The sequence below is a fragment of the Molossus molossus genome, unplaced genomic scaffold (genome assembly GCF_014108415.1).
Source record: "Molossus molossus isolate mMolMol1 unplaced genomic scaffold, mMolMol1.p scaffold_m16_p_23, whole genome shotgun sequence".
Lineage (NCBI taxonomy): Eukaryota > Metazoa > Chordata > Mammalia > Chiroptera > Molossidae > Molossus > Molossus molossus.
In genome coordinates, this window is record NW_023425359.1 from 17,712,716 (window position 1) to 17,856,894 (window position 144,179).

At 45.8% G+C, this 144,179-nt stretch overlaps 1 long non-coding RNA gene across 1 annotated transcript; it reads left to right on the forward strand.

Annotated features, from left to right (window-relative positions):
* The first annotated feature begins 31,776 nt into the window (after positions 1–31,776).
* LOC118640493 lies at positions 31,777–100,205 on the forward strand. The gene is made up of 3 exons (XR_004961396.1): positions 31,777–31,858; positions 32,730–32,866; positions 100,167–100,205. It is a non-coding gene; the product is annotated as an uncharacterized LOC118640493 (long non-coding RNA).
* Positions 100,206–144,179: the final 43,974 nt, after the last annotated feature.

Genomic DNA, 144,179 nt, shown 5'->3' on the forward strand with positions numbered 1-144,179 from the left:
TCCCTGATCATTTAAACTAAGTATTCATCCAGTCCCCCTCTAGCGAGAGCCCTGTTTTATTGCTGTCATGATTCATATCACTATCCGAAATGGTCTTGTTTCCTTCTGCATTGTCTGCCTCTTCCCTGGTCCCTCCCTGCACACCTGTCGACTCAGCACTGGAACAATGTAAGTGCCCCATAAGTACTTGTTGAATGAGTGAATGAACAAACAAACCTTTGGTAGTAGAAACTATTATAATCTTAATTTTTTTTCCAGTTTTTATTAATTTATTTTTGTTATAGATGTTTCTCCTTTCCCCCCCAGACACCCTTCCCCCACCCCCCAGCATTGTTGTCCGTGTCCATCGGTTATGCATACATGCACATAAGTTCTTTGGTTCATCTCATCCATCTCCCCCACCCCCTTCCTCTGAGGTTTGTCAGTCTGAACCATACTCCTTTCTGTCTCTGGGTCTATTTTGTTCATCAGCCCACCTTGTTCATTATATTCCACAAATATGTGAGATCATGTGGTATTTGTCTTTCTTTGATTGGCTTATTTCGCTTACATAATACTCTCGAGGTCTCTCCATGTCGTCTCAAAGGATAAGAGATCTGTCTTTCTTACAGCTGCATAGTACTCCATGGTGTCTATGTACCACAGCTTCTTTATCCACTCATCTACTGATGGACACTTGGGCTGTTTCCAGATTTTAGTGATTGTAAATACTGCTGCTATGAACATGGGGGTACATACATTCTTTCTGATTGGTGTTTCAGGCTTCCTAGGATATATTCTTAGAAATGGAATCACTGGGTCACATGGCAGTTCAATTTTTAATTTTTTGAGGTAACACCATATTGTTTTCCATAGTGGCTGCACCAGTCTGCATTCCCACCAGCAGTGCACTAGAGTCCCCTTTTCTCCACACCCTCGCCAACACTTGTTGTTTGATGATGTGTTGATAGCAGCCATTCTAACAGGTGTGAGGGGATACCTCACAGTTGTTTTAATTTGTATAATCCTAAATTTTAGATGATAAAATTAAGGCTTATAACTCCCCTACTTTACCTTTCCTTCTTTCTTTTTGTAAATGGTATATATTATATAGATTATGTCTGCAAGTGAAATGAAAAATTTAGCTCGTCAACAGAATTTTAAAGAATTTAAACAATGGCAAACATCCAGACATTTGGAAATGTTATATGTTTAGAATACTGTAGACCCAGCTATCTGACAGAAGTATTCAAACCATTTAGATGGGCTTAATACCTAAAAGCATTAAAATAAATTCTTTGATACACATTTGAACCATGCACACTATTTGTTTTGTCTTGGTTCCATGACTTAGATTTTTTTTTTTCTTCACCAACATAGACTTTTCCTCTCTGAGGAAAAAGTAAGTTTTGGAAATGTACACATTAGGTTCATTAGCATATTTAAAGCTTTGGGAAGTCCCATAGTTAAGAAACCTATTTATTTTGATTTAATCCAGTGTTTCTCAATTTAATTGACCATGGAGTCCTTTTTTATGCATAGTGACTGTTTCAAATGGAACTTTTTGGGAAATTCTGTTTCAGGATATGCTAAAAATTCCTAGTGATTTTGATGATTGCTATGAAGCATTTTACTGCCTATGTTTTGCAGCTTTCTCTGTGTATAAAAATTATGTTACTTTATTTCACAAGCCTCTGGAAGAGGAATGGAAATGAACTATGCATTACTATATATTTGCAGTTCTCTGTTTTGTTGAAAGAGCCTTTGTTTGTTTGTTTATTTATTTATTATTGCTTATTATTATTGTTGCCCACCAAATAGCTCATACGATCTAAATCCCTAGTCAAGGATAGGGATATCCACATCTGTATGACTGCTTTATTTTCTTTAAAAAATGTTATGCTCATCAACGATTTTATCTTAATCCAGTTCCACAAACGTGGAGATTTTCTTCATAAATGTAGAGATGAAGTGTTGACTGAGGGAGGAGAATATGACTCAGGTATATGACCCTGAAAAAGGACGTCTTTTTTTTCAGTCTTTAGGAATTTTCTGAATTTGAGGTTTTCAATTAATCCAGCAACTATCAGTATGTATTAGTACATTTAAAATACTTTTATTTTTGTTGCTGAGGCAGAAGAAGAAGAAGCATGAGACATTGGAGCTTATAGGCTCGCTGGAGAGAAATCACGAATACTTCCGAAACAATTTGAGTACAAATCAACCTATAAACATTAGGGTTTGGACTCATAGCAAAGCAGACTCCTACATTTAATTAGCAAAAATAATCTCATGTTTCTAGCCTATTGGTGAGATGAACTCTTTACTGAACTCTCAATTGCTCACTTGTCTACTGTAATCAATTTGAATATTCAAGGGTTCTCTGGTGGTTTAATTTATAATTACATATGAATCTGTTAAAACAAAATTAGGACATTTTGTTCAGTCATAAACATTGGTTGGGCCATTTTCTGGTCTATTTTTAATAGCTAAAATATAAAATATATCTCAGTTTAAAGGTTTTCTCATATTTTAGTAAATTTGGACTTTTTTTTGGTGCTTAAGTCAATAAATATAGCAATAATTACTCCTCTGAACTTCCCTTTTATTAGGTTGTATACACATATAAATATGGTTTCAAAAAATTAGTTTAAAGTTAAAAATTTTGAACTTGTCTTCATGTACAAACCAATGACCCATGGAGGGTTGGAATGATGTGAACATAGAACCTCATAAAGTTGGGGAGCTTGACAAAGATGGTGGAATAAGATGAGAAGAGACTTGATAACCTAATGAATGACCTAAGGTATTCCCATGGCTGGCAAAGATCTGTGAGTTTCCTCTGGACCCAGAATATAAAGAAAGGATGTTAGCTATGAACATAATCCAAGAGGTTACTTGGCAAATTGAGCACAGTCCATGGAAAAATTTATAGAGGAGATTGCTCACTGGAGGTGTCTGCCTCCATGGGACCATTCATATCAGGAGTCTGCACAGGGATTTAACTGGGTGGCTATAGACCATCCAAAATGCTACCTGACTGAGTCACGTCAGGTGCTAACCCTTCATATGGAGTCAAATGCCCAGATATTTGAGAATATGAGAACAAAATCATACAAAGAACGAAAATATACCACCCCTCTCTTTGCCTTTCCCAGTACCTGACTGCCTTAATTCTCTGTGTTTCAGTTATTTAAGAAAATAACTGAGTTTAAACTGAGTTCTGAGTTTGATCACGTTGAAGTAAATTAGATTTTCTGTTGCTGAGCGGAAATGGAGGATCCAGATTTGAGGTCAGTAATAGAAAATAGAGCTTCACTTTTGCAGTATTGTTGCAACTGAGAGACATCATGTCTACTACATATACAATAAGCTCATATATTCCCTGCAAAATGTTGCGTATGCAAAATGAGAGACTTGTCCACCCATCCATATAGATTCCTGTGTTAGGTGATATGTTGCTCTTTGTGACTTCTTCTTTCTTCCTTTTTTTGAAGATGAACCTTGATATTTATTTGTATAAAAAGGGGGATACAGCCTGGCCAGTGTGACTCAGTGGCTGAGTGTCGACCCATGCACCAAGAGGTCGCCAGTTCGATTCCCAGTCAGGGCACATGCCCAGGTTGTGGACCAAATCCCCAGTGGGGGACATGCAGGAGGCGGCCAATTGATTTTCTCTCTCATCAATGTTTCTATCTCTCCCTCTCTCTTCCTCTCTCTCTCTAAAATCAATAAAAAAGGGGGGGATACCGAGAAGGAAAAGTGGAGGGAAAGAAGAGAAGAAATCCTACAGACTGATTTACTCCAGGGTATAGATACTCTAGGAAAGTTAATCAGCAAATATCCTGGGTTGAAACATACATAATTTATTTATTTAAAGATTTTTGTTATCCACAATATTACTACTTGGAGCCCAACGCAGGGATAATTTTCTTAGAAGAGCACAAAGTGTTAGAAATGAGTTTTGGCTTCCACAGATATTCTCATAAATCACAATGGAGAGCTATAATGTTAAATGCCCTCAGGCATTTTCAAAGGCTAATGTCAACAGCAAAAGAAGAAAGATGAAAAAATATCCACATGCAACATAAATATGGCAGGGCTCACCATGTCTTCTCATCTCGTTGACCTTTTCTTGTGGTAGTGTTGGCGTTATTTCTGTTAGTGAAACAATACACAGCATTTAAATACTAACTTAGAGTTAAATGGATTTGGGAAGATTTCCTCTGGGAAGTTAGATCAAAGTGTTCTTTAAACACGTCTCTAAATTTCTTTGAGTGCAGTGTCTTGAGCCAATGTTATTAAAATATAAAATGCAATTAAGAGCAAACTGGAGAAGGGAGTTATAGGGGTCCAAGAAAAATATTTCTTAATTATGTGGTAAGCCTATTATGTAACATCCCTCTTCCAAGACCAAACAACTGGTAGGTGGTGAATGTACACATGAGGGAGTGGACAGGTTCCAGCTACACCTGGGAAGCAGAACTCTGGCTCTGTAGTACATGGCGGTGGGTAACTACATTTTCTGGGGGAAGGTCTTTCTCATCCTCAGATATAGGAAGAGGTAATGCATTCTCAAAGAGCTGTAGTCTATGTGGTGGAATGTCAGCTGCAGAACCCAGTCTCTCCTTAGTATTTGGATGTGTCTGGGCATTTCTAAGTATACCTAGTGGGTTAAGCAGTGTTTTATTTACAAAAGGGTTAGGGAGAGATTACAAAAATGACCCCCATTTTTTCTCTCCCTCTTCGGCCACACCCTGTGCAGTGGAAGTTTGCAGCTCTTTCTATCAATGGATGGAATGTAGTTCCGCACCTTTGGAACCTGGGCTGTCCTTATGGCTTGCTTTGGGCAATAGAATGTCAGGGAAATGAAATTACATCAGTTCTAAGTCTAGGTATCTGGAGGCTGTGAGTGCTTCTGTTATCCCTCTTGGAAACTCATGACCACCATGTGAGCCTGCTTGGGCTGGCCACTGGGTGATGAACAACCCATGGCTCAGTCACCCCTGTCACCACAGCTGACTGTCAAGCACCAGACATGTGAGAGCATCCTGGACCAGCTGACCTCCAGCCAGTTGACCCCAGCTGCATGATTAAGTCCAGCTGGGGCTCCACTAAGTCAGCCCACATCAGCAGAACGATCTATCATCAGCAGAATGATAGACTCAGTACCAATACTTAATTTGTATTTTTCAAACTACTACATTTTGGGATGGTTTGCTATGCAACATACATAACTGATACAGAGACCTAGGTGTCTCCTGGGGAAGCAAGTATCCTAAAGGTAAGGGGCACAAACATGGTGCAAATGGCACAATTTAATTCTTTCTTTCTATTGCAGAGTAATATTCCGTTGTATATATACCACATCTACTTTCTCCATCTGTCAATGGACACGACTGGCTTTTATGACCGCATCTGCGCAGACTCCAACACACCATTGAGAGGAAATACGAATAAACATCACTTTCTGTGGTGTGCTGGGCATACTGATATTTTAGAGTTTATCTTCAGAGTGATGATTTTTCAGAGAAGGACCATTTTGTCACTTTCAAGTATAATCAAAATAGGCGTTGTTGCCCTGGCCGGTTTGGCTCAGCAGTTAGAGCGTCGGCCTGTGGTCCTGAGAGACCCGGGTTCGGTTCCCGCTAAGGGCGCGTACCTCGGTTGCAGTTTGTCCCCGGCCCTGGTCGGTCATGCAGGTGGCAGCCACTCGATGTGTCTCTTTCACATTGATGTTTCTCTCTCTCTCTGTTCCTCTCTCTCCCTCCCGCTCTACCTGAACAAAAGACAAAAAAAATGTCCTCAGGTGAGGATTAAAAATAAAATAAAAAATAAAATAGGCGTTGTTTTAGGCTTAAATTTCAGCCCTGAATTTATAGGGAAAAAGGAAAAAATGAGCTACTTTCACGAACCTTTGCGAGAGATTCATTTTATGGAGTCAGAGCTGAGTGGAACTTTGCCCCGACTGTAACAAAGGATGCTATCTAGGGCGAATATTTCATCTTCTTGAAGATGTCTAAGAATGGAGGCTTTACCACATATCCTAAACAAGTGCTTTATCATCCCTAAGGAGAACACGTTGCCACTGTAATTTAAATCCATTCCCTTTGTTGTATCTTTACAGACATGAAAAGAAAGTGATTGGCATTCACCTCTTAGCAACTCTTCTGCTTTGACAAAAGATGTTAAAAAGATTGCTTGAGTATCTAATTCCAGCTTCTTTAAAAGTAACCTTTCATCATCACATAAAGAGGAAGATTTGCAGTTAGACAGGTTGCTATTATCATTGGTCCTTTAAAAGTACAATCTTAAGACTCTCCATTTCCAGGTAAGAATGTTCTCGTCAGTTCTGACCACCTCCCTTCTTGATGTCATCCAGTGTTAGACTTTCTTAAAAAAAATTGTGTTAAGAACCTTTACAATGAGATCAACCCTCTTAACAAATTTTTAGGTGTACAATACAGTATTGTTAACTACAGACACGATGACATAGAGCAGATCTCTAGAAACTATTCATCTGGCATAATTGAAACTTGATGTTGAATTTTTAAAGAGCGAGGCTTCTCAGACATACATTTGCAGTGATGTAAATGGCTCCTCATTTATCATGCACCCGATCCAGCCTGTATGAGGTGGGCCATTTGGAATATCTTTGAGTAAAATAGGGAAAGTATTACTTCCCTTTACCCACATGGTTAAACTGTGTCTTCAACAAAGAGGGAGATGATTCTTCTTACACAACAACTTTGATTGTAATATGAAAAGGCATGAGATACACCAGCAGGGATTGAATTGTTCTTCTCTTTTATCCCCACTCTTCAAGTAAGAGCCAATCTTTGCAAGTACCTAGGTAATGTCTCCTTCACTAAAGCGCATAGAATATATCAAATTAGAAGTCCTTTTGATATCTCTTAGCCCCCCCATTCCTGCCCTTTCTCACTGCATGTTGGTTTGGTTGTATCCTTTTCATTGGCATGGGAAAATCAGATGCTGAATTTTCAGCCTCTGTTTGATGAGAAGCAAAAGGTCCTCTGGGAAAGCTCTTGCCTCTGGTTTTTATGACCCCAGCAGTTGCATAGTAAGAATAGTAACAATGGAAGAAATCGGGCTGGTTAATGAGATCTCCAAGTACATTGGAAGATTGGTTAATAAAGCACAGTAGGGAGGGAAGCCCAGAGTCTAGAGTTTAACTAACCAGGGCTGGTTACTTTACTTAGCTCCCCTTCAATAATTGGGAAACTACTGAACGTTTCAGTGTTTGTATCTATAGAACTTAGGCTATTACAGTATACTGCAAAGGATGAAAGGAATTAAGATGCGTATGGCCACCTAGTTTAAGATCTATTCGTAACAGGTGCTCAGAAATGTTTTGGGTCATCTGTGTTCGGATTGCTTTGGGTTCCCAGAATGGGCATGCCTGGATTTTCACGTGTTGTCCTCTGCTGGGCAGAACGGAGGTATTTCACTCAATGCAGGGGTCTCTTTGCCTTCTCTCCTGGCGCTGAGCTATCCATGTGTTGCTCAAGTGTTGGGTTACCAGGACAGGCAAGCAGGATGCAGAAAGCTCCTTCATAGCACAGGATGGAGCTTTAAAATAAGTCTTTTTTTCCCTACCTAAACAGTTCTGTCTCCATCCTGACAGCTGAGTAGAATTCTAGAATGCTTGGCAAAGTTTTCTGGGAAATTAGTTCACTGTTACTCTGTCTTCTGAAACCTCGAAAGGTAATCCATATAGAAAGAGTCAGGATCAACTCACAATGTACGATTTCAGGATCAGAATAATCCTCCCAGGCAGCAAAACTGTGGTCTCCTGAATTTCCAGAAACACAAAGCCAACCCTGTAACCTCGCTCCCTGGGAACTAGTTTTGATGAATGCAAAAAGTCACCATCTCTGGGGGAAGAGGAAAGTAGGCAGCCAGGGTACATAGGACTTGTTCTTGGATTACCCGAAGGACAAAGGCAGATATAGTAGTTGGCTCACCATTTGGGGAACAAGACGAAGATTCAATAATTATTTGCTGGCAACATTCAAAAGAAAAAACATTCACCTACAGCACAGCTTTGATTATAAATAACTACTAGGCCAGTTCTTTCTTTCTTTAAGATTTATGGGGGGCGGGGGTGTCCTTATTTTCTGAATATTAAATCACCCATTCCAAGCAGTTATGAAGTTGTTAGAAGCAGAGTTTGCCGAACAAACTGTGATCACTGTTTGTGAGGCCTCTTCTTGTTTCTTTCAGACACATGGTGACCAGTACATTTGCCAGCAACCCGTGTGACGAGGAGTGGCCACATAACAGAATTTTGGCCAACAGAATTTGGGTAGAAATGGTGTATACCATATCCAGGTCTTGTCCATAAAAAATCCTTCCTCCAGCCCAGCCGGTGTGGCTCAGGGATTGAGCATTGTCCCATGGACTAAGAGGTCCCGGTTCAATTCCTAGTCAGGACACATGCCCAGGTTACAGGCTACATCCCCAGTAGAGTGCGTGTAGGAGGCAGCCGACTGATTTTTTTCTCTTACATTGATGTTTCTCTCTCTCTCTCTCTCTAAAAAAAAAAAAAAAAAAAATCAATGAAAACATACTAAAAAACAAAACAAAAACTTCCCTCCACAGAGAATTTTCTCTCTCTCCTGTCATTCGCTAGTTGGCTGTTGAAGCTCAGAGAAACCTGGGAAGCCACTGAGGTTTTGGGGTTCATCTGTCACAGGAGCTACCATTATCTTAGCGAATATAGAAATTATTATCTAAGCAGTGTGATATTAGCAAAATGGAAATATGTGACCCTAAGTTGGCATTTGGCTTCCTGGCAGTGGGTCGTGGGAAAACTGACGTTGGCATCCAGAGCGATAAAGACAGTGGCAAAGCGTTAGGTAAAAGCCCTTGCCCTGTGAGCTTGCAAAGCAGACCGAGTGAAGACACAGAGTATCACTTTAGGTTGGAAAACAGAATGTTACCAGAGTGTGCTGATTGTGAAGACACAGTGTATCGCTTTAGGTTGGAAAACAGAATGTTGCCAGAGTGTGCTGATTGTGAAGATACAGTGTATCGCTTTAGGTTGGAAAACAGAATGTTGCCAGAGTGTGCTGATTGTGAAGACACAGTGTATCGCTTTAGGTTGGAAAACAGAATGTTACCAGAGTGTGCTGATTGTGAAGACACAGTATATCGCTTTAGGTTGGAAAATAGAATGTTACCAGAGTGTGCTGATTGTGAAGACACAGTATATTTCTTTAGGTTGGAAAATAGAATGTTACCAGAAGTGTGCTGATTGTTACTGGCTTCCCTTAGCTAGTTTTTCAAAGAAAGACATGAGCTGAAGCAAGACTTGGCTGATTTGCAAACAGAAATGAGAAAAAAAACAACACAAAAAACAGAGGACAGAAATGTGGGGTGTAGAAGCCAATTGTTTCTCGACTCCACACAGTCAGAAGATGGAAAGAGCTGGTGACAAAGGCCTATTAAAACTCAGCCCTGTTGCAAAGATGTAGTCAAAGTGGGACATTTTCCACCCTGATCTGATGGCCTCGAGAGAACAGCCATTCGATTGGGAGGATGAGCCATGGTGGGGGAAGAGGGTAGCAACAAATCAAAGAGATACAATAGGCTTGAGAATTACATGTAGCCAAAAACTGGGTGTGTTTCCTGGCACATGACACTGGCTAGAAGCAAATAGATATGAAATCTACCAAGTTGCAAGGAAATCCTACTGCCAAAGAAACCATGAGTCTGGACTAAAAAGCCTTGTTGATTTAAGTCTTAGGTCTCTTAGGTTGCCAAGGCAAATGGGCAGGAATTGAACCATGCGAACTGGATCGTCCGAAGAGACCATCCCCTCCCACTTTGTGTATTTCTTTGGAGGATCATATTTAGGGAAGTCAGTGGACAAGGGAGTTCTTTCCAGGGTGCCTTGCACCTGGCGGTGGCTGAGTCCCAGCAAATAGAAAGTGGGTGTGTACAATGTGTGCACATTTCCAGATGTGGGTCCAAGAACTGCCCATGTGTGATTCTCTTTCTCTTCCTCAATCTGCTGATTGGTGGCATTTCCCAAGATAACCTTGGAAGCCAGTGAAATATCAGAGTTTTCCTGTAATTGCAGTTTTTAACACCTCCACTAGATGTTACCTAGAAGGAGTTTGGTTTTGGAAACACGTGTTGATAGTTTCTCCCTTAATAAAACTTCTTATCTACTCAAGACAGAAAGAGAAGAAGAAAACCCTCTAAAAAGCAAGTCCTAAATAGACGTATCCTTCAGAGTTTTGCAAGCACTAGAAAGCTGCTCCGGATAGCTTAAGCAATCAGGGAGTCTTGGAAGAAGGGTAATGAGATATCTCAAGAGCCTGATGAAACGGAGCATCCAGAATCCAGAAGGAAAGGAAAGTGACCAGCCCTGGCCTGAGCAGAGGGCTTTGTCAACATTCTCTTTGGAGAACTGCTTTTCACATAGGGCCCCGGGGACTGAGGGCCTGTGTTTCCTGGCATTACCTTTCCTAGTCCCAGGAGAGACACATTCATTTTCTAAGACACACTCTGTCTAGAGTTAGACCGGTTCTTTTCATGCATGTCTGTGTGGACTCCATCCGAGGATGGCTGCAGGTCTATTTTCAGTTTAAATGTGCCGAATACCTCGAACTATCCTTTTGGGGAGATTTTTTCCAGACCTGTTTCATCATCCAGGTTGCTTTCTTCTGAATGCAATCCATCTTGACAAGGTTCTTAACAAGTGGTGCCACAGATGTGGGCAGTGCAGAGGATAGGTGGAGCTCTTCCTTTGATCTGATCATGGAAACTTCTATTCCGTTAGCTGCTTTAACAACCATGTTGATCTGGTAAGCTTATTTTGAAATTGTAGTCAACTAATAAAAAAGGGTTTCTTTTTTTTTTTTTTTTGCTTACTTCTTAATCCCCCTTCCCCTCCTTTCTTTCTCTTTGATACAAAGTTGTTCAGTTAGGGGTTGCTTATCTTGCTGTTTTGCCCAGGACTTCTCTGAACCATAACACAGACCTTGACTCGGATATAGACTCTTTTAATTTACTTTAAACCTGAAGGTTCTTTCTTTGCATCAACGGTTGTAGTATAACAGCAAGTCTCTGTACATTTGCAGGAACATGGGAAGTACTGAGAAGTAGAAGAAGAAATTAAAAGTCAGCGTTGGTCCCATTTCTTAGGGCTAAAGTAATACTTCAATGTAGTCATTCCTTTATGTGATCTCATTTTAGATAACGGCACCCCATGAAGGTATCATATATCATATTTCGACTTGTAGAGTCTTTCCATGTTTTTTTACAAATCTACATGGCTCCGTGAATAGCTCCTCGACCTGACTCGGTTTAGCCAGACTCTCTGTGAAAACAGATGCATGAAGACCCCAGAGAGCCCCTCAGCATCTGTATTGATTCATTATCTTCAAGCGCCCAGAGGAAGAACGGACAAGCAAACCCGTGAAACTGTCAATGAGTTGTCCTGGCCACAGGATGCAAAACACCCGACTCCAGAACCCTTCCCTCCTTTCCCTGCAGGGTTACTGAAACGGCCTCAAGGTTGAGCCGCATGCCAAACTTCCCTGGTAGGAATCTTTCATTCTTGTTTATATAAACCTGTTTGCATGCATCAGCGGGGTCTCTGCTGAATGAAATTCCCCAGATTGGCGAGGACGCAAATCATTCGCACATCAGGTTACATGGGCTGTTTCTGTCGCTTTCAACAGAGAACAGGCAGTCTCTGGAGCTGGACCTCGAGTGCACCTTATCACGAGTGCTCTCTCCGGGGCGCGTGTGACCCATGTGGTGAAACCTGTGGCATGAGGCCACTGTGTCCTTAGTCATTTGTGGGTCACAAGGCACCCTCCGCTCAGTGGGAGACACCTTATATTCCAAGGATATTTGCCGTACAAATCTTTGCAGATTGGACAAAGGGTAGCCTTGCTCGTAAGATGTGAAAAAACACAAGGGAATCTATGAAGAACTGCTTCCAATACAACTCTCCAAACATGGAGTCTCAATGGCTCCACATTTGTTCAGAAGTAGGTCCATGTCGTTGTTAAATGCAAGAAAGTTCACTTCGCTGCAACGCTCTTGCTGGTGAATGGGCTGCTGCCTGCATGTAGAAATGTATTTTTTTCCCCTCCCGAGTGTGCTTTTCTATCTGTGTTGCATAGCAACCATGTGCATTATGATATAGACTTAAAAAAAATATTTGAGATGGGGAGAATAATTTTAGTTGGGTAGTATCTGAAAACGTTTCCCAAAGATGCAGAAATTTCTGACTATATCTTATTTTAATTCTTGTTGCTGTTGTCAAACTTTCAAATACACTTATGGTTGGGGCAGCCGAGACTTTACTGTTTAACCATTTTATGTCCATGATATATGTAGGAGGTTTTATTTTATTTTATTTTATTTCGGGATTGGTTTTCATGTTATTAGGTTTGTGGAGAATATATGTAGAGTTACCTGGAAAACAATCTGTGAAATAAAAATCCTGACCGTTTTTTAATATAGAAAATATAATATTGATATATATGTTTTATATATATATATCTTTCCATATACACATACACTTGTAAAAGAGTGATAATATGAAATAATGTAAAAGTGGCCAACAGGTATAGGAAAAGATGCTCAACATCACCAATCATCAGGAAAATGCAAAGCAGAACCACAATGAGGTGTCACCTCACATCGTCCGAATGGTTGTCACAAAGACATCAAATAGCAAGTGCTGGCGAATACGTGGAGAAAGGGGACCCTCATGCGCGTTGGTGGGAAGGGCATCTGGTGCATCGTCTATGGAGAACGTCATGAAGTTCCCTCAAAAATTAAAACTAGAGCTGCCACATGACCCAGCAGTTCCACTTCTGGTGTATATCCAAAGGAGAAATCATAGTCTGCGAGACAGTCGTGAAGGAGTTTTTCTCGTTAGCTCTTATGCTATATGGACTCCCAATATTTCCAACAGACGAGACCTAGTGATCAAAAGCTTCTTCGACGAAGTGATAAAAAGCTGGGAATTGTTTAAAAACTTTTTTTTTTTTGGTATACTTGCCTACATTGTGGGGATTCCCTTTCCAAGTGAAATGACACAAGGAAACATCAGAACTTCCAAAATTAATTCTTAGCACGTGCACTGAACTTTTAGTTTTCTGATGTGTATTCTGTTCTGGTACACGTAACATGAAACCGACCCTGTTAACCATTTTCAGGTGTACAATTCGATGGCATTAAGTGCATTCACAATGTTGTGTAGCTATCACCGGTCATTTCCAGAACTTTTCATCATCCCAGAAACTCTGTCCCCATAATGCAATAATTCCCCTTCCTCCCTCTCCCAGCCCCGGTAACCTCTATGCCGCTTTCCGTCTCTATGGATTTGTCTGTTCTGTGTACCTTATATAAATGGGATCGTACGTTATTTGTTTTGTCGTGTCGGACTTATTGCACTTAGCATAATGTTTTCAAGGTTTATCCATGTTGTAGCATGTGGCAGAATTTCCTTTCTTTTTAAGGCTGAATACTATTCCGTTGTATGCAGAGACCTCATAGACCTCACTCGGTGTAGCTAGTCTTCTGTTCTTGGACATCAGCGTTGCTTTCACTTCTGCTTGCTGTGAGTGAGGCTGGTGTGAACACTGGTCCACTAGTACCTGTTCGAATCCCTGCTTTCAATTCCTTCTGGCAGGTACCTAAGACCAAAGCACTTTTGTGTATCTCACCTCCTTCCAGTTCTCTGTGGTAGCCAGGCCAGAGGTTGCTGCTCCCATTTTGCAGACATGGAAACTGAGGCAGAGATATAAATGACGCGCCCGAGGTCATCGAGCAAGTTAGAAGAAGTCAGGTCTCCTGATTCATCCAGTGCTCTTCCTACTGTACCTGGCTACCAGCCCACGAGGCTGATTGGTTGCGGATGTTGAACTGGGGAAGTGTTACTGCGTGTTGATGAGTATGGTAGCTTTGGTGGGATTTCTGAGGTGCCGTAACCACATCCCAGTGGTGAAGTGTTCTGGATAGTTGGACGGGGCTCTGCATCGGGGCATCAATGCCACTCTAGCAGCTTCCATTCTTGTTTGCTTTTAGGCACTTCTCAATAAGTATCACAATGCAATGGCAACCATAAAGACTGTTTGTTGCAAGGAGACCCCTCTCACCCCCATGCATCGCTGTGAGCTATCAGATGCACAGGTCTTCTCTTCATGAGCTGAAGACAACCGGTCAATTCACTCCATCCAGAGCGTGAGCCACACACATCGATTGTTCCAGAAGCACGTAGATCAAATACATGTTAATGAACTACTCTTGTGCTCACACAGGACCTAAAACTTCTGGTCCCAGCTCTTGGGAAAGTGATGGAGGAAAGATACTCAGTGATCTCCAGAATTATATGAATGAGTTATCCATGTGTCCTGGTTTTGTGTAGGAACCACTCTGTTTTATGTTTGGTTTGGTTGCATGAAGTAAAATTCTTGAGTTGGGTGGAGCTTCCAATTCATGGAACTGGGGGCTTGGTATTTATTCTATGTCATGGGATTGGGGGTCTTTTTCATGCATTTTCTCACAGTCTTTGCAGGTCTTGTGTGCTCCGGGCTTTAGGTCTCTTGTTTCTTCAGAGAGAATTCCCTCCTCAGGAGTTTGGTTTTCATCTATGACTGGATCACGTTGGGAGTTATCTTTCCATTTCTGGCTACTGCAGCCAGCAAACTCTGTCAGCTAATTACATTTCTTTGTGTGTAACTACAGACCCGGAGGCACTATAAAAAGTTCAGAGCTGACACACCAAGGGTAGAAAGGAGAAGAATAAACAAGCATGCTGTGAGGTTTCTACTGTGGGAGGGTGCAGACGCACTAGACTCCTCAGCATCTTTTGCAAACAGTGACCATTGTTTGAGAGGTAGGCAACTCCGACCAGGGGTTCAACTCCCGCGGTCCCGTGCCTCCCTCCAGACCGTTGTCACTGATCGAAGACATGGCCTGAATCCGAACCAAATCCTCTTTGTTATGTTTCCAAATCCAAAGCAGGGAGGGAGGGAATCACTGTACCCCTCCTCCCAACAAGCCTTCCCTTGTAATGATGGGCTTTGTTCTGGGGCGTACATTTCTCAACTCCGCTCTCGGGCTTGGGGAGCTTGGCAGGCTTCCTCATGCTTTGGGGCGATCTGAATCACACCTGAAGCTGATAGGTCGCTGACATATGGAGCTTTAATTAAACCAAGCTGAGCAGGGAAGCATCTGGAAGCCAGGGCTGGGCCTTGGAAGAACCCGAGTGGTGCTTTTTAATGTTTTCTTTCTTTCTTTCTTTTTTTTTTTTTTTTTCGGAGACCATGTTTATCTTTTCTACCAAAAAAAGTTGGAATAACATGAATAACCAGATTGAACTTGGTCAAAATGTTGTGTCAAGAGAGATTTGTTTTCTTTTGTGAGTGTTATAGGCAATACTTGAAAGAGTTGAAGTGTGATTTGGTCATGAAAACAGCTGTTTGAAGGGCACATTACTTCTCTCTCAACAGAACATCTCCCAAGATTGATTTCTATTGGCTTTGAGGGGAGGAGGTGGAGGACCATTAAGTCAAAGGTTACCCAAAAGCTCATACCAGGACATTTCCAATTCAGAACCTGCAACAGACGACCATTGTAAAGGTTTGGGGATGAAAGATACCTCTCTGCTCCGGAAAGTGAACTCTCTATAAAATTCAGTCTATTATTGCCTTTGACACGATGAAAAATTAATTGTAGCCTCTGGATGGGTCAAAATTGAATTGTTACTAAATTATAGAAGAAATCAGAGTACATTTCCATTCATTAAGCACTTATTCTGATCTAGACATGGGACTCGATCCTAGGGATACACGTATTCACGTATTCATTCACTCACTCACTCACTCACTCACTCACTCAGCAAATACTTATCTGTCAGGCACTGGTTTAGGCACCAGATATAAAGTGGTGAACATGGAAAAGTATTCATTTCTGTGGAGTTCACTTTCTAATGGGAGAGTCCAGCAGTTAAAAAGTAAGCAAAATAACCCAATAACATAGTTATAGGGAGTGATAAGAGAATGGAAGAAGCAAAATGAAGATAACACGCCACATACACCTTGGTGTATTTGCTCATTTGCCCAACAAATGTTTCCGAGGGCCTTCCCTTGCCCGGTCCGGTGCCAGGAACCTCTTCCCTGGTGTTTCTCACGTTCTTCTAATCAGATCCGTGGAAAGGGGCCAACTCTTCCAGACTTCTGCAGACTACTGACCGCCTGGACTCGTGGGAGACCTGTGCAGTCTGAGGTTCCTGCAAAGGCAGCTCTTATTTCAAACTTCATTTTATTTAGAACGTTTCCTAAGAAGCTTATTTCTTCCCTTTGACCCGCGTCTGATAGGAAAGACCATTGCAACTATCACCGCCAGCACCCAGGTCTACATCTGCTTAGTCCGTCAATCAAGTTTGAGTTTCAAGTAGGGATGGTGCGGGACTCACTGGAAGTACTATCACAGCCACAGTGGTCCCCTGCCGGTAAGGTTGGGCAGGACGGCACGCCCAGAGCAGGAGAAAACATGCAGATCATTTTCAAGTCGGACCGGCCACCTCAGCTGTGGGTGGATATTTTAGGGAGGTGACGTGGAAAGAGCGTGAGTCTCAGAGACCAATGGGCCTGACTCTGGATCAGTTCCACTCCAGGAGGTGAGATGATGGTACAATAGGGGTCACCTTCAGTCTCCAGGGAGCGCAGTGTGGCCTCCCACGCTTCCTACCTCACTTCTCCCGGCTGGGAGACCCCTAAAGCTGTTCAGCTAAATCTTCCAGCATCACAGAAATATAAAGAAGATAAACTAAACCTCCCCTCATCTCCTCTCTCCTCCCTTCTTCTTTCCCTTTCTCTTGTCCCCCCTCTCTCCCTCCTCCCCCCATCTCCCTTTTCCTCCCTTATTTTATTTTTTGTAAGAACAGTGCAGGTTAGCACTGATGTCTTCATCGTACAGCGTGGTACCAGGCACCCACTTTCCAGGCATGAATGAACTCCGTCTTCACAACAATTCCAAGAGGGAGGTACTGATGTCACCCCGTTTTCCAGATGAAGACGCTGTCTGTGACTTGGCGAGGATTAATTGCTTGATGAATTGCTTACCCAACAACCCACGGCCTGTAGGTGGCAGCACTGGGGTTTGAACCTTGGCAGTCTGATTCCAGAGGCCCCTTAGGGCACTTCTGGGTTTGTTAGATTTCTCTCTCTCTCTGGACCATTATACTGGGAGTGGGGTTTGGGGATGCTGGGACGGCCGGGGGCACTGGGAGCCCTGTGGGAAGTGAGTAGGATCTGCTGTTTATGCGAGCGCATGCATGGGCGTGCCGAACCCACGAAAACTTGTTTTCCCCACTCATTGACCACCATCTGCGTTACACCTGGAGGCACTGAGGATTTTCCAGAAATATAGATGATTCATACAATTATTTTCTTCTAATGTCTACCCTCCCAGAGGAGGGACCAGAGGGGAAAGTTCACGTACAAAGATCGGTTATGCTTTTAAAAGCATCTTAATTTGGTGAGTTGGAGAAGGCCAGGCTGCTAATTGATTAGCTTGTTTCTTAACCTGCTAATTGAGACTTGGTCCTTATTCACATGGCTGCCCGGCAGTTTGGCTTGGGCTGTGTGTCCCGACTGCAGCCAGAATCAGATGCTTTGGGGTGTAGAGTTAACAATCTGGCGGAGCATCTGGACATGTAATGTGGATGCTGTTATGGAAAAAGAAGGAACTTCCCTCCCAATTAGAGAAGATTGTTGTGTTGCTCGCTCTGCCGTTACCAGCGCGTTCTCTTAAAGAGCTCCACCGTGGCCGTTCCCAAGTGCGAGACGGTTCTGTTTGGGAAAGGGAAACCTGTGTGTTCGAAAATGTTATTTCAACGACAAACCAATGCTTGCAAGTAGGCGCTTGGCAGTGATGAGTTGATGCGATTCAAAGAGTTCATCTAGGACTAGGTTGAGTGAGAGAAAGCTGCGTGTGGATTGTAACAACCCTTTGCAGGGAGGTGAGCGCCCGGTACAGCTTGCAGAGAGAGGAACAGAAGGAGTCAGATCTCTGACAGGCCGGCAAGCTTTGCTGAAGGCCTCAGTGCCTACTGTGCTCTGATCAAAGCCCCGCTCCACACCTTCCTCAGTGTCTTCCCTCCGAGTCCTCCATCCAGTAGGTGACCAGCTGCCTGGGTTGCTGCGTCTACACACGCAGGGCCCAGCACAAGCGCAAACATTTGTTTTTCATTTTCAAAGCAATCTTTCCACATTGCAAAAAGGGATGAGGAAAGGAAAAAAAAAAGGAAAAAAAGAAAAAACCACGTTACTCAACCATCTGAAGTAATTAACCAACCATGCGATTTTTTTTTTTCTTGTTTGCAAAATGGGACTAACAACCTACCCTTTTTTTTTGAGGACTCCTATGCAAATACACATTCAAAGCATCAACTGTGGGGCTTGGGCAGCAATAAACAGTTGCACTGTTTAATTCGCACTTCAGGGCATATTGCATGCTTACCTGTTTGCCACCCCGCCCCCACCCCTGCCCCATTCCCCCTCCAGTTCTAACCTCTTCCCCCTGCCTTCTATCCCTCCTTCTTTCCAGCATGTAAGCTACAGACTGCACACAAACTGACAGCCACCTTATTGTAGATATTTTGTCTAGAACATGTAAACCCAGTAATCCGTACTGAGACAGGAGGGCCTCGGACCCACACGTCAGTCACTGATGTGTTTTGACAATGCCTATTCATCAGCGTGTTTGTCTGCCATGGACTCAGAAGAGACTGGATCTGGCCGCCTGCCCTCCGACCTCTCTCCCTTTCTCATTCCCTTCTGGCTTTCCAAATGGCTAAAGACTGGAAGGAGCCAAGTTCAGGAAACATACATGCTGACTTCAAAACATGTGTTTGAGAAGCACTTACAAAGGCAGCGTGCTCTTAGAATCATGCCCAGTAAAGCTCACTAATAAGTTGTTGAAAAAAAACGAGGCCGCTCCCTGGCTGCCGAGTCTCCATTCCCGGGTCGATCGCTTCTTATTTGGTTAAGGGGTTGAGTCACGGTGTGAACTTAGGACCCCTTCGCCTCCGAAATGAATGTGTTAGAAATCGGCGTGGACGAGATGACCTCTTTTTCTCTCCCCAACGCGCCGATTCTGGGATTTTTGTAAACAAGAGGAGGAAAAGGACGCCACCGAATGACATTTACTCGTTTGAAATGTTCGCAAGAAGCCACCCGACCTGAAGTCTATTTATTCAGTTCCTCCGACCGTCAGGAGTCTTCAGACACGTGACAGAACAGCCCGACTTAACGCCTGTATATTTTGCTAAGAGGTTGGTGGGCTTATTTGATTTAGCTCATGTTAGAAGTCTAATTGTTTTTTTCATCATCTTTTTTTTTTTCCCCCGCCGGCAGTGACTATGTCTAGCAGAATAAAGCTTTGTCCACGCACCCCTCTCAATCCTGACACACACGGATGGGGACTATGGATGGCTGGTGTTTTCGCGAGGTTCCCATGTGTTTCACATCAAGTGAGCAAATACCTTTGCAGCTGAAAACCTTTCAACAGCCTTAAGTTTCCAGGCCAGACTGCACCTCTGGGCTCCACACAGATCCAGCCTGACTTCATGTTGGTTCAACCTTAATACTGGCGTGATAGATGCTGATTCATGAGAGTAAGATCCAAAGACCTGCTTGAGATTATGCTTCAAGTCTTACCTCCACCCCCCCACCCCCCATCCATGCCCTGGCCTCCTAAGGAAGCTCTAGGTTACTGATGACGTAGTCATAATTATGCCCCGGGTTCTTCACGAGAGTCGCACGAACTAGGCATAGCGATTATCCATGTGTTACAGACAAGGAAAGAGGCTCAGGGGGATCAAGTCACCTGCTCAAGGGAGGAGAGGTAGCACGCAGAGGCACGATTAGAGTCTAGATTTGTAACAGCAAGGTCGAGCCTCTTAACCCTGCCCCGAGCTGTCTCCAGCAGGAAGGGTGACCACCAAGCCCTGAGAGAGAAAGACCGTTGTTCCTCCTGTTTTGATCAGATTCATTTAGAGCAAAAGAGATCTTTGAGATCGCTTGACCCCGCCTCCTTTGCAGAGGGAGTCAGGGCTCCCAGTGGCTGGCAGTGCCCGCCCCGGAACAAAGCCGACCTATAGCCCTGGCCGGTTTGGCTCAGTGGTTAGAGCGTCGGTCTGCGGTCCTGGGAGACCCGGGTTAGGTTCCCGCTGAGGGCGCGTACCTCGGTTGCAGTTTGTCCCCGGCCCTGGTCGGTTGTGCGGGTGGCAGCCACTCGATGTGTTCCTTTCGCATCGATGTTTCTCTCTCTCTCTCTGTTCCTCTCTCTCCCTCCTACTCTACCTGAACAAAAAATGGAAAAATGTCCTCCGGTGAGGATTAAAAAAAAAAAAAAAAAAAAGCCGACCTATGCTCTTTCCAGCCCCGGGTGCCAGCCGGGGCAGAGTCTAACATTTCAGAGTGAGAAGGTGCTGGCCAAGAATGAAGAGAACCAAGATTTTGGTCCTAAATTAAAAATGAATACACAGTTCCTTGAAATAAAAATACCTACCAAAGAATCCAACACACATACGAGATCTGGAAGGCTTTCCTGGTCGAGTCTTCAGCACAATCCAAACTCCCCCCAGGGTCTACGAGGCGATGTATGCTCTCTCCCCCGCTCTCCATCCCTCGTGTCCCCGGTCTCTTTTGAGCCTTCAAATCCAACCGTGTCTGCCTCTAGCTTCATGTCACGTACCCTCAGCTCGTCCTTTTTTGCAGGCTTGGTGACTTCTTTAAAAAAAAGTTTTTTCCACTTTTTAATAAAAAATATTTTTTCCTTTACATTTTATAGTCAATATTATTTTGTATTAATTTCAAGTGTAGAGCATAGTGTTTAGACAATCACATACTTGACAAAGTGCTCCCCTTGGTATTTCCAGTACCCACCTGGCACCATACATCACTATGGCGATGTTATTGACTATATTCCCTGTGCTGTACTTTATTTACATCCCCGGGACTATTTTGTATCTACGGGTCTGTGCTTCTCAATCTCTTCACCTTTACAACCCAGTTCTGCAACCTCCATCCCCCCTGGCAACCACCAGTCTGTTCTCTGTGTCTATGACTCTGTCTCTGTTTTGTTGCTTTGTTTATATTGTTCGTTAGATTCCACACGTACGTGAAGTCACGTGGTACTTGTCTTTCTCTAACCGGCTTAGTTCGCTTAGCGTAATACCCTCTAGGTCCATCCATGCTGTTGCCAATGGTAAAGTAAGATTTTGTTCTTTTTCATGGCTGACTAATATTTCATTGTACTATATTTGTACTGCTGCTGTTTTTACCCACTCTCTGTTGATGGGCACTTGGATTGGTCCCATAGCTGGGCTATTATAAATGATGCTGCAATGAACAGAGGGGTGGATGTATTCTTTTGACTCAGTATTCTGGATTTCTCTGGAGGTATATCCAGAAGTGGCATCGCTGGGTCATAGGCACTTCCATTTTTAATTTTTTTGAGACACCTCAGTCTTGTTTCCCTTCGTGGCTGCACCCGTTGGCATTCCCACCAACAGTGCACGAGGGTTCCCTTTCCTCCACATCTTCGCCAACGCTTGTTGTTTGATTGATGCCATTGGCTCCTTCTTTTTTTTAAAAAAAACCTTTAAAAATTGAGGTATAATCGACATATACTACATATTAGTTTCAGGTGTTAACACAATGGCTCGATATTTCTAGATATTGTGACATCATGGTGGAGGCTCCTTCTTTGTGCCTCAATTTAAATATTCATGCATAGACTTCATGTAAATAAAGAGCTCATTCCTGACCTCTCCCTACGTATGCCCCTCTGCAGCTCCTTTATCATTTCGCCTTTGTCTTTAGTACTTCTCACCACTACCTGAATTTTTTCTTCGTTAGTTGCTTGTGTTCACGTGCCCCCCTGCTAGACTGTGAGTCTAGTGAAGTGAGGGCCATGCTGTGCTGCTCAGCACCCTGGCTCCTGTGGAACAAATGTCTGGCCAATGGCTGGATAAACGAAGGAACGGATTTCCATGCGCTGAACCCCAGTATCCACTCCTTAAGCTCCTAAAGGAGTGAGATTTTGGTATTCCAACTAAATCCAAATTTATTTTCTAAGAGCAGTCCGCTCACATTACTAATACTTCCGTGTGATACCTCCCACCCCCAAACTAAATAGCTGGTCACTTAGCAAAAGCCCAAGAGAACGGGGCAGAAGTAAGGCATGATTTTGGGGAGAAGCTTGAGAACTATCAGGGATTGGGGGTACTGTGTGTGGGTAGGTATATCTATATGGGCCCGCATACAACTTCTTTCCTCAAGTTTTGAACAATTGAAAAATAAAAACCTCTCTGTTCTAATTACTGCCTACTTACTCTTTCCGCGAATTAAGACCCTGCTGTAGTGGAATTCCTTTCTCGACTGCCCAGGCTATTTCTTTTTTTTTTTTATCCTCACCCGAGGACATTTTTCCATTTTTTGTTCAGGTAGAGTGGGAGGGAGAGAGAGGAACAGAGAGAGAGAGAAGCATCGATGTGAAAGGAACACATCGAGTGGCTGCACCTGCACGACCGACCGGGGCCGGGGACAAACTGCAACCGAGGTACATGCCCTTAGCGGAAACCGAACCCGGGTCTCCCAGGACTGCTCTAACCGCTGAGCCAAACTGGCCAGGGCTGCCCAGGCTATTTCTAATGCCTCCGCCTGTCCCCGGCGCCGAGCCCAGTGCCCGGCACCCCATGATGCTTGTCACTCTCTCTTCATGCAGAAAACGAGTGCCAGCATTTCAGAGCAGAATGAGTCCACACGTATCTTACAACTACATAATTAATGATGGTAACAATATCAATAGAGATTACCGAGCGCCTAGCTAGCAACATGTGGCTTCACTGTGAATCTTGTTTAGTTCCTCTAATGACCCTTTGAAGTAGGCGTGCTTGTTAATTGGTTTCAGAGATGAGCAAACGGAAGCTGAGGTAATTAAGACACGAAACAAAAGACAAAGCTTCCCAAGGTCACCCAGCGAAGAAGTGCAGAGCTAATGTTCCAAGACGGTCTTGGGTCCCAGGTGCACTGAGCAGAGCCTTTGCTCCCCTTCTCTCTGTTCCCCATGAGAGCGCAGAATAGTCTACCGGTGGCCGAGTCTACTCACAAGCTCAGCAAGGAGTCCTGCTGCCTTTGGATAAGCTGGTGCCTACAGGGACCCCTCTCTCACCTGCTGGCTGTGGGCTTCTCAGGGAAATTGGTCGCACTCTTGGGGACATAGGACTCTTCCAACGAGGGTGCCAGGAAAGAGTTTAGGATTCATGTTCACAGCAGAAGGGTGGAGGGTTAGATCAGGCCTAACTGTAGCTCTGAACTTACTGGCTTTGTGATGGAGGCGAATCCTGGCTTCCATCGCGGTGGTCCAGACTCTAGTGTGTGATGGATTCGGGCTTCCAGAGCCTGGTCCTTGCAGTTGGCCTCCATGGCTGAGAAAGATGAACGAGGCCGAGCCATAGGTTCCCAAACACTGGAAGCATGTGGCGTCAGAGATCACTGCTGTGGAGCAGAAGCGTGGACTTTCCCCTGGCACATTTATGTTTGTTGAAACCGGTTGCCCCACATGTACCAGTCAGGAAATCTGTAGCCAAACGCTGCGTCCTTTACTGACAGCCAGCCAAGCCTCCCGCGGTGATCACGCCTGAAAGTCACCACGGAGCAGCCGATGCGCGGGGGGAGGGGAGGAAACACTCCCAGCCCTTTCTGGGTCGCTTTCTGACTTCACCGGGCTTGTCCCTTCCCACCTGCAGCGCGTATGAAAATGTGCTTGGCCCTGGGAAACCAGCCTCCTGAACGAAGAGGGCCGCACGCCTCAGTTAGGGTGTTGAGAGGTTCAGGCGAGACTCTCAAGTGCGAGATGAATGGTTTCGTGTTTGTGGTTCTGAGAGAGGGGGGTACGGCTTCCTGAGCAGGAGGGTAGCGCGCACCAACCAGGCAGAGCACAGGGGCTTGCCCTTAGCGCATCCAAACCAAACCAACCAAACCACGTTTGACTTCCATGGGAAAGTCCAGCTACGTCTACAAGTCACGCTTTATAAAGCCGTTGCATTCCCTGGCAGGGGAGTATGGAGGCAAATCACAATAGAAAACAGATCACATACAATCTTCTTTTCCGTGGTGAGAGTTTTCGGCAGCGGTGGTAACCTTCATCACCCTTTTCATAACGACTCCTGGACCTGAACGGCAGGTAAATGGTCCATCACTAAAAGGACCGGGATGCTGACAACTCTGCTTCCCTGCGCAAGCAGGGCCACGCCCACCCCGTCCGAGGATGTGGTCTTAGTCCCACGTGGCCCAGATGCTGAGCGTCCTGGCGTTGTGGGCGCGCAGCACCAGCTGTTTGTAATGGATACGCCTGGAGCCCATGGCCGCACACGTCTGGTGACAGCTTGTCTGGAGATCTTCTGTTTGTTCTGAGTGTTTGCACTGAACTTCTAAGTCACCACCAGTGAACTGTCCCTTACACTTGAGCAGTTTAGATGACACATGCTCTCGCAGGGTATTGTATATACATTTTTTTTTTTTTTTTTTAAAGAGAAAAATGTTTTCTCAGCAAGTCTGGAAGCAAAAAGGGAGTTTATTTCTGGGGCCCAGAGGCTTTTTATGATGGGGTTTCCAGATTGACTTCAATGGAGACCCACTTAAACTCCTCTAAACATCGCATCCGGAGAAGCATTGTGTGGGGGGTGTGCACCTGGAAGTACGTACCTGTGACCCGGGCTGGAGGCCCAGACTTGGAAGATGTGATAGGTGAAGCAACAGATTAGGAATGAAATGTGGGGCCTATGGTCATGTGTGTGTGTATGTGTGTGCGTGTATGTGTGTGTGTAGTATCAAAACATCTGCTTAAGGAAATAAAAAAGAACACGCTTGTTATCCATGAACATGGTGCTATAGAATGCTAAATACCTGGTTGAAAGATGTGTTGCTTTTCTAGTTTCTTTAAAAAAATTTTTTTTTTAATTGATTTTAGAGAGGAAGTGAGAGAGAGAGAAACATCGACGAGAGAGAACATCGATTGGCCAGCACTGGGGATCAGGCCCACAACCCGGGCATGTGCCCTGACCGGGAATCGAACTGGTGACCTCTTGGTGCCTGGGGTCGACGCTCAACCACTGAGCCACACCGACCGGACACTTTTCCAGTTTCACTGGATCTGTAGGCTGAGTCAGACACAGCATGCGAGTTCTGATACACTTGTGTGAACAGTATGCCGGTTTTCATTGAACACAATGAAGAGCCCAGGCCTTTCCAGGAACTTGGCTGGTTACATCTGTGGCATTTCTAACGCACCTGGGCCCCCCTGTCCACAGCCTGGTTGGGAAAGGGTGCGTGAATGTGGTTTGCCTCTTAGGGAACAGAGCCAGACTTGAGGGGCACTATCACGGCGGGAGAGCTGGGTCCTTCTTCAAAGACGTTGAAAAACGTACCTAGTCGTGTTTCTAGGTATTCACGAGAAGCACGGACAGGTGCCATTTCTTGAAATAAAGCTACTGCATAATCTTATGCATTTTTTATTGTTTGACACTCAACCTCGGTGAAGGGCTGTGAAATATGGTTTGGGGAGTCACGGATCATTACCTGGGGGCGGCTTTGTGTGCCAGGGCCTTCTTTCTGCAGAGTTAGAGTTTACAGCGTGACACTGCGGAGGCGTTGGTTTCTGGTATTAGTTATTAATATTTAATACATTGCTTATATGACTTTATAGTATATATTAGTACTATTATATATTATGTTATTATACAGTGTACGCTATGTTAATACACAGTGTATATTACTTTGACTTTTTTTTTTATCCTCACCTGAGGACATTTTGCATTTATCTTCAGATAGAGTAGGAGGGAGAGAGGGGAGGAGAGAGAGAGAGAGAGAGAGAGAGAGAGAGAGAGAGAGAGAGAGAAACATGGATATGAGAGAGACACATTGAGTGGCTGCTACCTACACGACCCCAACCAGGGCTGGGGACAAACTGCAACCGAGGTACACGCCCTTAGCGGGAACCGAACTCGGGTCTCTCTGGACCGCAGGCCAATGCTCTAACTGCTCAGCCAAACCGGCCAGGGCTCTTTGACTTTTCATGGTTTCACCAAAGCTCTGCCACATCTGCTTACTGATTTGTGGCCCGTGATGGTGTTTTACCTTGCCGATGTTACCCAGAGGCAAAGCCATGGTATCTTATATTGGAAACAGTTCAGTAAACATTTGTTGGGTATGTCCTGCATCGCGAGTGCTGCGGTCGCCAAGATGAGAAAAGAATTCCTGTCCTGGAATAACTCAGAGCTTGGGAGAGGACACAGAAGACGAGCCATTATTTTCGAGACTGTAGAACCCAGTGACTTAGTGTCGGGCCCTAGAACAAGACTGCCTGGTTCTGAATGTTTTCTCTGCCATGTGTTAGCGGTGTGATCTTGGGGGCGTTTCCTAATTTCATGTTATCTCAGAGAAGTTAATGAACATATAAATGGGAATAAAAATTATACTTTTTTAATGTAGTTATTGTGATAATTAAATGAGTGAATACATGTATGATGGGCTCAGATCGGTGCCTGGAATAAGGTAGGAGCCTAGTAACTATTAACAGCTACTTGGAATTATGTGGGCAATACAGTAACTTTGTATTTGTATCAGAATCACGTGGTAGGGGGAAAGCTTAGTAAATGCAGATTCCTGGGCCTTCACCTCAGAGTTTCTGATTTCGTAATTCTAGATGCAACTTGGGATTCTGCAATTTTAATAAACACCCTGGGTAATTCTGATTTAGGGTGTTCATGCTCCATACTTTGAGGGGTACTTGTATGCTAGAGTCAGAAGCAACACTGGGGAGGTGGGATAAGCCTTTACTTAGGGATGGAATCAGGAAAGGCTAGACAATGGAGGTCATGGTATGGACTCTGGGTTTTGAAGGGTGCATAGGAGTTCAACAGGAAGGGAAAACAATTGCATGTGTAAAGACACAAAGTTATGGATCATTGTGATATGTTTGGAACATTAGGTTTTCCACGTTATTGGAAGTAGTTAAAAGGTTGGGTGGTTGGAGAAATGCTGTGGGCAATGACCTTAGAGAGTAGTCATTTGAGGACAGCACTTGTCCATCACTCAAGAATTTCAGTGAATAAGTAAGTCAGATTGACTTGGATAAAAAGGAGGGGTTGATTAGAAGAAGTTTCATTTTGCAAATTAGCCATGGTGGTGATAAATAGAAACTGTCATCACCGGGCTCATTAATCATGATGTCAAATTCTGCACTGATAACCACTGTTGGACAGCTTTTGGAAGAATTCAGCTTTGACTCTGGCGGGAGGGGCTATTTAGATTTAGCAACAAGTTGAATTAAGAATGTGAAGTCTCGCCCCGGCTGGTTTGGCTCAGGGGTTAGAGCCTCGGCCTGTGGACCAGAGAGTCCTGGGTTCGGTTCCTGCTAGGGGCACGTGCCAAAAAAAAAAAGAAAAGAAAAGAAAAGAAAAAAAAGAATGTGAAGTCTCCCCCTCCTCCTCTTGGAGATATCTTCCGAATAAGGTGGGCCTTTACTCATATCCGCGTTTTCCCAACATTTGGATATTTTAGATATTGTATGTTTGGGGAGTAATTGGGTAATGCCTCAAAACTCCTTCTAATCCATGAAGAGAAGGGATCTTGGGAAACACAAATGTTCGTGTTTTTCCTTTTGGTCAGCCCAAATAAAATCATGCATGTGGTAGAGAAGGCAGTGGCCCCATAGTAAAGATAAATAAAAACATTTCAAGCAGAGTAAGTGACATTCTTCTTGCATTGTGTTAGGTCAAGAGGATGTCCCAAGTGAAATTGAGCAGGAAGAAGATTCCACGTGAAACCTAATTCATAGTAGGATGAAATGTTATGGTAACTGGTAGATTCCATGAATCACCTGACCCAACAGGGGAAAGAAAGAGGATTCTTTGGGAAGCCTGGCTGGTGACATGACGTTGGTGAGGCAAGAGGAAGGGACGATTAACGCAGCCGGAATCCGGCTAATTGGCATAGACCTTCAGGAGTCAGCTTTCTTTTAAAAATTGTCATTTCTCTGAACTCCCATAGATATTGCTTATTTATTGCAGTATTAGTAGACATTTTTTTAATGCTAATTAGAAACTGCTCTGAAAAAGAGGTATAGAGTCCAACAAAATGTTCTTCAGATATCTTTGCAATGGAAGACTATGCCTACTGCGGCTGCCCCATTGTTATTGGAGCAGAGTTTAGCAGAAATCTATATACGTAACGTAAACATGGATACTTGTCAAGGGAGAAGGGAGCCTGTTCTTGTGTGCTTGTGGCAAGCAGATGGGAACTCACTTAAAAACCCTTTGTGGGACACACTGGAATATCTCTCAGCAACATTTTCCCTTTTAGGTACACTCACCAGAAAGTAGTATAAAAAAATGTAAAAGATCGTTGAGCATCTGGACATAGCTGAGAGAGCCTGTGTTTAGATGAATGGACGACAGACTGAGTAGTGGGTCATGATGGGTGGCCAAATCCTTTGAAACACAGTAGCCCTATTGTGTATCTAAGAGCTACTAAATTCAAAGCAATGCATGGCTTGTATGCTTCTGTAAATATACATTAGCCTTGAAGCAAACAAGAAATTTTGCCAACTTTTATTATTATTATTTTTCCTTAGGGCAGAAAGAAAGAGATGAACCCCCCCCCTCCCCCAAAGTACCCGGAGAACCTTCTTCTGAAGCTCTAACTTCTTTTCCTTGCAACATTGTTTTTTAAAGTTGCAGTGGTCCCCTGCGCGAATGAATGTGGGTTTTTATCCCCAACACAGAGGCCTGCTGTCTGGTGCAGCTACTCTTTCCGGCTTGATTGGCAGGGCTTTCTGTCTCGCTCCCATTAGAGAAGAAATACTATTCAGATTTCGACATAAGATATTACCCGTGGAATAAACAGTGCCGTTTTCATGATACACGTGGATGTTGAAGATTAAGGTTTTATTTAAGCCCACTGGTGAGCAACATTCCACTTGAATTAGGAGGCACTCTACCGGAAACAATTTTATCAACTGAATTTTGCTCTTTTCCAAGCTTTTCCTACTGAGCATACAGAAGCACAGTGTCTGCAGAGATATTGCTGTGACCTTCTGTTATTAGCAGAACTCAACACACCCAGTAGTAGCCTCTTGCAGAAGTCGGGGTGCAGGACGAGAAGGGTTGTGTGAAACAAAGAGCCACTCTGGGAACGGCAGGGGGCGCTCTAAGACCGGCTGCAGTACGGCAGTGTGGCGGCACAGGGTGAAGGCAGAGAGGCTGTCAGACGGCTCCCCTGCTCCCCCACTGCTTTGCTTTGGTTTTCTAAATGTAGCAAAGGAAAAAGAAAACCATCCGTCAGAAACAAAGGGACCTCGAGAACCGAATCTATGCAGCTGAAGAATTTAAAGCAAAAATTCAGGGGACCCAAGTGAGGAACCTCCAAGTCTCATAGAGGTTGGATGTCAATCATTTTGCAGCTGTCAGGCCAAGGGTCTCCTCTTGACCATCTGCAGGCCTGCGTCCCAGTCCTCCATCCCTATTTGGTCATCGAGATTTGGCCACATCCGACAGCACCGTAGGCTTCCTGTAGGAAGACTCCTGGCCCACACCAAAGTCATCACGCTTAGCAGAAATAATGCTGCTTCTCAAGCATCCTGCATGGGTATTGCTAACTTATGCACCGCCCCCCCTTTCCTGTCTACAACAGGGGTGCAATGAGGGAATTGGGCTAAATGGCCTCTAAGTGCTAAGGTTATGTGTGTTCATAAAATCAGGAGTGAGAGGTTAAGGCAATAAACCAAAAAAGTCAACCCCAAAGCAAGATTTTTAGTGCCAAAGTTTGAGATAATTGAGGCAGAAAAAAATTTTCTTCTTCTTCTGAAATCCTGATGAACAGATTTCTTGAACTTTTACTCTGTGGTCAAAAAACAGCTGAGTTGATTAGATTATATCTGAACTGGCAGTTTTTTGGTTTTTGGGGTTTTTTTTTGCTAATGGCTGATTTATAAGTTAACAGTAGTTTCTTCAGTTAGGTCAGAGCCACAAAATATTGTTTGGTAAACACATAAGTTACACTTACATTTGCTCTTTTGTTCTCAGAACAAAATTTCAATATATATCTGTGTGTTTTTGGAGGGGGGGTAGTCCCCTATAATTGGTCCTAATGAGAGCCAGGTTTGTCCTCTAGAATGAAAAGGAAAATGTTCATCTGTGTTTCATTCATTGGCCTCAGTGATGGGCAGGATTGGACTTGGACCAGAATACGTGGACAGATGTAAAGACCAAGAGGGGCCCCGATGAGAGCTGACTGTGGATAGTCAGTTATCTTACAAGAGCCCACGTGCTCACATGATGCTGCGGCGAAGGTGTGAAGGCAGAGGCGGCAGGTGAGCGCAGATTCATCCAGGACTCGCAGCCGCACCTGTGGGGAGAAACCACGCAGCTCTTGGTACGGACTCCCTGCCCAGCAGGCACGATGCAGAGGGAGCCAGTTTTGTCGAATAAAGGAAAGTGTATTATACTTCAGGCGAAGACGAAGACATTCCTCCAGTCTGGACGAAAGCTTTCTCTCTCCCTCCGGAGGTGGTGTGCTCCACACTTCTACACGGGGAGGTCAACAGGGCCCATTTCCCCTTCGGTATTTGTGCCAACAATTCAATAAGTTCCTTGCAGGCACGTTTTGAAATCCATCGGTCCCCCCAGTGCCTACTTTGCATGGGGACCTTTGCGAGCAGAGTTGCTGAAAGGCAGATGTTGAACTTAAAGTCCACACCGAATGTGTCCCCTTTAATGCATCATTACAGCTACAGAAACAAACAAACCGAAAAGAGGTCCTTGCATGAAGTCACAACTTGGCTCATGCGAGGTGCTGAGCCCATTCCCAGCTCTAATGACTGGATGCTCACCACCAATTTGATCGAGGCCGCTGGGACAGGGCTGTACCAACTGGGAGCGGAGACCGTGAACTGCTCAGCTCATTAAGCATGAATGTGCTAAGCACCGGGACTCACATTTAGTGCAAATCTCGGGCTGCTCCTTAGGTCTGGCCTTCTGAGTTTCAGAAAATATTTATTTATATTAATATTAATGCCACTTTCTCTTTGGGTCTCTTATAAAAAAGTTCTGTATGAGGGCAGCATATAATTCCATGGGATTACTGAGTCAGGATCTGCAGACCTAGGGCAAAGCAGTTAGGTGGATCAGAACCACACAGAATCCCATTTCCGCGCACGTGGGCAGAGTTGCATTGGGGAGAGCTCGCTTGTTTGGGGTGGTGGGGATGCTCATGGTGTTGGAGTGGGTGACGCAGTATACGATGTGGTTGAAATCTGTGTTTTTCCAATTATTGTTTAATCTCTCTGAGCCTTGGCGTCTTCATCTGTAAAACAGGAGCTCTTGACATTTTGCTCGAGAGTTGAGTGAGAAAAATATCGGCAAGGTCCCTAGAGCACAGGACATATTCCATAGTGGGAGATGTTTGTTTTCTAAGATATGCTCTGGAAAGCTCTCTTCTTCATAACTGTACTTCCAAAGAGCTGTGAAGAAAGGGGACTTAGTTTTAGATGATGATTGAGGTTCTCTGGAGTGACTGGGACAGAAACACTACTCATGAAACAACGGATGAAATTCCTTTGTTCCTTCAAACTCTCAATTATCCGCCTTTCTCCTCTTTTCAATGCCCTCTCCTCAGGAATCCAGTTTCCACAACACCTATTTCTTCAAGATTCTTCACTCATACGTTTATAAGTAATAATAATTCAATGCATCAGTCTTCCTGGGAATGTGTTGTTATTAGCAGATAGCAAGTCTACTGCTAAGAAATACAAAGTGAGTGGGAATTTCAAGACTTGGCCAACGTGTGGAAATGTATTTTTTCAGGGTACAGGGATTTTTCAATTTTCTTGAAATTAAATTTGTAGGCAATGCATGAAATAGTAAATCATCACAACTTTAAATAATTGATCACACTAGTCACCTATCTAGAAAGGCTATCAGGAAAGAAACATCCGTAGTCACCATGCATTTTGTTTTCCAAAGTTTTTCAGTGATACATTTCGATAGGCCAGGAAGCATGGGCTGAGGAGTCCAAAAGTCTTGAGGCACAGCCCCTGTGTCGCGAGCTCACAGACTGGGGTGACACAGAGCAACAGGGGAGCATAGATGCACCAATAACTGGGAGGAAAAGTGGGCATGACCAAGCGTAAGGTTATTGAGGGGCCAGCACCAATGGCCCAGGCCGTTGCCTTGGATCATATCAGGTATAACTGGAGAACTGAGCATTTCCTCTGGGGCCATGTATTTGCTGGTGGACGATGAACTGAGTCTACCTTATTTTTTTTTAAATATGTTTTTATTTATTTTTTTTAGAGGAAGGGAGAGAGATAAAAACATTGATGTGAGAGAGAAACATCCATCGGCTGCCTCCTGCATGGCCCCTACTGGGGATCGAACCTGCAACCTGGGCATGTGCCCTGACCGGGAATTGAACCAGGACCTCTCACTCCATGGGACAATGCTCAGTCCACTGAGCCACACCTGCCGGCCTGGATCTACCGTTTTAAGATGTGATCCGACCAGAATAATTTTTTAAGCAGGAAATTCTCTGAGAACGTGAGCAGTTATAGAGTCGAGGGCTAATCTGTACGACCTCTGTTTAACCTTGGGACTATTTATGATTTTAAACTTTTTCATTGCCTAGGTGAATAGGGGAAAAGTCTTCTATTTCCACTCTTATATCCTGCAGTATGCTAATTGCAGGAAGAAGGCTTCTACAGTCCACCATTAAAAGCAGTAAAGAAACTCTATCCATGACATGAAACACGACACCCGGCCCAGGTAAAATTGAGTTACAGGCTCACAGGATTGTGGCCTTTATTTGAAGTTGTCAGCTGTGCTATTGTGGGTTAACTGTTCTGAAAGCATACATTTTTCCCCCCTAAGCAGTAAAGCTGTTTCTGTAGTCTCATTTTATTTAATAACTAAGCCATGCTTAAATATAGTCTGTGGGTGAAACTGTTATAAGTTGGCATTTATACACTATGGTTTTGTGCTAGGAAACCTCAGTTAAAGAAAAACACTTGCAAGAACGCCAGCTAATGTCCCTACCCCAGAGCATATACATGGGCTCTCAGCATCTTACTCCGTGACACCATATGACGCAAAGAAAATAGGATGCAGTGTATAAGGTAGACCAAACAAACTCCAAGCACCATGGGATCCAACTCAAAGGCTCCAGGTTTTTGATAAAAATAAATTCTAAAGTCATGTACCTCCATGGAAAGTACTGTGTCATGACTGTGAGATGTACAGTCCAGACTGAAGGTCTTACAGTTGGAGAGAGAGAACACAGAGGTTGAACTGAAGATGCTATCATGGTCAGAAACACACAGACACTTTGGTTACAGACTTACAGGCCACTGTCTTTGTGAGTACATGGACTTGCTGAGTCAGTGGACTTCTGTTCAGACGCCCAAATGAAGAGTCACAGGTGACAATATCTGTAGCTGGATGACTTTTCCTATTGCCTTCCAATGGGGCTTATGGCTGAGAACAAAGAGACAGTAAGCATTTCATTTCTGCAAAGAAAAACCAACAGCTGGGACCAGAAACCTCCTTTAGGGATTCTAGATGCTGCTGCTACTTCCTTCTTGTGACTCTACCATCTTGTGATGTCAAAGTCCTTCTGGCAAGACATGTCACTGCCACTCATATGTCATCAGCCAGAGTTAGTCACGTGGTCAGCCTAACGGCAAGGAGTCTGCGAAATGTAGAGAAGTGTGTGGAAATTTGTGAGAAGCAATAGTCTTTGAACGTTAAAAGTTACCAACCTTCATGGCAATAACCCAAGCGCCGGTTGTGTTTTAGGAGAGTAGTAGTACGTGACCTATCACTCACGGATGTGCTCCCCTATCCCACGACCTGCTCTGGAAGCATGGTAGTATTGTGCAAGCTAAGAGGAGCAATGAGGGGCACCCCAAGGCTTCCTTTCATATTCTCTTCCCTCCTATCAGCCTCGTGTTGCCGCTGGGATTCCTCAGAGCAGACGAGCAAGAGCGAGGCCTGAATAATGAGGAGGGGTCGCCTTTTTAGAGAAAGCGGCTCTGGTCAGTGCCTTCTGGGTAAGCTCTCCAAACTGGGAAAACCGGACCCGGACAGTAGGGCAAGGAGACTGCCTGGGAGACTAAGTGCAACGTGCCGTTGGGAGTCGACTCTTTCAAGGCTAATGCCCAAGAACTAGAACTCAATGACAGTGATGGTGAGACCCGCCTCTGTGGTGACCACAACAACCCCACCAGGCCTGTAGGTCAGGTTCCCTCTCGGGGAGTCTGAGACTGAGTGACGCGAACTTGTCTGAAGTCATTACCCTCAGATTTTGCCACCAAAATAATCATCTATTCACTACATCTCATGCCGTCACCTGGAGGGTAAGGCCCGGGCCCGGCTCCGTCACTGAGTCTTGTATTTGGAGGAGCAGAGCGTAGATTAGGAGGGGCCCCAGCTTCCAATTCCTTGGCTTTCGCGGTCCGGCCGTCCCCTCTGAGAACATGGGGAGGTGACATTGTTAGCAGTTACGGAACTGGGACTTTCTGGAAAAGAGAAGCAAGATTAAACCTGGGAGGGCCCAGGGTTAAGTAGCAGAACCTTAGTTCTGAAAGCCCCCTTCTCTCTTCCTGCCTCTGATTGCTGCCGAAAGACAACAAAACCAGTTTGGAAGCTATTTTCCCTCCTTATTCCAAAGAAGCAGCGAACATTATTAATGAATAATGTGTGGGACTTTCCACATTGATTGATTTAATGGACATCTCTGTTATTTTCATAATATTCATTTTGAAAATCAGTCCACGTAGTTTCTACGGATCCCCTCCTTGTCAAATAAAAAAAGGTTTTGTGCTAAAAAAGAAGCAAAGAAGCAATTCTTCAGATCTTACTGTTTTCTATGCCGGGCCAGGACACATGAAACAATTAGGAGCAAGAGGGGTTACCAAGTATTCAAGGACTATTCGATGAACATAGTTATATAAAGTGAACTTTAGGGAGCATCTTTTTTTCCCGAGCTCTCTGTGCATTTAAAAAATACCATCACCTTCATTTTGCATCTCAGCTCAGGAGTCTAAGCAGCCACCAGGCGTCACTTGCGATTGATTCTGTGTCCTCTCGGGTTTCTGCTTCTGTTCCCTGCGGAGCATCACAACGTGAAACAGCAGCGGACCGTTGGGTCCATGACCTAAATTCCAGTTTAAAATCTCCCCTCGATGTCTCCCCTTTATTTTTTAATTTTAGGGTTGAAGCTCAAAGCCTAAATTTTGCACGAAGTCTCCCCGCAGTCCAGAGGTTTAAAGACACAGGTGCAAACTCGCGGACTTCCCGACTTGAAGGTCCCCTTCCTCCTCGCCACCAAGCCTGAGAAGGGTTAATGAACTGCTCAGCGCTCTGCTCTCTGCCCCGTGTTCGGTGGTAACCTACACCCAGGGGAACCTCCCAGACCTCACTCAGCTTTTCCATCGCTGATATTTCTGGTGCCCGAAACAAAATAAATATTTTGGGGAAGAGCAAATCCCAGATCTGAAGATGCCCGGGGAGGGCGGGCCCCATGGAGCGCTGGCCCGGCAGCCAGGCTAATGGAAATAGACGGGCTTCTGTAGGAGGCCAGGACGAGACGAGGGAGAGGGACGCTCCGAATGAGATCATGACTTAAAGAAAGTGTGGTTTGGCCCAGGGAGCAAGAGCTGTGCTCCCTAGAGAGAGGGGAGCACTGGATCCGTGGGGAGCTGTGGGTCACCTCTCAGATGATGATCCTGACTGTCGACCCGTTCAAGGTCTACTTCCAGCAAATAACGATGGCTGGGTTCAGAAAGTCAGGAGGCTGTCTATGTACACTGGATATAGGTGAAAAGTTTTATGATAAATATTATTGCCAAAATGGGAAGAAAGGAGAGCTAACGTGGATGCTCCTGCCGCGTGCCATGCTGAGCGAGGCCGTGCAACATGGGAGGGCGGGTGGGCATTTCAGCCCCACGAGCACCCTAAGATATATTGGGGGGAAGAACTGCCCAGGTCAGCCCTATCAACCCACAGACTCACGAGAGAGACACTGTATTTGTAATCCACTGAGTTTTGAGTGGTTTATTGTAAAGGCATAGATACCTGATGTCAAGTCTCTTCAGCAATGAGATGTCATAGGAAGCCAGTCTTTAAAGAACAGGTGTTTTGTTGTGCTGGGTTCACTAATAAGTGATCCCTTCAGACACTTGGTTGTGAGACAGATGATGTCTCCTCTTTCCTCTGAAGAAGAGGGGTCCCAAAATACTTCTTAGGATGATGTCCATATTTGTACTGTAACCAGTTCTAATGAATATTTATGCGCAAGGTTTTACTCCCCATTCTTGTCCCTAGGTCTTGTTACGTCCTGCTTGTGCTGTGGGGTGGTTCTAGGTGAAATGTCTTGGGTTCAGAAGTGCCAAAAAGATGTTTCTAGTATTATTCTAGGGGCTGCACCAAATGCAAGTCCAATACTGCATGGTCCCCTCTAATAACCCCCCTCCCCCTTATGCCTAGCTTTAACTCTGCTCGTCCAAGAAGGACAAGCAAGCCAACGTGTGGCCTTGATAATCTCTGCTCCTTTAACTTTTTACAGGTCCGTGTACAGCGTTGGCAAGCAAGTCAGAGCTCGCAACTTCCCCTTTGATTGCAAAACACACAGAAGCTTGCTTCTGACTGGATTATTGTTTTTCCATACACAAATGGCTTTTCTTTGCAAACTGTGCTCAAGGCAAACAGCCAACACCAACCGGATTCTCATGCTTTCGTGTCCACGGTTCTTCCCTATGGAGAACCACTTACTAGACAAAACCAGGCAAGATAGAAGGTTTCTCATACGATCACTGCCAAGCCGATTGCAACATATTTATTAGCAAAGTGATGTTTATTTAAAAAAATAAGGTGAGACTATTATACTATGTCACAGACACACTGCATTTCCTATGTTACCAATACATTTCATCTTCTTCCCCAAACTCAAGCTTTTTATTCTAATGGACTTCTAATCTGTAATCTTTTATAGAAGCCAGCAATTTCTAACTTCACCAACACTGGGGCAAATCATCTATTTTAGGTTTGGAATCATCCCTTATAATTTTTTATTCCGGACATGCTGAAGAGGTTCTTTGGATTTATCATTTGATATTGTTTAATCCCAGCATTTGATTTCAACCCTTGGCAGGTTGTAGTAGGGATGGTGATGATATTTATATATTTCTGGCCTTTTTTTTTTTTTTCCCCCCCAGTTTTACCGTGGTCACAGCTTCCTGGCTGATGGTCATCAGGGGTCATGGCTGCAGAGAGGCATTTATTTCCAGTGGGATGCTCTTGTCATCTATTACTCTTTTTTCAGGATCGGAGAGGAATTCACATTGAGTGGTCACTCAGAGGCAGACCCTATATTTTAAAAGCATTATATGAATAAAGACGACTCACTTGGCACCCCTCCGAAAAGTGTTCATCAACTGTGATTTTCAGCCCCAGAAAATTGGTCTCCCTGGAATTAGTGTTCCGGGAAGAACAGAACTTCAAGTTCTGAATGGATGATCCCATTGGAAGTCAAGACATCATGGTTTTAAGTAATTCTGAAAATATTTAATTTGCATGCATCCAAACCTCATGCAATCATATTGCTTGAAGAAACAATGCCAATCTCTTACTGTATGTCCTGTGGTGGTGGTTTTCCGGGAAGATTCCGGGCCCCAGCTGAGAGCGGTATTTCTGACATGCTGATGTCCATAATGAAGATGTCCTTAAAAAATAAAAGACCTACGGCAACAGGATTATACCTACACGCCTCACCTGATGTCTTCGTGCCAACATGATCCAAGTTATGGATCGATGATATTTCTGTTCCTGTAAACTTTGATGAATAAGCCTGGCTCAATTTTGCAAAGATTGTAAAATTCAGACCGAACATATTCTAAGTGAAGAGTTATTATTATTATTCTCCATTTATCTTTTATGAAAAGCCCTTTTCAACTATGGATGGTCCAGAAAGGTAATCACAGAGGGTTTACAAACCATGTGAGATGTTTAGGCACACTGACCTGGAATTTACAGTGGCTTCGGTGGGTATTGTTAGGAATGACCTGACTTTAGAATAATCCAACTTTTCCTGGTTGGTATCTCTATTCATCTAAAGGTCCCCAGCACTTGGTGGTACCTCCATGTGCTCCATGTCCCACTTGATCCACACAGGACATGGAGTGGCAGTGTGGTGCCAGTGTGTTGAGGATGCCCTTATAATGCCAAGTGATTGCTGGTGAGATGGTGGCTTGTAACAGACAGGTAGACTATTGGTGTATGGTTGCTACTGGGCTTCAAAGTGATACCTGCGTTTGTGTCAGAGGACTCCTATGCTACATCATGGCCACCAAAAAAAAAATTACTTAACTCACTGTTAAACTGTAGTACAGATTAGAACATTATAATAGGGGTTTATAGTAGTGTTACTAAGACAATGGTATATTTTTAAAAAGAGTGTAACATGGCCCGGCTGGTGTGGCTCAGTGGTTGAACATCGACCCACGCACCAAGAGGTCGCCAGTTCAGTTCCCGGTCAGGGCACATGCCCAGGTTGTGGGCCCGATCCCCAGTGGGGGGCATGCAGGAGGCGCCCAATCGATATTCTCTCTCATCAATGTTTTTATCTCTCTCCTTCTCCCTGCCTCTCTCTCTAAAATCAATAAAGAAAAAATATTTTAAAAAAAAGAGTAGAAGATGAACTTATATACTTTAGTTAATAATTTAAGAGATGAGTTAATACTGTTCGAGCCCAATGACTCTCAGCTGGGCAGTTCTGCCCCCCAGGGAACACTGGGTGTGGTCTGGAGGAGTTTTTGGTTGTCACAACTGACAGGTGTTGCTGGCACCTAGTGTGTAGAGGCCAGAGATGCTGCTCAACAGCCTCCAGTGCCCAGGACAGCTTCCCTTCCCCAACAAACATTGGGGTGTCCAAAAAGTCAGCAGTGTCACAGATGGGACACAGCGCTCTAGGGTGTTCTGGAGGCCCCGCCACGGGAGACTCCACAGTCTGATGGGATAAACATGGAACGGGAACTCGGGCTTCTGCCTTTGGGTGCTCGTGGACAGTTCAGGAAATCCGTGGGAAGGCAGCTTACCTTGCCCCGTGTACTTATAGACAAAGATGATACTGTATTTGCCATCTGGAGTTGAGATAATCATCTCGAAATAAACATGGAGGGAAATTACAGCACTGTATGGCCCTATTTTTATTTTATTTTTATCTTTTTATTTAGTTTTTTTACTAATTTATTTTTGTTACAGATGTTTCTTCTTGATACCCTCCTCCCTATCCCCCACCCTGTCCCCAGCTTTGTTGTCTATGTCCATCAGTTATGTGTACATGCACATAGGTTCTGTGGTTTATCCTTTTCCCCACACCCCTCTTCTGAGGATTGTCAGTCTGTACCCTACTTCTATAATTCTGGCTCTATTTTGTTCATCTTTGTTTAGTTCATTTTGCTTAGGATATTACTCTCCAGGTCCCTCCATGTCATCTCAAAGGATAAGAGATCTTTCTTTCTTACAGCTGCATAGTACTCCATTGTGTACATGTACCACAGTTTTTTTATCCACTCGTCTGCTGATGGACACTTGGGCTGTTTCCAGAATTTAGCTATTGTAAATAGTGCTCTGTGAACATAGGGGTGCATATATTCTTTCTGATTGGTGTTTCAGGCTTCTTAGGGTATATTCCTAGAAGTGGGATCACTGGCCCTATTTTTGATTCTGGTTCTCTCTTGTGGGAGGTAGGGCCTTGGAGAGAATGTATTGCTCATCTTTAGCACATTCAGATTGATAATCACCTACATTTTCTTTTCTTTTCTTTTTTTTTTTTTTGGTGATGTCTGAATTAAGTCATGGAGAATTGCTCCAGCATTTTTCTTTCTGACGGCTCACTTGGTCTCCAGAGTTGCAATCACAGAGGGATTAGATCTTATTTTTTTCATTCTTCTTTGGGGACTGTGGGGAGAGAGTTCCTTGTACATTCATGTATAGACCTCCATGTGATTAAGTCAGAACACCCACTCGATTGTTTTGATGTGTACCGAGCAGTCTAAGGGTCTTGCTGTGACATTCTGATGGGAGCTGCTGAGCAGTGTAATGGGTGCTCAGCTTTAGCATTTGGAACAAAATGAAAAGCCTCTCCCAATGGTGCATATTCACAAAATCGATTTTCCTTTAGAGCTGAACACTAAGGTTTAAAAATAGAACATCTCAGCTTCTCCATGAATGCCAACGCAGTATCCAAATCTATTTCCTTCTCACATCAATTTCCCATCAATTCCCCCCTTTCTGGGTCTAGAATGAAAACAGGCTTTGAGCCAGGTTCATGGGCCTGGGAAGGGCGTGCACCACTTTCTGTTACGCCCAGTTTTCCATCCTCTGTACAAAGGACTCTAGAATGTTTGTTCCGAGACATTTTTAGAATACCGTTTTTAGAATGAAAATAACGAAACATCCCAAGCCCCACTCCCTGCATGTAAACAATATAGGTTTACATGTTAGCTACAAAGACATAATTTTGCAAAGAAAAGCTCTTTCTTGCCCCACCTTCAAATGCCTGGCCGTGCATCCCTTGGGGGGGAGCCTTCTTTGGCTCCCAACTATTTCTTGATCTCCAACAGGTTGAGTACTTGTTTGCTTGAAATAATTGCCTTCGGATGGTAAAAGGTATAAATACACTTGGGTTCTGTATACATCACTATTCAATTTTTGTCAGTTACAGCCATGGTTTTCTCTCATTCCTATGGTCTTAGATCTTGTACGCGAGTCTGCTAAATTGTTTGAGTGAGCTGCTACTTCTTGGTTGATTCACTTATGTGAAGTATTTTAAGCAGCAAAAGGACACAAATCCCTACTCCGCTCTATTCTGAGCAGATAATGATTGTACCATAACATCTCTTCCTTCTCCTGGGCAGCTGCTCAGGGTGTACCAGGTCTGCATTCCCCCCCCTGGAGTTTCTTTTTCATTCATCTTTCCCAGGACCTTTGCTGCTGAACACTACAGGTGAGCATACATTGGGAGGGGAGAGCGAGGGCCTGCCCACATTCTTGTTTTATACCCTATGCATTTGGATGTGAGAAAAAGGACTAGTTCCCTCTCCCCCTTTTTTCTTTCCTCTTTGGTAAGAAATCTAACCAGACATTTCTGCACATGGATCTCTGTGTTCTGGGGAAGCTTCATTACAAAGGTCACCTTGACATAGCTTAGAAGTCTCGTGGTCCCCATCAGCACCGTGTTACCATCAAAGGAACACCTGTCCGGCTCTGAAAATAATTGAAAAGCCATTTAAATCTTAACGCACCTTCAGGTCACCACACCACGTAGAGCCCAGGAACCCCCGTTAACATGATTTCCTTCTCATCTCTCATTCTGAACATCTGCCGCACTTCACTGCACCCCAGATCCCTCCCCACAGCCGCGTCGGGCTTTCTCGGACGTTAACAGACGTAGCTATGTTTCTTGCCTCCCTCCTCCTCTTTCTGGATCAATCACTTATTAGGTAAATGGACTTGATCTCGCAGATGGCTTTCAGTTCTTCAGCTGGAGCGCGTCTTCTGCGTTCTTTACAGCCAAGGAGGTGATGCAAGTTGAATTTATCTTTCTCAAAAGGCAGATGAGGGTGAGAGAGGTAGGAAAGAGAGCAAGCACCTGAGTTAAAATATACACATCCATGTGCTCAAAACACACGCTGATCACATCTTGCAGATATTTGTCCCTGTCACAAGCAGTAGTTGTGACTGGAGTAAGATGGTCCTGGATCGCTGAACACACTGGACTCTCAGAGATAAGAACAAAGACTCCCTCCGCTCTTAGAGATCTTGGCTGTCCTCAATCTCCCACCAATCCTCTGATGTCCTTTAATGAGGAACGGTCAAGTTTAAAAGTAGAAGTCCCGGCCATCTCTCAGCCAGATGGCCCTGTTCTCCACACGTAGCAAGGGCGACTCCATTAGTTTCAGCTCTTTTGCCCCCAAATGCAAAGATGGTTGTATCACACTGCCTTGCTCAAACCCGTTTGCTTTCTGTTGCCTTTGGATGATGCTCAAATGCGTCAGCCTCCATCCGGTGCTTCCTGCCAGGAGACCCCTTCTTCTCTACACCACGTTCCCCCTCTTAGCCGCTCCCCACCCATATTTGTTTTCTTTCAGCCTACGGATGGCCACGATCCCTCTCACCTCCGAGCCTCCCCACACCTTGTTGCCTCTGATGAAATATTCTTCCTCTTTACATACCAATGTCTTCTCCTGCTTAGACGTCATTTCCTCCAGGAAGGCCTCCTGGACTGGACTACATGGCTCTTCAATGCACCCCACACTTACGACACTGTTTGGTTTGTTGGCTTGTAAAATCTAAACCCTAGATGGTCTTACTCACTGTTGTATTTCATTTCACGTGACATAAATCAGTCTTCAGCATATGCTGGTTGTAGTTGCTTATTGGTTGAGCAGCTACTATGTACACTGTTCCTCGGGCTAAGGAAGGCATCTGTCAACTGGAAACGTTCCTCGTTGGAGTGACTCTGCACATACTTCTGAGCACGGGGGGGTGAAGTTGTTGCTGTGTCCGTCGCACCCATCTAAGAGTCCTCTTGGGAGCTATTAATGAAGATGGTGATAAAGCTAACCTTTATCTCTTACCATGTGTCAAACCTTGTCCTGAGAGCTCTGCATGAATTACCTTATTTAATTCCCACCCGAAACAGTTATTGTTGAGTAGGTTGTGAAGCAGATACTATCATTATCTGTTTATTTTTTATTTTTTGGAAGAAGAAGTTTAAGCTCAGGTAAGTCCCACAGTAAGTAGTGGATCTACTCTGCTGAAATGGCTTCAGTGATCCGACTTGGTGGGATAACTTGGGTCACGATGATGAATTTGATGATAACTGCGGCACCCTCTTATTATACACATCTTAGAAGCACATCTCCTTTGCTCTGTTGAACCACACTGGGAGTTATATAAAGTGGGTTTTGCCTTCCTGTTTTAACTGCTGGTAAATCTTAAGTACAAACCGGTCCGATGTCCAAAATCAACCAGCTGATGAGAAATGAATGGGGCTCTGGCTGTTCTGAGTCGGTTAAACATTTCCACTGGCTCTCTGTGGCCTCGAGAGTAAACACCACATGCGTTCACACAGTGATCAGGGCTCAGCCTACCTTTTCGAGCTCCAGCACCCCAACCCCCCAGCGATCGTACATCCGACCACACCACACCACCCGCTGCTTCTCAGTCTCTCAGTCCACATTGAGACCAGCTCTTAATTAACACTGTGTTTTGACACCCAAACAAGGATGGGGAGAAGATTTTTACAAACAGGGAAGCTTTGCCTGGGGCAGCTTAGATAAGTGAGAATTCATGAGTTGTCGTGATGAGGAGGAAAAGGGGTCAACGGTGCCATTTCTGCTTTCTGACCCCCAGAATCCTTATTGTCACAGCCTGGTCATTCCACAGGTTCCAATTTGTGATTTAGGTAGCCTGATGGTCACACTCGTACAGGTGACAATTGGTCAGTAACTGTGTGGAATTGCACACGGAAAGTAGCCTGTTTCTTCAGTCAGTGATTGAAACATCCTAAGCGCTCAGACACATTAATTGACAACATCTGCTAAAATCAAGCGGCAGAGTGAAAAACAGGATATGAGGCTTTGGGGATTCGAGTGAGGGCATGACAAAGCTCCCGGGACTGGGGTAGCTGAGGACAGGTGACTTGGTTAGGCAATATGAAAACAACCGAAACGCAGCTCTTGAGCAGAATTAATGTTACTCATTTTTCATCAGCTTCTTCTAGCGGGACATAAAAGAGAAAAAATTCACAGAAGATTCTTTGAGTCAAACAGGAGGGTCCTCAAGGTCATTTCGTCTGCGGGGAATCACATCGAGAGGGTCAGAGTGTCATTGCTTTTACTTTCCTCTTCTGAACGGAAAAAGGGACATGAAACGACATGAAAACAAGAAAATCCCCCTTGAAAATCATGACGGCTTTCCCACAATCTTCAGATGACTTCTAAACAAGTGAACTCGTTGAATGAGATCTTTACTTAGTTACTTAGTTTACTTAGAATAACACACATCGCAGTGTTTTTGTTTTTGTTTTTTTATCCTCACCCGAGGACATTTTTCCTTTTTTTTTTTTGTTCAGATAGTGTGGGAGGGAGAGAGAGAGAAACATCTACGTGAAAGGGACACATCGAGTGGCTGCCGCTAGCACAACCCAACCAGGGTCGGGGACAAACCGCAACCAAGGTACATGCCCTCAGCGGGAACTGAACCCGGGTCTCTCTGGTCCACGGGCCGACGCTCTAACTGCTGAGCCAAACCGGCCAGGACATGCCTGTTTTTCAATAAAACTTTATAAAAAGAGTCAGTAGGCTAGATCCTCGGCCATAGATTGCTGATCCCTGAAGTATGCTAAACATTTCCTAATGTTTGATATGGAAGCAACTTTTCTCCCTGGGTTCTGGGCTAGGTTCAATAATTACTACAGCTTTTCTAGTTGAATATATTGGATCAGGGGTGGGGAACCTTTTTTCTGCCAAGGGCCATTTGGATATTTAAAGCATCATTCTCGGGCCGTAGAAAATTATCAGCTTCAAAATGAGCCTGCTGTATTTGGTCAAGCTGGTTTGGTGAGGTGTGCCATGTTTGCCGGTACTGATTTTGCAGGTCTCATGTGGCCCACGGGCCGGACGTTCCCACCCCTGGTAGGTGCATCTCACCAAGTGGTCAAAATAAGTTGCTTTCGGATTATAATCGATGGAAATTATAAAATGTTACTGGAGATGAATGGCTGCTTTTTCCTTTGACTTTTAAACGAATGCCCAAACCCCACTACAATGTCTCAGCATTGATGGAATCCAGTCTGAGGCAGGCTGGTGTTAGACACCATTCAAGGCAAGTTGGAAGGAGAAAGGCTGCCCTGGCCAGTTGCTCAGTGGTTAGAGCGTCGGCCTGTGGTCCAGAGAGACCTGGGTTCGGTTCCCGCTAAGGGCACATACCTCAGTTGCAGTTTGTCCCCGGCCCTGGTTGGGATCGTGTGGGTGGCAACCAGTTGATGTGTCTCTCTCACATTGATGTTTCTCTCTCTCTCCCTCCCACTCTATCTGAAGATAAATGCAAAAATGTCCTCGGGTGAGGATAAAAAAAAAAATTAAAAAAAAAGAGGAGAAAGGCCAACCAAACCTCATTATAAGGTGGCGTTACCTTATCAGGCATGGATCTCAAGGGTGTCTTTTAAACAATATCCCTAATTAAGGGGCTATTTTCTCAGAGGGACAAAACTTAAGGAACAGGTACTTTTTTTTCTTTTAAATGTCATTGAGTGGAAAAAGCACTGGACTGTGTTAGATTTCCAGGTCCCCTTCCTGCCTACTTGGAATCTACCCACACAGGCAATAGATAGAGTACTTTCCTCTGCTCCCTGTGGCTGAGTGATGACCTCTTATTTTTATCCTGCCCTCTGGGATGGGATTAACTGTACCTATTGCCCTCCTCAACTCCCCGCAGAATAGCTGGACCTCCAGATGCCTTCAGGAGGTCAGGAGATCACCCAGCATCCCTGGTGAGCTCCCTGAAGCAGGTGACTCACCTCTGCCCAGCGGCTGCCACCGAAGCCTCGTTTAGGGTTCGAGGCAGCCTTCCCGAGGGAAGATTGCAGTTCTGTTGAAAGCAGTGGAAAGAGGAAGGTGTTTCTTTGTCTCTCTTTTCCATTTCCCTGCTCCTCTCAAGACTCCCTGGGGCCTGATAACATAGTGATTCCTCACCATGAATCATTTTCTTTCCTTTCCAGTGAAGAAACGTACACGAAATAGACACAGAGCCCAGCCCAGGATCCTTTGTTCTGCGCTCAGGCAGCACCCTGCGTTGTAAAAGTCTTTATTAGTATTTCACTCTGGAACGTGAATACAGAGGCTTTCTCGGGTCCTTTGAAGTGAACATGGTGAGGTGGAGGCGACTTTCGGTCAGTATTTTAGGAAGCAGAACTGTGTTGTGGGGCTGTGGCTCGCCCAGGGTTTCCCAAGCATCGGCTCTCCTGCCTGCCCATGGCTCCTTCCCCACCCCGGGAGGCCCTGGTGTGTCTGCTCGGTATTCGTCACCACACATCAGTCTGTCCCGTCTGCTACTCATTTCCCGGGCTCGGCAGCCCGTGACCAGTGCTCACTGGTGATGAGAAGGGTCGTGACAGGAGCAGGTCTGCCCCTGCTCACGGGTTTGCACGCGTGCTGCTCATTTCATTTTTACGGCCAAATCTGCCAATAAGGAAAGAATTGGAGGAGATGATAAACTTGAGCACTGAAAGTCTATTTTTGACCTAATTCTCTTGGATTCAATTAAACCGATATTATGGAATATGGAGTGTGACTATGTATGAGATCTTGGGCCAAAGATGAACAGTCATTCCTAAAGTAGTCATATTTCCTCTGGAGACCCTAAGGCTGTATTTTCTTAGACCATTTTTTTTCCCTTTCTTTCTGACACCCACCGCTTTGGCTCTATGGGTCCCCGATGGAAGGAGAGACTCAGATATAAAGGGAAAGGTAACCGAGGTGACCCTGGATGTTTATTACTCCGCCTACCAAAGACCCATAGAATCTTCATCTATGAATATCTCTTTGCTCTTGAGTGGAAAACATGTATCCTGTAATTTGCCCCCGTGTGAGTTACGTGGTGACGGCCATCCTGGGCTGATGGCCCTGCCACGGTGCAGGATGTGGTAACTATTTCATGCCCCCAATTTGGCCCTGATGACTTATGGAAATGTCCTTTGGACCTAAGAGTAACCCAGAACTGCTGGAAGGGAATCACGCCAGTAAAAGGATACTAAAAATTCACCGTTACAGGGTTCTGCTCCCTATCGGTAGGAGAATACACTGAAGGTCCCTTCCCCTGGGCTGCAGGGTGGTCATTGCCATGTACAGAGGTGCCAGGCTCATGGCAAAAGGGCACTTTTCAGAGAAACTCAGTATCAAGGCAAGGGAGTGGGGGTGACCAGGGAGAGTTCCAGTTTTGCTGCAGAAAGAATTCTTCTTGTTGAGAGTTTGGACGAGAGTAACATGATGGATTACCCTTAATGGCCATAGCTGCTTTTATGCACATGCACTATAAATTGCAGAATGTCTTCCTATCCTGGTAGTAGTTGATGTAACCGTGAGTGGGTAGGGGAGGAGGTACTTTTATTATGATATAGCTGTTTAGCAGAAAGCCGTTGAATCCTCACACCCCAGACAGCTGCGGAACACTAAGGGTGCAGACTAACCAGCCTACAGAAGAAGTAAAAGCAAACTAAGAGTGAGCTTTGGTTCTTCATCATGTCTTCATCACTTCCAGGTCTCGCTCCGCGTTTCCCTCTTTACATGTCTTGTCCTGTCTCTTCACTTCTTTGTTGATCTCTCTCTTGCTCTTAAAGCCCTCTCTCTCTGTAGGTCTCTGTTGTCTTTTTTTTTTTAATATGTTTTTATTGATTTTTTTTTTTTTTTTGAGAGAGAGGAAGGAAGAGAGAGAGAAACATTGATGTGAGAGAGAAACATTGATCGGCCGCCTCCTGCACGCCCCCTACTGGGAATGGAGCCCACAACCAGGGTATGTGCCCTGACCGGGAATGGAACCGGGACCTCTCAGTCCCTGGGACGACACTCAGTCCACTGAGCCACACCAGCTGGGCCTCTGTTGTCTTTTGTGCCTCTCATTTCTTTTTATTTTACTTTTTTGGTAGACACTTTTTATTCTGGAATAATTTTAGATTTACAGAAAAATTGTAAAACTAGTATGGAGAATTCCTATACATGGTATACTCAGCTCCCCCGAACTTTACATCTTGCATAACCAGGGAGCATTTGTAAAACCAAGACATTAACCTTGGTACCTTGCTATTAATTAGATTACACGAATGATCCAGTTTACACGTTTTTCCGGCAATGTCCTGTTTATTTCCCGGACTCAGTCCAGGTATCATATTGCATTTATTATCTTTCCCTTTTTATCTGAATCCTCCAGTCCTGTTTCTTTTTGCCTCGGTGGAGGGAGAAGTTACTGGATTTCTTATCTCTTCTCCAGGCACAGGCCCAAAGCATCAAGGATTTGTTTTCGCCCAAAGGGACCACCCTCCACCTACCCCTCTTTGTCCGTTTATAAGAAGTGACTTCTCCCCACACACCTTGCTCTCCCTGTCAAACCCAGTGAAGGTCACATTTCCCATTGAGGAAAAAGAAGTCACTTGGAGGAATAAACTCAGCTCCAGGGGTGCCGGAGCCTTGGGATATTTAAAGATGTGCTCTGTGGAAACAGTAAAAAGTGCAAATGATTGTTAGTTAATGGGTATTTATTGTGGGCTTGCAACGCAGAGAGAGCTCATGAAACCTGATATCACTCAGTCCCAGGACGCCCAGGCTGGACGGGAACACAGAGACCCACCTTACCTGTTCCTTTATAGACTTGAAAGTGGGGGCCAGGGAGAGAACGGTCTTGACCAAGTTCCAGTGGAGAGTGGAAGCGGGAATCCATTTCTCTCCCCTCTGGCCCAGCGCGTCTCGTCACTTTTGGCAAGAAAAGCCCTGTTATCCAAAGCTACGGGGGACGTAGCTGACAGGTTAATCAAGCCATTGAAAGCAGAGAAATATTACAAATGATAGTACGTACATTTCAACATCAACGTTTTATTTTTATCTTACAAACATATACGTGAACCCGTAATGAGTGGCTGAAAAAACAATTTATGACCAAGGCTAATTATTTTTTTTCTGAAGATGAGTCCAGGGATTAGAGCGCATGTCTTTTTTGTAGAGAACCACGCTGTGCAGTTGGATTCCCTTGTAAAGCCACTAGAACTGAACACGAGAATGCTGAAACTACACATAAAACACAAAAAAAACTCTGTGTCAAAACATCCAGCCGCTATAAAACGTGTGGGTTTAGAAACAAGACAAGCCACCTCCACACTCAACGCGATCAGCTGCCGTGGGTACCGGTCGGCGTGCTTTGCAGAGAGCAGGAAAGTGTGGGTCGATCTCACGTGGATGAGAAATGAGCTCAGAGGTGCAATCAGATTTCCAAACGTTGTCCCGTCCCCAGCATGAGAACCCTCCCCGTTCCCAGGGGTCCTCGTCACCCCTGATTTCTTGAGCGTGTACTCACCCACCACACTGTTGTTTAACAAAAGCTATCTGACTCTGCTTCTTTAATATAAAGATGCCTCATTTTTACCTAGCCATTGAGGCGACATGAGGCCGGTACCATGACTTACGCTTTTATCATGTACCTGCCCAGCACTAAGCTTGGAGCCGGGCGAAGAGGAGCCCCTGAAAATGTGCTGAGAGCAGTTGAATTTGACACTGAGAACGTTGCGATCCCCAGAAGCACGTGAACCTTCTCTCCCCACCGTCGGGAAGGCACAGAGGCAGCCTCTGAAGAGCACTTTCGGTCCGGCCCTGCGCGACCACGCGAGAGGACAGCGTGGAGGACCCACTGTGCCAGGCTGCAAGCTGGTACCTCGCCAGCAAGGAAACCAGGGGCCGCTCAAGGGCGCCACGTGTCCTCATTCCCATGGAGAAAGATCTGACCTTGACTCAGTGACTCTGAGCCTGCCAAGAGGAACACCTTGACAGGGAAGGATGCTGGGTTAGGAGTGAGCCACGGCAGGTTGTGGGCACCCGTTCCCACGGGGTAGGTTCATCTCCGCCTGTTATTGGGCCACAAGCCCCAGGTTCTGCGTGTTAGCCACAGGCGTTCTTTGTTTAAACTCTCCAAGACCAAGGGCCTGCTTTTCTGTTACGGAAGCTCTGCAGGAAGACAGGCTGTGTACCCTCCCAGAGGAGGTCACGTCAACGCTTTATCCCCCAAACCTTGAAAAGCCCTTCTTTTGTCCAAGAACAAATTCTCTGGAGGTAACTGAAGTTATATTTCCTTCTGTAGGTTCTCCGTGGACATGCAGTTCGTTTGTTTGTTTATGTGTTATCTTTATAAAATAAATCTTAATGAACTCAAGAGCTAGGCCAATGTTACTCTCGCTCTTCCACAGGACAAACACCTCTGGCTGCGTTAACCTTTCCTGGCAGGAGCTCTGTCTTCTCGTCCCTTTAACCGCACGGACTGCTCTTCTCCTGCCGGTCGGGGATGTGGGCGGCAGCGGATTAATTCGTGCTGCGGCCCCGGGCGTCTCTGTTCATATGTGGGGTACACACGTGACACCCAGCACTCTGCCTTCACAGACAGCAGGCGCTCTGGGACATGCAGAGTGTGCTCCGAGGTAAGACCAAGGAGATGTCCTACAAAGGACAGTTGCAAAGGCTTGAGAAGACTCTGCCCTGTAGGTTTAACGATAGTGTTTGGAAAACAAAACAAAAGAGATCAAATGGTTTAAATCTGATGCTGTGCCTCCACGTTGCAAACGCTCCCTTGCCTCTTGAGTGTAGACATTTCCAGCACTGAGCACGGCGTGAAGAACACAGTTTGGGAAACAGCACACCAGCCCTGTCGAAAGGAACAGTTTCCTTGGACGTGGAGTCTTTACAGTTCTCACCGTGGCCAACTGGAGAGAAAAATGGAATTCTTCTTGCCTTTCCATTGTAATGATAATTGACTTGCTTGTCTTCGTTCTCCCAAGTGAAATAGTTTGGATGGGTCTAGAGTGGACGCTCACTATGAGGTGCTCTCCGAGTGTCATTCAAATGCCCAGTCTGGTGCCCTGGAAGTCTTTAGGTGACAACTGCTAATCGTTATGGGGAGGGGCGGGGTAAAGTTGCCCAAACTTTACAACAGTTACATAGAAAGAGTTTATCTCATTTTCTTAAATGTCATAACAATTCATGACTGCTATTTTCTCCCATCACTGAGTACATTCACCACTTCTTGCTACTCAATTCAATAACTAAATGTTGTAGAAGGAGAAGAGGGATGGGTTCTTGGACATTTTTTAAATATCTTCACTCGAGGATATTTTTCCATTGATTTTCAGATAGAGTGAGAGGGAGGGAAGGAAAGAGAGAGAGAGAAACATCGATGTGAGAGAGACACATCAATTGGTTGCCTCCTGCATAACCCCAACCAGGTCCAGGGATTGGACTGCAACTGAGGCATGTGCCCTTGACTGGAATTGAACTCACGACTCTCGTGGTGGGCTGACACTGTAACCGCTGAGCCAAACGGGCCGGGACAATTCTTGGACATTTTAAAAAAAAATACTTGGGGAATGTGCCTCTGCCCAAGGGAGCTGACTACAAATTGGTGAGATACTTCAAGTTCAAGCATGGATTTCAGGGTATCTTTTCATCTTAGAGAAGGTAACTTCTTTATGGTCAGGCAATCTCTTTAGAAGAGCCCGAGAAAATAAAAAACAAGTTAAGACATGAATGTGACAGCCAGTGCCATATTGGAAGTCAAATACTGTATATTGAAACTTTCCAAACCTGTTGTTAGTAGTGATCAATTTCTAAGCTGGGCGAGGCAGTCTGAAGGAGAAGGGCTGGACAGACCTTGGAGGAGAAACACGGCATCTCTAATCTAGAAGGACTTTGAGAATTAGCGAGTCCACTGGTGTCCGTATAAATCTGACTATAAAATGTATTGGTGGTTGTTTATCTGTCCTCTACTTTATTCCAAGAGTGGTCTTACCCTCCCAAAGTCTTCTCTTCTTCAGGCTAAGTGGTCCCAATCCCTATACTATCACGTCATTGGATTCTGTCCCATCTAGATTTCTCTCCTCTGGAAACCACTTTAGTGTGCTGAAGTTCCTCTTAAACTGTGACTTCTTAAAAACAATGGTTCCCTTGCTGTCCATTTATATATCTGTATGTACATATTTTATACCTAAGGATAGTGCTTTAATTTTTCCTTATAACTCGTTGCAGTATCAGAACCAGCTGTCTCTATCATCTATCAGTTAGCCTGTCCTCTTATCTTGATGTTGATACTTTACAAGCAGCCAAACTCTCTTCATTCAAGTCAGTGGTAACAATGTTAAAACCTAGGTGTCCATCAACAAGTGAATGGATAAAGAAATTGTGGTACATATATACAATGGAATATTACTCAACCCTTATAAAGAATGGCTGTTTTGCCATCTGTAACAACACGAATTAACCTAGAGGGTATTAGGCTAAGTGAAATAAGTCTGACAGAGGAAGATGACTACGATATGATTTCACTTATATGTGGAATGTAAAAAAAAAAATCGCCCTGGCCAGTTTGGCTCAGCGGTTAGAGCGTCGGCCTGCGGTCTGGAGAGACCTGGGTTCGGTTCCCGCTAAGGGCACGTACTTCGGTTGCAGTTTGTCCCCGGCCCTGGTTGGTCGTGCGGGTGGCAGCCACTCGATGTGTCCCTTCGCGTCGATGTTTCTCTCTCTCTCTCCCTGCCACTCTATCTGTGCAAAAATTGGAAAAATATCCTCGGGTGAGGATTAAAAAAAAAAAAAATCAACAAAATAAATGAACAAATGAAACAATACAGAAACAGATACATAGATATAGGGTACAAACAAACGGTTGCCAGAGGGGGGAGGCTGGGGATAGGTAAAAAAGGTGAAAGGGACTAAGAGGTACAAACCTCCAGTTATAAATTTAGAAACGCTGCCAGATGTAATGGATAGCACAAGAACAGTAAATATTATAATAAAAACTTTGTATGGGGACAGAGGGTTCGTAGACTTATTCTGGTGATTACAACATAAGGAATATAAATGTTGAGTCACTATGTTGTATGCCCCAAACTAGTATAACATTGTATGTCAACTCAACTTTAACAGTTAAACAATGTTCAACATTAAACAATGTTGAATAGAAGATAGCTTGATGTAAACTAAACATTAAATATAGTTGTGCCTGGCTAGTGTGGCTCAGTATTTGAGCATCGACCCCTGCACCAAGAGGTTGCCAGTTCGATTCCCAGTCAGGGCACATGCCCAGGTTGTGGGCCCGATCTCCAGTAGGGGGCATGCAGGAGGCAGCCAATCAATGTTCTCTCTCATCGATGTTTCTATCTCTCCCTACTTCTCCCTTCCTCTCTCTCTAAAGTCAATTAAGAAAAAAATTAAATATAGTTGATTGTGCAAAGGGAGGGAATAAAGGCAAGGGAGGAAGGAAGAGGGAGCAAGATTATGAAAAAGTAAGGGACACGGGGCAGGAACTCTCTGCTGGGTGAGGTCAGCTTCTGCTAACACCTGCGAGAAAGCAACCCACCCACCTGGGCCAGCACTGCCGTTTCTTTGTGGGGTTAGAAAACCTAGTGAGGCAGGGGGAAGATCTCCTGAAATTCGTAGCCTTGACAATTTCAAGGGAATCTGAACTTTCTCTCCACGGTCGAGTCAGGGGACAGTGGGCAGCTGCGGCCTCCTGTTTCTACGGGGAAAATGGATTGCAGCTCCTGAAGAGATGCAAAAACTCTTGATGGAAGCCAAATTGCTCTTGGAAGACAATGTTTTGATGAGCAAAGCGCAAACGAATCGGGATCACATGGGTTACCCGTCTGCTCAAGTCCACATGGTTGAAGTACGGATGGAAAAGTGGTTATGTCTCGCAAGTTTCATAGTTTTCTCTCTCTCGGATTCTCTCAGCCTCTCCCCTTACATCTGTGCAGGACAAGGGAGAGTCTGAGCGTGTCACGAAACCTCACCCACACCTGGTTTTCTCCTCGCCACCATGGAAGGCTTTATGGATGACTTTTTATTACATAAATAAATGTAGCTGTGGAAAACTAATAAACATTCCTGCCATCGCCAGGTGGGTCTGATGTGTAAAGGGAACAGTGTGAGGTTTTCTCGATTTCTTCTTTGTTTCTCTATTTGTCCAGCCTTCAGACTTTCCTGGACATTTTTTTTTTTTAACACTATGTCCTCACATACTCCCCGGTATAATTAAATCAACGCTGCTATTTCCTTTTACATGGTATCCCTCTAGAAGAGTACTTTCTTAGTTGATAGGGGACAGAAGAAGCTCAGGAGGTTTAATGATCTCTTTTGCTTGCAGGCAGGGAGGAGGGTAGCACAGAGAAGCGGCCACAGGCTCTGGGACCCCGTGTCCCCTCTTCATCTCAGCTGGGCTGTAACCCTCTCCTGGATGTGCAGCTACGTGGCCATCTCTTTCCTATGAATTGGACCTGCAAACTCAGACTTAGGCTTTGGAAACACAATTCCTATTGATCTCATGTTGGTTTTTATTTTATTTTATTTTTTTAAATCCTCACCTGAGGATATTTTTCTGTTTATCATCAGATAGGAGTGGGAGGTGGGGGGAGAGAAACACTGATGTGAGAGAGACACATCGACTGGTTGCCTCCTACATGACCCCGATTAGGGCTGGGGGTGAACTGCCACCAAGGCACGTGCCCTTGACCGGAATCGAACCCGAGACACATTGGTCCGTGGGCCGATACTCTAACTGCTGAGCCACACCGGCCAGGCTCATGTTGGTTTTTAAAGTGCAGTAACAGAAACTAGGGTGTGGGAAGATCAATTCTGCATAGATGCAAACAGCAATCTCTATAATGTTTTTTCTCACTGTCCCTTTAAAACAAATTGTGGGTTAGTTTTGCCCTTATTTCTGGTTGAAATCTTGACGAGGTTTTTAACGTTTCCGACACTTTAAAGTAAAAAGTCCTCTGGCCACTTTTAGCCCCAAGATACATAATTTTAACTCACTGTCCAGTTTAATAGTTAGCAGGGTAATATCAAAACCTAGTATGACTTTAGGCTGGAAAGCCTGTAGGAAGAGGAAAGGTTTGTTCTGGTAGATTTCTCCCTCCAGATTAAATTGTCACTGTATGTATGTATGAATGTATGTTTGTATGTATGTATGTATGCATGCATGCATGTATGTATGTATTTAATCCCTTCACCTTTTTTACCCAGTCCCCCTCCCTTCTGACAGCTACCAGTTTGTTTTCTGTATCTTTGAGTCTGTTTCTATTTTTTTCTGTTCGTTTATTTTGTTCTTTAGATTCTACATATAAGTAAAATCATGTGGTATTTATCTTTCTCTGACTGGCTTATTTCACTTAGCATCACACTCTTCATACTCTTCAGGTGCATCCAAAGATTTCCTTCTTTTTCACGGCTGAGTAGTATTCCACTGTGTAAATGTAACTACAGCTTTTTTATCTACTCACCTTTTTTGTCCACTGATGGACACTTGGGCTGCTTCCACATCTTGGCTGTTGTAAATAACCCTGCAATGAACATCGGGGTGCAAATATTCTTTCGAACTAGTGTCTCGGGTTTCTTTGGATATAGACTCAAAAGTGGAGTCGCTGGGAGGATTTGTTTTGTCAGAATGTAGCTCAGCCATTTGGAGTGGAGGACTGACTGATAGTCCTAGGAAGTCATTCCTTTAGGATGCTTCCAGTCCAAGAAATGTGGCAGGGGGCTTTTGTTAAAAAAATAGGTGGGCAGCAGTGATGAGTTAGGGTGACAAAGATCCGAGGCAATTAACCCCTTCTCCTTTGCAAACAGCTGACAGTATGAGAATCCAAGATGAAGTATGTGTCTTCCCTCATCAAATTAGACACCATAGCTCCTTAAAGAGATTACGGTGGTGCTATAGAAGGTGTTCTTTTTCAGGGGACAAATAGCAAGCTCTCCACGTGGTCTTCTTAGGGCCCCTTTTTGTAGGCTTGAGATGTGGGAGAAATGATCTCACCCACCCCCCGCCCCCATAAACACACTCCCTAGAGAAAAATCTCTCTTCTCTGCCTCTCTGACTTTTCACGTCCTTGTGGTGCGTGGTGGGCAAGGGCGACGAGGCCACTCTCAAAGCCACACATGGAGTCTGACTCGCCCTGGGTGCTGTGGAGTTGCTTGGCATCGAATGTCCTGTTCTGGCCTTTCCGCCTTGGCAAAAGCTGAGTAAGAAAGAACCCAATGGAAGAGTCCATGAGCAGGTTAATTTTGGCCAGTGGTTACATCCTTTGCAAAGTGTTCTCACCTATATTGATTTCATTTGTTTTGTAGCAATTCCATGAAATAAGGACAAAAGAGTGATACCCAGATAGGTTAACTAGTGTGTGGCCAGAAAGATATTAACGGTGAAGTCTGGATGGAAACTCAGGTTTAAAGCACAGCGCTGATTGAGGACTTGGCCTTGTAGAGTGGAAATATGATAAGTTTTAAAATTAGCCCAAGTCCAGCTTTATTTGTGACTACACTGTGACTTTTATATAAATATCTGTTTCTTCATCTCCTAATATAAAATAGAGGTGATGTACGTCTATGGATTTGGTGAAGATAGGATGATATAAGGCAACATGTGGATCTTGTTAAAGTGCAAGTCCGGTTGGTGCCTGGGACTCTGACCTTCTAAGGAGTTCCCAGGCGCTGCTGCTGCTGCTGCTGATGATGATGATTTGGGGGCCGACCGTGAAGGGTCAGGGTGTGCTCCGTGTGAAGTGCGTGGTCACAGTGGACTGAGTCACAGTGGACATTCAGTAAATATCAGTTCCTTCTCCTTTCCGAATAGTCCATGGTGTCTGCTCTCCGTTCAACTGTAGGACCCACTGTAAATGTACTCATTATTTTGCAGTCAGAGGTACCATACCACATTAAAAGGATACCCTTGTGTGAACCCCTCATATAGTCTTAATTTTTTTTCTTTATTGATTTTTTAGAAAGAGAGGAAGGGAGAGAGAGACAGAAACATCGATGAGAGAGAACATCGATTGGCTGCCTCCTATATGCCCCCCACTGGGGATCGGGCCCACAACCTGGGCATGTGCCCTGACTGGGAATTGAACCGGCGACCTCTTGGTACATGGGTTGATGCTCAACCACTGAGCCACACCAGCCGGGCCCCTCATATAGTCTTGAATGGAGATGAGAGCAGAATGTTCTAGTGTCTACACTGTGGCTCCCAGTGGTATGGCATCGGCAGCATTAACAGGAGAAAAATGACCCAGATCCAAGGGCATACCTGATTCCAGGCTCCCAGACAATGACTTGATCTCCACTGAGCTCAGACATAAGGGGAGAGTTTGCCAAACATGTTTAGGATATTTTTTGAGGGTTCTTTTAAAGAAATGAGATGGTTGTACCAAGTGTGGGGATGCTTTTGGCCACTCTTAAAAGGTTTCTAAAGCCATTAATCAGCTATACCTTTGACAAAAGTTGTTGTTATGCTCTATTGAGAAGGGAAGGGCAAGAATATTTTCAAACTCATCTGTTGGAATTCTGATGGGGCCGCATCTTGGCATTTGTTTAAGCTTATTGATCTTTTTCAAAATTTTATTGATTGATTTGAGAGAAAAACATTGATCTGTTGTTCCACTTATCTATGCATTCATTGGTTGCTTCCTTTTCCCCCCTTCTTTATTGATTTTAGAGAGAGAGGAAGGGAGAGGGAGAGAGATATAAACATTGATGAGAGAGAACATCCATTGGCTACCTCCTGCATGGCCCTCACTGAGGATTGGGTCCACAACCTGGGCATGTGCCCTGACTAGAAATTGAACCGGCGACCCCTTGTTGCCTGGGTTGACGCTCAACCACTGAGCCACACCGGTCGGGCCACTGGTTGCTTATTATATGTGCCCTGACCAAGAATTGAACTCAGAACCTTGGTGGTATTGGACAATGCAACTGAGCTACTGGGTCAGGGCTAAGCTTATTCATCTGCAAAAAGGTTGAAAGAGATCATGGAAAACCTTTCTCGCCAGCAAAGGGTGACAAATTATGCCTCCAGCACTTAGTGCCTTTGTGAGGTCATCACACACCATCTTCAATTGTCACCAGCATCAACCCTCATCTGGGAAGGGGAGGCATTTCTTTTATTGTATGTCATTTTCAAATTGTATTTTCTAAGCTTATTTGGGATGCTCGATTTCTCCTCCTGGGTAAAAACACCTCATCCACTAACACCCTGAGCGTATTCGGTGCTGAACTAGCTTGGGATGAATTGGAACAAACTCCTTCCCAAAGGAGGCGGACAAAATCACAGGAGACTGCTTCCGCCTTCCCCAGGTGGCCCCGCGTGGTCTGTGGCTTGCGGTGTGTAGGAGGGAACGTTGACGTACTGGACACACGCAGTGGAAAAAGGAGCCAACGGGGATGAAATTGTGGTATAGGAAGGCACATTTTGTTTATTAATAGAAAAGACTAGAATACGCAGCAATTTTCTTGCAAAAGTAACAGAAATTTATAGAAGCTAGAACAGTACAACAGAATAATTTGTCGTCCCTGACATTTTTTTTCATTACCAATAAATGCCGACCATAATGACATGTTTACTCTTTTTTTTCCATTGCAAAAGTAATACTTATAAAATGATATTGAGAAATTAGAAAGTTAGGGAAAATATATCCATATTTTGGGCATGGGAAGGCAACCAGGTTTAACATTTTTTTTTTCTTTTCTGCCTTTTCTCTGAAAAAAATGTGCTGTTGATTTCTGAAAATGGTTTTGACCAGAATGTGTGGGTGGATGGATGGCCTCAGACCCATCAAGAAATGAGGTAATTGGCCCCTTCATAACAGGCCTTGCTACTAGTTACCAAGCATGGTAAGCTAGCAACAGAGAGATTCTTAATGTCTTATACCCTTTGCCACATAGTGTGCCCCTTTTAGAGGTCCTTGGTGGTTTACAGACCAACCCTGTGAGCTCTCCCTAGGGTGTATTATTGGAACCCCCTTTTAAAATAGACTTCCTGAGGTTTCTCTCTTGGGACTACTAAGTTGGCTCACCTCCTACCCCACCTGGGTATTGTGAGATCTCTCCTTTGTACCTGACTCGGGGAAGAACCTCTGCCCCCCTCCTGACCACACACACAAAACTTCTTGGAAGGGTCTTAATTTGAACTCTTGAATGAAAGCAAACCTGTAATTTTCACGAATTAAAGAACTGGTAATCCCCAGCCTCTGGCTGATGAGACCTCCTCCTTCCTTCCTGCAATATGAACTCGATAAACAACAAGGTCACGTTAAAAAGTCCTGAGTTCATGGTTGTCTTTACAACAGAAAAAGTAAGATGGCCTACTGAAGACTCAGCTAGCATGTACTTTCAACATGACTCTTTAGGTGTTCTGACATACGCGGATTATAGGATTTAATTGGCTTGGTGATGAAAATATATTCGTGGGTATATGTATTTGTTGAATGTCTTGGGTTTTATTTTTCACCAGCCTTATTGAGGTGAAATTTACATACAAAATGTGTTTTGGTTGGATGGGTTGGGATAGTCATGTGCTTCTGTGTAACTGACGCAACCGAGATTCATCTACAGAAAATGTCCACCATCCAGGTTTTGCTCAGGTCTCCTTATAGTCAGTCCTTGCCTGGATCCCATCCTAACTCTTGGCAATTACTGATCTTCTCTCTCTCCCTGTAGGTTCGTTCTGTGTAATCTAGAATTTTATATCAGTGGAAATATCCAGTATGGACTCTCCCGGGTGTGGCTTCTTTAACTCCACACAATGTGTTTGAGATTCATCCGCACTGTTGTGTCCTGGAATGTGTTTCTGTGTTGTTACTTTTTATGGCAGAACAATGTTCCATTGTACGGCTGGACTACAATTTTATGTATTCCTTCGTCTGTGTATGGACATCGGATCACATCCAGTTTGGCTCTTATGATTAGAACTGCTGTGGGTAATTGCGTACAAGTCTTTGTGTGGTTTGAGATCATGGTAACATTAACTTTGTAGAATGAATTAGGAAGTATTTCCTTTTCTTCTATATTCAGAAAGAGATTGTGGAAAATTGGTGTTAATTCTTCTTTAGGCAGTAGGTAGCATTCCCCAGCAAAACCCCACTGGGTCTGGACATTTGTTTTTTTTTGGGGGGGAGGGCGTTTTTTAAATTCCAAATTTAATTTCCTTAAGAGTTCTATGACTATTCAAATGATTTATTTCATATTGGGTAGGTTGTAGTAGTTTCTATTTTTCTGAGGAATTGGTCCATTTTGTCTAAGTTGTCAAGTTTCGTTGTGCAGAGATTTTTCACTGAATTCCCTTTTTGTCTTTTGACCTCTGCTGTCTCTGTAGTGATACCCTCTTTTCTCCTTTCTGTTATTGGTCATTTTTATCTTGTCTCTTTATCTCTGCCAATTTCATGGATTTTTTTTTAATGAGCCAACTTTTTGTTTTTCATTCTTTGTATCTGTGTGTTCCATTTCTAACCTCCTCCTTATGTTTATATTTTCCCTAAAATAGTCAGGCATATCTGTAATAGCTGGTCTAAAGTCCTTGTCTACTAATTCTATTACCTTTATCATTATGCATCTATTTTTATCTTGGTTATGGCTCATATTGTCCTGCTTTTTTTGCATTTTAAATAATGTCTCTTAATCTTCACCTGAGGATATGTTTTTATTGATTTTAGAGAGAGAGGCAGGGGAAGACAGAGACAGAGACAGACAGAGAGAGAGAGAGAGAGAGAGAGAGAGAGAGAGAGAGAGAGAGAGAGAAATATCAAAACATCAATCGGTTATCTCCTATATGTGCCCTACATGGGGATCAAATAATAACCCAGGTATGTGCCCTGACTGGAATGAAACCCACAACCTTTTTAAGTGTATGGGACGATGCTCCAGCCAACTGAGCCACCTGGCCAGGACTGCATTTTAAATAATTTCTCTTAGGATTTCAGATACAGTAAATGCCATATTGAAAGTCTGGATTTCGTAGTTTTCCTTGAGAAACTTGAATTTTGTTTCGGCAGGGAGCGAGGTGACTTGCAGTTCGATGGGCTTCTTGTGAAGCAGAATGTAAGCTTTCTTGAGTTGAGTCTGTAGGACTAATTCAATGTTATTCTTCAAGCATTGTCACTTGAGAGCGCTCAGCAAGGTGTCTCCATTCTAGCTGGTCACAACTCAGTGGCTGGCTCACAGATTCCCGGGGTTTTCTATGCCTGGCCCCTCAGAGTTCCACTCAGTTCATGTGCAGCTTTTCTAGTCAACCCAGGCTCCAGCTAACTCCTGTACTGTTTCTGGAGCGCTTGCTCTCGGCCCCTCCCCTTTCAGCTCTCCCAGCCCCTTGGAGGCGGGCTCTCTGCGTCCTCTTTCCCATGAGGTGGCTGTGCTCTGCCGGCGTTTCATCTGCTCTGGTCCCAGCCTGGGAAGTGGCTGCCTCCAGCCAGCAAACCATGGCTTGGTTGTTCGTTCATTTCTTGCTTTAATAGCAGTGTATTGCTTAAATTATTCGAAAAGTAATGTACCCTTTGGCCAACATCTCTTCATTTCCCACTCCTCGGTCCCTGGCAACTACCATTCTACTCTCTGCTCTTGTGCGTTTGACTTTTCTTACATTTCACCGAGAACTGAGGTATGTTACGCAGGATTCGTCTTGCTCCGGCTGGCTTCTCCCGGCGTTGTGTCCTCTAGGTGCATCCATGTTGTCCCTAATGGCAGTGTTTCCTTGGTTTTTAAGGCTGAATAGTGCTTCATTGTGCTTATATCCTACATTTTCTTTATCCATTTATCTTCAGAAGGACATTTAGGTTGTTTCCATATCTTGGCTATTGTGGATAGTGCTGCCTTGAACATGGGGGTGCAGCTATCTCTGCAAAATGGTGAGTTCATTGCCTTTGGCTATATACTCTGAAGGGGGATGGCTGACCTACGTCAGTTCTATTTCTCATTTTTTGAAAAGCCTCCATACTCTTTTCCATAGCGGCTGCACCAATTTACACTCCCACCAGCACTGTGCACACACGTTCCCTTTTCTCCACATCCTCAGCAGCACTTGTCTCTTGAAAAAATTAAATTTTTTTGGGTGACATTAGTTAATAGGCTCAGTAGGTGTCGAGTGTACATTTCTAGGCTACAGGATCCGTGTATTGCATTGTGGGCCACCACCCACACGAATGTATGGGGACGGAAAATGCCTTGACTTTGGGCGGTGGACAGAGAGCTGTGTGGATCGTAGGCCTTACCTCATTTCTATCCCTGTTCTGAGAACTCACGGTCCTGTACTGTGTCTGCTTCCCAGTATCTGAACTATTTTATCTAGTTCCCCACTTAATAGCAGGGGGACAGACGTGGTACCAGTGGTTCAGTCACATTCAGAAGAGGTGGTCCCTAAACTGCTCCAGAAATGCAGAGACCTATTCGGAACAAGCAATGCTCCCCCTTCAGTGCCTCTCAGTGGCTTTGAGTTGCTCCCGTTCACCTGTTCTCAAATCCATTCACAAGTCACTTAGACTATTTTAAGTGATGTACAAACACTTTGCCTCTGCTCACCATCATCACCTCCCTTCTGCTAAATCAGGACGTGTTTTACTCAGGTAGGGCAAAAAATTCAGTTGTTCTCCCCTGATTTGGGGGATAAAATAATAAGAATGAGGAACACTACAATTCCTAATATTGCTTAACAAACTTACCCCTAGGGAACTTTGAAACTTCTCTCTCTCTCCCCATCCCTCCCTTTTCCCTTCTCTCTCTCTGTTTTTTTTTTTTTTGGGGGGTGGGGGTGGGGGTCGGGTTGATAATGGAATAAAAAGACTTTTAGATCATCTCGTGCCTGAGAAGTTAAAAATGACCTTTTAACCAGATGTGCCATAATAAAAATCTCCCCAAAGTTTCACTTAGGATGTCCAAAGATTCATTTAGGATGTCTCAGTGGGCTTTTTTTTTTTTTTTTTTAATTTAAAACACTGTGTCAATAAACTTCTTAATCACATGGTAGGATCTTGGTGTTTACTAGAAAGGGTTCTGAGCCAAGGTGCTTTAAGTTGATCAATATCTGGAGTGAGAAAGATCTCGGTTCCCAAGAGCCCCTTCAGAAAAATGTCCCCGTTCTCAGGAAAGCCCAAATCTCAGACTGAAGTGCACCCTCCAGGCCCAGTTCAGTGTCGGAACGTGAACGTCGTGTGTTCCCTGTTCTAGCTGAGCCACGGGAATGTCGCGTGTTCCCTGTTCTAGCTGAGCCATGGGAACGTCGTGTGTTTCTCTGAAGGGTACTTAGAAAAACAGGAACTGCCCTGGCCGGTTTGGCTCAGCGGTTAGAGCGTCGACCTGTGGTCTGGAGAGACCCGGGTTCGGTTCCCGCTAAGGGCATGTACCTCGGTTGCAGTTTGTCCCCGGCCCTGGTTGGTCGTGCGGGTGGCAGCCACTCGATGTGTCCCTTTCACATCGATGTTTCTCTCTCTCTCTCTCTTCCTCTCTCTCACTCCCACTCTATCTGTGCAAAAAATAAAAATGTCCTCGGGTGAGGATAAATAAAAAAAAAAAAAAAAAAAAGAAAAACAGGAACTGATGGGGTGATACAGTTTGAGTTACATTTTGTCATTGAAAGAAGCAAGACGGTAACATGATTTTTTTTTTCTTTTGATAAATCAGTTCAAGATAACTTTGAGTAAGATTTCATCTTAATAGTACAGAGTCAGAGGATTCCATGAACTATGAAGAAAATTTCCTTGTGATTTTCTGAGACAGAGGTTGACAATCTAAGACTGGAAAACCAGTGGAGTAATGTAACATTAGTGGTTGGGTTAATCAAATCTCCCGCTATGTCAACTCGGAATATTTTCTAAGATGATTGGAAAATGTATGGATCCATGAGACTCCTGATCACTTACAAGGAGAACCAAGTCATGCTGAGACCGACTGAGAATGGCACTGGTGTTGGAAACTGTAAGGTTTTTATTTTTTATGATTTATTTATTTATTCATTACCCTTATCTGAGGACATTTTTCCATTTTTGTTCAGATAGAGTGGGAGGGAGAAAGAGGAGGAAAGAGAGAGAAACATCGACGTGAAAGGGACACATCAAGTGGTTGCCTCCCGCACAACCCCAACCAGGGCCGGGGACGAATTGCAACCAGATACATGCCCTTGACCGGAATCGAACTCGCAACTCATTGGTGCATGGGCTGATGCTCTAACCGCTGAGCAAAACTGGCCAGGGCAAGGTTTTTATTTTATTTATTTTTATTTTATTTTTTTATCCTCACTCTAGGACATTTTTCCATTTTTTTGTTCAGACAGAGTGGGAAGGAGAGAGAGGAAGAGAGAGAGAGCGAGAGAGAAACATCGATGTGAAAGGGACACATCGAGTGGCTGCTTCCCGCATGACCCAACCAGGGCCAGGAACAAACTGCAACCGAGGTACATGCCCTTAGCGGGACCAAACCCGGGTCTCTCTGGACCGCAGGCCCACGCTCTAACCGCTGAGCCAAACCGGTGCGGGCAAGGTTTTTATTTTTAATAGATAAGACACTAATATTGAGTTTAGAGATTTCCTGCTGGTAATCAAACACAGAATTTTATAACATAACTGATGAGATGTTCTTGTGTTTGTTTGACTTTCTCAAATAAATAAAGGCTGTTGTTGATTCCATCAAGACAACTTTGCCCATAGAACAGTAACTAGCACCTGTTTTCATCCCCATGAACATATGTTTGTAATTGTACATACACTTTCTTAGGAGGGGAAGGTTACCAGCCTGTGGAATGAAATTAGTGCTTCCATAGGAGAATCAAAGCCAAGAAGATAAGGAGCATGTAGCCTTCTGAAAGAACCAGATTTGTGAGTCGGTCAAGGATGGTGAACACACACACACTCACACACACACAGAGAAATATCTACAATACATAAACATATACCACTCAGTGAATTATCACAGAGGAATACAGATGTATCACTCTTCAGGAAGAAGATTCCCAGCACCAAGACATTTTCTGATGCCCCTCCCAACCACTATTCTCTCCCTCCCCCTCAAAAGTAACCATTGTCCTCATTTCTAACCCAGTTGGCCCTCTTTACCAACTTTATACGAATGAAGTACAGATCTTAAATCTTTCTTTCTCCATATCATGTTTGAGAAACTCATCCGTGCTGTTGAATATAGCTGTCGTGCACTCCCTGATGTTGTTTTACAGTATTCCGCTCTATGAATGGATCACAATTCAGATCCCGCAGAGATGTGGGTCTCGCGCATGCCACCAGGGAAGCCATCCCGCCAGCGGAGGTGCCACCTGGCTAACGGGGCAGGGAGATGACAAGTGTCACCTGTACATCCAGGTGTAGGAGCAGGGGCTGTGCATCATCCCAGTGACCTTCCTCCTCTTGCTTTTCCCTCGGAAAGGCTGCTTGGTAGGACAGTGGGAAGGCTGCTCCCTGAACGGATATGGAGACGTGGATCCAAGGGGCACAAGGAATTGACTGTGGACGACTCGGAGAGGGGCTGCCTATCTCCTCCTGGGGAGGACTGGTCTCCAGCCTCCTGGAGGTGGGGATGTAGAGGTCCAGACCTCTCGGCTCTGGGGGGGATAACCCTGGCAGGCTCCGGAGCTCCCTGTGGGGTTGGCCAAGGCTCTCAGGTCTGCATCTCCTTTTGCCCAATCCTGCTTCCCCCTCCCTTCGACAGGTGCTCATCCCAAGGGAACCCCCATCTCGTGAACACTAAGCCCCGTCTCGGGTCCTCTGCTGGACAACCCATCCGACAACAGTGCTCATAATTGGGGGCATGTTTGCGGGGTGGGCACCGGTGAAGAGTATGAAAGCCTGGAAATTTCTAAGGTTACTTTTCGCAGAGGCAGTATTCTGAGAAAGGGATCAACACGTTTAAAAATCTGGTGGCCAAGAAACCTGACTCTTGTTGTCGTGTTGGAAGACCTGGAAGTGTGCGAGACTAAATATAAAACAGGAATCTGGGGACGCAAGCCACAGGCTCACAGAAGGTTGTCATCGGAGGGGGAAGAAACACGCTGAAGTTATTTTTCACAAGAGAACTGGAAGGATTTGGTGTCAACCTGGATGTGAGGACGCAGATGAGCCAGCTGGAATGAGTTTTGATTCCGAAGCCGAGAGCAGAGATGTCCGAAAGTGGCACTGATGGGAGCCGACGAGACGGAACAGGTTTCACGAAGACGAGGAGACTCTCGGGGCTTCACATCCCTCACTTCAGATGTTGACGTGATACGTAGTGGAAACATCTTTCTGTCGGGAGCCATCCCAGCGATGCAGCCGCGTGGAGGGACTTTGGGCACAGTCGTGCCGGCTGGCACCGCACTGGGGCATCTTGCCCACGGGGAAGGGAGGCTGAGCTCCAGCCCAATGGGCCTTCGTCTGATGAGATCAAGGGACACTTCTCCGACTTGCACAGAGGTGTCGTATGCCAGCCGAGGCCCTGGCCATGGTCTTGAAACCGGAGAGAGAGAGGACGTGATGCTGGTGAAAGGCATGGTTTGATTTCAATTAGAGGTGGAAAGTTCATGGAGGAGAAGAGGCTTCGATGACTTAGATTTCTTTAGGGTCAGAGATCAGGCTCGTCTCTTAGCTTCCGAGTCTCATCTCATTGGCGTGGCAGACTTGTTTCTGCCCCACAGATTCCTCACACCAACATATGATCGCCAAGTGAGCCCTTTGGCAGAGGAACGAGGTGGATCAGCCTAAACCCATGCACTAGACTGTGCTAAGAAGTGATCACCTGGAGCAGCAGAAACGCTCACCGTACTGATGTTTTAGCCTGGACCTGGACAGGAAGGTCCCGTTCACACCTCCCATCCTTGCATGTTCCGGATCTGTCTCTCCCGGCAAACCCAGAGGTAGACCCCGGATCGAATGCAGCAGGCTCAGCCACCTCCAAGCGGGAGAGGCAGATCTCCGCACGAGCAGAGGTAGGAAACATACCCATCAATAGTGCGGCTTTGTAACCGGGTACCTGAGGGGGGACCGGGGGCTTCGTCCCAGGTTGTCAGCATTGTTGATTCGTTTATTTTTCATTTCTGTCTCAATTACGGCTGACACAGTAGTTTCAGGTGTGCAACACAGTGATTAGATGTTTACCTGCTTTACAAAGGAAGGGATCACCCCATTAAATATAGTGCCCACCTGACACCATACATGGTTATCACATGTTATTGGCGAGAATCCCTCTGTCAGCATGGTACTGACAACAGTGAGTTTGGTGGTTTGCACCTGATCTCAGACCTTGACGGCTCTATGGCTGGTTACGTAGCAGAACTACACCTATGTGACCAGCAGGTGTACAGAGTCCAGGCTGAGACTCTCTTTTGGAGTCGCTGTTTTTTGTTTTTTGTTTTTTTTTAAAATTTTTTTCTTTATTGATTTTAGAGAGAGAGGAAGGGAGAGGAAGAGGGAGATAGAAACATTGATGAGAGAGAACATTGATTGGCCGCCTCCCGCATGCCCCCACTGGGAATTTGGCCCACAACCCGGGCATGTGCCCTGACCGGGAATCGAACCAGCAACCTCTAGGTGCATGGGTCGATGCTCAACCACTGAGCCACACCGGCCGTGCTGGAGTCACCGGTTCTCGATTCGAGAAAGAAGCACGTCCTAGCTCAGCCCTCTCGGAGAGCAAGTGTTTTCACCCAGAGTCTCAGAGAGACTTTGAAACAGACACTCCGCCTCTGATACTGCAGAAACAAGGTGCGGCGTTGAGACAGTTGAGCACAGTGGATTCGTCCCTCTGCCTCAGTGGGTGGTGGCAACGCTTTCAGGAGATGCACCCCAAGTGGGTGAGAGTTGGTACCACTGGCACAGGTATTCCCCCTAGATGGCCGGTCCCAGGACCGAGGTGGAAGCCAGGGAAATTCACACAGCTGCAAGGCACCTACGGGGGCAGTTACCACCACCTCGGTCTCCATTCCCCTAACCCCCATCCCTACTTCCTCTTCCCTCCTCCCCCGCCCCTCCTCCTCTTCTTCCTCCTCTTCTTCCTCCTCCTCCTCCATGTAGGCATGAACTTTGTTCTCCGGGACTTAGGTTGTATTGGTGGGGATAGAGACATAACAAATAAATGACAATATTTAAAATAACTCACGGAGCCCATTTATGTCAAACGCTGCCTCCGACCTCTCTGGCGTCTCATTTCATTATTCGTTAAAGTCCTTTCAGATAATTATGTTATCTCTGCATTGAATTCAGGGACATGAAGCTGGGGAGGATCGATAACTTGCGCAAGGCCTGCCAACTCATCAGTGATGGGGTCAGGGTTTGAACCCAGGTCTGTGTGGCTCCAAGACGCGTGCTCTCAGGTCATGCAGACTCGGTGGGGGGATCAGTCTTCCTTCGCGGTTAGCTGGAGGTGGTGGGGGCCGGGGCTGGGACGGCAAGTGTGGAAGGGTTGAATCGACGCCAGGCTTCTGATTTGGGTGGTCTCTCGGACAGTCAGCACTGCCCGGGATAGGGACACCCTGACTCCTAGGAACCGGTTCAGCCTCTAATTAGCACCCAGATCATTTTTTAGGCTAAATGAGATTTTGGCAAGAGTTATAGGAATTCTTGTTTGAAACCTGCACTTGGTTCCGCCTAGAACAGACTCTCTCAATTGTGACCGAGAGCCCGCCTGTTCATTTGAAACTGTCTTGAACTCAGAACAGTCAAACTATTAAGCTAATGAATGAGCAGCGTTTCTGTTCCCTCCACATCCATCCCCCCTGAGTCCTTTCCCCGATGGTCACCAGGTATCATGTTATAACAGTGAACAGCTATTAGGCAGAGGTTACAGAAAGTCTGAAAAGCAGAAAAATCAAGCACGCCGGAGGAGCCCTGGCCTATTAACGGCAGAGAAGCCTGGTTCTGATTACTGCTAATTATAGATAAGCTGGAGCCGACAGTCATTTTCTGACCACAAACTCAAATCAATCAATTAAAAGCTGCGTGTAGCTGCCCCACGGCTAATCAGTTCCAGGCACCTCAGGATGATCCATGAAGTCCTACCTCACCCATGTCACGGCTGCTGTGTTCCATCTGCTCCTCCGACAGTCGATCAAATGCACACCTCATTTTCTACCCTCCGACTAATCACGCCTGCTGTTAACAGTGCGAGCTTCCAGCCACTTACTGAAATCAGCCGCCTTGTACCAGAAGCTTGGTGGTTGAGTCATCATTTCCTTCTCCAAAGCCGGGCATGCAGACCGAAGGGAAACAGTTACAAGCACCGAGAAGCCATCATCGTGAAAGCGGCTGCTCCTTGTGTCGTCTGCTGTGACGACAGAGCGGGGAGAGGCCCCCAGAGGAGGGCAGCGGCGACCCCGCGGGGTGCGGAAGCCGTGCTGTAGATGCAGAAGTGGAAGGTGCTTTGGCGAGGTGGGCTCAAAAAGAGGAGACAGTTGGGGAAGTGAGGTCCGACGTCAAAATAAGGCCGCTGAAGGAGAGAGAGTGGTCACTGCAGATGCTTGGGTTCAGTGCCATCTAACGAAAAGGTGCTTGTTTCGCGGTGGCAGATGGGTGGCCCCTAAGTTAAGAACCTCTAGCAGAGGTGCCTTGTTGGGCTCACAGAGGGTTTAAAACAAAATTTGAACTCGTTGCCACCATTTAAGGATCAAGGAATGGTACAGGACTTCAATTTTGTGTTATCGTTGGAAAATTTGAAAGATGTAGCAACACTGAGTTCGGACTGCCATCCCCATGCCCCTGGGGGAGGCTGTTTCCTTTGGACATTTAAAGAAATTTCCTTTTCCTTTATCGATTTTAAAGAGAGGGGAAGGGAGAGGGAGAGAAATAGAAACATCGATGAGAGAGAACATCGATTGGCCGCCTCCTGCACGCCCCCCACTGGGGATCAGGCCCACAACCTGGGCATGTGCCCTGACCGGGAACAGAACCAGCAATCTCTTGGTGCAGGGGTCGATGCTCAACCAAGGAGCCACACCAGCAGGGCGAGGCTGTTTCCTTGGGAAAGGACTGTCCAGCTCACTGCATTCCTCACAGCTTTCTCTGCCCCTGCATACCCTCCTCACTCACGTGTGTTACCTCCTCTCGCAGGGTCACTGAGTTTGTGACCCGACCAAGAACTGAAGCCCCTGATGAAGGGGTGATTGCTGCGTTCACACAGGTAGAGGGACACGTCTGGAGACAGACAGAGAGTACACCCTTGGATGAACTGTCCTCCACCTGTAGGAAGAATGGTTCATTCGTCCCCAGGGACAAGTCCTCCTAGACCGCCAGACATCCACTGCTCACTCCGGACACCCAAGGCCACCAGAGACGTGCCCAGTGTTTGTCCTCCTGAGGACGGGCTGTGCTGCTGGTGTACATATACCCAGGTGTGCCAGGTGAGCAGGGGAGGTAAGAAGGATGTATCTAGTTCCTGGATATGTGGCTTGTGTGCACAGACATGCGTGGAAGACCCCTTGCAATGCAGTCTAGGATTCAGGGTCAGAGAAGGCGAGCTGGTGGCCTATGTATTCCTTTCCAGGGCTCATCCTGAGCTCACATTTTAAAAAGCTGTGTCCCTAAAATTCTTTTATGTTCCAGTGGGGGCATGGATCGTATGCTTTGGAAAGCACTGGATAGAGGTATCAAGACGGAAAAGTATATACCACTGTAAAATATGATAGCTTTGCTACCAGGCCACTGTGGCTCAGTGGAGGGAGCATCGTCCCATGGACGTGAGGTCCTGGTTTGGTTCCCAGTCAGGGCACAGGCCTGGATTGCGAGCTAGATCCCCAGTAGAGGGCATACAGGAGACAGCCGATCGATGTTTCTCTCTCTCTTCCTTCCCCTCTCTCTCTAAAAAGAAAAAAAAAAAAACATACTAAAAAATATATGATAGCCCTGGCCAGTTTGTTTCAGTGGTTAGAGCATCAGCCCTCAGACCAAAGAGTTGCTGGTTTGATTCTGGTCAAGGGCACGTACCTCGGTTGGGGTTCGGTCCCCTGCCCTGGTTGGGGTCATGCGGGAGGCAACCAGTTGATGTGTCTCTCTCACATCGATGTTTCTCTCTGTCTCCCTCTCTCCTTCCCTCCCTCTCACTATATCTGAAGATAAGTGGAAAAATAGCCTCGGGTGAGGATTAAAAAAAAATATGAATGATAGCTTTTCTTGGCAAGAAGAAATGAAAGAAGAAACACTATGTCTTAGAACAGCGGTTCTCAACCTTTCACAGGGGTTGCCTAAGACCATCGGAAAACACATATTTCCGATGGCGGTTCATAACAGTAGCAAAATTACAGTTCTGAAGTAGCAACAAAAATAACTTTATGGTTGGGGGTCACCACAACAGGAGGAACTGCATTGAAGGGTTGCGGCATCAGGAAGGTTGAGAACCAGTGTCTTAGAGCATCTCCAGGCCCCTTACATCAGTTCTTCTATTTTTGAGGTATAAGGTCACAGGATGCGGTGCCGCCTGTTCGGAACGCACCACCTTCCCCCGAGGGAGCGTGGTCTGTCTCTCTGAGTGCTACTGCTCGGTTCTCGGGCCTTCCCCGTGATCTGACCCTTGGCACTTGGGCTGAACCTGTTTTCCTGGCTGGTCTAACCCCTCTGCTGGGACCCCTGCTCTAGCGATCAAGAGCTTCTGTCTCAGGTCTAGTGCACCTGTTTGCTCTGCAGCCTAGGGTTACATGGGTCCCAGTGCTCCTTGTCTTTAAAGAGGTTTGTCCCCTCTCCTGGCCGGTGTGGCTCAGCGGTTGAGCGTCGACCCCTGCACCAAGAGGTCGCCGGTTCAATTCCCGGTCAGGGCACAGGCCCGGGTTGTGGGCCCGATCCCCAGTGGGGGGCGTGCAGGAGGCGGCCAGTTGATGTTTACTCTTATTGATGTTTCTGCCTCTCTCTCCCTCTCCCTTCCTCTCTCTCTAAAATCAATAAAAGAAAAACAAATTTAAAAAAAACCAGAGGTTCGTCCCCTGACTTTCAGCCATTTGCCAGGTGCATGTGGTTTGTCATGGAAGGCCATCCAATCCTGTGGTCACCTCAGTGCATGCCTCCTGGGTGAGAAAAGTCAATTTTGGTGACTCGTGTCATCCCTCGGGTTATGATAAGAAACGCATTATCCTTCAAGTAAAAAAATAAAAGAACTGGTCCATCGGGGGATCAGGCTGGCTTACATTTGTTTTCATCAAATTTAACATCGGGCGAATGGATGGGCTGAACGAACTGGCCAGTTCCTGACTCAGTCACATCCGGTCAGACGGCTGGGCTCACAAAGGACCTCCAGGTTACACCGTCGGTGCACGCAACTGCCAGAGCGAAGAGCCATGCTCACGGGGCTTCAGAAACGCGCGTTTCAACACGTTCCCTTTATCTCTGATCGTTTGGGTGGAAAGGGCCACACCATCAAGGGGACTGCAGTGTTGGGCCACGCTCCGCGGACCTGTAGCCATGTTCCCAGCACGCGGACTCGCATCACTTTCCGTCACTAGAGTAACAGGAAACAGGCAGCTCAAAGTCGTGTCTCTGATTGCCAAGTGTCACTGCCGGCCCACCGGACAGTCGGGAGAACACGTCATCCTGCCCCTGGCGATATTGGTGTATTTCTTTGTCGAAAGGACTAAAACGAGTCATGCACACACAATGTCTGTTTGGGAGTTTATCACCAGCCACTCCTGAAAGAGCCTTTTTTTTTTCCCCACTCAAAATTAAAAGAAAAAGATATTTTGCTATTATTTTCCTTGTGCATTAACATTCCAAAAGAGGAAGCGTTTAGAGAGTAGGGTAGAAATCACTCCAAGTACCTTTGCAGAGGCAGGAGATTGCTCTGCAGACGAAACAAAGGAGCGTGTTCACCTCCTTCTGCGATCAATTAGCAACTTGGGTTGCACATAGGAATCATCTAGGGAGTTTTTTTGTTTTGTTTTTAAATGTTTATCTCTGTGTTTTCAACCCAGAAAGTCTGATTTCATGGGTCTGGGTGGGGTGTGGGTATTAGCAGTTTTAAGAGCTTCCTAGGGTGATTCTGAAGTTCAGCAACATTTGGGAACCACCGATCCAAGGAAGCCTGGTGATTCTCAAACGAGGGTGCATAAAGATCTCTCTGGGAGAGCTTATCAGAATATTGGATCGCTGGTCTCACTCCTGGAGATGCTGCTGACTCTCCAGGTCGGGGTGGCGCTCAGCAACTTGCTGTCAGTTTCCATCAGTGGATGCGGACAATGGTCACCCTTGGAGGAGTACGGGTGCAACCAGTATTTACCTCTTTCTCCTGTGTACAGAGTAGGCGAACACCGCTGAGGACGGGGAATGTCAGCTGAGTGCAGCAGAGTCTCTTGAAGGACACTCCAAGCCTTATAAAGGAATCCGTTGGAAACACCAGATTGTTCTGCAGTAGGAGCCAAGCCAGTGAACAATTTTCGAAGCTCTGTGAGATTGTTTTAATAACTGGAACGTCAACACGTAGCTTAATTTATGTGGGAAGCAAACTGGGAATGAACACAATGAGAACATCTGATCGTATAGACTCCACATTGTCAAGACGCTTTCTAATCCAATGCCAACTAGGACTAGAAGGAGGAAATAGGACAAGATTATGGGAGACATACGAGGGGACAGTTGTTTTTAATACAACCCCATGCTGATTCTGGATCTAGAAAGGCTTCGGCTTGGATTTTGGTCTGAGATGATTAGTTTTGTGAGCTGATGGGGTGGCCAACATCTCAGTTTGTCGGGGACTTGCCGGGTTGTAGCGCTGAAAAATCTTGCATTTAGGAAAATCCTTCAAGGGTTCCTTGCGCACCGAGATGGACGGTCAACCCTAAAAGGAACAAACCATTTGATCCCTTTGTAGCCCATTATTTTTACAGCCCATTTACTGTAAAATGTGGATGACAGTACTGATCTCAGCCAGTTGTTGAGAGGATTCAAAGCAATAAAGCAGGGAGCAGCCAGCACATACCAGGTTCCTAGGAGAAACAAAAGGAGCTTGGCTTCATGTAATGACTTCCCTGGCTGTCAAACTTGGAAATGGGAGATTCCTTAGACCGAAAACGGTGCCAGTTGCTTACGGAAGTATCTACTTTGGTCTGATGAACTGTTCGTTGGTGACAAGAAGTAATGGTTTTCTAGACCAAAGAAGAATTTTGAGCATTTGCTAATGAATTCTCAAGGTCTTTTAGTGATATCTGTTGGGTCCTCATTGATTAAGATATGCTATGAACCTAATTTAACTTTATAGGAATTCTCCGATAAGCCTATACACTCCGTTGCCTACTTGAAGAAAACGCAATAGGAGAATTTTGACTTTAGGCAGATGGATTTGGGCGTGTTTTTTCACATCATGAGAATCTTTTGTTCATGATGGAGTTCCTTTCACTTAGCAAGTTTCTCTAGTAGCAGCTTTCTGCCTTGATGCAAACACTCTATCCATGCTGTCCAACACGGTAGCCGCTGGCCACATGTGGCTACTGAGCATTGGAATGTGGCCGTGGCAACTGAGAGAGACCGTTTTACATTTTATTTAATTTTAATTATTTTTACATTTTTAAATGGAATGTGTTGAGGTAACCAACATCAGTTAATAATATTATAAGAATTTTAGGAGTACACCTGTAGACTGTATTGCGTGCTCACCACGGAAGTCGAGTTTCCTTTTGTTACCATATATTTGACCCCAGTGACAATTTTTTGTTGTTGTTGTTGATCCTCACCCAAGGATATTTTCCCATTGATTCTTAGATGGAGAGAAAGAGAGAAACATCGATGTGTCTCTTTCACAACAATTGGTTTCCTCCCGCATGGGGGTTGAACCATGGATTGAACCTGCAACCCAGGTACATGCCCTTGACCAGGAATTGAACGCACATCCGTCTGGTCCAGGGCTGACACTCTAACTGCTGAGCCACACCAGTCAGAGGGGCCCCAGTGAATTTAAATTTGCAGCGTCTCCCTGTGGGTAGTGGCTGGGTTGGAGGGAGAGCATCTCTCGTCCATTTGATAGTGCTTATTGAGGACTGACAGAGAAGCTAAGGAAAACTGGAGGTGAAAATAATAGTCACACCTTAACCAGAACAGGGAATGAGCCATGTCTGAAATCACAGAATTCAATTCACAAATAAGGATTTACTGTCCAAAAGGCCATTAGCGAACAGCTTTCAGAATGGCTAGCATGTGACCCCATGGCCTGGGTAAAGGACATCGGGCAGAGGCTTGGAAGTCACGGGATCTGAGTTCCAGGTTCGTCTGTCTGTCCTAACCTGCTGTGCACCTATGGGCAAACCTCTTCATTGCCCTGACCATTTTCCTCTGCGGTCCTTTACAATCGAACACCGTTTGACAAGGACACCCACACGTCGTCAGAACTTTCCCCTGGCAGGCTCATCTAAGAGCCGCGTTGATTCTAACATTATTGAGGAGTAGAAAGAAAACATCTAGTCGGAAAAACCTTTCCTCTAGCGAGTATCTGAGCTACCATCATTCAAACTCATGGACATTTAGTCTTTATCCTCTATGAGCGGTCCCAGAAAGGATGGATGAAATGAATTCTGCTCTTCCTACAACCTGGGTGGGGAGAGAGGTAAGCCAATGCAATATGACCCAAGGCAGAATGAAGTAAAGGCTCAGTGTACACACAGACAGTGTGGAGGTGGCCATACAGGAGGGAAGTTGTCTTTCACAGGGCCGTAGGCAAGGTTGGTGGCACCTGGCCATTCAGGCCTGAAAGATGACTCTGGTGCCTTCGGCCGCGCAAGGGGCTTGACACCACTATTTATTCGGTTCAGGACACAGAGTATGTGTGCACAGTGGTTGTTTCCATTCCTTATCGTGCTGAAACAATCCCCGTTACCTTTCTAGAAAGGAATAGAGCCATAACGTCTCCCTTGGGACACTGCGCATCTCTTTTACTCGCGCTAGGTCTGGCGCATTTTCGATGATTAAAACTTACCCTCCACCCCCTTCCCAACGGTTTCCCAGGGCATTCTAGGTGAGGGAGCGTGGTAAGAGAAGACGGAGATAGGAGCGATGATTCCTCCCCTGCACTCATTATGACGCAATTTCACTCAACACAATAATTTTCAGGACCTGCGGTGCCGGCTATAATGGGATTCTATCTGCATTTGATCTCGCAACCCCTAAATCAGCCTCTAATTAGACTGTGTATTTATCTTTTTCTTCTTCTAAGTGCCTATTAACACTCAGATGCCCCCCCACCCCCCAAACCTATGCAAACAACTCCTACCCAGGCTCCCGGTGGCTTCCCAGACCTCCCTCATACAATGTCCTTAATTACATCTTCCGCCGCCCCAGCTGCACCGCTGGAGCAGCTGCCTCTAATCCTAAATAAATATTTCCTGTTCTCCTTAGAAACAATTAACCAGCCTCTACCAAACCTTTGGCATCTGAAGCTCCCATGGATGGTGGCATAGCAGTTGCTGTGTGTCCTTGTCAGTTGAGCAGAGATGACTGATTAAGTCCATCTCTCTAACGTCCTTTGTCTTGAAACAGAATAGCGTCCGCTGGCCTGTCTGTACCTTGTGGTCATGCACAGTGGGATGCACTCCTACAGAGTCACTCCCAAGAGCCTCTGCTCTCCTGGCAGTGCAGAAGCAGGTGGGTGATGAGCCCACAGCTGTTGGGGTGAGGGGTTCCCTAGACACAGCTGGCTCCCAGGGGCCGGGGGCCGATGAGGTTCTCACTTCCTCAGCCTCTGACTTCCTCGTAGACGCTAATGAAGTGCTACTTTTTCAAACTTGGCTTCTCTCAGGAATTGCCTGGAGAGTTTTACGAAATGCTGATGCCGACAGCTACCTCCCCAGACATCTGACTTGATTGGCCACGGAGGGGACCCCAGGCTTTAGGACAGTTAAAAAGCTTCTAGGTGATTCTGATGGAAACAGAGTGTGAGATCGGCTGGCCTAAATCCCTGTGCCTGTCTCTTGGCTCTTTGTGTGCATTTCTCCCATTTTGTTCCCTTTGACAATTGTCAGCAAGACCAAAGCAGAATTGGTATCTTCTGCTTTGGTCTTGCTGACAGGCTCAGACCTTGGTTGTTGGCTTGGTTCTGCTTCCAACAGCAGAACCTGCCCAGAGGGAGAGAATATCTAGATGGTGTATCCCTACCTCTGAGCCTGAACTTTGCTTTGACTTTACTCAGACACACTTTAGTGCTTCCCAAAAAGCACTAATTAGGCCTGGCCGGTGTGGCTCAGTGGTTGAGCGTCGACCCATGCACCAAGAGGTCACTGGTTTGATTCCCAGTCAGGACACATGCCCAGGTTGTGGGCCTGATCCCCAGTGGGGGGCATGCAGGAGGCGGCCAATCGATGTTCTCTCTCATCGATGTTTGCATCTCTCTCTCCCTCTCCCTTCCTCTCTCTCTCTCTCTCAAATCAATAAAAAGAAAAAGAAAAGAAACTGTTTAGTTCAAAGGGACTCCCAAGATGGCAGAGCGGGCACTGTCTCCACAGGGGCTGAGGGCAGCCTGCAGCATTGAATCCTGGCGAGGTCATCAGGAGAGGGTGGCCTTGGGCAGGCGGCGTCGTACCTCTCCAGGTCCAGCTGAGCTGGGGCATTGCCAGCAGGACCAGGAGGGACCCTTCACATGACCCATCAGGGCCGTTCCTCTCAGTCCCTCAGTCCCTTCTCTGTGACCTCATTTGCTTGCTCCGAGGTCCCCTTTCAGAGGTCCCCATCTTTCCCCTCGCCACACGGAGATAGTGTATGCTGCGAGCTGTGTCAGTTCGGACTGTTTCTAAGCCCCGAGTCCTGGTCTCAGGTGCTCCTGGGCAGTGTCTGTCCCACGTCGTATAGGTCGACAAGCAGGCTGGAGAGTCGCTCAGGGAGGGAGACCAGATGGCTGCAGAGCGGCACTTCTCTGAGACGCGGCAGTCCCGTCGCTGTGACGTTGCTCCCTTTACAACGAGCACACTCAATTTCTCCTTGAATTGGGGAGCTGGGAGCACTTGCTGAGGCGGAAATGCAGCCCGTGTAAGTCCTGGGTAAATCTGTGACCTAGACAATAGCAGCACCTGGAGCGTGTTTGTTTTTCCTAGTGTCCCTGTGTGGGGAATAAGGCCATTGTTTCAGGAACCACAGGTGTAACGCTTGAACCTAACAGTCTACATCGCTGGCGGAGTCAGAGCTATTGGTCAGTCAACATCTGTTCAGCTCCCGTTTATTGTTGAGCTGTGGCAAGCTTCAGAGTAAGTCAACAACGCATGCAAATTCAGGTGTCCCAGGGCTCCTGTGAGCTGTGTGAGTGGGTGTGGGGGTGTACGTCCTCCCCACAGATGAGGTGACAGCTTCATGCATCTATTTGTTCAGCCAACAGCTTTGGAGCCTCTACTAGTGCGAGTTGCGACTAGATTTTGCAGGAGGCGCAGAAATGAACAAGAAAGGCTTTATATCCCCAGACCTTGCACGACAGCAAAACGGGGGGAGGGGGGTGATTTACTGAAGGCCTAGCATGGACAGTGCCATGTTCGGGGCACTTGACATTCTTTCGTTCATTTAAATTCCACAGTGACCCTTTGAAGTAGGGGGTTTGCATGCACACCCCCTTCTTCCAGTTGAGTGGTTGAGGGGTTTGAGGCCGAGAGGTTGAGTCATTAACCAAGGGGAGCCAACTCAGAAGTGGCGGACGGGTCTGACCACCTCTGTCCTATTAGTGCTTTTCCAGGAGCATCAGGGAGAAGCAAAGACAAAGCACGCAGAGGAGGGGGACACTTCCCCTATTTGCAGGAGCTATGGACGGCGTTGCTGCAGATCAGGGACCCCAGACTCTTTTTAACTCTCCTTCATTCATCATTGACTCGGTAGTCCTAGAAAAAAATGCGTAATACCAAGCAGGCGGGGTCTTCCAAAGGGGACAGGGCCACATGCAGCCGGAGGGGACAGAGAGGGAGAAGAACATCTGAGCTGGAGCCAGCTGAGAGCCAGCTGCTAGTAGCCACCACCTGTGTGCTTAGCTGCTCCCCTCTCTGAAAAGTTCCTTAGCACTCCCAAGTGGATTTTTCCCCTTACCCACTAAAACCCGCTCTTAATCTTTAGATCAGTTTACCAAACACTCTAATGATAAGGCTGATAATGAAACCTCTTTCCTGAGTACCTGGAGGAGCTGGGGGGAATGTTTTGGATGCCTGCTCCGACTCGGACCTTTGAAGACAGCACCTAGGAATTCCCCGCTGCAGGCGGCCACCCTGTGCCTTCAGGAGCAGACAGAAATATCTCAAGGCCGAGAGGGACCTGGGCTTCCCCAAGAGGATTGCACTACCTTCCGTCACGGCCACGAGGGAAAATGTAGTGCTCTACCTTGTGGTCTTCTTTGCTTTGCCTTGAAGTCAGGATGTGTTTTCATGACCCTTGGTATGAATTAAACACAAAAATATATTTCTTCATTCATTTTGAATGGAAGCGTCCATTTATAATTAGCTCTTCCCCTCCCACTTCTTAGAGCAAGGTCAAAGCCTTCACAAGGGGCTTAGCTGCTGCACAAGGTCGGCACATCCTTCCACCTCCTTCCAGCACCACACCGTCACCTCTGATGCTTCCCGCTTTGCTCTCTGTGAACCACGCACGTGCCAGGCAAGCTCCTGCCTCAGGGCCTTTGCACTGGTTATTCCCTCCCTGAAACTTCTACTTCAACGTCTATGTGGCTTTTGGTCATCTTATCTTTGCATCCTCATCACTTTCCAATTAAACTTTTTTTTTTTTTTAACCTAAACTCTAGTAAAATGTAAGCTTCATAAAAACCAGAGGTGTCTTGATTATGGCTGGGTGTCCAAAATCATTCCAGACATATAGTCCATATTCAATAAATATTTTACAAAATGATTTAACTGGTATCAAAAACAGAGCCAAGCCACCCCAGCAGCAATGAGCATCCTTAACATCTAGATCTTGGTTTCTATGATCACCCTTCAGTTAAAAAAACCAGGGCTCTTTGGAGAAATGGCTGATTCTAGCACTGGGTAGGAAGGAGACAAGAGGAGCGTGGAGTATCTTGGAATGCCAGAAAGTAAGGAAGTACTAAAAAAACAAACACTCCAAACAAAAAGCCAGCCCACAAACAAACAAACAAACAAACAAAAATCCTACTTGGATGGGGGTATGTCACAGGGACAAGAAGCCAAATGAGGGCACTGTGGTGATAGCCAACATTGGAACAATTTGATGAACCAAATCCATAAAGTAGCATTGAGTTATAACGCACAATCTTAAAAAAATAAATAACCCCGAGTCCATACTGATGTAAGTAAGTGATTGAATGAATACATAGAAGAGGCAAGTCTCCCTTGCAGAAGAATTTCCAGTAATTTATGTAGATACTTTACCCTAGAGGAGGGAGAACATAATTTTCTGGTCCTTGAGTGTGGCTGTCCACAGGGACTTCCTTCCAGAGGACAGTCTGGGACGAGCAAGAAAGGAGTAACTTGACTGTAGAAAAAGCTGACAAACACCCCCGGCCTGGCGTTCAAGGTCAGCATCCACAGGCTGGATCATGGTGATCACATGGGGCGGTGAGAGGGCACCTTCCCCTCTCTAGTCTTCTTCCCTGAAGCCCACCACCCCATCGAATGGTGAGAAAAACATCAGACAAATCCCAGCTGAGGGAGGCTCTCTGAACTACTTGCCCAGTCCTCAAAATTAGCAAGGTCTTCCAAAATAAGGAAAGTCAATAAAATACAGCCAGGAGGAGCCTAAGGGGACACGACAATGTCATGGTCCCTGCTGGGATCCTGGAGCAGGAAAAGATATTAGAGAAAAACGAAGGAAATCTGAATCGATTGTGGACTTCACTTAGTAATTCTGTATCAACGTCGGTTCGCTAATTTCAACAAAGCTTGTGAGACATCACTGACAGGGGAGCTGGGTGTGGAATGTATGGAAACTTTCTGTATTATCTTGGTAATTTTTCTGCAAATCTCAAACTGTTTTAAAAATGTAAAGTCTATTAGAAAAAAAATAGAGCCAAGTCCAAATTAGTTAGGAAGCCAGAAAACTATTATTGTATCTTGAACATATCCGTTCCAGTGGGCAGTGGGCCAAGTTTCTGAGCATGCCCACTGACAACCCCATTCATCTCCTGATCTCTGCCATCACTGAACTCCTTTGCCTTTAGAAGTGAAGTAAACGGTCATTTTTCCTGCCCCCACCTTTTCCTTTGCTCTTGATGTTGTGGCCTGGAGGTGGTCTTTTGTGGCATACTTATGTTCTAAAGAATGCAATAATTAATAATTCTGCATCTTTTCTTTCTTTTTTAAAAATGTTTTTATTGATTTTTTAGAGAGAGAGGAAGGGAGAGAGAGAGAGAAACATTGATGTGAGAAACATCAATTGGCTGCCTCCTGCATGCCCCCTACTGGGGATCGAGCTTGCAACCTGGGCATGTGCCCTGACTGGGAATTGAACCGGGACCTCTCAGTCTATAGGACCACACTCAATCCACTGAGCCACACCAGCTGGGCTGTATCTTACTTTTCAAAATTGCTATGAGCCCTGGCTGGTTTTGCGCAGTGGTTAGAGCATCGGCCCACGGACCAATGAGTCACGGGTTCGATTCTGGTCAAGGGCACATACCTTGGTTGCACTTCATTCCCAGCCCTGGTTGGGTCATGCGGGAGGCAGCCACTCGATGTGTCTCTTTCACATCGAGGTATTGAGGTTTCTCTCTCTCTCTCTCCTCTCTCCCTCCCACTCTTTCTGAAAAAAAAAAAGAAAAGAAAAAATTGTTCTCTGGTGACAAACAAACAAACAAACAAAAAACAAAATTGCTATGAATTTCCTTCCTCTGATAACTTATTTTATCAGTAATTTATTCTAAAACTTTTCCCCCCATTGGGCAAAAAGCTAGAGATTGGTTTTAGCTTTTCGGTAGGATAAGTCGTATCTAATGTGACCCAGAATCTATACCTGTATATAATTTTTTAAACTTAAATTTACTGGGGTGACAATAGTTAATAAGATTGTACCTATATATAATTTTAACCTAACCTGTTTGAAGTTACTTGTCTATCATCTCTCCCTAGTTGAAATTTGTTCCTGTAGAGAATAATAGCACAATACAATAATATAATAATATTTTTGCTACAGGGCATATTTTCTTCGGGAACAAATCAAATAATTAGTTTGTCATGTCTTAGATGCTGAACACGTCTCATCCAAAACAAAAAGGTCTTTGGTTCCTCCCCATGTGGCCGTGACTCAGTGGTTCTCTTTTGATCTCTGACCCTCAGTATTTTGTTTCTCTGAAAAGAAACTAAGAAACAAACAAGAAAGAGTGTTAACAATATGGGTATCAGTGGGTTTGAGTCTCTTCTTAACCCTCTGTTCTAACTACACCCGAGAAAGGTGCCCTTGGATTTGCTTAGCTCTTCCAGGGAATGTGAGCATTGTAAAATTAAAAGGCTGAAGTCCAAGTGCAGAACCCCACATCCTGTGCTCTCGAACTGTGTCCCCTGGTCAGGACAGTTAACTGCTCCAAACCTTGGTTCCTAACTTGCAGGATGGTGACCGTACTGTCTTACCCACCTTCCATGTCGGGTTGGGAGGAGCAAATAAGATAAAAGATACAAAAAATAGCCCAAAATAAAGGGGGATGATCGTAAATGGAAATATTTTCAGTGATCCACATGTTACCTTGCCTTAGAGTTTTTAAATGATAACTTCTGGAGAATTGTTAGGATTCTTTTTTGAAGCTGGTGTAGAATATTTCTATCGGCCGTGCCCAGGTTCCATTTCAGCTTTGCCCTGGCTGCTGGCCCTTCTCGATCTCGTCTTGCCTAGATTTTTCTTCCCATCCATTCTTCAGACACACTAAGAAATTTTTTTCTGGGTTTAGATACTGATTTTATCTTTCTGAGCCTCCTCATCCATCAAATGGGGATACTCATAATGCCCGTCAGACTGGGCTGTTTGGGGGATTCGTTGACATGATACCTTTGAGGTGACCGTCTCATAGACACTTCAAGAGGAACTTGACGAATATTTGTGGAATATTTGACTGGGTCTCCTTCCGTGGGTTTCCGGAGCGCCTTGCCCTCTGGTTCTGACTGTGAAGCTGGTGAGTTTCCACCTCAGAGGGGCCGTGACTTGGGCCTGAAAGTGTCTGGTACAACGAGGCCATTTTGGTGATGGTGAGAAAATGACATTTATCATCTAGATCAATTCCTGGCCAAATCCTTTTCCTTTTTTGTCAGGCTTGGATTGGCTCAGTCAGAAATAACATCTTGTAAAAAAATACACAGTGGAATTGAAGGAGGAAGCCGTCCGTGTGTGACCCTCGCCCAGTTATGTAACTGGGTACCACCTGTGACCTCGAGCCGACAGGAGGTGACTCAGGCTGCGGGGCTCTGCGGGCCCCTGTGGATACAATGTGGTCTCAGTGCCTCTCGGCCTCACCAGGAGGAGGGCTGACCTCTGGGGAGCTTGGCTGCTGAAGTCAGAGCGCCCTGAGGGTAATTCTCAGACCTTTCGGTAACTGTCCATCGGAGTGAGACCTGGGTGTGGCAACCAGGTCCCAGAGATCCAGGTGGCACTAGACGGAGGGAGAGGAGAGCGTGGAGGGGAAAGGAGAGAAGGAACAGTGGATCAGCGTTTTCTGAGTGTGTGAAAAGGCCCGAGCAATGGCTCCATCCTCCCGACCTGCTACGTCCAGCCTGTCCTCAGATCTCAGCACGCAGGCCCGTCTGGTCTGTGCCGCTTCTCTGATTTTCCCGGGGCTCCCTCGGGCCTCCTGCCTGCAGGGCCTTAGGGACAGGTCCTGTCGGCTGCTGCCGTTCTGCTTCCCCTGAGCACTGCATGGAGACAAAGCACAGGGACCTATAGCAGGGACTTAGTAACCCCCGAGGGCTTCATGGAGGAAACACTGATTCTGAGATGGAATCCGGTTCTGTGACCCTATGGAGCCCGCCCGGGCTCTCTCCTGGGCAGTGGGTCCTCAGAACCACTGTGGCTTCCTCTTGCGAATCTATTGGTGGTGCTGGGAATCTCTGGGGCTTCCAGGAAATACTTCTGGAAGGTAGACTTTTCAGTATTTTCTCTGCCCAGTTTGGGGTGGGAGTACAATCTTTCATTCGATGTGATTTTTTTCCTTTATTGATTTTAGAGAGAGAGGAAGGGGGAGAGAGAGAGAGAGAGAAATATTGATGAGAAAGATCATCAATTGGCTGCCTCCTGCATGCCCCCCACTGGGGATCGGGCCCACAACTCGGGCATGTGCCCTGACTGGGAATTCGAACTGGCGACCTCTCGATGCAGGGTCGATGCTCAACCACGGAGCCACACAGGTCGGGCTCAATCACTGTGATCTTTGAAGTGCCCATTGTTTCCAGGGAACATGACCCCATCTCACTATGGTTCGGTGACCCACGTCTTTGATCAACTCTTATCTTCTAACATCTTTTACTTTCCTGCCATGAATGGTCACCCATGTGGTTATTTTTAAATTTTCTTGGGGTGGGGAGCTTCTGTGACAGGCATCACCACCTGCATCTTATTTGGGTTCCCTGTATGTTTAAATAATTTCCCTGAAAAACTAAATACTGTCCAACCAGCTACCATCTCTCTTTTCCCAAACAGCGCAGCTTGGTTAAGTTCAGGTCTATTGGACTCTCAGGACTGCGTTAGATCAGTCAGACTCTATATTCATTTCTTCATTGCCATCCCAGCCTGGCATGCCTTGTGATTTAAAAACCTACCCTGATTCTTCAATATTCTCCTGTTTCTTTCCTGGATTCATCACTGGTACCCTGGGAAGCCGTAAGGAGCAGTGATCACTAACATCAGCCTGCTGGGCAGTAACTACATGGGAAGAACATGAGGACCTCTGAGAAGGTTCATTCCAAGCAGGAGGAGACCCGGAGATACCTGGAAAAGAACTTTGAGAAATATTTCTGCCCAGTCCGTGCGGCTCAGTGGCTGAGCGTCGACCCTGCACCAAGAGGTCGCTGGTTCGATTCCTGGTCGGGGCACATACCCAGGGTGTGGGCCAGATCCCCAGTGGGGGGCGTGCAGGAGGCGGCCAATCGATGTTCTCTCTCATCGATGTTTCCATCTCTCTCTCCTTCACCCTTCCTCTCATTCTAAATAATAAGGAAAACAAGAAAAAAGAAATATTTCTGAATTGAATTGTGAAGCTCAAAAATCATTCCTTAGGGCATGTCAGTGTATCCAATTGCCAAAAGGTGGCGCTCCTCACCCACTAGTCATTCCCTTTCCTGTCAGGCCCTCTCCACGTGTTCTGTTCCTTCTGTTAGTTGTTTCATAATAAAATATTATACCCTCATCCTCTCCTGGTAAAACACAGCAATAAAACAGACCTCATTCTTTGGGTTGATCTGTGTTTTGATATATGACAGTCCTTACCCCTCTGGGTAGACAATGCATAAAGTAAACTCTTTGTATTCCCAGGAGAGCTTGGCTCACAGCTCTGTGTATCTCTAGACCAGGCCGTATAACTGAGCACCTTTCCTATAAAATCATCCCTGACCAGATCCAAGATTTTAATTTGTCTCCAGAGTTTGCCTCTCTTGATTTCACAAACCGTGAAAACACAGCTGGAGCAATTTACAGACTGTGGAAAAACTCCGGAGTGTTTTTGCCGAAGTACTAATTCAAGGATCATGCTTTGTTATTTCCTGTTTCATTGTTGTTTGTAAAACTGGTTAACAGGCATTGGGCTGTTTCCAATTTGCCCGGCCCCTCCGACCGTGGCGTGTGCCTCCTGTCCGGGCATGGCACGGAGCGGGTCCCCGCGAGACAGCGACACCGCACTGATCTGAGCAGACGCACCTCACCCGGAAGGAATTCAGAGTGACAGTTTGGAAAGAGCGAGGCTTGTGTTCCTGGAGCCATAGGATCATGAGGCTCTTCCCCAAATCAGATCCCACTCTGTTATAATTTTCCACCAACCCAGGGTACTTTGGAGATGTCAGCCATGGGCTGCTCACCACGGAGGAAGAGAGACGTTTTAGGGTGCCCTGACTTATGGGTCATTAGAAGCGAAGATGTAAAACATGGGGAGCAACACGCCACCCTGGGTCAAGGAGTAAAGCAAGAAGATGAACTCCAGCAGATGCCCCACCGACCTGGAGCTGGCGATTCTAGCCACCCCGTCATTCTGAAGACAGGCGCAAAATCACACACGGGTTAGAAGACCTGAGCAGCACCGAGCATCACTATCATAAAGTGCGAGCGGTTTTCTCTACGGGAATGAAGCCTTATAGGAACTTTAGGACTTTGAGCCCTGGTATAGTGCAAGGTAGATGCTCGGTAAACCTCTATGCATTGACTGGGGATAAGCGGCAGAACTCGAGGGAAGCAGCTTACCGAGCCTGGTACCTTGGAAAAACGTTCTGAAAGGGACCGTCCACTGTAGGGCACGTTGCCTTCCACTCCTCAGCTGTCTCTAAAGGTGCCACCACCTCAGCACAATTATTTTCTTTATTAAAAAAATTATTTTTTGCTTTATTGATGTTAGAGAGAAAGAAAAGGAGAGGGAGAGAGAGATAGAAGCATCGATGAGAGAGAACATCGATTGGCCGCCTCCTGCACGCCCCCCACTGGGGATCAGGCCCACAACCTGGGCATGTCTCCTGACTGGGAATTGAACCAGCGACCTCTTGGTGCGTGGGTTGATGTTCAACCACTGAGCCACAACAGCTGGGCTGTTTCACCTCTTTAAATATGTACAGCAAGAGTTCAAATAGTGTTCCCCTTTCTTCTTCAACATGCTCAACCATTAATTTTCCTGGTAATCTTTTTTTCTTTCTCTAATATGTTTTATTGATTTTTTTTTTTTTTAGAGAGAGCGACATTGATCGGCTGCCTCCTTCATGCCCCTCACCAGGCATCGAGCCAGTAATCCGGGCATTTTCTCTGACCAGGAATTGAACCAGCAACCTTTTGGTGCACAGGATGACATTCAACCAACTGAGCCACACCCGCCAGGGCTCCGGGTAATCTTAGCAAGACTCTTACCACATCCGGTAGTGTTTTCATGACTTCCATTGACTTTGAGAGGTAAAGCTACATTGTAGCTCAAAGAGCCTACACGCTGAGCATCAGGCATGAAGTCACAGACCAGGCCTGGGACAGTGCAAATAGGTCTCTCTTCCTCTGCTAGTGTCCATCTCGCCCAAGATGCTGTGGGGTCTACACACTTGCCCACAGAAGATGCTCTGTCATGCATTGAGTTGGTTTTTTAAATGCATATATATATTTTTCATCTCTGTAGGCTGATGGTGAGTTTTCAGAAGGTTCTCTAAATGGAAAAGTTTGGGTTTCTCCAACATCAGCTCATGCTAGTGTTACAGACACTGAAGGACCAGCTGCTTATCTGCATTTTTCACTTTGCAGTCAGTTTTCTAGTGATTTTAAGATCCAGCCTAATCTCAGGACATCTCTTACAGATAAGGAATTAGTGTTGTTCCTGAGTTGCAGCTCCAGGTCATGCTTCATTTCCAGCTGTTTCAACTCAGTGAGAAACAAGAAAAACATGCCCCTGTTCATGCCACCAAGCGAAACTCCTGAGAATGACTCATTTTCCCTCTACAAAGTTTTTTTTTTTTGCTATTGACAACACTAGGTTCAACAAACACCAAGGCACTCTGACTTTTAGTTGGAATTTACATGTTGCCCCAAAGAGTAATGACATGCCCAAGCCAAGCGAATCCTAAAGAGAGATAAATAAGTCTACTTCCCGCACATTTACACATCAATTTAAAAACCTAAATAGAACATTATTTCTGGCTTACGTCTTCTGCGAGCTGGATTTTATCGGTGGGCATGAACAAGAGTCAGCTATATGTATTTTTGTTGACCAGGCATCTGCCCACACCATCCAGATTGTTTTGGAAACTGTGGAAATTTCCACCCAGGTTGCATTTTGCTTGTTTGGGTCCTTCAACATTTCTCTGCCCAAATAGTTTCTTTTGTGGTTCAATTTCTCCCCATCTTTTTTAATATGGAGGGCCGATCCCAGCTCTGTAATTGTGCAGGGTTATACGGTGGCCACCCGCGCACGCAAACGTCAACAAACAGTCCTTTCGTAGGGTGACGTCATCACCATTGGAGTTTCAAGGGCAGATCCAAGCGGGCAACCTGGACACCTGCGTCAGCTCTCTTAGTCCTCCCTGCCCTCGCCCCAGATGATGAAAGAATTATCTCCGCAGAAGGTGGGCTGCTCTGTGGACACCAGCTCCCTGGTCCCAACCTGGGAAGATCAATTTCACGTCAACTTGTTTAGATTGATGCTGAGGCCACCTGGGCCTCAGCTGCCAGGCAACCCGGTGCTTTACTTAAACAGCAGTCAGCTATCAAAATATCAGAGAGAGAGGGAAGGGGGGAGGGGGAGCGGGCGCGGGAGGCGCTATCAGACTTAATATTGGCAAACATTAGAGGGCTGGGGAACTCTCTCAGGTCTGCTTATGTTGCCATTACCATTTGTCAGGTGGACCATCGGCCGGAGAGGAGAGAGAATGGGGCCTTTGTAGGCTTCTGAATCAACACTCCGAACAATCCAACCACTGTTCACAGGTTAGAGCCATAGCCCCTGACCTTCTCCCCTCTCTTCTCAAAGAAACTGCCCCTCCGCCCGCCTCCCAGGAGCATTACATCAATCCAGCCCTTCTCTTTCCCTCTGTATGACAGCTGCTTAGGGGACACCGCGCGGTCCCTCAGTGGCGCGGCACAGGAGCACTGTGGGAATGATCTTGTGTGTGTTTCTCAGTGTTCGCAGCACCCGAGGATTCAGAGCCTGGGTTTGGGGTGCCGTTGGAGAGACGGTCCTCTTTTGTTTTAAATTTATTTAATAGAAAATGTGAATGTTTTTTTTTTAAAAAAGGGGGTGGGTGGGGAGGAGGCGAGGACACTTTGCTTTTAAGGTTTATAAAAGAGTCTTTTGAATCACGTTCATTCCGGCGTTCGGAACGGCACAGGCACGTGTGCCTCCACGAGGACCTGCCCAGTGGACAGGTGGGCCAGGTGTGGCGCGTCCGTGGGCCGGCTGTGCCCGGAGACGCCCCCGGTGCGCTCGGTTGGCTGCAGCCCCTGGTTCTGTTCCATTTCCGACGTCTCTCTCCCTTGGCTGCTCTCGGGTCCCTGCCACCCTTTTGCCATCATCAGGCCCAGGCCAGAACCCCCCTGAAAGGACCTGTTTTCCTCCGTGTCGGCACTGGGAAGACAATGGAAGCAACCAGAATTGCAACCTCTCATGAAAGGAGTGAGAAACTCGACCTTCTCCCTCCCTCCAGTCAAAAGACTCCCGTACTGGGAAGTCCAGGGATGTGATTATCGATTTCCAAAGATAAACCCCAAAAATCAGAACTAACACCGGACTGTAGACACCAGAACCGTGTCCTCCGGCGTTTCCATGTGTAGCCCACGAAGTGTCCAGAGCCCCGGAGGCGGCCTTGGGAAATGCATACGGTTGAGGTTATTGCGACACCGAGAAGAACAGGTGACTTCGTGGCCAGTCTTCATTTCCGGAACACACTTCTCTGTGCCGCCTTTTGGGCTGACTCTTCTGTCTCCTTTGCAAAGGGGACCCGTTGCTCAAGACAGGAAAACATGGGGGAAGGGTTCAATGGTGTTACCTTCCCAGGACTTTCTTTGGTGTTTGGCACATTTGTGAAGGGTGATTAAAGCCTCCCCTTGGACATTCAGACATCAGTTACCAACAAATATTGTCTTGAGATACAGCTCGTTGACTTACACTCACACCATGGCACAGATTATATGTATCGAAGAGAACAAGGAAAACCTGGAGATGCTCCATCCCTGAGCTGTGGTTTGTGTATGTGGTGGGGAGCCCAGCTGGGTTGGTTTGGGGGACAAATACGCATAGTTTGGGGGGGGGCGGTTCTGATTAATGCATCATGAAAGGATACTTTGGGCTCAGTCTGGGGAGGTTCAAAGCAATTTATCTCAAGAGGAGAACATTCAGCACACCCGTTCTATACAGTCCTGCCAGCCACACATTTAAGTTGATTCCCATAGGATCGGGTCCATTTTGCTTGTTAGGTCCCACGAGTTAACTATGTAAATTAGCAACCCACTGCTGACCCCAGGAATAAACAATGTAAGGCAACCCAATCTGCAGTTACCTACCGATCCACTCCATGGACACAGTTGTTGAGTGTTGACCATAGTTACCAGTGGGAAAAATGACTTATAAACTAGAGACTGATTTTTAACATTTTGTCTTATGGCAAGCTCCTAGGTTGTTTGGTACGAGATGGATGGGATTTGTGTTTTTGTTGGTTTGTTTGTATGCATTAGAGGACCCGACATACGTAGCTCACGGTTCTTCATTGCTCCTCGGGGGAGAGCAGAGAAGAGGGAGGGGTGAGGGAGAGGGAAGCAGATTCATTATTCAGAGCCTTAGGGGTCCCTCGGTGGTTTATTTGTTATAAGGAGCCAGAAAACAATCCATTCTGAACTTTCTCCTCCCTGGCAGATCTCTCAGCGCTGAGGTTTCTCTGCTGACTGTGCATGTCCTTTGGTCATGTGTTCGGTTTTTCCATCCCAAGCCCTTCCACAAAGCAAAGAGCTTTCACTTTCAATTAATAAACCGCCCTGCAATTACCCTTTGTCCACAACTGCGCGGATGCTTGTGTGTGTGCAACAGTAGCTTCCACATCAGACCAGCCTCTCCAGCAGCCTCCCAGCGCTGTGTCTCTCCTGCCGGGTCTTCAGGTTGCCTTCCCGACACCAGGCTGATGCCTGCTTCCTGGCAGGTCTGCAGAGACACTCCGTGGTCGCGAGCACACTGGATTTCATGTTCGTTTCCAAACTGGGGAGAAGGATCTGCTTTTCCCCGGTGCCTTGATGACATCTGTCAATGAGGTGACTTATTTTCACTCGTCCCAATGGCTTCCTCCATCCCCTGACTAGTGGAATGAATGGTTATCTTGAAAATAGCCGGTCCTCTGGCTCCTTGTGTCGATGTGTGTTTGGAGTTGCAGGACGGTGTGGACACAGAATGAATTGTAAGCTGCTCAGGGGCAGCCTTGGGTCTTTCTCTTCTTCGTTTTGTCATCGTTGGAAACAGAGTTGGGAACATCAGAGGCGATGATGTGATGGGCAGATGCAGGTGTGCATGAGCGACAACAGGGAACCGTATTTGAGCTGGGCTGCCATCACCTCCCAGAGAGTGTGTAGGCTCTTTGCTCTTACTTTGTCTATTTCCTTCCGATCCTTTCCGTTCACTTGAAACCAACAGGGCAAGACACAACTCTGTTTCCTTTCTATTATCCTGGGGAAAATAGTGAAAGCACTAAACTATTAGAAAACACATAAAAATGAACCTGAATGCTGACTGCAAGCAAGACTGAAACTCTAGGAATATAATAGATGCTACTTGTTTGCTAAATACGGAAAATTTCTCCAGGTTGTTCGAAGTTCCTTCCTCCAAAATACTTGTTGGTGGAAAATAGACATTTTCCCAGCACAACTTTTCCAACAAAACCCCCAACAAAAACAATTTGTAATTATAAAAGGTTCAGCAAATAGAGAAATGCACAAGTATGAAAATGAAAATCACCTGTGTCCCAACCATCCGTGAATCACCACTGAAACTGTGCGCTGTGGTCACTGTAGGTTTATTCTACAGGTACAGATGACTGTACACCCATCACTCTGTCTCAGAATACTCTCTACCTGTCATACTATGCACAGGGATTCTTAGCTTTGTCTTTTCTTCTGAACATGATGTACACTTGCCTCACCCTTCTCCTGGTTTTCTAGTGTTCCAGTGCATGAGTATATAATAATTAACCAATCCCCTGCTGGGGGGTGGTTTCCAAGATGAACACACTTGCAATGCTTGTTTATGACATTGGAGGTGATACTGAACAACACAAGCAGGAATACAGAAAATTATGTCTGAATCACAGCTTCAAAATCCACTTATAATTTCATGTGATGCTTATACATTAAAAATATTTTAAAATACATTTTTATTAATTTTTTTTGGGGGGGGAGAGAGAGAGAGAGAAATATCGATGTGAGAGAGAAACATCTATCTGCTGCCTCCTGCACGCCCCCTACTGGGGATTGAGCCTGCAATACAGGCATGTGCCCTGACCGGGAATTGAACTGGGACCTCTCAGTCTATGGGACAATGCTCAATCCACTGAGCCACACCGGCCAAGCTAAAAAAATTAAAACACTATAATAACTGAAAACTTATGGAATTCTTCTATCAATTTGGTGGATTTACGGTTTGTAAATCAAAGACTATAGACTCACCATTTTATCTGTCACTGTGTTTTAAGTACTTTTATGAAAATATGATTATAAAATGTATAAACAATGTAACGAGGAAGCAAAGTTGTTGTGATGAGACTCAGGCATGCAGTAAAAGCTTGGAAAATCGAGCTAGAAGTCACAGTCTGGGAGCCCATGCCTATATTCAGACTTTCAGAAATTTACCATCAAGGGTTTATCATTGTTATTAAAATTTATCTTAGGGTCTAATAATATATATTTTTAATTAAAAAAAATATTTTTGTTTGCCATAGTGCAAAATGCCAGTGGTAGTTCATATATTTTGCAATACATGTAATAACACAAAAAGAAAGTGTACAGAGTAAAATTAAACACCCCTTGCCCTGGCCAGTTTGGCTCAGCAGTTAGAGCGTCAGCCCGCGGACCAGAGAGTCCCAGGTTCGGTTCCCACTAAGTGCACGTACATTGGTTGCAGTTTGTCCCCGGCCCCGGTTGGGGTCGTATGGGTGGCAGCCACTTGATGTGTCTCTCTCACATCCATGTTTCTTTCTCTCTCTTCCTCCCTCTCTCCCTCCTGCTCTATCTGAAAATAACTGCAAAAATGTCCTCAGGTAAGGATAAAAAAATAAGTAAAAAATAAAGTTAAACACCCCAGGGCCACCTCCGTGGTCAGGAAGGCTGTCCCCTGCTCAAGGGAGCCACAGCCGGTGAGGTCCCAGTGAGGTCCCGGTCATACTGCAGACAGTGAAGATTTTTATATCTATTAAAACGATTTTGTTGCAAACGGCAGTATATTATGAGAACTTTTTAACAGATAGAATGGAAGTATCTTGAGTGAGGACATTCTTTTCCAGATTGACCATGTAGCTGGTCATTCCCCAGACTCAAATCCTCTTCTCCCTTCATCATATTGCTTCCCCAGAAGATCTGATGGGTGTCCTCAGAGTTAACAGATGTTGTTCTAAATCGTTCTTTTTAATGGAGGCATCATACGTCTTATACAATTTATACAGAAGAAGTTGAAAGATGTAACGCAGTGGTTCTCAACCTTCCTGATGCCGCGACCCTTTAATGCAGGTCCTCATGTTATCTGTGGGCATGTCTGCATGTGGGCGTGTCTGCCTGTGGGCGTGTCTGCGCGTGGGCGTGTCTGCATGTGGGCGTGTCTGTGCGTGGGCGGACCCGCCTGGAGACGGACAGAGGAGCGGGGTCTCGGTTCCTAAGACCATCGGAAATAGGTGTTTTCTTTTTCTTTTTTTATCCTCACCTGAGGACATTTTTCCATTTTTTTGTTCAGATAGAGTGGGAGGGAGAGAGAGAGAGAGAGAGAAACATTGACGTGAAAGAGACACATCGAGTGGTTGCCACCCGCATGACCCAACAGGGCCGGGGACAAACTGCAACCGAGGTACTTGCCCTTAGTGGGAACCGAACCCAGGTCTCTCTGGACCGCAGACCGACACTCTAATTGCTGAGCTAAACCAGCCAGGGCAGAAATATGTGTTTTCTGATGGTTTTAGGCAACTTCTGTGAAAGGGTCGTTTGACCCCCCAGAGGGGTCGCAACCCACAGATTGAGAACCTCTGAACGGGATGTGGTAGATACTGACAATCAACATCTCAAACAACCACATATATGAAATCATCAGAATGTTCATTTTTGCCATATAATTCAGTTGGATTTTTCTGTAATTAATGCCTGTATGCGTGCAGAGGGAGGCATCGCCACTTCCTAGTGCACTCCCTAAACCTCAAAAAAAAAAAAGAAAAAAAAATTAAGTTGTATTCAGGATGGTTAGAATGTTAAATCATTTTTTTCACTTTTTTGGAAACTGATTTATCTATTGCTTGTATAAGTGGTGATTCTTTTTTTTTTTTTTAATCGTCACCTGAGGATATTTTTTTATTTATCTTCAGACAGAGTGGGACAGGGAGAGAGGGATGGAGGGAGGGAGGGAGGGAGGGAGAGAGAGAAAGAGAGAAACATAGAGAAACATAGATTGGTTGCCTCCCGCACGACCCTGACCTTACCAAACCGCAACCAAGGTACGTGCCCTTGACTGGAATCGATCGCGTGACTCTTTGGTCTGTGGGCCGATGCTCTAATTGCTGAGCTAAACTGGCCAGGTCTGTGATGATTCTCTATTATAATAAATCAAATTACATAATATATAAATTACCTTTACAGCTTTCAGAATCTCTTCCCATAATCTTGGTATTTGATTTGAAATTACAGCATGGTGTGGTAAGAGGGGACAGGGCCCGGTGTTCCTGGTAGGAGGGGGTGGCTTAGAGAGAGCAGGCGTATTGGCCCAGCCCTGTGGCCATAAATATATGGAGTCAGGGTGGGCCCTCGTGGCTTTGATGTGGCCTCCCACTGCACGGGGGGGCGGGATTCAGGAGACCCAGCGTTTTCTGTCCACCGTGGTTATGTGGGCATGTGCTCTGTGTTGAATACTATGAAAGAGACCAGTGCAGCTGATGAGATCAATGTTATTCTCTTTGTTGGGATGGTCCTTGCTGTGCGTTCTTCTGGGTCCACTTTTGACTTCCTTCCTCGTTTCTCAGATGCTGTAGGAACACATTTGTTCTCACGCTTCACCCCAGTCCACCAATCTCTTTCCCCATCTCTCTCTCTTACACACATGCACACACACACACATGCACACACACACACACATGCACACACACGCACACACCCATGCTTGAAAGGCTAAGTGAGCCTACTTACGCTGTTAGCTATTGCATGTAATCTCGCGCACAATAGACTATTCATCAGCGTGAGTGAATAACATACCTTTGTCCTCGGACCTTTCTGGGGTGCAGCTATCCTGGCCAGGCCGAGCTCAGAGCTACAGTGCTTTACAGCCCGCTACCGTTTACAAACACATCTTTCTTTGTTCACATTTAAAAAGAATTTCTCATTGTTGGAGTGGGTGGTCACAACCTGAGTTAAAGAAGCCACATGCTCCCAGCTCCCTGGGGCGGGGGAGGGGGAAGGTATCAGAGACTCATGCCGTTCGTTGAGGCTTTGGTGAGCTGGAGCTCCCAGATGTCATGGGTTCTAACACCTACCACCACCACCACCACCCAAAAGCAAAACATTCCCTCTTTTGAATGAAATCACCAGCATTTGTCAGGAGCTGGTAGGTCAGGTCCCTGCACTTACGTGCATCATAGCATCACAGGCTGAAGAATACTGAGCGGGCTGGAGCGCAGGCAGCAGACGGTGGAGGTCTGCAAGGATTAGCGAATTAATTCACGATTTCCAGCCGGGGCAGTTCTAGTCTTCCCCTTGGAAACGTGCGGACTGTTAGCTCCCCTTTTTCAAAGTCCCGGAGCGAGCTGTTCATTCAGCTCTCTGAATGGCTGACTAGAACAATAAGGTTGTGTAACAACCAGGACCTCGGGTGCCTCCAGCGGGGACAATGTAGCTATAGAAGGCGTTTTCCATCTTCTCGCAAGGGCCCATTATTCCCGTGTCTCTCCTCCACGCTTTATGAAAAGGTTTGTACAGTAAATAATGAGTGACTATGTAGTAGTCCTTTCTTCTCCTGCCAAGCTCTTTTTAGCTTTGGCAGCAACTTTGTTTTCGCTGTCATCATCTAATGTCTATTTATTTTACATTGCTACAAAGCCAGTGAAATTCCCTTATAAATCCCAGGTCATGAAGACGCAGCAGCAACCCGATTCCTCTTATTAAACCTCTCCAGTGTCCTCTGCTTTTTCTAATTAGGTTCAAAGTGGTCAGTGGCTGGAAAAGGCTCTGGGCTAGAATCAGATGTGTTTGAACAATGCATCCCCCCGCCCCAAGGCCGTGCAGATTGGATGTTTGGATTGAATTAGAAGCTGGGTATCAAAACCCAGATCCTCTCCGGGTGCACTGGGGTCGGCATCCCCAGGTTGTACTCCTCCTACCCGGGAGATTCGAGTGGCTGTCTCCCGCCATTCACAGGCACACACAGGGCTCATTAGCTATTCAGAGCCTGGGGCCATGACTCCCTGTGGTCCTCCAGGGCCACAGTTTGCTTTGGGCGTTACTGCCACCGCAGGAAGGTGAGAACACAGGGCTCTGAGATGGAAGGGGAACAGATAAAAGGGAGAGTGTGCAGGAGGAAAGAGGCGTTTGAACTGCACCAGCAGCCTCGTCTTCCTCCCAGCTGCGGGCGTGTTGGGAAGATGGATGGGCACGGGTACTCCTGGTACCAGAGAGAGGCTGTGGTTGCCATCTGGGTACCATTTAGCAGCAGAGAGATTTCTTCAGGCCCAAGTCTCCTCCAATTGTTGTGGTGAGAGAGGGAAAGTGAGAGGCCCCCTGTTTTCTTCCACTTCAAATGCGGTTGTTCCGAACTACCTCCTGTGCCTGTACTGGCTCCTTATCAAAGGGAGGGGGGTTATTTGATTGTGGGGCGAGTGGGTGGAGGAGGGAGCCGATGAGAGCTGAGGGAGCTCAGACACAAAGCATCTCATGGAACACATGACATGCGAGCTCCCTCTGACACATACTTCTCACACTGTCTGTCGTTACCCTCCGTCCAAACCACGGGACGGGCAGGGAAGAGGGCGCTCCGCCGGGAGCAGGTCCTCGTGTCTGTGTGTGCGAAGAGCTAACGCAACGCGTTGCCATGTGCAACATCCAGTACACGGACCGCGACTCTCTCTGGTTGCGCTGAGAAGTCAGCTTGAACCATTTCTCTCTACCTGTGCCCCAGAGCTGACGTCATGTCCAGTCCCACCAGCTGGAATATCAGCCGGCGAGTTTCCTCCAGACAAAAGCTTTCACAAACTGTATTGCGTATCTGAAAAGCTTTTGTGAAGCAGATTACTTGAGAAGGATGTTTCCAAAATCCAATTTGCTAATATTTTAAAATTGAACATTTGTGTTTAGCGAGCAGTTGTGTCCATGGGGAATGGGGGTTGACTGAGTTAAATGATTGTTTCTGGGGTGAATTTGCTCTATACTTGGCTGTTCTGTGATATTTCCATCCACAGGTCAGGGGGTCTCTACCAGAGTCAGGCTAGGGGCTGGTTTAATGCTCTTAGGAGATATTTTTAGGGCTAAAAGTTGGAGATTTAGCATGAAGTGAAATTCTTCTTTTTTTAAATCCTCACCTGAGGACGTTTTTGCATTTATCTTCAGATAGAGCAGGAGGGAGAGAGGAAGGAAGAGGGAGGAAGAGAAACATGGTTGTGAGAGACCACCCACATGACCCCAACCAGGGCCAGGGACAAACTGCAACCAAGGTACGTGCCCTTAGCGGGAACTGAACATGGACTCTCTGGTCCATGGGCCAACGCTGTAACCACTGAGCCAAACCGGCCAGGGTATAAAATTTTTCTTTACATATTTTAATTTATTGATTGATTTGAGAGAGAGAGAAACATTGATTTGTTGTTTCACTTATTTATGTGTTCACTAGTTGATTCTTGTATGTGTCCTGACTGGGGGTCGAACCCACAATCGTGGTGTACTGGGACGCCACTCGAACCACCTGAGCTCCCTGGCCAGGGCAGAAGTGTTTCTTTTCAAAGAGGCAGCACCTAAGGCATGCTCATGGACTGCTTTGCATAACGTTACTCATAGCTGGGACCTGAGGTGTTTCCCAAGCATTCCCAAGAATCAGCAAATCTGATCCAGGGAGACATCGTGATATCTTTTTTGGGCCAACCAAGCTCCTTCTTCCTTGCCAACGTGGAGTTTTCCAAAGTTGGCCGGCATCTTCAGCTTCCCTAATGATCTCAAGATCAGCATGTCTATCCCTAAGGAGGAACCAGTGCCGAGAGGGATGATCCAAGTCAATTCTGTTTCGCCCCTTAGTTTACTGCCTTTTGCATCAAAACACCCAGAATACACTTCAGCGCATGTTGGTGCATATGATGAAGGTACACCAGGTCATCACCTGGAGTTTGGAAGGAAGAATTAGAGGGGTGGGGTGGGAGGTGTCGGTGGGGTGAGGTGTGGGATGGGGTAGCAGATTCATGAACCACCTGGGGCTGTGCTGCCCAAGAGAAATATAGGGCGAGTGACCTATGTAATCGTACTTGTTTTAGTAGCCATGCTAAAACAGCATAAAGGAACTGGTGTAATTAATTTGAATAATTAGCTAGTAATTAATTGAAGCGAATACATTCAAAATAATATCATTTGACATGTAATTAATATAAAGCTAATAATGAGACATTGTATATAGTTTTTTGTGCTAACTGTTTATAATCGGGTGCATTTTACACGTACGGCTCGTCTTAACTTGAACTAGACACATTTCAAGTGCTTAATAGCCACGCCAGGCAAATGGCTTCTGCGCTGGAGAGTGAGGATGTGCAGGATACAGATAGGGAGGGAACATTTTCTACGTGGAGACTTGTGGTAGCTATAGTGTACCTTGCAGCTAGCCTTCACAACCACCCTGTGCGCTGACAATTGTTTGAATTTTACAGAAAGGAATTTTACAGAAAGGAGCTGAGGTGGCCATTTAGTTCATTGTCCAAACTAGATCCCTTTGGTGTGATAGAGTAGCTTTTTAAAAAAATATATTTTTCTTTATATATTTTAGAGAGAGGAAGGAAGAGAGAGAGAGAAACATGGATGAGAGAGAACCCTGATTGGCCGCCCCCTGCATGCCCCTCACTGGGGATTTGGCCCGAAACCTGGGCATGTGCCCTGACCCGGAATCGAACCGGCAACCTCTTGCTGAATAGGTCGACACTCAACCACTGAGCCATACCAGCCAGGTGTAATAGGGTAGCTTTTATTAGTCACCCAAGAACAACTGGTATACCCTGGGACTACCCTGGGCAAAGGGGGATGAACACCCAACACAGATAGAGAGACAGGGTGGGTAGGTTAACTAATTTGCCCTAGACCACACGCCAGTAAGTGGCAGCATGGTCTCGGATTTTAAGCCAGATCTTTTTGCCTCCAAAGCCCACGCTTGGAATGTGCTTCTGGTATTCTTTCTACCTTCCTCGGTGGTCTGGTTAACCGTTGGAAGTTGGAAGCCTTAGTCTCGGAATCTGTTGGCAGCTTGATTCTCTAGCAAACGAAAGACTCAGCCTATCTCTGTTCTTAGAAAGGCCCCTCCAAGGAAGCAGGCGCACACGGGCTGACCGCACAGGGCCGTCTTCAGCAGAGGCGGGAAGCTAGCTGCTCAGGGTGGCAGGTGCCGGGCGGCTTGGGGATTGCAGGTCCCTAGCAATTTTCTCTGCAGTGCCTGGGTTTACAGCGCTGCCTTCCTCGCTTGGAAACGTCACTGGAATCTCTTCACAGACGCATCAGAAGGCAGGAACGGACGTAGGAAGTGAAAACACTGTGCTCACTTTCTCGAGCTCCTTTTAGATTCCAGAGGAATGGAGCCCTGTCTCTGACCCTCGATCAGGGTCTGTCTGTCTGTCCCTGAGATGGCCTTGTCTTCAGAAATGCACTTTTGCCCCTAAGTGATACCTGGAGCCAATGATGGTGGCAGGAAACCAGAACATGGCCAGAGAAAGGTCTGGGGATGTGGCTGTTATGGATACTTGGCATTTATGGAGTGACTGCTATGTGCCAGACACTGCTGTAATTGCTGTCGATCTCATTTAATCCCAACAATAAAACTATGGGATAGATATAGCTATTTTTATTTTACAGAGAAGGACGGTGGCTCACAGAGGTTAGGTAACTTGTCCAAGGTCACACAGGTAGGTCTTTGTCTCAGACTTCTGTCTGGCTGACTATGAGGCACTGATCTTACATTAAGTAAAAACCACACCCACCTCCATTACTAAGAGCATTCTTGGAAATCATCAGTCGGTACATTTCCCTTGTTGTTTGATTAAATCTCTGTTGTCCTGGGATTCTCTGAAAAATATATTCTTAGCAAAAGGTGATTTTTTTTTTTTTTTTGGTTTGCTCTTGTGTTTCCTATACTGGCACAAGTTCTTTGGTGGATATTTGTGGAAATATTTGGGGCATTATAAGCACCTTTCTGTTCCGTGGGTTCAGAAGAACCAGACGAGCTTCTTGGGACAGCTGGCCACCTAATTTAGGACAAAGATCAGCTCCCTGTCTCTCGGTGTCTTCTTTTCCATGATGCTCATACTTGGAAATTGTGCCGTGGTTCCTCACTCACATTTCCCTAGTTGCTGGGGGAGCTCGTGTAAGTTGTAGGACTATACATGTCTACCCTGAAACTCAACAAGCTGTTACCAAGCAGAATACAAAAATGTGGTCCCAGATTTGTTATTTTTAAAACGTTTCTCCTTCACTGGGTCTCCTGCTGCAGGGGATGCCCAGGTGAAGCGGAACCCCGGACCGGCATCCCTCCTTCTGTTCTAGAATGACACCGAATCGGACCTTCTGAAGCGCAAAGGAGAGATCTGAGCAGAACGCTAACCAACCAGTGTTATTATTTATATTGGACATATTTCAGAACTGCCTGTGACTTTAATGTGAGTGGTTTGGTATCAGGTTTTATATTCTAATTGGCATTTCAAAAAAAATAACATTGGTCTTTTCCTGAGGCTGAAGGAGCCAAGATCTTATCCGTTCTTTGTGTTAATTGTTGATAATGAGCATAAGAAACACAATGACAGAAACTGAGCACACTCAGAGATTGTCCCCAGATAGAAACGGCTGGGACTTCATTAGACTTAAAAGTAGATTAGGTCCTTTCACAGCTGTGGACTGACACAGTGCATTTCCAAGTTCTGCTTCAAAACAGCACAAAGTAGGTCTGCAAAATGTTATTGCCAAGTGCCCCCCTGGGGAGAAAAAAAAAGAAATAAATAATCTTCCTCATGTTCGATCTTTATGGCAACTCAAGGGCTGGGGTAAAACTAAAATAAAAATTGCATTTATGGGCCTGGAAAAAAAAATAGGGGAGGATTATCTCCCTCATAAAACCAACTTCTAACCCTGAAATTGTATTTCTTCCAGACTAATATTTTACTTTATCTTTGATCGTTATGAATTATGCTTTTTTATTTCTTTCTTTTTAAAGTCCTGGTTGAGAAAGTAGTTGGCAGTCTGTCCTCCTGGAGCTTAAGTAGACTTATTTGTTGAAAAATACTCAAAATAAAAATTCGAAAGTGCTTTTCTTACCCTCATCTGAGCTCCCCATGTTTGTGCCTGTAGCTCACTGTAGGGTGACGGGCAGGGTGGAGGGACCACCTCTGGCCCCCGACTCTACCGTCTACGTCTTTCAGAGCCAAATGCGATGGCTCACTCAGATTTTCACTGGAATCCTGTCCCCCTGCCCCTTTTTTTGGCTGATTCCAATTTGTGAGATAGTTGGGAAACTTTAAGGGGAGGGAGTCTGAGCAAAGCCCCGGATGTTCAGCTTTTCGGGTGGAGAGGTGACCTTTCCATAGTGGAACTACTGGAGATCTCAGCAAGAAGCATTTTTCAAAAACAGGAATTCAGCCCGGCCGGTGTGGCTCAGTGGCTGAGCATCGACCCTGCACCAGAAGGTCGCCGGTTCGATTCCCAGTCAGGGCACATGCCCAGGTTGTGGGCCTGATCCCCAGTGGGGGGCACACAGGAGGCGGCCAATCGATGTTCTCGCTCTTTGATGTTTCTATCTCTCTCTCCCTCTTCCTTCCTTTCTAAAACTCAATAAAAAATAAAAAATAAAAAAATAAAAATAAAAACAGGAATATGGGCACGTCATCACTGCTAAAGGAGAATCTCTCCAGCAAGAGATAAACTTTAGGAGTCAGTCCGGGTTCTCCTGGGCTCTTGCAAACACAGCGACTCCTCCTGGAGTCTACACCTTGGGCGGATAACACCTTTGCCCCTGTTTTTCTTGTGGTTTCTCATGCCATGCCTTCATGAGCCACCGTCGCCTACAGTGGGAGTCTGGAGCGGGAACAGGACTCACGAAGGCGCACGGTAATAAAGCAGTCGCCAACGTCTAGGACTGCATGGCTTACAAGGCATTTTTCTCAGTCGTTATCTCTGAGATAATGACCCTCCTGCCACAGGACCACTGCCCCAGAGGAAGCTCTCCGTCTAGTCCTTCTCAGATCAAAGAAGGGTTTTCCCGGGCTCCCGGGGTGACTCTCCAAGGGCAGTCGCCTGGCCCCGGGAGAACGCACAGGGGAGAGGAAAGGCATCAGAGACAGAGCTGTGACCTGGATGCCCCTGGGTAAAGCAGCCTGCCCCCCTACTATATATTCTGAACGAACCCCTTGGGACTTGGGGAGGTGCTCAGATGACCACACGCTCTTCGAATGCTGTCTTGTGTTTAAAACATCACGCCGCTCCATAAAAAGTTTGTGTTGCGCGGTGTCGAGTTTTGGGGCATGGATCGTATTTGTCAAATGAGGTGATGTAAGCGGGGCTCTGCAACAGGGCCTCCCCTGGACCACACGGGAGAAAAGGTTTCTAGGAGTAAAACCCATGCCATCCGAAGCCAGTTGTGCTTGGTGTCCAACGTTGTGAAAGAAGCACCCAAAAAGGAAACATTGGAAAGAGGAATGACTGAATCCGAGCAAAGCTACCAGGACATATGGTGAGTGGCTGTGTTTGCAGAGCCCCGGGAAGAGGGAAAGGGAAGACTAGCTTGCAGGAGGCCCTGGTGGGAAATAGTTAGACCATTGTGTGCCGCAGAGACTGAACCTAGATTGATTGATAGCGTTCTTCTTTCTAACCTCCCCCGCCCCACCCCAAAGCCACTCAGCTGTTGGCTGAATAAATAAATCTCCCAGGCGAAGCTTTGGTGATGAATTAGGGAACGAAATAACTGATGTGGAATTCCCAAACTGGAAATAAAATCAGGTTATGATTTCCGGGGCAAGCATCTGCTGGTTGGTTGTGTTGGGTTTAATGAAAAGAGGCTTATAGGAAAGTGAGAAACATCGCCGATGGGCTTCTGCAAGAGGCCACAGCCGGTGTTTCCTCACCTGCTGTGCAAAAATAAAAGCCTCGTTACTCTTGGTTGCAAGGTTCCCCACCTCCATGGGCCAAACGACGTGGGAACCGTGTCAAAGGCTGACCCGCGATAGATGTTGCCCTTAAATTGCGATCATTCTAACTGTGGTTAACTACTCTCTGGAATCTGACTCTCCCGGATCTGACCCTCCCAGGGGCTCATCTGGCTGCTCATTTTCCTGGTTCATCCTCACTCTTTGGCTGACCCACTAACAGGTAAGTGCCGCAGGCTCACCTCTGAGCTCCCAAGATCCCCCACCCCCACCCTCAGGCTGCCCTGCTCCTGTCTCTGGCCTTGACCCAGCTTGTAGTCCTCTCTCCAAGCTGAGTCCATCCCTCTAATGGGGACTTGAATTCTGCTAACCCAAATCCAGGGGGATTTCTGTCTCTGCGCCCCTTCTCCATTACAGTGGAGAAGAATAAGAAAAGGAAGGCAACCATCAATTTCTAGATGACAGGCAAAGAAGAAAGTTATAATAAAACAAAAAACAAAGCACACCTGCTTTCTGGTTGCAGTTAAGTTTGTTTATTACTTGAATAATAGTAAACAATATCTGGTTGATTAGGACACAATGATAGGACCATATTACATTTTGGGAGCACTTAGTAAAAAATGACCTTGGGCCCAATGTCAGAGAAGAGAGATCACATAGTCAGTGGACAGATAAATACTCAAACCACAAACATATTCAGGAAACAGACAAACACACAAACCACAACAAAGACGAAGGTTCGGGTTCAGGCTGGTGGGTTGGAGCATGATCAATAACGACAAAGCCATGCCCACCCCAGCAGGTGACCAGCTTGCGGGATGTTTTATTATTTTTTAATCCTCACCTGAGCATATTTTTTCTATTTATGTTCAGATAGAGTAGGAGGGAGAGAGAGTGAGAGAAAGGGAGAGAGACAGACAAACATCCACGTGAGAGGGACACATCGACTGGTTGCCTCCCGCACGACCTTGACCAGTGCCAGGGACGAACCTCGACCGAGGTACGTGCCCTTGGCTGGAATCGAACCTGAGACTCTTTGGTCCTTGGGCCGATGCTCTACCGCTGAGCCAAACCGGCCGGGGCCTGGGGGATGTTTTAAAGGCTGTGGTGTGATTCAGCAAACGTGAGGAGGGCTCATGCCCAGTCTAAAAATCGATTCCACATTCTCAGGGCTTTTACAGGGTGTTCACGCTCAGAGTCGTGTGGTGTATATATTTTCAGGCAAAATTCAATTTAAAAGCAGGAGTAATTGAAAACATCGCTTCGCATGACGTGGTTCCGCAAAACCGAATTTTAGAAAACGTTGACCATCCTTCCGAGGGCTCACGGCTCTCGCCTCCTTTAGGGCGCGGTGACTTCTGAAGACTGGCACTTCTTTTGTCATGTGAGACACTTTATAATTCCTTCCAAGAGTGTGCGTATGTGCTGGCCTAAGTCAGCTTCCCTCAGACTCCTGAGCCAGTGAGCCAGCCCGTTAATAAGTGCTTGATTCTGCCTCCAAAACGCTTACAGTGAACGTGTAGCAAAATGAGGACACACCCATCAAGAAATTGACCTGTGATGTACTTATTGACTACATGCCCAGCCGTTCGAGGCTTTGGGGACACATAAGAACTACTGCTTTGTTCTAATCCCAGAAAGGACTCTTGTGGCCCAAACCACTTTTTTATCAGTGAGGAGAAATCCCTCAGTTATGTTTTGCCTCGTTGGATCTAGGACATGAATTGAGTGGCTGCCTGAATGAATAATTTCTTCCTCCGACTTCCTGGCAAGCTTTGGGAAAATTGTGAACCCCTCATCCCGATTCTGTCCCTTCTCGAAGGAGGAGATCTGGGGCATCCATGAATCTCAGTTACCCAGTAGCTCATGCTGGAGACCTTGATTCACCCACGACACCTGTCACTCCTAGAGTCTCCCCGGCCAACAGGGTCCTGCCTGTCCCACCTTCTTTTCGGGCTCTCAGATTCATCCTTCTTCTCTGTGCTGACACTGTCTTTAGCTCTTCTTACCTCAGTTGCTCAAATTACCTTCAGGGTGGGCTCTTTCCTCTTTCAAATCCATTATCCATGCCGCTGCCCAAGTTTCAAATGCCAACCTGTTTATAAGCCATCAAGGACCCCTTATGACCTTCAGAAGAAACCTCAAACTCCTTTTTTTTTTTTATCCTCACACGAGGATATTTTTCCATTTTTTGTACAGATAGAGTGGGAGGGAGAGAGAGGAAGGGAGAGAGAGAGAGACACATCGACGTGAAGGGACACATCGAGTGGCTGCCACCCGCACGACCAACCAGGGCCGGGGACAAACTGCAACCGAAGTACGTGTCCTCAGCGGGAACCGAACCCGGGTCTCTCTGGACCGCAGGCCGACGCTCTAACCACTGAGCCAAACCGGCCAGGGCAAGAAACCTCAAACTCTTTAGCAAAGCACATAGGTCCTTCAGGGTCTGGCTTTTATCTAACATGGGGGTGGGGAGGGGAGAGATAAGCCAAAGAACTTATATGCTTATACGCATAACCAATAGACATGGACAACAGTGCTGTGGGTGGGGGTGATAGGGAGGAGGGTGTCAATGGGGGAAAAAGGAGAAACATCTGTAACAAAAATAAATCAACTAATAAAAAAGTGTTTTCTTCAGTCCCTTGCTCATCTCACCTGTTTAATTACCCCTCATTGTTCTTTACTAATCAACTCAAGCCTACCTTCCTCCATGGGACACCTTTGTGCATGTCCCCATGGCCCGTGGGCGCTCCTCCAGTACCTGCTCCTCTGAGTCCACTCAGCGGTCTGTCTACCACCTAGTAGAACATTTTCACAGTGTGTCACTGTTCATCTCTTATCTGTGTTTTCCTGGGCCCTTGAACGGGCTATGAGAGAGAACCTGGGTCTTGGTTGCCTCCTCACCCATGTCCATGTTGCTTACCTGGCACTTGGCACAGGAAATGTATACGGCATGGGTCAGTGGATGACTTGCAGGGGGAGTCTCTGCCGGTTTCCATGAAAGGGAGTGTCTCCCCATGTTGGCATGTGTGCTGAGGGGACCTGTGGCATTTGCTGTGCAGAGAGGTCACAGGAACAGGGACTCCCACCGTCCCACCCTGGTCTGAGAGGCTGAAGCCAGAGCTTGTGGTCCTGCCTCTAGCATGACCTCTGAGTTTCTGTAGACTTCAGAGATTTTTGGTGACTATTACCAATTAATTGATTAGTATTTGACAGCTTTCAAAACAACATCTTTCATAATATGTCTTTTCATCCTCACTTCAAACATGTGAGGACAAATGAGCAGAAATGTCTATAATTAACATTGGAGAGATGACAAAGTCGAGGCTCAGAAGACTTATTGAACCTGCTCGGGGTCACACCGTTGGTAAATCAGGGCTTGTAGCCATTCAGCTGGGGCTGTGCATGTTTTCCTTTGCTGTGTAATAAATGGCCACAAAACAGCAGCTTAAAACGACATCTGTTTATTATCCCACAGCTTCTGAGGGTCGAGAGTCCAGGTATGGTTTCACTGAGTCCCGTTCAGGGTCTCTCGAGGCTGAAGTCAAGCATGAGCTGGCTTGTGTTCTCTCTGGACCTCAGAGTTCTTTTCCAATCGCATTGATGTTGTTGGCAGAGTTTATTTCCCTGTGGCTGTCGGAGACTAGGTCCCATTTTCTTGCTTGCTGTTGCGGTGTTGTCAGTGACCAGAAGCCACACTCGGGTCCTTGCCACGTGGCCTGCTCACCACGCAGCAGTGGACTTTTTCAAAGCCCACAGGGCAATCTCTCTCCAGTCTTGCAGTGGAATCTTGCAGAGTGTAATCGAATGAAGGGAGTGGTTGTTACATTGTATTCACAGATCCTTTCTGCTCTCAAGGGAAGGGAAGTTTGCAGTACATATACTAGGGCACAGGAACCCTGGGGGACCATCTGAGGACTCTGCCTACCGTACACCACATTTCAGCATTACATTGAAATGCTGAGGCTCCAAGGACCAGCATCCTATCATAAGGTAAGCCGCTACAGGGTTGCTATCTGGTCTGTGGTTTCAGCTTGGATCATTTATGATAAAAGGAGACTCATTGTTTCGTGTGCTGTGGGTAGGTGTTTTTGTTCTGAGTGAAGTGGAATTCGCAACCCGGGAAGTGGAGGTGGCCAGAGACCTTGTTACCTCCTCTGTGTTTGGAACATCTCGACTGGATGTCCCACACAGTCCCTAAATAATCAATGTGCTGACTTTGGCTGACGACCCCCAGATGGTCACTGCTAGACAGGTCCCTGGACTGGAGTCCTCTGCTAGACTGCAAGTTAAGTGTGTTGAGCCTAAACCGACTGTGTCATTTAATGAGTCTGAGTGGCGTTGAGTCCTTTAAGGACGTAAGCTTCCCAGTTCTTTGGTCCCGTGATCTGGTTGGGAGCGAGGGATGTTTGCCCATTTGCCTCTGGTCAGTGTGTGCCTTAGTTTTGCGGGTAGGAAGTAGCTGTCGCCTGCTTTTCAGAAGGCACTTTTTAAGAGGCTCGGTCAGTGTGTGTTGCTGTTTTTGTCCTGACCTGGTCAAGGAGAGAGCAGTAACCTGGGAACTTTGGGGGTGCTCCCCTCGATCTGGGCTCTGAGGTCCATGAATGTGGAATAGAGGAAGAACTGCTTCTCTTTCTCGAGTTCAGCTAACGCATTTTTGCTTACAAAAAGCAAGAGCCGTTATTGTTTAATTTCTTTCATTAGGAAACTCACCAAATGTTTGGCCCTAATTTCCCTACGCCTTCGAGCCAGCTGGAAAACCCCGCAAGATGTAAGGAAACACGAACCCACTGAATTAGTCACCAAAAAATCTGTGTACCAGGTCTCTCTTGACCCAGTTCTTTCTATTTGCCCCCCTTTATTCTACCTCAATCAGGTTTCATTTACTTTCTGAGAAAATGGAGCCTTTTGAGTACTTGCTTTGAGACTTCCTTCTAAGTTTATACCCAGGAGGTCATGCCAAGTGACACTGATACCAAAGTGCCATATGCATGAGGGTTGAATATCTGCATGATACTGTTCTCAGTGTTACAGGCTCTGGGATATGATTCAGATCACACAGTACATCTCTGGGAGTCTGGAATTGGAATACTTCTTCCCCTAGTGTAGGATCCACCTACAAGATCCCTAAAGAAATGACTTATTGAGAAACTCAGTAGTGATTGCAAATAAGATAAATAGGTAACATTTACTGATTACGAATCATGTGAGGCAATCTGCCCAGCAATTTTCACACACTATTTAAACTTCACACCTTGTAGGAAGGAGGGACTCATTATTTCCCTAATTTTATGTTCAACGTTGCTATTGATCTAACCTAAGGGAATAAGCTTTTCAAGTATGCTCATGCACTGAGGAGTGAGATACATGTTTAGTGTGATATTTATGAAACATCCTTATGTATTCATTATAGAAGGCCTTGGTAGGTTTCATGAGCTGTGGTGTACCCTGTGAGCATCAGATTCACGCCATATCTGGTTGGCACATCCTGCTAATGAGTCCATTTTTAACCTCATGTCAATCAGTTAGTGTGATCCTTTCTAAACCCATGTAATGTTCTTCTGTTCTCAACCACACATCAGAGGGGTCTCCATAGCCACAGGGGTGGGGAGTTGGGAGCACATCATAGTCTCTGGTCCAGACTTCTCTGAATAATTCCTCCCGGGAATATTCAAATAGTTGTTCCTCTGACCTGTGCTGAAGTAACACGGTGTCGTGGTTACTGAATATGTCATTAGAAGGTCCTTCTTTGTCTTCAGCTGACATTTTCTCTTCTATATAGCAGCCATCAATGTCTTTATAATTCTTGGCCTACATTTTGGCTTTCCTATGATTAAATCTAAGGATCGACACCACTCCCCCCAACCCCTACTATGCTGCCCACCCAGTGTCAATGGCCAGAATCCATCTTTATCACGTGGAAACATCTCAAAGCTCAAGTACCTGCGATGGTTTCTCAGTGACAGCCACCCACCTATGGAGGTGAACGTCTATTGCACCACATAAGTTCCTCAAACAATTTAAAATGAAGGTTTATTTTTATATTTATTATTTCACTCTGGCCTCTTACAGTAAGTTAGTGGGGTTTATCTTTAAGCTGAGGGTGGGAACAAAGGATGGACCATGTGTAAGGCAAAGGGATCAGAGGGCGGGGATGTGCCTAGGGGGATTAGCCCCCAGGAGGTAAAGTATTTGAACTGAAGGTGTTATGTATTTGTGATGCATCATGGAAGAAGCCTACTGAATCCCAAAATTCTAACAAAAATAATGGCTCCTTCCGAGTTGGGGTGCCAATAGCAGGGCAGCCTTAACAAATGAATCCACTGGGGACGGCCCCCAGGCCCCAGCTCTCATTCCTCCACAGCGCAGCTCACACAGGTGGATGTGTGCTGAGCAATGGCTTGGTGGGTTCAGGAAGGAGGAGACTGGGGAGTCCCATCAGCAGTTGCCCACCGGTCACGTTCAGGCATACGCAATAGTTGGGGGTGCCCTACAGTCCTTTACGGAGGATTTGCACTCAGTTGTCAGGCACTACGTTGTCAACCTAGGTCCTTTCCAGCGCAGCCTAACCGGTGAAGAACTCATGTTTCACAAGTGCACGGCAGAGGTACAAGCATGTATGTGTTGGGGGTGGGGGTGCGGATGGAGAGGAGGATGAAGAAGAGGGCGTACAAGACGATGGGAGATTTATAAGGGTCCAACAAAAGCGAAGAAGACGTTTAGTGGAAATAAGAGTGAGGACATAGATCTGAAATTTAGACCTAGGTCTTCTACCGATCAGCTGAGAGAGATTTGGAAAACCACTTAACTTCTGTGAGTCATAATTTTTTCATCTGTAAAATGTGAGCGTTGACTTGGGAAGTCTCTAAGCCTCTTCCAGTGCTAGCAACTTAGAGATCCCAAGGTTGGGGAAGTTAATATTATCCGTACAAGTCATTCTTCCCCCCAAAGCCAAGGCACGGGTAATAGAGCTTTGGGTGACATTGGCAGCACGTACTTATTTCTCACGTCCCTTGGTTTTTCTGTTCTTCATTCTTCCTCCTTATTTCCTCTTGTAACTTTGAGATTTACCTGCCTCACTTTTTTCAGTCTCGACCGTCTGAGACCATGGTGTCAACATGTATGAATGACGTTTGTTGCAGGCTCGAGGTTATTGGGCTACAATTCATTAGAAAATTCATAAATCTCCACTTTGCTTGGACTGAGGTTTTTATGTTTTATTTCTAACCTAAGCTGCTTCCCTTTGGGTAGATAGTTATAGAGGCAGACATCACATAGAAGCCATTCCGCCTTACCTTATTGAACATGAAATGATTATATTAGAAGAAAAACAAAAAGCACACAGAGTAGTAGGACAGCTTCCAAGAGTGACATCATCGCCCCCCAAACAAAGCCAGTTGGGTGTGTTCGTGCCTGTTCGTTTCTTCAGTTCATGTGTGGGTGAAAGCTACATAGGCTTTTCACTGCAGGTATTTATATAAATATATTTTTAAATCTGTCAACATTTCACTGAACCAATAAAGCCAATGCAGACAGACTGTAGGACTCGTGAGGCAACGTCTAGCACTCTTGAGAACTCCATTCTGTTTTGCGGGCAGCCCAAGTTGGTCAGAAGTTGTCCAGCTCTCGTGTGGGAGACTCGTGCTCTAGGTGGACCAACGCTTGCTTGGAGGAAGAACAGACCAGCTCACTGGATGGTTGATGTTCTGTCCCAAGAAGGAGAAAATTCCAGCCCCAATGTGTCATTTCATTAATTAATGGATTGAAGTGGGAAAGAGGAAAGACCCTTTCGTCTGATCATACCAGGATTTGAAGTCCCCAAGGAATCCTAGGAGGTACAGAAAGAAACTCACGGACCCCAGAATGTTAGTGATTCTATTTAATAGACAAAGAATGGGGGCTCCCCCTCCCCCTCGAAGGACTAATGAATTAGTGTGAGCATCTGAAGGGTAGCAGGGAGGAGAGCTGACAATATTTCCTAGTTTGACTTCATTTTTTAAATTTTTTTATTTATTTTTATCCTCACCCAAGACATTTTTCCATTCTTTGTTCAGGTAGAGTGGGAGGGAGAGAGAGTAACAGAGAGAGAGAGAGAAACATCGACGTGAAAGGAACGCATCAAGTGGCTGCCACCCGCACGACCAACCAGGGCCGGGGACAAACTGCAACCGAGGTACGCGCCCTTAGCGGGAACCGAACCCAGGTCTCTCCGGACCGCAGGCCAACGCTCTAACCGCTGAGCCAAACCGGCCAGGGCCCTAGTTTGACTTCAGGCTGTGGGCTTAGATTCGCCTGCACAAGGTCCCTGAGCGCTTTTCTCTCTGTTCTCAGTATGGTGTCCCGCGTTGTTAATGAACTGCTTGGTACGCATGGCTATTGTCTTCATGGCGAGGTCGCCAGTTACCTGAGGAGAAGTACAGTTTTATTCTCCTAATTTCCTCAGTGGTAGCAGCTGTGGACTTGGCTGGCCTAGGACACTAGGGGCTTGGTGTCAAGAAGCCGGGGTGCTGATGGTGGTGAGCTTGCTAGACCTCTGAAGGAATCTGCCTGCTAGGGCCAAGAGCTATCGAAGACACTGGGCATTTCCCAAAAACAAGAAAGACCAGGGCAAATGAATGACTTCCCAGGTGAGGTACCTTCATTCTAGGGGGCTCTGGTTATTAAAAATCCAACAAGAGAAAGGAAGGAAAGAGAGGGAGAGAAAGGAAGGAAGGAAAGACAGGGAGAGGAAGAAAGGAAGGAAGGAAGGAAGGAAGGAAGGAAGGAAGGAAGGAAGGAAGGAAGGAAGGAAGGAAGGAAGGAAGGAAAGAGAGGGAGAGAAAGAAAGGAAGGAAGGAAGGAAGGAAGGAAGGAAGGAAGGAAGGAAGGAAGGAAGGAAAAAATAGAAGGAAGAAAGAAAGGAGGAAAGGTTTTTTGTTTTGTGTTGATAATTCTCACCCAAGAATATTTTTTCCATTGATTTTTAGAGAGAGTAGATGGGAGAGAGGGAGGGAGAGGGAGAGAGAGAGAGGAACATTGATGTCAGGGAGACACATCAATTGGTTTTCTCCCACACATGCCCCGATCAGGGCTGGGGATCAAACCTGCAACCCAGGTATGTGCCCTTGACCGGGAATTGAACCCATGACCCTCCAGCATGCAGGACAATGCTCTAACCACTGCGCACACCTGCAGGGGCGGGAAAGGGGGTAATGACTGGGAAGGTGGTAATTCCTGGGCCCTTTCCACCCTTCTAGTTTCCCGAGAAGCAGGGAGCATGTTTTCTTTTTAAAAAATATCTATCCCATGTGGCTGCCCCCCACTCCCCCCACTTTCCAGTATGCACCCTCCCGGAAAGTGATGAAGGAACCTGGGGTCCAAGGAGCTCTGACCCCGGGAAGCAGCATGCGTCTCCTCGAAGCCCACCTCTGCTCGGGACCTTGTCTTAATAGTATTCTAACTCCACAATGTCAGTAGAGGACTCCAGGAACCTTTTCTTCTTCTTTTTTCCCTGAGAATAACGTATATTTGGAACAGAATCCCAGACCCAACTGTAAGCAGCACAGAAGCAATTAGATGCTGCCCCAGGAAACAAACAAACAAAAAAGGCACTTTGGAAAGAAATGGACCCCACTGACCTCCTTCTGTTCCCTGTGTCTCCCATCCGCATGAATAATGAGTGAATTTGAGACACTATTCACCAGGGCACAGATCCTTCTGCTTTTTATGTTCCTTGTTTGCTACATCCACATGGTAGAGTCATTCTCCAGACATCGAGCCCTGGTATATTAACTGGCCATTCTGGGTGGGAAGGGAATGTTAGGCTTATAAAACTGCCCATAAAAGATTCTTGCACTTTGCTTCAACAGAGCATGCTCTTTCCAGATAGGTAGAAGCAAGGGATTATCTGGGTGCTGTCTACTCTAAGAGCAACACTGGTCTCATTGCCGAAGCCGGGTGCAGGGGACAGAGACCGTGCTTCTTACTAATGTGGGGTGTCAGCTGTTCTCTATAATTTCTCACCCAGTAAAGAGTGGAGCTGCCTAGATGTTTTTTCTAAGTAAGCTGGGGGTGGAGGTGGGGGTGGGGCAAGCCCACAGGTTTTTGTGACAATAGCCACAGAGCCAAAGAGATCAGTTTCCCAGGATTCTCAGGGGAAGCCAACTGTACAACCATGTCAGAATCAGATAAAAGAAATGATCATCCTGCCTGGCTGGTGTGGCTCAGCGGTTGAGCGTCGACCCATGCACCAAGAGGTCGCTGGTTCAAGTCCTGGTCAGGGCACATGCCCAGGTTGTGGGCCCGATCCCCAGTGGGGGGCATGCAGGAGGCGGCCAGTCGATGTTCACTCTCATCGATGTTTCTATCTCTCTCTCTCTCTCCATTCCTCTCTCTCTAAAATCAATCAAGGAAAAAAAAAATCATCCTGCCTTCACATTGCAACGAACAACTCCATGGGCAGAAACGCCCACTGCTACCATCCCAAAGCCACTTCTGGTAAATTAGATTGATTGATATTTTCAGTCCTGTTAATGTCTCAGAGTGGCAGGGCACTGATATTTTCTATCACTTTTTAGGAAGAAAACCAATATTGCCTTACTGGTAAATTACCCCATGAAACAGTGTTGCCCTGATTGCTTTCATGCCGTCATGCAGAGCACAGTCATCGGGGGCAGAGAGAATTCCCAAGTCGTTTTTGCCACCGTGTAATCCAAACGCATTTAGTATTAAGGTTTTTCTGGCTCACGACACTGGCTGCGATTTAGGCAGAACAATCGAGCTAGAGTCAGATTCCATCCTCTTGAAACTTAGTGTCTCAGTATTTTTTATGCCATTTCATGAAGGGATTAACCTCTCCGAGGTTGGAATTTGCTTCTTGGTACAAACCAACCCTTGCAGAGGGTCGTCATAACTTACTGAAAGCTATCGCGGGAAGCAGAGCCGCAGGCTGACAATCTAAGCTGGCTACTTACGTTTGGAAAGAACAAAGATCAGAATGGTTGACTGACTTGTCCGAAGTCATAGAATAAATCTACCTTTGAGACGATAAGAGAAACCAGGTTTTCCAAGTTTTCACTGTTGTCAGAGGCAGACCTGATTGGAAATAGCAGGAAGAAGGAGGACCAGACGGATTGGATTGCCCACGGATGCCGGCGGGACAGCGGGCCCCTGCGGATCTGGGAAGTAGCACCACGGCCGAGGAGCAGGGTCCCTCCAGGCTTTATACCGAGGACAACCAGGAATGGCCTCCAGGGGCAGCCGAAATGCTGTGCTGGGAACTCGAACTCATCAGAGGAGATCGGGACCCGTCACAGCGGACGCAGGTTTCACTCGCTGCTGTTCTGGCTGACTTGGCTCCTTTGTATCGACAAGGCCAACCTTGTGGTGACCCAGATCCAGGGCACTTGGAGAGTATCACAGAGTCTTGAGCAAAGCCCGCTGAGATGACCTCCTGGGTCATCACAGAGGCCGTTATAAAGGAGCCACGCAGGAGCGGTTAGCGGCCACAGTCTGTAATTCTTTCCTGTACCCGAGTTGAACACATTTGTTTGCTCTCATCATATTGGCAGCACCAAGCGCAGGGAGGCCAGAAGCATCATTCTCTTGTTTGTTCCAACTCCTCTGTTCCTGGGCATCGTTTTGTTGGACGGGCCTTGTCTCCGGCCGAGGGATCTTTGAATGGCCGGAGAGAGCATCCTGCATTCTTTCCTTGGTTCAAACCGTTACGTGCCAGTTGTGATACTATATAAGGGGCGTCTCCCTAACCCTCTAATTTCCTCGTCGTCCCTAAATGAAGTTTAGGGTTCAGTTTAGGGTCTTAAATCTGGTTCTTTAAATAGGCAGCTTTCTCGTTTTCATTTAATCCACCTGATCAAGGTGGGGACTGATAGGAAGTTTTCTACACATTCATTCGAGGTGACTTTGTAGATGGTAATGACCCCGGTTCAACCAAACAGGAAGGGGCTGAAAGATAGTTCTGGCTTCTGTGAATAACAAATCAAGCCAAGGAGGTGATATTTTATATCTTATGTTGATTTATTTTATTCTTACGGTGAGCCCAAGGTTTTTTGGATCAGAGGCAATCTGATTCATTTCCGGGTGGAATATATTGGTACCCCACGCCCCATTTGCCCCTCAGGGTAACATGCTAAGGCAGGGTAACATGCTAAGGGAGCCATTACCTGCACGTATGAAGAGTGGGTGTGTCTAAGGTACAGGATAGGAACCCTGGGACTTTGACTGGGAGCTCATATGGGACACATACAGCCATCTGCCCTTTTCTCCTGAGTCAAGGACAGAAAACTTTGCTCTCTGATGTAAAGGAACCTTCCCCGAGGAGAGAAGGGTGGGGTCCCAGGGTGTCACAACCCTTGGGAATGGGAACAGATGGCTCCAGGGAAGACACATCTGTACATCTCTTCCTGGGTGATTTGTTATCTTTAACTTCCAAGTCTTGTTTGCCACCCCCTCAGCCTCTAACCCAGATGACTCAGAAAGCCCAGGACATGTGGACACATGAAAATACCCACGTTGCGCTCTGACACTAGGGCTCCGTCACAGGCCGCCTGTGTGACCTGGTACCGGCCACTTCACCTGTCAGCCCTAACTTCCTCGTCTGTAAAATAGAAATAAATCAAAATCGTAGATTGGTCTGTTTTTTGTTAGGCTGCTTACAAATTAGACAATGTACTTGCAAATACTTTATAAAGCAATATGCTACACACATTGTAGTTGTTTTTTAATATAATGAAATCCAGTGAAATTTTGTCATGATGTTAGCATTTTGGAAGTTACATTTTTTTCTCTCTAATTTTCCACCATGATATTTAATTCTCCAATGAGTATCTTAGTTCATATTACATTTTCCCTCTTCCTCCTAATTATTTTCTTATATGTGGACAAACTGAAATCCAGAGAGAGTAAACGATTGGATAAGATCCTGCAGTAGGTCGGTTTGCCCACGATTATTTAAAACTGTACCCTAGCAACCATAAGATTAAATATTGTTCTGTTTAATAGAGCTTGTGGGAGGTTCCTTAAAATTTCATCTGGGAGCTGGTGGCTTCACTTTGCTGTTATTCTGCAACTCTAACATCTAGATTAGTGGATAAAATGAATTCTATTTCAAATTTGGGTTGGAGAGGTATCCTTTAGAATTGCGCTGGAATAAAGGAGGGGTGAATTTCTGAGGGAATCCATCTGAACCAATGGAATGGAGATGCTGATCCTTGCTTTGCTGTTTTATTAGCCTTGGCTATGGAGAACAATTAATTCTTAAGTGATGCAGTTAAATGGACCAGGGAGTCCCAAGGGACATGGGTGGAACATGGAAGGAAGTGCTTTTCATAAATTAAAAAAAGAGAGAGAGAATATTTCATTTCGTGGTGGGTTTTCTATTAAACCGACTACATAATTTGTTTCAGCTCACTTTTCTGGCACCCAACCGACTCTTTCTCCCCATCTCTATAGGGGCTGGCAAGGATTAAAGTTTCTAAAACTCACATGTACTCTCTTCAGAGTCATCCCAAGAATGTAGGAAAAAAGAAAAATCGGGAGTGTTTCTCATACTGGCTTTAAAAGATGATGAAACCCAACGTTTTCTAAGTGCTTAACTTATCTTCAGCTGTGGTCTGACATGAGAAGCCCGGGGCATAGTATTGCAAGACTTCTTGTGCATAGAGATCGATTTTGCAGGGGTAGATGCTCATGGACAATGCATCCTGTGTACCTTCTCTGTGTAAAAGCCCATCAGACAAAGGCTAGCCTTTCTGTGTGTGGGGGGTGGGGGCAGGGGGGGAGGGGGGAGGGGGGAGCTTTAAGTGATTAATACTTTCAATGTTCTACTTAGTTATAATGTCATCTATTATCACTTAAGCTCCACATTCCAGCTAATTTAAAGAACATGTAGGTCTATTTCTTATTCTGTCCAGTAGTGTTGAACAAATGGTTGATAATATAGTAGTGTTCACTTTTCACCTTGACTCTCAAGACTCTTGGTGATCGGGGCTCTTGGTGATACGTCCCTCATGTCCCCTCCCATCACGTCTCTGCTCCCCATGTCCTTCCCTTGTACTGGTCTCCCCGCTGTTCTTCCCACATGAGGGCTTTGGAGTCTCTTCTCCACACCTGTTTCTGGCTGGCTAAGAAGGTCATTGGGCAAGAGGGTCCTCTTTAGAGAGCCTTGCCTAACCATCTGATCAACTTGACCTAAACTACCCCATCATCTCTATCCCATCACTCTGCTTTATTTTCTTTCTAGTACTGAGCATTATGTGACCTTTTATTGATGTGTACGTTTACATGGTTATTACTCATCTCTTCTGCCGGACCGTGTGAGCTCTGTGACAGCAGGGTCCCTGTGTGTTTTACTTGCTACTATACCTACTGTGTCTACAACAGTGCCTGCCTGGCACAGAGTAGGTGCACAGTAAATACACATCGAGTAAAGGAACCAGTGAGGAGAAAAAAGAGAAAAAATAAGGAAAGGTTGAAGGAGAAACATGTCAGAGCTATTTTCAGTGACATCATTTCATGACCGCTTTAATTGATCACATTGATGAAAAGGGTTCTTGTTAGTCTACTAGACTGATTTCTTTCCTCTTGATTGCTAGGATTGCTTTCATTTGCTTCCCTAGACTGACCCAACTCAGGTTGAGGAGTGTTTCATTTTCCCTGGGAGCCCTTGCCGGCTTCATTTATAAATGTTGGTGTGTTTATTTATGTTACAGTTTTTGTTTTTATTAGATTTTATGTTTTTCGGTAAACTCCTTCATCTACTCTGGATCTGTTAGCATTGGCATCGAAGTCACCATGTGTGTGGATTTGGACACAGGAGTTTGGGAGACGTTGCTGAGGAGAGCTGAGCCGTTCTGCATGGCTGACAGGGTGCAGGGCACAGAGAAGGGCAAGTGAGGTGGAGAGACGGCTGAAGGCAATGGGACCCTTTCTAAGCCCTTTCCCCTTGACCCCCAAATCTTCAGTAGGGTCCACTACACTCGTGGAAGCTGGTGTACAAATGGAGAAGGAAGCCAAGTGTCTGTGTCTGTTTCAATGTTGTGTGAAAGAGAGGAAGGATGTGCCTGGAGGGAGGAGGACCAGGTGAATGTAAATTTCTGGGACTCTACAAAAATCTTATGGATTCATTGGGACTCCCATAGGATATGGAAAGAGAGTCTCAAATCATGTGATCTATGGACCATGGGTGTTACATCTATACAAATGGGTCAACAGAGAACAACCCAAGGAGAACTAAAAGGTACGCTATCACTTTGGTGGTTCCTAGTACCATCTTTATAACCTTGGGAACAGGCAAGTTGTTTGCTGCTAAGGCTCTGTTAGGTACGGTGTGTGTATATCGATAGGTTGGGTCCTGGCATAATTGAAGAGGCTTATGTTTGACCTGATTTGCATTCTGCTTTTACATTATTCTAACCTTGAGGGGTGTCTGCTCTTCACTCCCTACCTGGAAAGTTCTGAGCTATTCTCTAGTATGGTATAGCTGGCTGGCGTCCTTAACACCAGCTGCTGGATCCCACTGCTCTCTGTCTGGGTGGATTATGAGAAGCCATCTCCCTTCATGAAGTAATGACTACTTGACTGCTCTAGTTTTTCCTCTCCTGTCACCGGATCTTGTTATAGATTGCATTGTGTCCCCTGCCCCTCCCAATTCCTATGTTGAAGCCTCCACCCCCAGTGTGACTGTATTCAGAAATAGGGATTTCATGGCGGTAACTGAGTTAAATGAGATCGGAAGGGTGGGACCCCAGTCTGACAGAACTGGTGTCTTTACACAAAGAGACAAGACCCCAGAGCTCTGTCCGTCCCCTGGCACGCGAAGAGAAGGAAGGTCGTCTGAGGGCGTCTGAGAAAGTGGCCACCAGAAGACAGGAAAACTTTTCACCAGACACCAATGGGCTGGCCCCTTGAGCTGGGACTTCCAGCCTCCAGACTGTGAAAAAACCCCAAACAATCTCTGTTGTTCAAGCCCTCCAGGGCATGGTGTTTGGTGGTGGCGGCCCGAGTTGACTAACGCCTTACTAGCGGATCTCTGTTTCCTATTTTTATTCCAATAATGAACAATTCCAGATTCCACCTTCAGCCTGGGTCCTCATCTTCCACTGTCCACGCCACCAGGTAGCTCTCACGATCTCTGGGCTGCCATCCAGACTTGCATTGTTTGACCCTTGTCCACAGACTAACAGTGCACTTGGACATGAAACCATTTTTAGAGCTTGCTTCTCACCTATCCTGGTATTTCTAGTGATGAAGAAACCTGGGCTCTCAGCGGGCATTGCCATATCATGTGACCATGAGTAAAGGAACAAAAGAAGGGGAGAAGTCTTAGAGCTATTGAGTGCCTACCAGGTCCCAACCTGATCACCCCATTTTACAGGTAAGGAAACCAAGGCCCGTAGAAGTTGAGGTCATAGGGTTAACAGGTGGCAGTTTTAGGATGGGAACTCGGATATGCCTTACTCACTCCCTGTATTTTGCTTTTTCTACCACATTGCTTCAATTCATTTCACCACAGAGCATAGAACCTCTCTAAGTCTTACTTTATCACCTTGAAAATGAGGAGGGTGGGGCAGGACAGAGGCGAGGTAAATGCCCTTGTAGTTCTAAAACTTACAGATGTTGAGACATCTGCTCTTGTCTGTCTGTGGTGGATCATTTCCTAATGCCCACTGAGCATCTCCGTATTCGTCAGCGTGGAGCACAAGAAGCAAAGCCACTCTGGGTGTTTTAAACAGAAAATGATTTCAAATCTGTGGAAGGACCGCAGGACGGGGGGCCAAGGGCTCAGCCCGGGACTTATTCATGGTGGTGGCCACAGCTTGAGGAGCTGCTGCTACACCACGTGGTCCCTGCTACTGTCATGGCAACCAGCTCTTGATACCTATGAGACTTGAGACCCAGGACTGGGCTCCCATGTCTGCCACCAACATAGCTTCTATCAGTCATGTATGTGACCTGGTTTGCCGGCAGGACATCTGCCCGAAAATAGCATCCTTTACATGTCTCTAAATCTCAGACAAATGCAGGCACCTGAGTGGAAACCTAATCTGCATCCGTGACCTTGGTGGAGCCTGGGAAATGTAAATGGCAGCTCAGAAAACTGCAGAACAAGAGCAAGGTCGAAGGGAGACTGAGCGAACAGAACCACGGTACCCGCCACATGCCCACACTCCCTTGACCGGCAGCGTCATCTGCCTTTCTCTTCCTCCTCCTCCTCAGCAGTCCACCTGAGGCTCAGGTTTACTGTAGGCCCCCTGCCCTTTTGCTGCGTCATTTCCTACCAAGTTCCCTGAGCAAAGACGATTTTCTTTTCCCTGAAGGGGTGCCATGTTCCCTGACAGGTGAACAGGAAAATCTAGGTGTTTGGAAAGGTGTGGTAACCTCACTTTGTCAGCAGAAGAGCAGACAATGTCCTCGCAATGTGATCATGCGTCAAGATGCGCGGTCATATTAGCTGTATTAAAGCTTCTGGAAATCCACACTTTCCCTTCAGGGCGACTTTAGAGACGTCAGGAGCTCTGTGGAAGCCCTGTACTTAGGAGCTGCATCGGAGGGCGGGTTTCTTTCTTCTTCGGGGCTGCTCCGTTCTGCTGTGGACATGTGGGATGTGTTAGTGCACAACTGCTCTACCCTCTTTCTAAAAAAAAAAAAAAAAAAAGCTGATTCTGCAGTTGAGTGTGGCCTGAGAGCGCTTGCCCATGTGGCAGACACAAGCCTGGTTCTTAACCACGATCCCCTGTGCACAGCCTTCTCCTCCAGGAGGTCACAAGTACAGCATGCTAATCCAAACTCTGCAAAACCGTGAAACCACTGCGTCTCTCCATCTCCGCGCGTGGAGTCTCATTTGCCTACCCTGCGTTAGCGGGGAGATGTTTGGTTTTAAACAAGACTTTATTTAAGGGGAAAACGTGTATAGGATTACATTCGAAAATGTAATTACTGAAAAGATAAACCATATGTTGGAGTTTTTGTTTTACCTTCTTTGCACCGAGGCCTGCTTGGGAGAGTTCACTGGGAGGTGTGTGGAAATTGCAGTTCTTCTCCGAGCTGGATACGCTGAATGTAGTCTGCTCACCAGTCATCTGTGTTTACATTTTGATGCAGTTACTGCCAAAGTATCTTAGCGTCCCGGGATACAGTCTTACTAAAACAGGGCACACCATGTTGATTCAGAGATACTGAGCTTGACCATCTATGCCTGCCTCCTAGCTCTTCCCCTGGCAACTCACCAGGAGACTGGACAGAGAGGCTGTGATGACAACACAGGGACCTGGTGGGAATGGGCAAAGAATACATATTGTGTTTTCCAGTTCCTTTGACTTTGAGGGGGTCACGCCCAAGCCACAGTACAACTAGGGACAAAGTGTAAATAACCATAGTGGGCACTCACAGACACTACAAGTCATTACAGGTCTGTCAGAATCTTTTATGGAGTCTGATTCTGACTTTCGGCAAGCAGAATTAATAATTCCAGCTCAAGCCTGGCTGGTGTGGCTCAGTGGTTGAGCGTCGACCCCTGCATCAAGAGGTCGCCGGTTCGATTCCCGGTCAGGGCATATGCCCAGGTTGTGGGCCCCATCTCCAGTGGAGGGGCATGCAGGAGGCAGCCAGTCAATGTTCTCTCTCATTGATGTTTCTGTCTCTCTCTCCCTCTAAAATCAACAAAGAAAAATAAAATAAAATAAAAAATAATTCTCGCTCCAAGGGAAAAAATAGGCTAACCCTGATACCATTTTCTGATTTCTGCCTGGTGAGAAGTTACCCAAGTTAACTTGGATCAGCACAACTCTTGGGTTATTTTTGGTTGATAAAGGTAACAACCCAAAATGTTGGAGGTTGATAAGGGCTACAAGGTTATAATGATAGCAAGTTCTGATAAATTCCATCAGAGGTGTAGACATTTCAAAACAGATGTTTATGTGCAAACAAGCACCATAGAATCTGTGCTGTGAGCTCGGTTCTCTCCTCTTAGTGATGCTGACCAACAGCTCCCAAGAAAGTGCTTAGTAGCAACAAGCATCCTTCCAAACCAGTGGCTGGGGATAGGTTTATTATAAAGCAAATTTAGAAAGACTTCAGTAGACCAAGTGTTACTAGGTGTTTTTAGTAGAAAACTCTGTGGTGTGTAGAACATACTCTCGGATCATTTGATTCTGTAGGGTTTCTGCCTTTCATGGTCTTCGAGCTATTTTTAGAATTCTGTAGACCTAAGCTGACCTGTAGAAGACTGGCGGAAATTCGCAGGATTCTGGTCTATGCACATGCAAATGAATTCTGTCAGGTGGAGGCCCAGTGGACTTGCCTTTCGTACCACGGAAGGAGCTGGTTCTGCAGCTATTAAAAAAATTGCTGCCCTGGCCGGTTTGGCTCAGCGGTTAGAGCATCGGCCTGTGGACCAAAGAGTCATGGGTTTGATTCTGGTCAAGGGCACGTACCTCGGTTGCAGTTTGGTCCCCGGCCCTGGTCAGGGCCGTGCGGGAGGCAACCAGTCGATGTGTCTCTCTCACATCAATGTTTCTCTCTCTCTCTCCCACTCTATCTGAAAATAAATGGAAAAATATCCTTGGGTGAGGATTTAAAAAAAAACAAAAAAGAAACTTGCTTTCAGCATTACCCACGGGCTTCCCTACGGCGGTCCCCCCCGAGCAGCAGCTCCACTTGGCGTGGTTTCAGTTACCTGCTGTCAACCACAGTCCGAAAATATTACATGGAAAATTCTAGAAAGGAAGAATTCATAAATTTTAAATTGTGCTCCCCTTGGAGTAGCTTGATGAAATCTCATGTCGTCTTGCTCTGCACCATCCAGTCCGTTGCGAAAACAGTAAATATTCTGTTGAAAATCTTAGGGCGGTTGACGCCCAAATCCTGTATATTCAGATGGAAACGGAATCACTGTAGAGCACTGGGCACTGAGCCGTGAAGGAGGCCATCAGACCAGCCTGGCTCCGTGAGAGCTGTAGCCACATACAGTTGGGATTGGGGACAGTATTGGGACAACAACAAGAGAGAATGGGGTAAAAATATCCCTCTTGTTAGCTTGGCTGAGCGACTCCCTAATGCCCTAGAGAAGGAATTTGATTGATTTCCACCAGAACTACATTGCTCTTATGTCTGCAAGTGATCTGTCATTTGCTGCACATGTTTATGCTTGAGTTGTTAAAAGCTCATGCTAGTTAGGATATCGTTTTAGTTGATATACATTTCAAAAGGGTAATAAAGTTAAAAATCGCACGTTGAAATAAATCTCCTTAGGTGATGTGAAGGAGAAGTGTTTGAATCAGGGGAACCTCATGGACAAGTACAGCCTCTGTCTTCGTAGATCTATTAAGTGACCTTTATAGTCAACAAGGCCGTTCCATTAGAATCAACCAACTTTTTTTTTTAATCCTCACCTGAGGACATTTTTGCATTTATCTTCAGACAGAGTGGGAGGGAATGAGGGAGGAAGAAAGAGAGAAACATCGATATGAGAGAGACACATGGAGTGATTGCCACTCACACAACCCCACCCAGGCCAAGGACAAACTGCAACCGAGGTACGTGCCCCTAGTGGGAACCGAACCCAGAACTCTCTGGTCCGAGGGCCGATGCTCTAACCACTGAGCCAAACTGGCCAGGGCTAGATCAATCAGCTTTTATCTCTACCAGGTTGTTTTTCATCTCTGTCCTTTTGCAATACTCTCCCCAACTTAAAAAAAAATCCTCACCTGAGAATAAATTTCTTGATTTGAAAGAAAAGAAGGGAGAGAGAGAGAGAGAGAGAAAAGCATCGATGTGAGAGAGAAACATTGATTGGTTGCCTCCTGTACACGCCCTGCCTGGGGTCAGAACCCAAACCTAGGTATGTGCCCTGACTGGGAATCGAACCCTCAACCTTTTGGTGTACAGGATGACGCTCCAACAAACTGAGCCACCCAGCCGGGACTGTCCCCTTTGCTTGGGGTCATAGTCTCCACTCCATCAGCAGCCTCCCTGCCCCCTTCTCCCGTCTCCAAGGTTAACTTCTACTCATCCCCAGACACATTCTTTCTTCTTCTTCTTTTGGTTCAGTGGTTGGAGCATTGGCTGGTGGACTGAAGGATCTCAGGTTCAATTCCCAGTCAAGGGCATGTACCTGGGGTTTGGGTTCGATCCCCAGCCCGGTTGGGGTTGTGCAGGAGGCAGCCAGTCGATGTTTCTCTCTCTCTTTCTCTCCCTCCCTTCCATTCATCTAGAAAATCAGTGGAAAGATATCCTCGGGTGAGGATTGATAAAAAACAAAAACAAAACAATAAAGGTTTCATATATTCTTGCTGGAAGCCTTCGCTGACCCTCATCTGTATGCTGCCCGTGCACAGCCCGGTGATTGCATTGTGCCAGTTTATCTCTGACCCTGACTCCCTATGAACCTTCGGGCAGGAGTCACGACTTATCCACCTCCATACCGCCAGCATCGTGCGCCGTGTATCCAGGACATAGCTGATGGTCGGCAAACACTGGATGGAAGACTGAAGGAGTGAACTGCATTTCGGGATTCTTCTCATTCAACATCATCATTTTACATGATAGAGAACAGGGCCACCTTCCTCCACTGGCCTTGTGTGAGGCCGGATAATCCACAACACCCTTCCACGGGCGTATCACCAACGTGGTTACCGCAATACGAGGGACTCAGTTTACGTGGATGGTGGGAGTCATGAGGTGAAGGGACATGGCGCTGTCGTGCCCTGGGTTTGCTGAACACTGCTTAACCGAAAAGCCAGTTTTTAACATTTGGTTCAGTTTGGGAGGAAGCCAGGGTAAGGCCTTGGGTCTGGGTGAGGGCTTAGGATGTCTGAGAGGCTGTATGCTTGTGACAGTGTGGACTGGGAAAAATAAAAATCCCCATAAAAAGAAAGTGACAAAAAAAACCCCCCAAAAAGTGTCTTTTTCTGTTTGCACTCTTGGCAGAAAAACGTTTCCTGAGAATGTACAATGCAAATCTGCCCTGAGATGGGTTTAGGACCAATTATATATTTATTACCTGTCGAGTCTGCAAAACCCCAAGCTAAGGTATTGATTAATATAAAGGCCCAACAACATCTTGGGGTATCTGAGAAACAGCATAAGTTCTCAGAAACGGGCAGCTTTCAACTCTGATGCATGGGTTTATCAGAGGTACACACTCGCTGAACGCTAACACACTCATCAAGGTGCATGTAACACACCCCAAATATCCACGTGGCAGACTTGTTGGATAAATAACGTAAAATGAGTGTGCTTAAAATGTTTAAAGGAAAACAAGCCCCACTTTGGTTAAATAGTACTCAGCAAATTGATGGCAAACATCTTAACTATATTATATCCCAAACTGGCTACATAATTTTCATGGTCCAGTGCAAAGTGAAAATATAGGGCTCCTTCTTCAAAACGCAGGAAAGAAAGTGTCATTAAAGGGACTAAAATAAAAAACTGTGCTCTTTTAAAACATTGTGTTACTTGTAAAACATAATAGGGATATAATAGTGATACATGAGGAACAATATAAACTTATAAACTGCGGTAATATATTGATGTCATGATATAAAATAAATAGTACTTTATTAATGTGATATCTTGAGTCATCATAAAAATTTTCTGACTCAATTTTCTACAAACTCATTAGATTATCAAAATTTATTATTTTGGAAATTTAATTTTACTCGGTGTTGTTGAAAGCGGTGCCAGAAATCTTGGCAAATGCAAGTTGGCAGATAATTCTTGATAATACTCAGTTTTAAGAAGGATCTTTCTGTTGATGCAACAGTTATTGGAACTGTTCATCCTATTTTATAAGACCGTGACAACATTGGGATAAATTTCTGGTACATTGTTTCAAAACATAAATTTTAGTGTATCTAGAGCTGATGATTTTTGCAGAACAATGTTTGTAATTCTGAATTTAATTTTGAATGTCAATGTATACAATGGCATTTTCTTGTTTTCTCTGGTATTTCTTGTAGGTTGTGGAGGTCATATAAGAAACCAAAAGTGACTTTATGATTTCTACACAGTTCAGAATATTTGTTTACATTATGTTCCATTATGTTCAGTCACAAGGAAAAATTAACTTTGAAATTGTCTTCCTTGTTAATAATTGATTTACTCAAAGCTTCATATGAGAATAAGGTTCTTTTCTGTCAAATGTGAAAATCTTTTTTTTTAATCTTCACCTGAGTATATTTTTCCATTTATCTTCAGATAGAGCGGGAAGGAGAGAGAGAGAGAGAGAGAGAGAGAGAGGATGAGGGAGAAAGAGAAAGAAACATTGATGTTGAGAGAGACACATCAGTTGGTTGCCTCCCACAGGACCTCAACCAAGGCTGGGGGCCAAACCACAACTGAGATATGTGCCCTTGACTGTAATTGAACCCACAGCCCTTTGGTCCTCGGGCTCTAACCACTGAGCCAAACCGATCAGGGCAAATGTGAAAATCTTTGCATTGAATTTCCACTTCTAAGTTTCTGGAGATTTGCTCTGCAACATTGTAGAAATTTCCAAAACAAGCTATTATAAACTCTTTAGAGAATTTTCATAATTCTGTGATGTGTTTTCTTGCAGTGTCCACGTGCACAGTTCTATTTTATGATAATTTACTGGCCAAGTTTACTGCTGAGCACAGGCAGTTCCTGTTCTAGCGCTCAGACTGGAGAGCTCACTTCGTGACCACGCCCTCGGGATGGGCTTTGAGGATGGATGGGCTTTGAGGATGGATGGGCAAGCCATCCTTTCGCGGCTGGTCTTGGGGCTGCCCCGATGCAGGTCTCCTACTCTCCCCGGGCGGTGGGTGTGGCCATCAGTGTTGATGCTCCTATCCATTGCTCACCTCAATAGAGCACCCCATCCTGTGTCTCTGTGCGATTTCGGGTGCACACACCACCCCATGAATGTATAATCCCTCGCTCACATTAGATAACACTTTTTGACATTTCAGTGATAAAGAATGTATATTTCACCTGGTCTTTGAGCGCCTATGGAGTGATCCAGGACATGGGCTGTAATGTTTACAACAGATTGATAGAGCTGGTCCTCAGCCAGTTTCCGAAGAGATTAATTCTTCGGTTCTTACATTGCATCACTCCCCAGGCTTAGCTCTTTCCTAACAATCTGGAGTAGAGACCAAGAGCAAGTTCACAAGAGAAATTTTGGATTTTATTCCTCACGATGATTTGAAGGAAAGGTGCATTAGAAATGGCCTTCGAGGAGCTGGATGATGGAAATGCTACGCTAACAGTGTTGTTGGAGCATTGCACAGTGCTAAGTGAAGCCAGTTGGATGACAGGTAAATGAAACTCATTCTTTCCAATGTCTCATCTATCAGGAAAGAAAACATAAGGGCTACGTCTTCCCTTTTAATATGACATGATAAACACAGGAAAGGACACAACATTTATTTTGTTTAATATTCCATGAAGGTATTTGAGCAAGGCAATATTTTATCGTCTGAAAATACAACCACCGTCGATATCATTTCCCAGTAATAAAACATGTCAAGAACTGATAATTGCTTGGGAAAATGGAGTTTCAAGAGCAATTTTGTATTTTATTTTTTTGCTAGTAAATCACTGAATGTAACATATATGGTGTGGCCATGTTAAACAATAATTGTATCTACAAGTAGAATCTGAGCAGAAAGAGAAACATACACCATGTTGCTTTGCTTTGTTCTTCACCCACACTCACACACATGTGCACACATGCACACACATCATGCTTAAGGATCAGGGATGTACTACTTGGTGGTCCAGAGAATCTAGACTAGTGGGAACAGGGCTGATGTTCCTAACCTCTGCCCCGTTTCCTCCTCGGGTTGGGTTCTCCATGCACACGCCATGCTCCAGTGAGGGAGTTAAGAAGACATAGCTCCCTTACCCTTCCTAGAATAGAGTAGGATTAGATAAAATTGACTGTATAATTAAATGATTATCAGAGGCCCCACCTCCCTTCTGTCCTTCAAATACCACAACACGAATTTTCCCAAGTAGAACCTCAAGCTTGTCCGGCCGGTGTAGCTCAGTGGTTGAGCATCGACCCATGTACCAAGAGGTCACCAGTTCGATTCCCAGTCAGGACACATGCCCAGGGTGTGGGCCCGATCCCCAGCGGGGGGCATGCAGGAGGTGGTCAATTGATGTTCTCTCTCATCGATGTTTCTCTTTCTCCCTCTCATATCTTCTTTCTCTAAAATCAATAAAGGAAAAAAAAATTAAAAAAAGAAAAGAACCTCAAACTTGATATTTCCATGTTCATTTCAGGTTTTGCCACATGCCAGCTTTCCCCTCCCCCCTCACGTGTGAGGAGAGGCAAGCCAGAGAGCGGTCTTCACGCAGTAAGCACACAATCGACGTGGATCAGGTAAAGATACAGAAATATTTTTTGAAAAGCAGATGCATTAGCTCTTTCTCCTCTATTTGCTCTTTGGATAAATGCTAGAGCAGATACCCAAAGACCTCCGTTGTTCTTGATTTTGTCCTGAATGTGAACTTCCGAGTCACCAGATCATTCATTCTCACGAGTTTGTGTCCTTAGGTCTTGGGTCTACCTGCTTTAAGGTCTGAGTGAGTGGTATAGGTGTGTGTGTGTGTGTGTGTGTGTGTGTGTGTGTGTAGGTTAGTGGGGGTGGGGAGAAACCATTCTCAGCAGGTTTGACAGTATTTTCTAAATGTTATTACTGTTGGCAAAGTCTTATCTTAGATGAGGTGGTAAATTAGCTAACTGCCATGGAGAAGTATGGTTTTGTAAAATTAGATGGGGTATAAAGAACCACAATTAATTCCAGACCCTCGGGCAAAAGTGATGAAGTCATTGGAGTCTTTGTTCTCTCCGATTATCAGATACACCATCTTCTCTTCTGAGGAATAGCAGGCATCTCAGGCTGTCAGTCGAATGCCAGGTATGCACTCGCAATGGGGACAAGGCCACCCCAAGAGTCCATTTTGTTGTCTTTAGGGGGAAAAATGAGTGAATCACCCTCCAGGGGTCTGTTTTCTCCCATTAACTCTAAGCCTCAGCGTCACAATTTATCACAGTTTAACAATGAACACAGATTGGTTACCAGCTCCAAAGTAGCCAACAAGATCCGCATGGAAAGACCCAGAAAACCTCATCAATATCGAAATGCACTTTAGGCCTCTGACATGTCTCATGTTTTAAGGGCAGGTGCTGGAAAGACTTTAGAGATGGAGACTGAGAAAAGCTTGCTTTTCTATCTGCACAAAGGCTCATGTTGAAAAGAAGAGGAGGAAAAAAACCCAACAGGGAAATGCAGGTGCAGAGTTGTACAAACTGATTCCCACATTCCATGGGTTGACATTGCGTGGGGATATCCTGGGAGCGTCTATGGAGGGTGCAAGAGCCACCCTCCTTTTGCTATTGGATCTCAACTCTCTTTGAATTTTCTGAGAAGATAAGCTCCCAGGACATGCAACAATCCGTCTCTGAAGTATGGTGTAGTCAGTAGTACTACTCACCTCATGTCGATGGTGTGGGCCACGTGGTTCTCCATTCTTTAGCAAAACCACTTCAGATAATAAACTAGTTGAGTTTGGAGTTAGAAGGGATGGGCCTTAGAATTCAAACTCTCATGAAGCCTCCTTTTTGGTAGAAAATATCCCCAGAGACATTTGTTAAGAAACAAAAATAGGGAGATATGAGAAAATGGACTTAGAGCATCATCATGGGAACAATTACTTTGTCTTTAGGCAGAACCTTTCTTCTGAGAGGGAAGATTTAAACTCTGTTAACCTACTTCATGATGGACATGGGCGTCGCTGATGTGATACCTCAACAAATGGCCTCAACACACACATTGGCTAACACTTTACTCATCATAGAGATATTGAGTGCTTCCAACATGCCAGATGTAATTACGGACACTGAGGTGGTGATCATAGACTTTCCATGGAAGAGACATGACATGTATAAGTGAACAGTGATTAGAGGCAGCCATTGTAGTTTACGGAATGAAAGAAGGTCTTTCTGAGGAGAAGACCTTCACTGAATTACAAGAATGAGTCAGCCACGTGAACACCTGGGAAAATGGCAGTCCAGACCCACTAGAAAACCTGGAGGCAGAAACATGTTTGGAGTGTTTAGGGCACAGAATGAAGGGCACTGTGGTATGGGAAGCCAGCAGCAGAGACAGTGGACTGTGATGAGGATCATTGAAAATCATGGACTAGATCCAGCTGGCCCTTGTAGACCGTCGTTAGAAGTTAGAATTTTTGGTTTACCTTTAATTGCCATGGGAGCCCTTGGATGATTATAATAAAGGGGATTACATGGTTTCTGTGGTAAATAGATCAATCTCACACTGTGGGAAGAAGAGATTACAACAGGAGCATGAGAGACAATCAGGAGGACCAGCTAAGACAACTAAAGTGGTTCGGGTTATAAATATTGGGGATCTTGGATTACAGAAGCAATAATAGGAAACACCGTAAAATGTTAACCATATTCCAAGTACTGTTCCAAGCATTTTAAACATAGCAATTTACTAAACCCTCATAACAACCCTGTCATGATTCCCTTTTACAGGTGAGGTGACCAAGGGACAGGAAGCTTGAATGGTTTGCCCATAGCAGTTAAGTGGCAGAGCTGGGATTCAGATGCAGACTTCTGTCTCCAGAATCCGGGCTCTCAACTGCCCTTCAGTGGAGGTAGAAGCAGTGGCATTGGGGAAAATAAATTAGTTTCCAAATCACCTCAAAATTAGTGGGTTTTACGTCATGAGTTTATTACCTTTCATTTCTGGAGTCATAAGTTTGAAATTAGTTTTACTGGGCTAAAATCAAGGCGTTGGCAGACCTGTGCTCCTTCTGGAGATTCTAACTGAGAATTTATTATCTTGCATATTACATCTTCTGGTGTCTGACTCATGCCTTGGCTCATGGCTCTGCATCACATGACCTTTTCTCCCTTTGCTTCCATTTCTACCGTTATCTCATTTTCTCTCTCTCTCTGATCTAAGTAAGATTTTCCTGCCTCCCTCTTAGAAGGAACCTTGTGATTATATTGTGTCTACTCAGATAACCTAAGACAATCTTCTCATCTTAAGACCCTTCACTTAATCACAACTTCAAGGTACCTTTTTCCATTCAATGTAGCATGCTCACAGGTTCTGGCAATTAGAATGTAGACATTTTTTTTTGAGGGGGGAGGCATTATTCAGCCTACTATAGATAGGTTCAAGATACATTGTAAAGGTAGTGCCAACAAGATTTTGCTGACCAATTCAATGTGGTGAATGAGAGAAGGTTGATGGAGTTTTGACTGAAAGGGCACTGAATTTATAAGTTGATTTGAGAAGTAACATTTTAGCAATACTGACTCTTGCAATTTATGAACAAATGATCTTTCTCTGTTCTTTAGGTCTTCTTTGATTTTTTTGATTGGTGCTTTTACTTTTCAGCAGAAAGATCTTGCAAATGTTTAAGTAGATTTTTACCAAAGAACTTTGTTCTTTGGGTGCTATACTATTTTTTAAAACTTTAAAGTCCCATTGTTTATTTTGGTATGTAGAAATATGACTGATTTATATATGATTATATATTGACCTTGTTTCCTGCAACCTTAAAAAGCTCACTTACCTGAGGATTCTTTGGCATTCTTTATGTGGACAATCATGTTGTCTGTGAATAAAAAATGTTATTATTTTGCTCTTTTCTAATCTGTTTATACTTTAATTTTTTTTTATTGCATTATTGAATTGATTAGAACATCTAATATGATGAGGAATAGGTTTAATGAGAGAAGATGTTTTAGCTGCAGGGTTGTCTTCCTTTCCTCCCTCCCTCCCTCCCTTCCTCCCTTCCTTCCTTCCTTCCTTCCTTCCTTCCTTCCTTCCTTCCTTCCTTCCTCCCTTCTTTCCTCCCTCCCTCCCTCCCTCCCTCCCTCCCTCCCTCCCTCCCTCCCTCTCGCTCTTTCTTTCTAATTCCCTTTATCAGGTGAAAGATGTTATTTTATATTCTTAGTTTGCTGAGATTTTTAAACCATTTATGCATTGAATTTTGTCAAGTATTTCTTCTATATCAGTTAAAATCATCATATGTTTTTTCTTATTTAGTCTGTTAATATAATGCATTACATTGATTGATATTTAAATGTTAACCAGTCCCAGACTTGCATTAGTGGGATAAACACCATTTGGTCATGACACATTAAGCTTTCTATACATTGCTGGATTTTATTTGCTAATATATTGTTGAGGATTTTGTTTCTATGTTTATGAGGGATATTGAACTGTAGTTTTCTTGTCATATCTTTGTTTGGTTTTGATATTAGGGTAATGATGGCCTCATTAAATGGATTATGGAGTGTTTCTTTCCTTTCTTTTTTTCAGGAGAGATTGTTTAGAAGTTTTATTATTTATTCCTTAAATGTTTGGTAGAATTAACCAGTGAACTCATCCAAGCTTGGAGTTTTCTTTGTGTAAAGGTTTTTAACTTCAAACTCAATTTCTGTAGATGATATAGGACTATTCTGGTTATTGATTTCTTCTTGAATGAATTTTGGTAACTTGTGTCTTTCAAAGAATAAGTTCCTTTCATCTAAGTTGCTGAATTTGGGGGCACAGAATAGTTTGTAGCATTCTCTTATTATTCTTTTGTCTGGGATCAGGAATGATATCTCTTCTTTCATTCTGATGTAGGCAAATTATAACTCTGCTTTATCTGTATCCAACAAATGTTGTTACATTGTAGAGTTTTTTCCAGCCAAAAGTATTTTAAAATTTCCTTCAGACCCTTTATTTGGACTTTGAGTTATTTAGAACTGTGTTCTTTAATTTCCAAATATTTAAGGAATTTTTCAACCATATTTCTGTCACGGATGTCTAGTTTAATTCCTTTATGATCTGAGAACACGCTTGGTATGATTTCTATTCTTTTGAATTTGTTAATGTTTGTTTTATGGCCCAGGATATAGTCAGTCTTGCTGAATGTTCTGTGTGCAATTGGAAAAAATAAAAGTGTAGTTTACTGTTGTAAGTGCTGGGTTTTACATAGCTTCATATTAAAAGTCCTTTTACAGTCTGTGTTGCTCGGCATGTTGGTACAGAGAATTATAAAGGCAAGAAAGTATACCTTTTGGGTTAAGGCTATAGTTAGTGGAAGAAATAAGCACAATTAGTGAAGGAATGCTATAATTTAGGGGAAAAGAAAGGTGCTTCTTTTAAAACAGGATTTCCTAATAGTTGGAGTGTGACTTTGTCAGGTTTTGCCTACTTTCTACCCAGATTCTAGCTCTGTTTTTCCTTGTAAACGGCATACTGAGCCTCAACCTGACACGGAGTATTACCCAGGGCCTTGGGATCCATTCTGACCTCAGGCTGTGGCAGGACTTAGGCAATTTTCCATCACTGATTCTGAGCACCAGGTTTTCTTTATTGCTGTCACCCGGTGCTTCCGGGAACCCCAACTTCTACCTACAGGTCCACTTTGCCGAGAGTCCCTGATCGCAGCCCTTTCCAGCAGGACCCCAAGCGAGTCCTTAATGACGCAACTCCCCCTGCAGAGGGTGAGCTCTGCACCCAGGAATCGCAGCGTCTTGAGGAATGAACTTGGCAAAGCCCCAGGCAGCACGGACAATGCATCTGTTTCCATTGTTAGAGAAAGACAAACAGGACCAGGCTTCAGGATGCTGTGGGAAAAGAGTTCTTGCTGGACAGCTTCCTGTTTACTGCCTTTCTGGAGGACGAAATGCCATGATGTGTGCAACGGTGAGGATGAACTGGTGCACAGTGCGGGTCACCTTAACTACTTCCCGTGAAGGATCAGAAAGCGGTTGCGTCAACGTGACAGAACAATGCTGGGCTGCTCGTTCATTCACTTATTCATGCTGCCCCCATTATATCAAACTCAGGAACATGCAGAAGCTCACATCTATCTTTGCAGTCTAGCGTTGTGGACCAATACGTATAAAAATGTAGTAGTTGTCCTTTTTTTTAAAAAAAAAAATATTTTTTCTTTATTGATTTTAGAGAGAGAGGGAGGGAGAGAGAGATGGAAACATTGATGAGAGAGAACAGTGATTGGCCTCCTCCTGCATGCCCCTCACTGGGGATCGGGTCCACAACCTGGGCATGTGTCCTGACCGGGAATCGAACCAATGACTTCTTGGTCCACTGGTCAAAACAACGCTCAACCACTGAGCCACACCGGCCGAGCATAGTTGTCCCTTTTGATGTTAGTTGCTTAGGGATATGCTTGCTTTTCCATGAGAAACTACATTAGGTTGCTTGACAATAGATTTGCCTAATGCTTTCTTAGAGTATTTGATATCTTCAATCCACGCACCATGTGGGGAATAATTTGCTACTTGCTATTTAAGGAAGATCTTGCTTTTATTTGCTTGAAGACTGTTTTGTTTTTTTTTTTTGACTGAATTACCTGGAAGTTTGGCTTGTGCATGAAGTCAGAAGTCGCCAAACAATCTGAAAGAGCAGCATTATTTTTTTCCCTTCTGGGGTCAAATGACAAGGTTCCCTGTCTCCAAGTGATCTTTCAAATCTTTTCAGCCAGGGACCACTGGATAAATGGAGACGTTGGTTCATACTGGACCTTCTTGGAAGAGAGACTGAGCCTTCCTGTCCATCACCTCGCTGGCTATGCATTGGCCACTCCAGATGGAAGACTCATTGGTCACGTCTGACTAGAAAGCACACCCTGGATCTGTGACCTTCAAGGTGATGCATTGGCATCTGATTTGCGATTTGTTTCTAATGACAGTTCCCAGCACCCACTTTCTCCCCAGTGTCCAATAATCAAGGATCCACAGGCTGGGTGGGGGGTGCCAGTTATTGAAGTGATAGATTCGTGGAGAGTGCTAGGACCAACAGGACCTCAGGCAGAGGGAACCTGCCCCAGTTGGACATGGAGCTCCTGGCCCAACGACACGCTGTTCCCAGCAGGGCTGTGGGCAAAACCTCGTAAAACCCAGGCGGCAGCTGGAACTAGGAGGTACGTGTGCCCGAAGGCCCTCACGGCAGCGTCTCCCCCTTTTCAACTCTGTTCAGCAGTCGGGACCCCCCGCTTCTCTTGGCTCCGGACTCAGAGGAGATGAAAGCCAGTGGGTTTTGCACCAGCAGGGTCAATAAATGAGGACTCAGCTTAGAAAGAGAACCACCCTGTCTGATGCTCTCAGGCCGCTGGGCCTTCAGTGTTAAATCGGAAGAGAACACAAACGATGCAGAAAACGTGACTGGGGTCACCCTTCCCAAGCAGAAGGAACGTTCCGTGGGCAGGATTCCACTAGAAGGGAAACACTTCTCCAGTAGACCCAAGTGATCGGTCCTGTGGTGCTCACCCTGTCCTAGGCAGCCACGTGGTGACTTATTTGTGGGGACGGCTGAAGCCACAGAGTTCCTGTTTGCTGTCTTTCTCAGGGATGTGGTCAGGGACAGCGAGGACCCTTAGGCACGCACGCTGCCGAGCTGAAGAAGGTCTGTTTACCTGAGCTTCCAGGAAAAATATTGACAAGGCCGTAAAAATACTTTCCTTGATTACTCAACCTCATATTTGAAACCTAAAATTACAGGAACTTTTCTCTTTTCGTCATTTATTTTTAGCTTCTCTGTTTTTCCACCTTTTGGGCTTTTTTTTTTTTTTTTTTGGCTCACCTTTTAAAACATGGTCTATTTATACCGACTGTGCAAATCGAGGAATGGCCAAGCCTGGGAGAGCCGTCACTCTTCCTCTCTTGGGGACAACTGCATGTCAGCTTCTGCAGAGAAGCGGATAAAGGAGAGTTTGTTATCAATCTACAGAGACTTGCAAAAGTGCCTTTAGCCACCAAGTTAACTGTTTCCTATTTCCCTACCTTTGACCAAAGGTCAGAGCTTGTTACACGTCTGAAGGGGAGGGGTCGAATCTGGCGTGATCAATGGCCTACAGAGGGACTTCCCTTGATCAGTCATGGGCCCAGAATAGAGATGCAGACCACTGAGTCCCCTGACCACTTGTTACAACCTTCGCCCCGTTGTCTCCACCTGATACTGTTTCCTTTCTATCATTGTGCTGTCTGGGGTTGGACTATCTATTACTCCCTTCTCTGCAGGGGATTCATCCCATGACCACCTCTCCCAGCGAATGCCCAAAGCCACAGACAGTACTGAAGCCCATGTATACTGTTTGTTCCTATACTTTCATCTCTATGACAAAGCTTAATTTATACATTAGGCTCAGTAAGAGACTGACAGCAAGAGCTGACCATACAACAGAACGATGAGAACAATAAACGATAACGGAAGTTCTGTGACGCGGTGTCAGTAAGTAAAATACGGGTGCCTTGAAGGAGGGAGCTTTAATACTGTGATGTCCAGCTGGTGACTGGTGGCGGCTACGTGACCGGCAGGCAGGAGCATCTGCAGTATGGACATGCTGGACAATGGGCCGACTCATGCCCCGGGCAGGATGGAGCGGGAAGATGTGAGGTTTCATCACACGACTCCCTTTAAAACCTATGTATTGTTTCTTTCTGGAATCTTCCATTTACTCTCTTCAGACTGCAGCTGACCACGGGTAACAGGAACCACCAAGAGCAGAAGGGTGGACAGGGGGTGCGGGGGCTCTTGTACTTTGTTTTCATTTGTGATTCTCACCAGATCATAAGCGATAGGAAGGTGGAGGGCTTTCAACTGCATCACTGACATGTTGACGAGGGCGGGCACAGGCCCTTCTCAATGAGAACATGCTTATGTTGCTGAATGCGCAAGTCAGAGTCCTGTCGGTGGACTTGCTTTTTTTTTATCCTCACCTGAGGACAATTTTCCATTTTTTGTTCAGATAGAGCGGGAGGGAGAGAGAGGAAGAGAGAGAGAGAGAGAAACATCAATGTGAAAAAGACACATCGAGTGGCTGTCACCCGCACAACCCAACCAGGGCTGAGGACAAACCGCAACCAAGGTACGTGCCCTTAGCGGGAACCAAACCCGGGTCTCTCTGTACCGCAGGCCGACGCTCTAATCACTGAGCCAAACCGGGCAGGGCTGGACTTGCATTTTTAATTGTTGTATTTATCGTCGATGCCTATTTCCGTCTAATGTCTCACTGGCAGGATTTGTCACATTTGGAGAAATTGCTCACAGAAATTGTATCAGTGATGCTGAGTTCTGCCTTCGAGTCCTTGAGGAAAACACCCAGGTCACTTTCAGAATAAGCGAAGGAAGGAAGGAAGACTATGCTGCAGGCATTCGCTGAGTCCTCTGTAGGGTTAAGTTCTGGTTTTTAAAACTTCTGCCGGAGGCCCCATAGGGCTCCTGCGACTTCTCCACGCCAGTTTGTATTTTGTATGTCCCTGTGTTTGCCTTCTTTACATCCTGCCATAAAAATCCACACACTCTGGCTAAGCAGCCGTTAAGGACCCATGAGGACGCTGACCAAGATAAAAGAACCATCGGGTCCCCTGGTGGGGAGTCCCGCCTGCTCACCCCTGGACTGCTTCGGTGACGCTCAGGAGAGAAGGGCGGTTCGCTGGACTGGGAGGACAAGGTGGCTGCCTAGTGCTGGAAACCCAGGAAAAGGCTTTTGTAAAATGAGCCGAGGCCTTATGAGCCCGTGGAGATGCAGGCATATTGTACACTGGTCACCCGAAACCTGACTTCCCCGGACCACGGAACCTTGCGCGGGCGAGTCCCGAGTTGCCCATCTCCTTCCCACCCCGAGCGCCGAGCTGGGCCTTCTCCCCTCTCAGAGCTGCTGTGCAGAGAACCCGAGAGGGACAGTGTGGTCAGGACAGCCAGTCTCCTGCTTCCAGAGTTAAGTGCAGGCGTGGAACTCATCGCGGTGATGGCTCGGTGTCTGTGGAGTCAGCAGTGCTGGGGACACCTGTTCAGCTACTCTTAACGTGGAGTTAGCATGAGAAAGGGGTGACGATACTTAAATGATATGAGGACCACTGACTGAGCGTGTTCTCTGGGATACCTTGAGCAAAGCACTCCGAAGCCTTCTCTTGCTTCTCACAACACGTGAGGTAGGGTTGATACTCTTCTTATCAACCTCATTTAGAATAGAAGAATTGGCCCTGGCCGGTGTGGTTCAGCGGTTAGAGTGTTGGCCTGTGGACCAATGAGTCGCAGGTTCGATTCCGGTCAAGGGCATGTACCTCGGTTGCGGTTGGTCCCCGGCCCTGGTTAGGGTCCTGCGGGAGGCAGCCACTCGATCGATGTGTCTCTCTTGCGTCCATGTTTCTCTCTCTCTCTCTCTCTCTCCCACCCTATCTGAAGATAAGTGGAAAAATACCCTCAGGTGAGGATTAAGAAACAAAACAAAATAAGCAATTTAGAAGAATTGAAGGGGTTGAAGTTAATGTCCTCAGGGTCTCCAGGATTTGGAATCAAAGCGCTGAACTCAAAGTCCACCTAGAACATTCCCAGCCCTGACAATGACTGGACAGCTGCTGGTCCAGCCTGCAGAGTGAGTCTCTTACCACAGCGAGTCCTTCTCATTCGGCTTCTCAGACTTGGCCACTTCTCTATTTTTGAATCCACAAATATTATAATTTCCACGAGAAACCTCAGACGTCCCATTTCTGGCTCAGGAGAGGGTTAACACATTCCACCCAAGCATCACCCAGTGTTGGGCGTCATTCATTTTCCCAAATATACCATGTTCTGTTTATTAGTCTGCTCCACATCGTTAGAGAAAACCCACACACCAAGAGTCAGCTGATCCCGTCAGGTGGTGTCTCAGTGACCTTCACCTCATTTCCCCTCAAACTCTTGATCAACTCCCGGAACCCGGAGTTCTGTTAGCAGGGGACTCCCACTAAAACAAAGGAGGGTCTTTCATGGATGACTTCCACTAGGAATCAAGTCCTCTCTTCTGATATGTCTCTTGACTCTGTTCAGCACAATTAAAACGTAAGTTCCCAGGAGAAAACAAGTGGAGTTTTCCGAATGACCAACTGTATTTGACGTGCACCTGAAAGCTACATCCTACGAGGGCAGAATGCTGGGGTAACGCCCCTGAGCATCCTCATGCCTCTTCCTGACTCCACCAGAGCGTCATACCTTTGCAATCGTTTGCTTCAGCACTGACCGTCCAAATGCAGATGTCTCCTGGAGAGGTGGCACAGGAGACACTGTCAGTTTTTAACACCCTTCTGTGGTCTGGGTAATCCTAGAGAGACTGCGTCATAAAAGTTTCACCTGCACAGGGAGAGACAAGGGGAGAAGGGAAAGATACATTTGGCTCAAAGGAACCAAGTGGAAAGAAGGGACCTGGAAGAGTTGGCCACTGGGGACTCTGGACAGTCAGTGTCCCCGAGGAGGGTGCCGCACACTTGAAGGAAAGGGGTCTTAATACCCCGGCTTTGGATGATCCTGCTATGGTTTCTCTCTGCTCCCAGGCTCAAGCTTCCTCAGCACCTGCCAGTGAAAAGCTGGGCCTGAAACGTTTGCATTTAAAGAGAAGGCAGATAAAAGGGGTGTTTCCCGTCACCAGACAACATAACTGCTGAAGATGTAGCGGGTAACACACACTTATTTTTATGGAATGCGTAGATGGCCATAGGGAGTAATTAATGGCATAATAATAAACTCTCCGTCTTTCGAAAGATCTTGCCTAATTTACGCAAACAGCTGTTGACCTATATTTATTTAAGTTTCTTAGTCTCCTTTTAAAGGGGAAAAGGTTATGATCTAGCTGAGGAAATACAAGGACGTTGCTCCTCGATCCAGAGGGAGGGCCAATTGGCCTTCGAACGATGCTATCGTTCCTAAAGTCCAGGTAACCGGGAACTCTTCCTCGTGTGATTTGATAAAGGCGTGGTTGGCCTTGCAGAGCGCTGGTGGGCCTGGAAGGTGAATTTGTGATGTTCAAATGAGTGAATGCATAAACAAATAAGTCCCTCATTCTGTGGCTTATGTCTTCGGGGCTTAATTATTTATAATGTGAGGAAGAAATGAACGGCAAATGTAGCAGTTGTTGGTAAAGGTGTCCCCCAATAGTTTTTTCCATCCTTTTGCAGGAAGGGCACTCCCTTCCCATCAGGCGAGGGAGTCTGATTCCCCAGCTCTTGAATTAGGGGTGGCTGTAAGGGCTTTCTTTGAAAAACAGAATGAAGTCTAAGGGATTTTCTGGGATCAATGAGCCTAGAATTTGGGAGGACTTGGGAGAGCACTTACTCCCCCTCTACTAGGTGCAGACCCTTTGATGGAGGCATGTCAAGCACAAGGAAAGAGCATAGTCTTATAGTCAGATGTGGGGGTAACTTTGGCTACAAGATGAACACCTCATATGGCCAAGTCAATCAGAATCCTCCACCTGGATACTTCAACTGAGACTAGGAAGAGAGTACACCTTTTCTGTTCTTAAAGCTGTTGGGCATGAAGCCTAGGACTGGCCAGGGACCTTGTTTTCCGTACTGTGGAAGAAATTTGAAGTAAAAAGCCAACATACAGGAAAGAGCAAAGACAAGGGACACAGAGAAATAGTCCTGGTTATTTAAAACTCTGATTTCAATTGTTTTTCAACTCTAGCAGCATCCTTGTCCTTCCAAGAAATGGATCGTTTCAGCCTTGATTTGGTAGCTTGAGATGTTTCAGTATCAACCGGTCAACCTCCTCTAAGTTAATTTGAGTTAGGTTTCTGTCACTTGCAATCAAAAGAACACTGAGTAACACACAGCACTTTAAAGGCTTCAGTTAGAATTAGTCATTTGCATAATATCGCCACATCTTGTTTTTTAAAAAAACAACAATATAATTTTTAAGCAATTCTTGTTAAGTACACTGCATCTGTATTGTTTCAGGAAGGATGACAGCCACGTATGTCCCTTTTCAAACAATCTTTGTTTCCATTTGGCTTGCGCAGAGGTTGAAATATTAACAGAGCATCCCAGGAGAAAATCCCAGCTCTGTAAGGTCTGTGGGTGATAAAATATATTATATAAATACTCTGTGTTCACGGTCAGCACATTCTACACATTTTTTTTTTGGTCCCACTGGGAGTTACTCATTTTTATGGAAAATGACCGGGTCCTCTATAATAAATGTGAATAAAACTGCTGGGGATCCCTCCTCTAATTCTCCTATCGTAAGCAAGTAGTAAATAATGTCTTGTGCATTGTAGGATCCCACTTTCAGAAGTAAAATCCTGGGACGTGGGCAAGACTGGAGGTAGTTAATCTCCCTTTAAGTAGACCATATGCCAAACAGCAAAAATAAGTCCTTGTCTTGTACAAAAAAAATCCCCCCTTTTTGAGGACCAGTCCCGGGAAGGCTACCAGCACCCCCAAGAGAATCCACGAGCAGTAGCATCGACGCCTCAGCTGAGTTTCTCCGGTGTGTTTCCATCACTCTTCCCCTTCTTGCTGATTTCAGTCTACTCTTTGTTCAGTGGCCTTTTTCCTCGCGTTGTTTTCCTTTCTCTTCCTTCCCATTTCCCGGGGCTGATTGGATGCCGCGCCCCCTACTCCTCCTTGTGATGCCCACTTGTGAGGTGGAGTGAGTGACGCCACCGCCGGCCCATGCAGATGGGGCGCCCAGTGTGGACTCCTGTCGCTGCAGCACGTTGATGTTCTCAGAGGGCGACCGCGGGAGAACCGGAGGATCACGGAGTCACAGAGTTCTGTGGCGGGCGAGATGCTAGCTCTTGCAGACACGGAGCAATTCCTGGTGGCTCTGAGGTCCCTGGCGTGTGTTTGGCAAGTGAAGACCTGAACGTGTGCCTGGCTCCCGGCCAGGGGACATTCGCAGCTCTGGGATTACTTAACCGCTCATCTGCCTGCATTTTCTCCCAAATCCTTGGAAAGAAAATTGAAAACAAGGAGAGAGGAAGTAAAGGGGTGTTGACCTTGATGACCCAAAAAATTCTTTTTAGATAAATTCCATGATAGACTTCAAGATTAAAGAGATAAGACACTCCTCTGTGGAATACTTGCTGAAAATAAGATCCAACACAGACTTTCTGCAAAAATCATACAGGGAGGGAGAGAGAGAGAGAGAGAGAGAGAGAGAGAGAGAGAGAGAGAGAGAGAGAGAGAGAGAGAGAGAGAGAGGGAGAGGAAGAGGAGAGAGAGAGAGAGAGAGAGACAGAGAGGAGAGAGAGAGAGACTTTAACTCTTGGACGTGTATGTGTGTTTATGTTTCACTTCATTCTGTGACCTTATTAGCGATGTTTGATGACTTTCCAATCTGCCTAGGATGAGGGACAAGTGGAAAATAACTCAGAACAGAGGCTGCTCTGTCTGATTCAGGAAGCCCACGTGAGATAAAAAGAATGAAAAAAAAAAAATACCGATGGAAAAACCTTAAAAAATACTCTTTTAAAATAGTTTTCTAGATATAAATGACCGTGCTTCATTACACACAGCCAAGATGGGAACTTGGAATTGCGGACAGAGAGGAGAGGGGAGAGCAGAGGCACCTTGAAGGCCTGAGGCAGCCTCAGGGATCAGCGTCCTGGGATCTGGTCCGAGCTTCGTTCTCTCCCCTCCTGCCTTCAGGCCTCGGGGGAGTCTCCAGGGCACCCGCCTCCCCTCTGGGTGCTGGACAGCAGAACACGCATCATGCTCATCTGACTTAAGGCATGACTTGCCCTTTGCTCTCTAAAGCGTCTTCCGCCTCCCCCTTTCCACCAAGTACAGCAGCCTGCACATCAAACCCTAAGTTAAGGACCAGGAACAGTGATGGAATTTGGTGGTGGATGAAAAGGTGTTGGTCGGATGGACATTCCCCTGAACCTGGAAAGGACTGTCCTGCTCTCTCCCCTGGTGTAGACCTGGCGGCCCATTCATCCGATGCATGGCCAGGGATCTTAGAACAGGAGACCATAGTTCAACTCTGGAGCGTATTGAAGAAGAGGGGGATGAAGGTGGGGGATGCGAAGTCACCTATAACTTTGTGGAAACTATTTCAATTGGTTATTCCCCACCACCAAACACCTTGCCAGTTGGCACTGAAGAGCTGGGAATGTTATAGGGGGTCCCTCAAAGTGTAAGGCACAGTTTTGATCAAGTTTGGATTGGGGACAGGGGGTAGTGAAATGTCCAGACAATGGCTTTGGGCATCTCCAGGTTGTGTTCAGGTTATAGAGGCATTGGTGCAGGAGGAGAAAAAAGGCGAGGCTGGAGAGAAGCTCACCTGGGAGACGAGGGAGGACCAGCCCCTGTGCCGAAATGGCTCTCTCTGCGATCCTCCTCCAGTTACTCTGCAGTTACTATGACATTGCTCTTTGTTCCACATACATCCATTTTCTCTGATCTTTGCTCCGATACAGAACACTCTGCGAAGGCTGGGCCGGGCCGTGGGCCATATGCCTTTTGTATCGGGCAATCATCTCTCATAACCCAGAGCCAGCAGCTAAATGAGCACTCCATAAACACTCCTTTATTGAGGGTTTGACCAGGGATGGTTGGAGGACCCAGCTACAAAGTGGAAGGAGCTGGAATCCATCAGGGATGCATTTTAGAGAAACCACTGTTTCTTCTTTACCCTGTTTCTCAAGGGGATTTTCCTTCAGTGTCCATTTGCTGGTAAGAGATGTATGAAAGAGAGATAAAGCAGTAAAACGCATTCTCCTTTCTAATCCGCCGCGACGCCCACCTTTGCTGTCAGCACAGCCCAGAAAACCATCCGCTGCTCAGGTGAGATGATTCCTCGGGGTCACCTTGCCCTCCTACTTGGTTTTGGAGTCTGCTGGATTTTTTTGCCATCGACAAAAAATCGTAAGCTCAGGACATAGCGAGACACCCAAAGGACTGAGAAGAAACATCTGTCCTTTGGCAAGGGCTGCCTGGGGCCGCTGCTCCCTCTACTTGCCGTGTCGAACAAGCCACGTGACGCTGGTCGGAACTGATGGGCATGGAGGCCTGGTTCAACGTGACAAGGTTCTGAAAACATCACTTGGGACCAAAGCTGGAAATGAGGTCTGCAGACAGGAGAGTGGCAAGCCACCAGCTCTGGACACATAAACAATAGCAGGAGCCGCCCCTCACCGGACAGAGCCCTCCTCCTCCACCGCCAGGCATTTTATGGAGCAGCCAACCTTCCTGGTGGTGGGCCGACAGACCGGAGGGCACCGAAGTAAAAGTTTATGGGAGCCATGGAGAAAAACGATGTCGGGGGTTTTTCTTTCTCCCTTTCTCCCTTTGTTTGGCTTAGCCAGTTCTGAGGTCTACCTTAGCAAAGGCCTCGTGTTCAGCCTCGCACCGGGGACCATACAGGGGCTCAGTGTTCCTTAATAAATTACCTCTTCGTGTAGCAATTAACCCCCTCCTGTGAAGGTCCCGCGTTTCCTTGGGCCCATGCCAGTGCTCACAGCTACGGCTTAGCCTTCGTTTTAATGGGCTGCAATTACTGCTGGGAGCGGGGAAACATAAAATATTAACACTTAAGCATCTTTTACACTTCTTTGAACGTTAGATTACGTCGAAAATATAACTGACTTTTCATTCTTAAACCTGCTATTTGCTTAGAATTCCACAGGACCCATG